At 42.5% G+C, this 144179-nt stretch overlaps 2 protein-coding genes and 1 long non-coding RNA gene across 10 annotated transcripts; 2 read left to right on the forward strand and 1 right to left on the reverse strand.

Moving 5' to 3' along the window:
* Window positions 1-309: 309 nt before the first annotated feature.
* LOC112132735 (uncharacterized) lies at window positions 310-54477 on the reverse strand. 3 transcript variants are annotated; one of them, XR_008523608.2, is made up of 5 exons: window positions 54334-54477; window positions 53580-53695; window positions 46490-46633; window positions 37566-37712; window positions 32594-33115 (listed from the first exon to the last, which is right to left on the reverse strand). It is a non-coding gene; the product is annotated as an uncharacterized LOC112132735 (long non-coding RNA). The 3 variants fall into 3 exon arrangements; XR_002914453.3 differs by lacking the exons at window positions 32594-33115; window positions 46490-46633 and adding an exon at window positions 310-1423; XR_002914455.3 differs by lacking the exon at window positions 46490-46633.
* A 251-nt stretch (window positions 54478-54728) lies between these two features.
* Window positions 54729-64742, forward strand: DPPA4 (developmental pluripotency associated 4). 4 transcript variants are annotated; one of them, XM_054551548.2, is made up of 8 exons: window positions 54729-54839; window positions 57123-57246; window positions 59070-59230; window positions 59317-59367; window positions 60325-60613; window positions 61998-62196; window positions 62658-62716; window positions 63056-64742. In XM_054551548.2, exons 1-7 carry the CDS (start codon window positions 54816-54818, stop codon window positions 62677-62679), a joined length of 870 nt encoding a protein of 289 aa, XP_054407523.2. In that variant the 5' UTR covers window positions 54729-54815; the 3' UTR covers window positions 62680-62716; window positions 63056-64742. The 4 variants fall into 4 exon arrangements, with proteins under 4 accessions (XP_054407523.2, XP_054407520.2, XP_002813357.3 ...); XM_054551545.2 differs by having other exon boundaries at window positions 62505-64742; XM_002813311.6 differs by lacking the exon at window positions 62658-62716.
* Window positions 64743-74161: 9419 nt separating this feature from the next.
* DPPA2 (developmental pluripotency associated 2) lies at window positions 74162-96607 on the forward strand. 3 transcript variants are annotated; one of them, XM_002813312.4, is made up of 9 exons: window positions 74162-74468; window positions 76188-76233; window positions 78063-78210; window positions 81478-81638; window positions 81729-81782; window positions 82513-82780; window positions 86178-86373; window positions 90166-90230; window positions 96401-96607. In XM_002813312.4, exons 2-8 carry the CDS (start codon window positions 76201-76203, stop codon window positions 90206-90208), a joined length of 903 nt encoding a protein of 300 aa, XP_002813358.4. In that variant the 5' UTR covers window positions 74162-74468; window positions 76188-76200; the 3' UTR covers window positions 90209-90230; window positions 96401-96607. The 3 variants fall into 3 exon arrangements, with proteins under 3 accessions (XP_002813358.4, XP_024100728.3, XP_024100727.3); XM_024244960.3 differs by having other exon boundaries at window positions 74162-74415; XM_024244959.3 differs by lacking the exon at window positions 74162-74468 and adding an exon at window positions 75521-76004.
* Window positions 96608-144179: the final 47572 nt, after the last annotated feature.

A 144179-nucleotide genomic window follows, 5' to 3' on the forward strand; every position in this document is an offset into this window, starting at 1 on the left:
TTCTATTAAAAGGCAGAATGTGCTGTTTGAAGGTGTCCTAGAGATTAGAGAATAGTTGGTTTATCTGCAGCTATCTCATATTGATCTTTCAGTCATCTTCAGGATTAATTGATTTGCTTCAAATAAGATTTTTATACTACCAGCATCAGGGAGAATTTCAAAACCTCAATAGGAAACTTAAATAAGCAGAAAATGTATATAAAGTATCATAGCAAATAAATATTTGTTAGTTTACTCTGCAAGTTATTCCAAAGAAACTTCTGAATTGCATGAATGAAACACATGGTTATAGAAATAAATGACGACCAATCAAATGAGAAATGCAAGTGCTATTTTTTCACAGCCTGCTATACAGCAAGGGGGTTAGCTACTGTCGCTATGTTTTGGCAGTGATTCAAAGGCAGAGAAATGAGAAAGCTTTATAGCGGGGCAGTGGGTGGGGAGGGAAGGGTTCAGGTGTATCCTGATTGGAGGCTGTTGCCATGGGGAAGCTGTAGGCAGGCTAAACAGAAGTAGGGGCATACTGCACGATCGTTTAGGGGTGCATGTTTCGTTTTCTCTGTTTGGTCTTAAATTGGATGTAGGCACAAAAATTAGGGTAGATGTCAGTTATTAATCAAGTCCTGGCCGTGTGGGGCCAGTTGTTACAGAAGTTACCCGTTAGCTTCCTGGATTGTTACCAGCGATAGCAACCTGGCTTCCAGCAAGTCTGTCAGAAGAAAAACTTCTCTATATTCTTATCTTCAGTACCTGGGGCCTATATTGACGAAAGAAAGATTAAAAAGGAAAAAAAAAGTTTTCTTCACATACAACAAAGAAGTAGTTTGCTCACTGAAGTTAGAGGTTCATATACCTAATTTAGTAGAGAAAGGGGAGAGGGCAGAAATAGCTCTCATAGAACAAATAGGTTTCTTTAGGAAAAACAAATGAGTTTTTAGAAGAACAAACAGGAGTTAAGAAAATTTGCTATAATGTTTGTTTATGCAGGTGGGGTGGTCTGTCTATCTTCTTCATGGCCATGAAACTCCCCAGGAGAGGGGATTTATGTAGCCTCATTTTTCAGAAGTTGCTGCTGTTAGTCAGATAAGACAAGCTCCAAGGACGCTATCCCCTGCATCTGTTGAATCTCAGATATCTTCAGTTTAAAATAATCTTCATATCAACTCTCGTGTTACAAGTGGGTCTCCGCAACTTATAGCAGGCTGGCGTCCTGAACTACTTATTGTAGATAAAGAAGTTAGTTTCCTAAGCAGGTTGCTGCATAATTCAGAGTTCTATTTTTTTTATATGGTCCAACCATTTTTCATTTGTACATTCAGTCTCGGATCGTCATGTGTGATGCCATTTTGCAGGGAAGGAAGGCAGATCTTTTTTCTCTTCCTTTTCTCACAAATTCGTATTGCCATGAATATAAGCATATGTCCTGCAGTTTAAAGGAATTCAGAATGAATATGGCATATTTTCAGCAAAGTCAGCTTCTCCTTTTTGTTTCAATTGTAATTGTGCTGCAATCACACTCTGTATTGGAAGAAGATCTGTATCCCTTAGTAGATACAAAGAAAATGTAATGGAGATAGATATAGGGGAGTGAAATTTAGAGGCAAATGAAGGGTAGAATCAAGGGAGGGGTTCGGTGCTCTTGCAGTACCTGGTTGTCTGGCTTTTACCCAAGAAAAGCTATGGGGAATGCTCAACAAGGCAGTGAAGAGAAACAAGGGAAGAGAGAAATAGCACAAATAGAAAAAAGACACTGAGACTCAGTAATTCTGATTAACATTTAACTTTCATCCACTCCAGAATGGTTAGAATGACTAACCTGCTTCATCCATACAAGCTAGTGTCCTTTTCTATCTTCTCCTTTAACAATTCTAAACTGAGTTTTTCTACAATTCTGAGGCTAACCCTGTAGTCTCATCCTCACTAAAATAGAGTACAGAAACTTATAGGACAAAATCAGTTGCTCAAAGCAAAACAGAAATTACAAGGAAAATAAAAGGTAGGAATCAAATATTGGCCAGGCGCGGTGGCTTACGCCTGTAATCCCAACACTTTGGGAGGCGGGGGGGGCAGGTCACTTGGGGTTAGGAGTTTGAGACCAGCCTGGCCAACATGGTTAAACCCCATCTCTACCAAAAATACAGGCTAGGCACGGTGGTTCATGCCTATAATCACAGCACTTTGGGAGGCCAAGGTGGGCAGATCACCTGAGGTCAGGAGTTCAAGACCAGCCTGGCTAAAGTGGCAAAACCCCATCTCTACTAAAAATACAAAAAAATTGGCTGGGCACAGTGGCACACACCTGTAGTCCCAGCTACTCAGGAAGCTAAGGCAGGAGAATTGTTTGAACCCAGGAGGCGGAGGTTACAGTGAGCCGAGATCATGCCATTGCACTCCAGCCTGGGTGACAAGAGTGAAACTTGTCACTCCAGCCTGAGTGACAAGAGTGCTACTCTTGTCACTCAAAAAACCCATTTTTTGAGACTCTGTCTCAAAAAATAATAAATAATACATAAATACGTAAAATAAAATGAATAAAAAATACAAAACAAATAGCCAGGCGTGGTGACACACACTTATAATCCCAGCTACTTGGGAGGCTGAGGCAGGAGTATTGCTTGAACCCGGAAAGCAAAGGTTGCAGTGAGCTGAGATTGTACCACTGCAGTCCAGCTTGAATGACAAAGTGAGACTCTGTCTCAAAAAAAAAAAAAAAAAATTAATGCGTGATACCAAGGGAAGGAAGATGTTCAGTGAAAATTTTGTCCTCATTTTACATAGCACACTCCACAACTTGGTATCTCTAAGTAGACTATGTTTTCAAATTTTAATCTTAATTTTTTATTAAAATGATTGTAATTTAATACATGTAACATGCACTATCTATACCGAGAGGGGCAGAAAGTCAAGACTGACTTGTCTTGGGAAGAAAATGTCAAAATGTGCTTTAGATAGGGAGGGCTAATTGGCTTCCAACTTAAAATACTCCAGAAATTAGTCTACACTGCCAGGCCGTTATCTCTTACTAGGGAACACTGGGAGACAGAACATATGTGCTGTGGTTGAAAAGGGCAGAAGTTATATTCATTTTTAATTAGAAAAATTGCGATGGCCCTATAAATTATAGAATATGCAACTTTCCTTGGAGTCCCAGGAAGATGCTGGGTTTACTCTTCACATAATCAGTCCAAAAACACCAACAGTGCCACGTATGGAAGAATGCTCAGCCAGACTCCTATTCTCTGAAGAGAATCTCATCAACCTATTTGCTACTCTCCTGTAAGAGTCTAGCAGGCTATATAGACAAAGTAAATACAACTGATGGAATGTTGTTAGACTTGAATAAGATTTTAATTCTATAATACGTGATTTTCTCATCTACAAAAAGGTTTAAAGTTATAGCATAAAATTTTAAAACCTTGGCAAAAGCTTATATCCAATGCATTCAAAAGCTTAAGAACTCAATATTGCCAGAAGGACATTTTGAAGAGTGTCCCATTTAAAGGCAGAGATTAACATTTTGATCACTACCTGAGACTTTTGGAGCCCTGTCATTACTCAGAAAAAGGCACCTTCTCACCAGAAGATGGCTGGATGTCAGCTCATACTTATCTCTGCCCAAATATCCTTGGGCAGGACGCAGCTAAGCAGGTAGTCTGACTGCAACCCCCTCCACCATTCTCTGACTCCTTTTTCCCTGCTTTATTTTCTCCACAACATACAACAGCTTACAGCTTGTAGCATACTGTATGAGTTAGCTTATTTCGCTTATTTTCTGTCTCCATACTATAATACATGCTCCATGATTACAAGAATTTTTGTCCGTTTTGTTCACTGTTCTTGTCACCAGCACCTGGTGTGCCTGATTAATCATGATAGTGTTCAATAAATATTGCTGAAATAAGAAACTATAGAGGAAATGAACCAGGTCAAGTGAAATAAAGACAAAATAAATTTTGAAAGCAAAAGAATACGGTTTCCCTGTTATTACCCGGCTTGTCAGTAAAGCCCTACCGTGATAGTCAAAGTCAAGAGACGATCATATGAGACTCATTGTTCTTGACCTAGACCTGAGCACCACTGCACAGCATTAAAATCTTCCCTCTTCCTCCTCCTTTTGGTCCTTTTCTTGAATTCACCAATACCAACTCCATTTCTAAGGCAGTGTGACGTTTGCCCTCTAGTGATTTGACACTCTGCAAGTCTGTGAAACCAAGATGAATTGGGTACACTGGTCTCATCATTTCCTACGGCACAAAAGAAGCACTTCTTTTTGAAGAATTTTCAGAAAATTTCCACATAAAAAACATTATAACTAAAGACCACTATTTTTTTTTTCTTTTTTGAGATGGAGTCTTGCTCTATCGCCAGGCTAGAGTGCAGTGGCACGATCTTGGCTCACTGCAACCTCCAACTCCCTGGTTCAAGCAATTCTCCTGCTTGTAGCGTACTGTATGAGTTAGCTTATTTCGCTTATTTTTTAAATAAGCCTGGGAATAGCAGAAGTCAGTATGCAAAATGAAGATGACAGTTTTTTTTTTTTTTTAGACGGAGTCTCGCTCTGTCGCCCAGGCTGGAGTGCAGTGGCATGATCTCGGCTCACTGAAAGCTCTGCCTCCCAGGTTCACGCCATTCTCCTGCCTCAGCCTCCCGAGTAGCTGGGACTACAGGCGCCCGCCACCACGCCCAGCTAATTTTTTGTATTTTTTAGTAGAGACGGGGTTTCACCATGTTAGCCAGGATGGTCTTGATCTCCTGATCTCGTGATCCGGCCGCTTCGGCCTCCCAAAGTGCTGGGATTACAGGTGTGAGCCACCGCGCCCAGCCCAGCTACTTTTTATTAGGAGGCCTCTGATGCTACTTCTGAAGTCCTGAGGTGTAGGTCACCAATACTTAGAAGTGGTTATCATGAAATATTGAAAAGAATTGCATAGGCCGAGCACAGTGGTTCATACCTGTAATCCCAGCACTTTGGGAGGCCAAGGTGGGCGGATCGCTTGAGGTCAGGAGTTCAAGACCAGCCTGGCCAACATGGCGAAACCCTGTCTCTACTAAAAAAATACAAAAAATTAGCCAGGCGTGGTGGCGCATGCCTGTAGTCCCAGCTACACAGGAGGCTGAGGCGGAAGAATCATTTGAATCTGGGAGGCAGAGGTTGCAGTGAGCTGAGAGCAACTGCACTCTACCCTGGGCAACAAAGCGAGATCTCATCTTGAAAAAAAAAATACATACATGGTTTAGTTTTTTATTACGTAAAAATATTAAAAATAATTTTCAGGTCAGGCGCAGTGGCTCACTCCTGTAATCCCAGGACTTTGGGAGGCTAAGGTGGGAAGATCATGAGGTCAGGAGTTTGAGACCTGCCTGGCCAATATGGTGAAACCCCATCTTTACTAAAAAAAAACAAAAAATTAGGTGGACGTGGTGGCGGGTGCCTGTAGTACCAGCTACACGGGAGGCTGAGGCAGGAGAATCGCTTCAACCTGGGAAGCAGAGGTTGCAGTGATCTGAGATCACACCACTGCACTCCAGCCTGGTGACAGAGCGAGACTCCATCTCAAAATAAATAAATAAAATAAAATAAATAATAATAATTTTCAGAAACTGGCACTCCCAGAAAATGGAGTAACTGAACATCCTTGAAGAGAGATCTGGGCATGGGTCTTCCTTTCAGGTATCCACCGCAGTCACTAAGCCTGTCAATTTTACCACCTTAAAATTTCTTGGATCAATTCTGTCTTCTCAATTGACCCTGCTGTCTTGGTTAAGATTATCATCATCTCTCACATTAACTGCTGAAACAATTATTTCTCTACTTCTGTTCTAGCCTTCACATTCCCCCTACTGCAAATGAGACTGTCATTCTTATTCTTAAAATACTAAATAGCTTCCTTTTACCCAAAAGATGAAAATCTAAACCAAAGTTTCTTCTTCCTTTTTTTTTGAGACTGAGTCTCACTGTGTCACCCAGGCTAGAATGCAGTAATGCAGTGATGTGATCTCGGCTCACTGCAACCTCTGCGCCTTGGGTTGGCGCAATTCTCCTGCCTCAGGCTCCCGAGTAGCTGGGATTACAGGTGTGCACCACCACACCCGGTTAATTTTTATATTTTTAGTAGAGACGGGGTTTCACCATATTGGCGAGGCTGGTCTTGAACTCCTGACTTCAGGTGATCCACCCACCTCAGCCTCCCAGAGTGCTGGGATTACAGGCATGAGCCACCACGCCTGGCCTAAACCAACATTTCTCAAAGTGTGTTTCATAAAACACTAGTCTTCAAAGTAAAAAATATATATATATGATGCTGGCAATTTTTCTTCTGAGTTGTTTTTAATATATTCATGTAATAAAAAACTAAACCATTTATGCAGTTGTTTTTACTATTTCATGACAACCACATCTAAGTATTGGTGATTTACACCCCAGAACTTCAGAAGTAGCATGACAATGTCTCGCTCTGTCACCCAGGCTGGAGTGCAGTGGCACTATCTTAGCTCACTGCAACCTCTACCTCCAGGGTCCAAGTAATTCTTGTGCCTCAGCCTCCCAAGCAGCTGGGATTACAGGCTCCCGCCATCACGCCTGGCTTATTTTTGTATTTTTAGTAGAGATGAGGTTTCACCTTGTTGACCAGGCTGGTCTTGAACTCCTGGCCTCAAGTGTTCTGCCCACCTCAGCCTCTCAGAGTGCTGGGATTACAGGCATGAGCCACCATGCCCGGCCTAGACTGGGTAATTTTAAAACAACATAAATTTATTGCTCATGGTTCTGGAGGGTGGGAAGTTTAAGGTCAAAGTGCCAGCAGATTCAGCGTCTCATTAGGGCTTCCTCTATGCTTCAAAGATGGTTCCTTCTATGTATCCTCATGTGACAGAAGGGGCAAACAAGCTCCCTCAAGCCCCTGTTATAAGGATTATGATCCCATTCCTGATCATGAAGCCCTCCTGACCTAATTGTCTTTCAAAGGCCCCACCTCTTAATACCATTGCACTGGGGACTAGGTTCCAACATATCAGTTTGTGGGGGACACAAAGATTCAGACTATCACTCTTATAAACATTTTATTAAATAATACATACATAAATAGTACACCCGGAAAGATACGTGCATAAGTTATACAGCCTGATGAATAATCACGGTTAACATACTGGTGCAACAACCACCAAAATCAAGAAATAAAGTATTACAGGCCAGGCGCAGTGGCTCACGCCTGTAATCTCAGCACTTTGAGGCCGAGGCAGGTGGATCATGAGGTCAGGAAATCGAGACCATCCTGGCTAACACGGTGAAACCCCGTCTCTACTAAAAATACAAAAAATTAGCCGAGTGTGGTGACAGGCACCTGTAGTCCCAGCTACTCGGGAGGCTGAGGCAGGAGAATGGTGTGAACCTGGGAGGCGGAGCTTGCAGTGAGCAGAGATCTGGCCACTGCACTCCAGCCTGGGCAACAGAGCGAGACTCCAATTCAAGAAAAGAAAAAGAAATAAAGTATTACAATCTAGCTACTTTCCTTTTGCTCTTCCAGCCACTATTCTTTTCCTCTTTCCCAGTTAATCACTAACCAACTTCTACAATTTACAATCTACTTGTATCCAAGGTTGACTTACATGAGCCCCTGTTGACATGTCATTAGTACACCAACTAATAGTATAGCTGGGATTCAAATTCGACTCTGTCTGTTTGTAAAGTTTATGCTTTGGGAAAATTCTTAATAGTCGTTTCCATTCCCTACTGATACAGCAGAATTGCTAAGAAAAACAAAGCCTAATTATTTCTTCAAATCACCGATGTTCCCACCCTGCACCTTGACAGAAGAGAAAAATGCGCTTCACAGACAAACAAAACATGTGAATGAAAAAGAACATTAAATTCAATTGTTTATTAAATAATAAAGCTACTGATTCTAACATCTTTGGCTGGACACAGGAACTATATATAGGATATAAGAACTGTACATAATTGTGTATGTGTGTGTGTGTATGTTTATATATACATATGTATATTATATATATACATACAATATACAAACACATACACATTTATGTGTATTAGAGACAGAGAGAATAAGAGTCCACAACCAAATGTGTATAATGAAATATCTTTCTGTAAGTTTGGCATAAACTCATTTGGTAGCACAACCTGCCCTGAACCAATATGAAACTAAATATAGTATTTTTATTATGACAATATAATTTATTATATAAATATAATACATAAATATATCTTTATGATCAAATGTTAATGTGTTTAGACAACCTATACCATCCCAAACTTCACTAGGTGTGTCATGTAACATGGCATATGTATTATACTATCTGATTTCTAGTATCATTAGTGTGACAAGTATGCATTCTCTTCCACTACCACCCACCTCAAACAAAAAAAAGAAAACAGAAGGCTGGGCATGGTGGCTCATGCCTATAATCCCAGCGCTTTGGGAGGCCGAAGTAGGCGGATCACCTGAGGTCAGGAGTTCGAGAACAGCCTGGCCAACATGGTGAAATACCATCTCTACTAAAAATACAAAAAAATTAGCTGGACGTGGTGGCGGGCACCCGTAATCCCAGCTACTTGGGAGGCTGAGAAAGGAGAATTGCTTGAACTCGGGAGGCAGACGTTACAGTGAGCCAAGATTGTGCCATTGCACTCCAGCCTGGGTGACAAAAGCAAAACTCCGTCTCAAAAAAAAAAAAGAAAGAAAGAAAGAAAAACGAAACAGAAAAGAAATCTGGTAGTGTATACATAGATTGTTAAGTACTTAAAAACAAAACTGTTCGGAGGCCCAGGTGGGCGGATCACTTGAGATCAGGAGTTTGAGACTAGCCTGGTCAACATGTTGAAACCCCATCTCCACTAAAAATACAAAAATTAGCCAGGTGTGGTGGCACACGCCTGTAGTCCTAGCTAACTGGGAGGCTGAGGCAGGAGAATCTCTTGAACTCAGGAGGCAGAGAAGTTGTCGTGAGCCAAGATAGTGCCACTGCACTCCAGCCTTGGTGACAGAGTGAGACTCTGTCTCAAAAAAAGAAAAAAAAAGACAAGGCACAGTGTCTCACGCCTGTAATCCCAGCACTTTGGGAAGCCGAGGCAGATGGATCATGAGGTCAGGGGTTCAAGACCAGCCTGGCCAACATAGTGAAACCCCATCTCTACTAAAAATGTAAAAATTAGCCAGCCGTGGTGGCACGTACCTGTAGTCCCAGCTACTCGGGAGGCTGAGGCGGGAGAATCGCTTGAACCCAGGAGGTGGAGGTTGCAGTGAGCCGAGACTGCGCCATTGCACTCCAGCCTGGGTGACAAAGTGAGACTCCATCTCAAAAAAAAAAAAAGAAAAAAAAAAACTGAAGGAAATTGAGGTTGCTGAGCTACTGTAACCAAAAGAAAGTAATGCAAACAATGTCCTCTTCTGTTGAGATGACTTGAAAACAGGAATGAGACATTGGAAAACAATAATCATACTTAATGGAAAGTCTTCATAATCCTGTAGTATAACAAGCTGCCTCTTTCACCTGTCTCTAACAAAGTATACAGAAATGCCATTTAAATATCATGTACACTTGACTGCAGGATTTTTTCCATTTGATCATTTCTGAAATCCAAATGTACCATTCCATTAATGTATGCATGTGGTGTATAAGTAAAACATCCATAACTAAATCAGCAATGAGTCTTATAGCCATTGATATCTCAGGATATATATTATGTCCCATCACACTAAGGCATTCACCTAGCTGTTTCTACTAGAAGGCTATAATAATAAAATTACAAGGCCTTCAGAGGAAAGACAATCATAGAATTCTAAGCAATGTGTTAGTGTGTAAGGCTTTAAATTGGAGCCATACAGACCTATTCAGCAATCCTTTCACTATGACTAAATTACTTTTGGGAGTAACTCCCTCAAGTTAGCAGACCAGAAAATACATTTATTCATTAAGCAAACTGTTGTATCATTAAGGTATAAATATAAAAAGGTCAAGTTAGACTGTAAAAACACCAAAACGAAGTGCACCTAATTCTTAATAATTAGATAATATTATAAATATAAAATTATGTTTTGCATGTTATATTTTTGTGTTTGTTTAAAAGGTAGATATCACAATGAACACATATTTTGCAGCCTGCTTTTTCAAATTGCCACATAATATCCAAAGGGTGGCTATTCCACAGACATTTCCCAAAGTAATGAACATTTTTATTGTTTCTAATTTATTGCTATGTCAAATGTACTTCAGAATATCTCTAGAGGGCATGTTAAAAAATGGTATATCCTGGTTGCCTCTAGGAAGAACAAATAGTAGAACAGACACAAGGGTTTGAGAAAGATCTTTACTTTTCCCTGAATAACCTGTTATACATTTGAATTTTTTTATGTGAAAATAATAATTACATTAAAAAAAGGTTTAAATACAATATCAGTACTGTATAGCCATTAAAATGGAAATACACAAAGAAAAGCTGCAATGAACTTGCTTTGTTGGATGTATTTTTTGGTTGCAATCTACCAGGCACTGTGTTAAGTGCTGTATGTATGTTGTCTCATTTTGCCTCACTTAATCTTCATAGTAATCTTATAAGACAGGTGTTGGCCCTACTTTTACAGATAAGAAAATTGAGTGTGAACAAGTTATCTTCTCAAGTCACAGAGAGAGGCTGTGTGTAACAAAACCAGAATTTAAACCAGATTTTTCTGGCTCAAAAATCCTTGCTCTCAGCCACTGACCTGTAATAACTACTCTGTTTCCAGAAAATGCTAAACTCTCCTACCTCTGGCTGTGCTACAACTTTAGTGAATCACTTGCAGGACTCTGGTGAACTAGATTTTCCTATGTCCGTGGACTTCTGTCTTTTCTGATTACAAGCCTTCCCCTCTTGATTAATCCCTACCTTTCCTTCAGTGGTCGAGGCTGATGTCTTGCAATCTTTCCCTAAGCATCAGACTTAGTTGAAAGCCTTCTGTCTGCCTTTTGCAGCATTCTGTGCTACCAATGTGTTCATTAACGTATCAGATCACTTGTATGTCTCCCAGCCAAACAGCACATTCTTAGGGTCAGAGAAATCTAAATATTCCTCATATTACTAGTCCCAATGTTTGTAATATTTAGCACATTTATTTAGCTAGTAATATTTAGCCTCAATCACTATATGCTTAATTCAAGTTAAGGACTAATATATACAAAGAATCATAGAATGTTGGAGCTACTTCAGTGGTTTCCAACCTCAGCTGCACACTCTAACTTTTTAAAAATAGATTATCTGGCTTACCCTAGACTTAATAAATCAGAATATCTACAGGTGGAAATCCACAATCTATATTGTTTAAATGGCCTTTCAGTTGATGCCAAGCTTGGGAATCTCTGATCTACTCTATTTGTCTCATTTTATGGAATATGAAGATTGAGATCTAGAGGATAAATAACTGGCAAATGTCACAAGCAGAAGTAAAGATAGGACTTGCACTCCAGTCTCTTGATTTATAGCTGCTTTACTTAATCACTCAAAAACTATTTATTAAATATCTTTGGCCGGGCACAGTGGCTCACACCTGTAATCCCGTCACTTTGGGAGGCCAAGGCGGGCGGATCACGAGTTCAGGAGTTCGACATCAGCCTGGCCAAAATGGTGAAAGGCCGTCTCTACTAAAGACAGAAAAATTAGCCAGGCATGGTGGCGCATGCCTGTAGTCCCAGCTACTCGGGAGGCTGAGGCTGAAGAATCATTTGAACCTGGAAGCCAAGGTTGCAGTAAGCTGAGATTGTGCCACTGCACTCCAGCCTGAGCGACAAAGTGAGACTCCATCTCAAAAAAAAAAAAAAAAAGCGTGTATATATATATATATATATATATATATATATATATATATATCTTTTATGTGAAAAGTATTGTACTGAGCACTGGAGATACAGCAGTGAATAAACTAGACTTAATACCTGTACGAGAGCTTGTGTTGTAATGGCAAAGATAGCACAGCATTAAACACATGACCATATAATTAATTGTTTAACTTGTATTGCATTAAAACAGTACCTGGTGGTGGGCTGGGCACAGTGGCTCACACCTGTAATCCCAGCACTTTGGGAGGCTGAGGCAGGTGGATCATGAGGTCAGGAGTTCGAGACCATCCTGGCCAATATGGTGAAACCCTGTCTCTACTAAAAATACAAAAATTAGCCAGGCGTGGTGGCGGGTGCCTGCATTCCCAGCTACTTGGGAGGCTGAGGCAGGAGAATCGCTTGAACCCAGGAGGTGGAGGTTGCAGTGAGCCGAGATCACATCACTGCACTCCAGCCTGGGCAACAGAGCCAGACTCCGTCTCAAATAAATAAATAAATAAAAGAGTACCTGGTGGTATAAAGCATATATATATAATTGGGGGACCTGCCTTACTTTTGGGGGTTGAGGGTAGTCACATAATCTTACTTGAGATGAGCTCTCTGAGCTCTCGAGAGAACATACAGAAATAAATAAAAAATATTATCTCAAGATAATCTTTGGCCCATGGGTTCTCTATGAGACATCTTTTAATTTTCTGTTTTCACTGTGATGACAACCTTAAAAATTAACAGAAACACTTTCTGGATCATTTTTTATAACTGAGTTCTGCCCGAAGCTCATATTGAACATGTGTGTTTTTTACTGAGTTGGCCACAAGTAGTACAACTGTAGTAATCTCAGGCTAAGGTGAAAAGAAGATATCAACTTAGGCCAGGCATGGTGGCTCATGCCTGTAATCCCAGCACTCTGGGAGGCCGAGGCAGGCAGATCACGAGGTCAGGAGTTCAAGACCAGCCTGGCCAACATGGTGAAACCCCATCTCTACTAAAAATACAAAAATTAGCCAGGTGTGGTGGTGCGCACCTGTAATGCTCAGCTACTTGGGAGGCTGAGGCAGGAGAATAGCTTGAACCCTGGAGGCAGAGGTTGCAGTGAGCAGAGATCCCGCCACTGCACTTCAGCCTGGGTGACAGAGCAAGACTCCATCTCAGAAAACAAAAGAAAGAAAGAAAGAAAAGAATAGACTAACAATATGTATGTGTTGTATTCCTGCCAAGAGAAGATCAAATGTGCATCATGAATGCTGAAAGAAAGTCTGTTTCACAGTAGTTCACATAGAGGAGAGTGGTGAATGGTGTGTGTCATGACACAGCACCTATATACCAGTCATGTTGAGCTCAAAAAGACCTGTAATCCCAAAGTGCTGGGATTACAGGCGTGAGCCACCATGCCCGGCCACATGGTCTCTTTCTTTTTAGTTAATAGCCATTAACTAAAATTTATTTTGGGTGGGATGTTGTATATGAACTGTGAACATAGGAGTTATAATTTTACATTTGTATCCAGCCAGGCGCCGTGGCTCACGCCTGTAATCCCAGCACTTTGAGAGGCTGAGGGTGGATCACTTGAGGTCAGGAGTTGGAGATCAGCCTGGCCAACATGGCAAAACCCTGTCTCTACTAAAAATACAAAAATTAGCCAGGCATGGTGGCACCCACCTGTAATCCCAGCTACTCGGGAGGCTGAGGCAGGAGAATCACTTGAACCTGGGAGACAGAGATGGCAGTAAACAGATCACACCACTGCACTCCAGCCTGGGCAACGGAGTGAGACTCTGTCTCAAAAAAATAAATAAATAAATTTTATGTTTGTATATATTTTATGTTGTAATAAAATAAACTAAATCAATATTTGGACACAAGAATATATATATATTTTTTTCTTTAAACTGATGCCGACTGGGTGCTTACATCTGTAATCTCAGTGTTTGGGAGGCCAAGGCATGAGGATCACTTAAAGCCAGGAGTTCAAGACTGGGCCTGGACAACATAGCAAGACCCCATCTCCAAAAAAAAAAAAATGTATTAGCTGGGTATGGTGGTGCACACCTGTAGCCCTAACTACTATGGAGGCTGAGGCAGGAGGATCACTGGAGCCCAGGAGTTCAAGGTTACAGTGAGCCATGATCATACCATTGTACTCCAGACTGGGCAATAGAGTGCTACCCTGTCTCAAAAATAAATGAAAAAGTAAATAATAAACTGATTCATACATTACTCACTAGGCAAGGGGGCAGATGTGTGCACATGTATTGGAGGGTCAGCGGGAGGAAGCATCCAGCAGAATTTAAAAGGTTCATAGGGGACCTAGGGAGAACTCCATAAGTGGCCCTGAGCATGGTTGGTGCAGAACAAGCAGAGGGCAGACAGGACAGGCCAGGGCTGACATGGGCTACTAAGAGGAATTTAGCCTTTTCCCTAAGAACAATGAGAAGCCCTTGTTCCTCACATTACATTAACCATTCTAGAAATCTATTTCTGTTGTGGCATTTAAAATTCTAAAATAACTTTTTTTTTTTTTTAGACGGCATCTAGCTCTGTTGCCCAGGCTGGAGTGCAATGGCACGATCTCGGTTCACTGCAACCTCTGCCTCCTGGGTTCAAGCGATTCTCCTGCCTCAGCTTCCCGAGTAGTTGGGATTACAGGCGCACACCACCACACTCGGCTAATTCTTTTAATATATTTTTAGTAGAGACAGGGTTTCACTCTGCTGGTCAGGCTGGTCTCAAACTCCCGACCTCAGGCGATCCGCCCACCTTGGCCTCCCAAAAAGCTGGGATTACAGGCATGAGCCACTGCACCCAGCCACCACATCCATGTGTCACATTTTTTGCGAACTCCTGTGCATGCATGCAATTAAATTTGTTGTATTTGTGTATTAATCTGTCTTTTGTGAATTTACTTTGCAGAGACCCAGCCCTGGACCTAAGATGATAGAGGAAAAAAAAAATCTACCTGCAATTCATGGACTTTCTCTATAAAATACAGTAGCTACAACCAGGTGCGGTGGCTCACACCTGTAATCCTAGCACTTTGGAAGGCTGAGGCAGGCGGATCACGAAGTCAAGGGTTCGAGACCAGCCTGGCCAACATGGTGAAACCCATCTCTACTAACAATACAAAAATTAGACAGGCGTGGTGGCACGTGCCTGTAATCCCAGCTACTCAGGAGCCTGAGGCAGAAGAATTGCTTGAACCCGGGAAACGGAGGTTGCAGTGAGCCGAGATCATGGCCACTGCACTCCAGCCTGGGCGACAGAGCAAGACTCTATCTCAAAAAAAAAATACATTAGCTACTATCGATATGTAGCTATTAGGCACTTAAATCAGAAATGGTCTCAGTCGAGATGTTCTGTAAGCATAAAATACAGCCTAAATTTCAAAGACTTAATACCAAAAAAGAATACATCTTATTAAAATATATTTTTATTGATTACATGTTTAAATGATATTATTTTGAATATATTGTGGTAAATAAAATATATTATTAAAACGTTTTCTTTTTTTTACTTTTTTAAAAATGTGGCTACTAGAAAATTTAATATTACATATATGGCTTACATTATATGTCTATTGGACAGACCAATATATAATCTTCATACTAGTACACGCATAATAATTTTTAAAACTTTTAAAACGTGAGGTATGTACAACTGGTGCTACAGAAATGCAAAGGATCATGAGAGACTACTATGAATAACTACGCCAACAAATTGGATAATTTAGAAGAAATGAATAAATTTCTAGCATACAACTTAATCAGAATGAGTCATGAAGAAATAAAAATTTTTAACAGAAAAATAATGAGAAGATTGAAGCAGTAATCAAAAAAAAATCCCAACAAAGAAAAGCCCAGGACCAGATGGCTTCACAGGTGAATGCTACCAACCATTTAAAGAAGAATTAACACCAATCCTCTTCAAACTCTTCTAAAAAATTAAAAAGAAAGGCAACCGGGCGCGGTGGCTCACGCCTGTAATCCCAGCACTTTGGGAGGCCGAGGCGGGCGGATCACGAGGTCAGGAGATCGAGACCATCCTGGCTAACACGGTGAAACCCCCTCTCTACTAAAAATACAAAAAATTAGCCAGGCGTGGTGGCGGGCACCTGTAGTCCCAGCTACTAGGGAGGCTGAGGCAGGAGAATGGCGTGAACCCAGGAGGTGGAGCTTGAAGTGAGCCGAGATCGCGCCACTGCACTCCAGCCTGGGCGACAGAGTGAGATTCCGTCTCAAAGAAAAAAAATAGAAAATTAAAAAGAAAGGAACACTTCTAAACTCATTTTAAGCCACCAGCATTATTCTCATACCAAAGCCAGATAAAAACATTATAAGGAAAGAAAACTACAGGCTAATATTCCTAGTGAAAATAAATATAAAAACCTTCAACAAGATCCAGCAAAATGAATTTAACAGCACATCAAATGATTATATAACATGATCAAGTGGTCTGTACATGGCACCTTTGTAACTGGCACCGTTTTAAGTGCTTATGTACATGTTAATGCATTTAATCCTCACAAGAGCCCAGTGAGACAGGCACTATTATTCTCCCGATTTGCAGATGAGTAAACTGAAGCACAGATGGTACATAGAACATATTTGGAAGAATATACAAGAAACTGACAACAGTAGTGGCCTCTGAGGAGCAACTGGGGGGTTAAGGTCAGGAATAAAAATGAGACTGATATTCACTGTTTATCTTTTTGTGCAGATTGAATTTTGTTGCAATGTGAATGAATATACGTTACCACTTTAATTTTTTTTTTTTTTTTTTTTTTTGAGATGGCATTTTGCTCTGTTACACAGGTTAGAGTGCAATGGCACTATCTCGGCTCACCGCAACCTCTGCCTCCTCGGTTCAAGCAATTCTTCTACCTCAGCCTCCTGAATGGCTGAGATTACAGGTGCCCGCCACCATGCCCAGCTATTTTGTTTTTTGTATTTTTAGTAGAGACAGGGTTTCTCCATGGTAGTCAGGCTGGTCTTGTACTCCCGACCTCAGGTACTCTGCCCACCTCAGCCTCCCAAAGTGTTGGGATTACAGGCGTGAGCCATTGCCCCTGGCTTAATTTTTTTAAATATAAAAATATATTGGCTCTTATACTACCTGTTTTTCTTACAAACAGAGTAATAATAATAATAAATAAGAAAATGCGGCCAGGCACAGTGGCTCACGCCTGTAATCCCAGCACTTTGGGAGGCAGAGGTGGGTGGATCACCTGAGGTCAGGCGTTTGAGACCAGCCTGGCCAACATGGCGAAACCCTGTCTCCAGTAAAAACACAAAATTAGCCAGGCATAGTGGTGCATGCCTGTAATCCCAGCTACTCCAGAGGCTGAGGCAGGAGAATCGCTTGAACCTGGGAGGCAGAGGTTGCAGTGAGCAGAGATCGCACCACCTGCACTCCAGCCTGGGTGACAGAGGGAGACTCCCTCTCAAAAACAGATAGATAGGTAGACAGACAGATAGACAGACAGACAGACAGACAGACAGACAGATAGATAGATAGATAGATAAAAATAGATTATAAAGGAGCTGAAAAATTCCTATTGTCCAGTAACATTGTAGCCATCATAATGTTATAGTGCATGTTTCTGGTGATGCTGGTATAAAAAAACCTACTGAACTGCTAGTCATATAAAAATATAGAATGTACAGTTATGTACAGTACATACTACTTGATAATGATAATAAATGACCACATTATTGGTTTATGTATTTACTCTACTACACTTTTTATTATTATTTTAGAATGTACTCTATTAAAAAAAAAAGTGCTAACTGCAAAACAGCCTAAGGCAAGTTCTTTAGGAGATATTCCAGAAGGCATTTTTATTATAGGAAATGACAGATCCATGCATATTATTGCCTCTGAAGACCTTCCAATGGGACAAGATGTGGAGGTGGAAGACAGTGATGTTGATGATACTGACCCTGTGTAGGCCTTGGCTAAGGTATGTGTTTGTGTCTTAGTTTTTAAAATAAAAGTTTAAAACTTTAAAAATAAACAATTTTAAAAATAGAAAAAGCGTACAAAAAAAATAAAGACATTTTTGTACAGATGTACAATGTGTGTTTTAAGCTGTTATTACAAAAGAGTCAAAAAGTTTTTAAAAATGTAAAAGTTTATAAAGTGAAAAAGTTACAGTAATCTCAACTACATGGGAGGTTGAAGCATGAGAATCACTTTGATCCAGGAGGCAGAGGTTTCAGTGAGCCGAGATGGTGCCACTGCACTCCAGCCTGGGTGATAGAGTGAGACCCTGTCTCAAAAAATATATATAAAGAAAAAAAAAGTTAGTAAGCTACGGTTAACTTATTACTAAAGAAAGAAAAAAATTTTTAATAAATTTAGTGAAGCTTAAGTGTAGTGTTTGTAAAGTCTACAGTAGCGTTCAGTAATGTCCTAGGCCTTTACATTCACTCACCACTCATTCACTGAGTCACCCAGAACAACTTCCAGTCCTGCAGACTTCATTCAGGGTAAGTGCCCTATACAGGCATACCATTTTTTATCTTGTATACCATGTTTTTACTGTATCTTTTCTAAGTTTACATGTGTCTAAATATAGAAATACTTACCATTGTGTTACAACTGCTTACAGTATTCAGTACAGTAACATGCTATACAGGTTTGTAAATAGGCTATGCCACACAGCCTAGGTGTGTAGTAGGCTGTATCATCCAGGTTTATGTAAGTACACTCTATGATGTTCCTATGACAAAAATCATGTAACGATGCATTTCTCAGAATGTATCCCTGTCATTAAGCAATGCATGGTCGTATATGGATTCATTAGAATTTTCTTAATAACAGAGATTAGCCAGGCACGATGGCTCACTCCTGTAATCCCAGAACTTTGGGAGGCCGAAGCAGGCAGATTGAGCTCCAGAGGTCGAGACCAGCCTGGGCAACACAGTGAAACCCCGTCTCTACTAAAATACAAAAAATTAGCCAGGCTAATGTATGTGTTTGTGTCTTAGTTTCTAACAGGCATGGTGGCGTGCACCTGTAATCCCAGCTACTAAGGAGGCTGAGGCAGTAGAATCGCTTGAACCTGGGAGGCAGAGGTTGCAGTGAGCCCAGATTGTGCCACTGCACTGCAGCCTGTACGACAGAGCGAGACTGTCTCCAAAAAAAAACAGAGATTAAAAATCCTGTGTGAGCCAAGGACAGATTCACTATGGATGTGCACAGGCGATCCTGTTGTTTCAACCACACTTCTACACTAATCACTACTATCAGAGAAACCCAAATCATTAAGATCCCTTAAGCAACAGCTTGTAGTTACTGAAAATTTACACTGAGTGGGAACTATGGGTATTCAAGAGAATAAAATAAACAGAGCTTCTGCCTTCAAGGACAGGAAAATGAGATGTCTACTTATGCAATGATAATGAGCAATGCACAGAGACCTATTATTAAGCAGTAGCTAAATGTGTGAATTAGACAAGTGATTGAGTACTTCAGAAAAGGAGAACTCTGTGTTGGCTGCATGGAGCTGGGGAATAGGTAGAACTTGGGCTGATCTTTAAAAACTAACAGCATTCAACTTGGATCAACTGCGATGTGGGAGACTAAAAGATGAAGCACTCTGGCTTCATTGTTTTATGCATATAGTCATATTACAGCTATGGAACCATGGTTATTATTACTAGCACATCACTTGCATAGTATTCCAGACAAAAATGCATAGTTCAGATCTAGTTGTGAATCCTAGAGTTCCATGTGGCTGGGCCCTTCCGCCACAGCTACCCTGGAGAGCAGCAGCCAGGACTTTGCGCTACCCTATGGCCCAGGGCCTCCACCAGGGCAACCAAGAAGATGAGCGGAGCACAGCAGAGCCACCACTGCAGGCGCCTCACCAAGCATACAAAATCCAAGGGACATGATCCAAGAGGTGTGTGGCTCTCACCCTTATGAGCTGCGTGCCATGGAGCTGCTCAAGTTCACCGAGAAAAGAGTGGGAACACACGTCCATGCCAAGAAGCAGCAGGAGGAGCTGCGATCCGGCCTGGATTGCCAAGAACTGAGCCTCCTCCCCCTCTCTGTACACAATAAAACCTTCAGTCAATCTAATTGTGAAGAAATATCAGACAACCTCAAATTAAAAGTCATTCTAATAACTAAACTATGTTCTTCAAAAATGTCAATGTCATGAAAAAGAAAACAAACAAAAAAGACTGAGAATCTGTTGCAGATTAAGGAAGACTGAAGAGATGTGGCAATGAATACAACACATAATCCTAGACCAAATTCTTAATTTTTTATCTTTCATCAGGCAACACCTCATTCTGAGTCATAGAATGTCTTCCCCTTAAACTTTATTTATTTATTTTTGTAGAGACAAGGTCTCGCTATGCTGCCTAGGATGGTCTCGAACTCCTGGCCTCAAGCCATCCTCCTGACTTGGCCTCCCTAAGTGCTGGGATTAAAGGCATGAGCCACTGTGCTTGGCCTTAAACTTCATTTTTAAAATTGTAGTAAAGGATATTACTGAGACAATTTACAAAACTGAAATAGGGACTGTAAATAAGACAAAAATATTGTATCAATATTTGAATTTGATAACTATACCATATGTGGTTGATACGTGGTTACATGAGACAACGTCCTTCTTCTTAGGAAATAATGATGAGGAAGAAAGAAACATGATCTATGCATCCTATTCTCAAATGATTAGGAAATTTGTGCCCAGGCACAGTGGCTCACACCTGTAATCCCAGCATTTTGGGAGGCCAAGGCGAGTGGATCGCTTGGGCTCAGGAGTTTGAGACCAGCCTGGTCAACATGGTGGAACCCGATCTCTAGAAAAAATTAGCCTGGCATGGTAGTGAGTAACCGTAGTCCCAGCTACTCTGGAGGCTAAGGTGAGAGAATTGCCTGAACCCAGGAAATTGAGGCTGCAGTGAGCTATGATCATGCCACTCTATTACAACCTGGGCAACAGAGTAAGATCCTGTTTTTCAAAAAGAAAGAAAATTTTGTGTGTGTGTGCGTGCGTGCATGTATAAAAAGAGAGACAGAAAGCAAATATAGCAAAATGTTAAACATTAGTCAATCTGACTAAAGGGTACACAGTGGTTATTTGTACTATTCTTGCAATATTTCTATGAGCTTGAAATTATTTCAAAATAAAAGTTAAAAATACAGCCAGGCACGGTGGCTCACGCCTGTAATCCCAGCACTTTAGGAGGCTGAGGCAGGAGGATCACAAGGTCAGGAGATGGAGACCATCCTGGCCAACATGTTGAAACCCCGTGTCTATTAAAAATACAAAAATTAGCCAGGGGTGCTGGTGGGCACCCATAGTCCCAAGCTGCTCAGGAGGCTGAGGTAGGAGAATCGCTTGAACCCAGGAGTCCGAGGTTACAGTGAGCCAAGATCGTGCCACTGCACTCCAGCCTGGGGGACAGAGTGAGACTCTGCCTCAAAATAAATAAATAAATAGATAAATAAATACACTCTCTGCACTGAAGAAAAGATATTTACTGTGTTCCTTGAAAGCTGTAGTGGCAAATGGAAGCAGTTTGAGAACAGATTATGTAAAACCTTGACAGGGAAGGAGTCTACTTAATTCTATAAGAAATAGAGAACGATAAAGATTTTCTAGCCAAGGACTAGCTAAAAATCTGTGTTTTGGACGGCTCAACTAGGGGCAATAGTGAGGGTTGGGTAAGGGGAAGGTGGGAGACCTCATCAGTCAGTAAGCGGTAACAGTAATTCAGAAGAAAACTGGTTAAATAACAGTCTAAATTAAGGAAAAGAAAAGAAACATATTTACGAATACTATTTAGGCCGGGCGCGGTGGCTCACGCCTGTAATCCCAGCACTTTGGGAGGCAGAGGCGGGCGGATCACGAGGTCAGGAGATTGAGACCGTCCTGGCTAACACGGTGAAACCCCGTCTCTATTAAAAACACAAAAAATTAGCCGGGCGTGGTTGCAGGCGCCTGTAGTCCTAGCTACTTGGGAGGCTGAGGCAGGAGAATGGCATGAACATGGGAGGCGGAACTTGCAGTGAGCCGAGATCGCGCCACTGCACTCCAGCCTGGGGGACAGAGCGAGACTCCGTCTCAAAAACAAAAACAAAAAAAGAATACTATGTTCAGCCGGGCATGGTTACTCACGCCTGTAATCCCAGCACTTTAGGAGGCCGAGGCGGACGGATCATGAGGTCAGGAGTTGGAGACCAGGGCAACATGATGAAACCCCGTCTCAACTAAAAATACAAAAATTAGCCAGGTGTGGTGGCAGGCGCCAGTAATCCCAGCTGCTTGGGAAGCTGAGGCAGGAGAATCTCTTGAACCCGGGAGGTGGAGGTTGCAGTGAGCCGAGATGGCGCCATTGCACTCCAGCCTGGGGTACAAGAGCGAGACTTAGTCTCAAAAAAAAAAAAAAAAAAAATACTATGTTCACTATTTGGGTGATGGGTTGAATAGAAGCATTAATGCAATATATGCATGGGAGGCCAAGGCTGGCAGATCTGCTGAGGTCAGGAGTTCAAGACCAGCCTGGCCAACATGGCAAAACCCCATCTCTACTTAAAAAATACAAAAATGAGCCAGTGTGGTGGTGCATGCCTGTAATCCCAGCTACTCGGGAGGCTGAGACAGGAGAATTGCATGAACCTGGGAGGCAGAGTTTGTAGTGAGCAGAGACCTTGCTACTGCACTCCAGCCTGGTGACAGAGCGAGGCTCTGTCTCAAAAAACAAAAACAAAAAGAAAAAAAGAATTAACAGCATTATTGGATATGGAAGACTAGGATGAGCTGCAGATAATTTTCGATTTTCATATCTATGGTTTTGTTGTTTATTGTATTTTAGATCCAGAAGTAGTTTAGGGTAGTCTATTAGGGTAGTCCAGTAGTTAACATAGTGTACAGAAGAAAAAGTATGATTTTTGAAGTCACGCAAACATGTCTTCAAATCCTGGCTTGAACATATATGATGTGTCTCTGAATATATACTTTTACTTCTCTAAGCTTTTATGTTCTTATCTGCAAAAGTATAAAATCAGAACAAGTATATCTATCAGAACAATATTACTGAGTGACTAACAGTCTAATAGTCCAAAATCTATGTTTGAATCCTAGCTTTTTTATTTCTTAGCAGTGTGCCTCAGGACAGGGTATTTTTCTTTCAAAATTTCAGTTTCCTCATCTATAAAATAAAAACTGCAGCCAAGCATGGTGGGTCATGCCTGTAATCCAAGCACTTTGGGAGGCCAAAGCAGGTGGATCATCTGAGGTCAGGAGTTCAAGACCAGCTTGGCCAACATGGTGAAACCCTCTCTTTGGATCATCTGAGTTCAGGAGTTCAAGACCAACCTGGCCAAGATGGTGAAACCCTGTCTCTATTAAAGATACAAAAATTAGCTGGGAGTCATGGAAGGTGCCTGTAATTCCAGCTACTTGGGAGGCTGAGGCAGTAGAATCGCTTGAACCTGGGAGGCGGAGGTTGCAGTGAGCCGAGATCGCGCCACTGCACTCCAGCCTGGGCAACAGAGTGAGACTTCGTCTCAAAAAAAAAAACAAAAACAAAGACCTTATTCTCTTTGCACTGCTTTATCCCCATCACCTAATGGAATGGTATGGTTAATTTTATGTGTCAACTTGGCTAGGCTATGTACCCAGCTTGGTTACATACTAGTCTAGATGTTGGTATGAAGTTATTAGGTAGAAGTGATTAACATTTACAGTCAGTTGATTTTAAATAACAGAGATTAATCTCCATGATATGGGTGGGCCTTATCCAATTAGATTAAGGTTGTTTTTTGTTTTGTTTTTGTTTTTTTGTTTTGAGACGGAGTCTCACTCTGTCGCTCAGGCTGGAGTGCAGTGTGCAGTGGCGAGATCTTGGCTCACTGCAACCTCCACCTCCTGGGTTCAAGCGATTCTCCTGCCTCGGCCTCCTGAGTAGCTGAGACTACAGGTGCCTCCCACCACGCCCAGCGAATTTTTTTTTATTTTTAGTAGAGACGGGGTTTTACCATATTGGCCAGGCTGGTCTTGAACTCCTGACCTTGTGATCTGCCCGCCACTGCCTCCCAAAGTGCTAGGACTACAGGCATGAGCCAACTCGCCTGGCCTAGATGAAGGTTTTAAGAATAAGGTTACTGGCGGAAGAGGTGGCTCACGCCTGCAATCCCAGCACATTGGGAGCCTGAGGCGAGCAGATCACGTGAGGTCAGGAGTTCGAGACCAGCCTGGCCAATATGGTGAAACCTCGTCTCTACTAAAAATACAAAAATTAGCTGGGCGTGGTGGCACGTGCCTGTAATCCCAGCTATGTGGGAGGCTGAGGCAGGAGGATCACTCGGACCCGGGAGGCAGAGGTTGTGGTGAGTTGAGATTGCGCCACTGCACTCCAGCCTGGGCAACAGAGTAACTCTGTCTCAAAAAAAAAAGAATAAGTTTCCTAGGCCGGGTGTGGTGGCTCACACCTGTAATCCTAGCACTTTGGGAGGCCGAGGCGGGAGGAGAGCTTGAAGTCAGGAGTTTGAGACAAGCCTGGCCATCATGGTGAAACCTTGTCTCTACTGAAAATACAAAAATTAGCCAGGCATGATAGCAGGTGCCCGTAATCCCAGGTACTCGGGAGACTGAGGTAGAAGAATTGCTTGAAACTGGGAGGTGGAGGTTGCAGTGAGCTGAGACTGCACCACTGCACTCCAGCCCAGATGACAGAGTGAAACTCCATCTCAAAAAAAAAAAGAATAAGATTCTTAAGAACAACATCCTGGTTGGGCACCATGGCTCATGCCTGTAATCTCAACACTGGGAGACTGAGGCAGGAGGATCTCTTGAGCCCAGGAGTTTGAGACTAGCCTGGGCAGCATGGTGAGACCTTTTCTCTACAAAAAATTGTAAAAATTAGCCAGATGTGGTGGCCTGCACCTGTAGTCCCAGCTACTTGGGAAAATGAGGCAGGAGGATTGCTTGAGCAAAAAGGTCAAGGCTGAAGTGAGCCATGTTTGTGCCACTGCACTCCAGCCTGGGCAACAGAATGAGATCTTGTCTCAAAAACGAACAAACAAACAAAAAAACTGAAGTTGGCCAGGCACGGTGGCTCACAGCTGTAATCCCAGCACTTTGGGAGGCTGGGGCAGGTGGATCACCTGAGGTCAGGAGGTCAAGAACAGTCTGGCCAACATGGTGAAACCCCATCTCTACTAAAAAAAAAAAAAAATACAAAAACTAGCCAGGCATGATGGCAGGCACCTGTAATTCCAGCTACTCAGGAGGCTGAGGCAGGAGAATCACTTGAACCTTGGAGGCAGAGGTTGCAGTGAGCCGAGATCGCGCCATTGCACTCCAGCTTGGAAGACAAGAGTGAGACTTTGTCTCAAAACAAACAAACAAAAACAAAAAAGCTGAAGTTTTCCAAAAGAGAAAGAATTCAGCCTGAGTTTCCAACCTGCTGGCCTTCCCCATGGATTCTAGATGTGCCAGTGTCCACAATCATGTGAGCCAATTCCTGAACCTCTCTCTCTGCCTCTCTTTCTTTGGAAAACCCAGACTGACACTTTTATCATTCATTTTATTATTATTATTATTTTCATTTTGTTGAGACGGAGTTTCGCTCTTGTTGCCCAGGCTGGCGCGATCTCAGCTCACCACAACCTCCAACTCCTGGGTTCAAGCGATTCTCCTGCCTCAGCCTCCTGAGTAGCTGCGATTACAGACATGTACCACCACGCCCGGCTAATTTTTGTATTTTTAGTAGTGATGAGTTTTCTCCATGTTGGTCAGGCTGGTCTCAAAATCCTGACCTCAGGTAATCCGCCCGCCTTGACCTCCCAAAGTGCTGAGATTACAGGCGTGAGCTACCACGCCCGGCTTCATTTTCTCCTTTTTTTTTTTTTGTGAGACAGAGTCTTGATCTGTCACCCAGGCTGGAGGGCAGTGGCGCGATCTTGGCTCAGTGCAACCTCTGCCTCCCGGGTTCAAGCAATTCTCTGCCTCAGCCTTCTGAGTAGCTGGGATTACAGGCACCCGCCACCACGCTCAGCTTATTTTTGTATTTTTAGTAGAGAAGGAGTTTCACCATGTTGGCCAGGCTGGTCTTGAACTCCTGACCTCGTGATCTGCCTGCCTCAGCCTCCTAAAGTGCTGGGATTACAGGCGTGAGCCACTACGACTGGGCTTACCATTCATTTTCATTTTTTTTCTTTTGTGACCTTCTATGGGTTCAGTTGTGTTCTAGGATCTGGGAATGTAGCAGGGACCTAGAACACAGGCTTTTCTCTCATGGCTAATATTCTTATGGAGGAAGACAGAAACTTGTAGGGGCTAAGACAAATCTCTTTTGCCCTCTGAAGGTTCACTAGAAATCAACTGACAAAAGGCTGATTAAAAGGAGAAAGGCAGACAAAGCATTAATGTACACACGCATGCATGGGTTTTAAAAACTCAAAGGGCCAGATAAGCTGGGCGCAGTGGCTCACGCCTGTAATCCTAGCACTTTGGGAGGCTGAGGCGGGTGGATCGCCTGAGGTCGGGAGTTGGAGACCAGCCTGACCAACACAGAGAAAGCCCGTCTTTACTAAAAATACAAAATTAGCCAGGCATGGTAGTGTATGCCTGTAATCCCAGCTATTCAGGAGGCTGAGGCAGGAGAATCGCTTGAACCTAGGAGGTGGAGGTTGCGGTGAGCCGAGATTGAGCCATTGCACCACTCCAGCCTGGGCAACAAGAGTGAAAAAAAAGAAAGGGCCAGATAGTTGATGCTTTTATACCACCTGAGGTTAGAGAAAGAAGAGGGGCTCAGAGCATGGCAAGAGAGGTTATGGGAGGGAGAGAAGAGGAAAAGCTTTTTAGCTATTCTTAGGTTTTCAGGCTCTCTAGCCATGTTTAAATATGTCAAATAAGTATATTTGGTGTAAAATTTTTTTTGTTTTCTTTAGTCAATAAGCAAACAAATAAGCAGACCAATTTCAAATAGCTATCAGTGCCATGTGGAGAGAGGGCTATGAGACAGAGAAGCAGAGGGAAGGTGGTCTCTCCAGAATGGGTGCTCAGGGAAGGGCTGAAGAGATGACATTTGAACTGAATGAAAAGGGAGCAAGCCATGAGGTTATGGAGGGGCAGGTATTCTAAGCAAGAATTCCAAGGAGCAGTAAGTTTGAAGGCTGTGAAGGGAAGACGGGTCTGGCATGTATGAGAAACAGCAAGAATAACTCTGCCCTGAAGAAGAGTAAGCCAGAGGAAAGTGGTGGGGGAGAGTTAAGAGACCTTGTCAAATTGAAAGACTTGTAAACAGTAGTAATGCATTCAGATTATACTCTAAACTTACTGTGATTTTCAAGATTTACATTTTTAAATGTCTGCTACTGAAATGTCGATCACTGGCTTAATGGTAGGCATTGAAATCATTATGCAGAATCTACTTCTGTTAGAGCTAATGTCTGTCCAAGGGTTTGCATTGCTCAGTTCCCACCTTGATCCCCCTACCCCAGCAGAATAAGTAGCTTCTGGGAGCTGAGTTGAAAATGCAGAACTCAGGCCCTGCTGCAGACCTACTGAATCAGAATTTGCATTTTAATAAAATCCCCAGGTGGTTCATGAGCACCTGAAAGTTTGAGGGGACTCAACCTTGACTGCATTATGGAAACACCTGGGAAACTAATTTGTTTAAAAAAAACAAAACTGTTACCTGGGTCACCCTAGAGTAATGGCATAATTGGTCTGAGGTGCAGCCTGTGCATCGGAAATTCTGGAAGCCACTTATCTTCCAAAGGTCAAAAACTGCTGCCCTAAAGCCACAGTGGGTGACAGGCAGCTGTTTTTCATGCTTAGCTGATTGCCCATGCTCCGTTTTCCTTTATGTCTTCTTGTAGCAGTTCCCACGCACTCACCTTGTTTTCCTTTCTTTGGTTACTAGAAAAAGTATTTCTCTCCCCAGGGATTCTCAGGGCTGAGAAAGGCAGTCTGGTTGGCCCTGAATACACACATACTGGCTTTTAATGTTGAGTTAACTGCTCTCATTAGTAGGTAACAAGATGTCAAATAAAACAATCCTGAAGAAGTTGCAAAACACAGTGTTCTTACAAGTGTGATCCTGAGTCTAAAATTCCTAATTCCCTTCATATGGAAAGCCTAGAATGAAGTGCTCAACTCCTCTGTCAGTCCCCAGCATTTCAAAAGTCCATTTTGTCTTGCATTCAGGAAAGCCTTTTCTTTAAACTGAATCTATAGAACAATAGGTTGTATTCTGCTGTTAATTTGCATCTCTGAAGACTTGATTTCTCCCAGGTCTCACCAGGCAGCGAATGAGCCCCCTGTGCGTTTCCTGACAGCCTTTTAAGTCACTTCCTAGGCTGACTTACGGAGCAAGTAAGAGTTCACAGGTCTCATGATTCCTAAATTGCAGGAAAGGGACTATGACAGCTATTCTTCCCTTAATAAAGTTATTTCTTTTAAGTTAAACTTCTGACACTGGGGTAGATTGGAGGTAAGGGAAAAGGGAGACACTCCAAATTATCACACAATGATTTAGCCTCTTCAGTGTACTGTTGCAAAATGTTTAGTTTAAAATGCCTTTCTATAATTTATCATTACTTTTTTTTTTTTTTTTTTTTTTTGAGACGGAGTCTTGCTCTGCCGCCCAGGCTGGAGTGCAGTGGCGCGATCTCGGCTCACTGCAACCTCCGCCTCCCGGGCTCACGCCATTCTCCTGCCTCAGCCTCTCCGAGCTGGGACTACAGGCGCCCGCCACCACGCCCGGCTAATTTTTTTGTATTTTTAGTGGACTCGATCTCCTAACATCGTGATCCGCCCGCCTCAGCCTCCCAAAGTGCTGGGATTACAAGCGTGAGCCACCGCGCCCGGCCTCATTACTTAAGAGAACTATGAAAACAGTATCTCATTTTCTTTAGGTTTTCTGAACTTTGAGCCTCAACAAGTAGTTACCATTTTAAATCTGCAGCTTGACAGCTTGTAAGCAAAAGCACTGAAACTACTCATGAAGGGTCAGAGTAGAATAAATAATTTCACGGAAATGCAAATTTCATTTAAAACTTATTTAAAAGTATTAAATTGGGAGGAGATGGAAGTCTAAGATTTATTTCCCTTACTGATGATAAATAGTAATATTTACTGGCCAATACTACAAAAGAACTAAAAGATTGTATAAAATATTTTTACAGTGCTTTTTAAAGAGAGATTTAAAAGTGGAGGTGAGAGTGAGGATTGGGTTTGTTATAGGCCATTGCCTTTTTTTTTTTTGAGACGGAGTTTCGCTCTTGTCGCCCAGGCTGGAGTGTAGTGGCACGATCTTGGCTCAATGCAGCCTCCACCTCCCGGGTTCAAGCAATTCTCCTGCCTCAGCATCCCGAGTAGCTGGGATTACAGGTGCCCGCTACCACGCCCAGCTAATTTTTCTATTTTTAGTAGAGACGGGGTTTCACCACGTTGGCCAGACTGGTCTCGAACTCCTTACCTCAGGTGATCTGCCTGCCTCGGCCTCCCAAAGTGTTGGGATTACAGGCGTGAGCCACTGTGCCTGGCCAAGCCATTGCCTTTTACAATGGTGATGTTATAGTCTGACTTCTTCCTAAAGTTCGAACTGCAGAAAAAATATTCTACTCTTTGGATCCATTCTGATGATGTTCTTATGATGGCTTTGAGTCTTGGCCAGGAGTCACTGGAATTAATGCAGGAATTAAACTCACTCATTCTGTAACATTTGGACCTTTGTAAACGTGTCTGGCTCATTTCTGTGACCACATTGCAATTATCAGCACCATTCTTGGATACTTTAAATTTATTTCCTCTCTTAAGGATTTGTTAGTTATCTACTATTTGTACTGTCATTGCCATCATATTTAATGCAACCAATAACTTCATCACACACACATTATATTTTCCATGCTTTGTTCCTAATGATGTTTATTCCTGCCTTAGGACCTTAGCACTAGCTCTGTCCGCTGTCTAGAATGTTCTTGCCTCATTCTTTATGTAATTGGCTCCTTCCTGTTATTCAGTTCTCCATTTATATGTTCCCTCCTCAGAGAGCCTGGGCAATAGAACGAGACCCTGAATTCAAAAAATAAAAAAATAAAATAACATAAAAACTTGAAAATTACATTTCTTCAATAATGAAACATCAAATATGAAGGTCGCATTGCCAACTTGGGTTTTTTTCTCCCTAAGTCAGAAAATAACAAAAAATAGATTGGATTTTTGATGCCATTTTAATTTGTTACTGTGACTAAAACTCAGATTGGATTCACTGTCTCAGAAAGGTATCCCAGGCATGGTGATGCAAAATATAGAGAAAAGGCCAAGAATAGAAATTCTGACATGAAAGTCACCTAAAAATATCGATAATGCATAGAATATTTTGTTAAGTTGATCTCAAAAAAAGCTTTATTAGAGTCATGGACCTGTAATTGATTACCAATATATGCCTCTGCTTTACTTCTGAAAAAATTGTTTTGCCTTATAAGCACTGCCGATAATCTGATAAATGCTAGCAATCTTGAGTGGAAGACAAATTTGCTGTATTTTATATAGTAAACTACTGCAATGGAGTTAATAGTTTATAGGTTTTCTATAAACTGCCTTCTTCTCACTTTCCTGATTGCTACAATTCCAGCTGCATATTCCATATCTGTTTAAAGGAGGATTTTATTTTTTAAACTGTATCTCAGATTTCCACATCTAACATGACTCATTTTTGGCTGCTATGTTCCTGCTCTTTGCAGAAAGATAAAGAGATCATCTGCTACTTGAACTTTTGTTTAGCTTGTTAGGTATTTAGGTTGACTCTAATGTGCCAGATGTTATCCAGTTGGCAAAACAGTGCTTTCTTACTCATCTGTGTGCTGATCTCTCTATTTAATTCTCCAGCTGTACTGTTCTCTGCATCCTTGTATAAATAACAATATTGAAATGTTTCCTAAGAAACGTGCCATTTCTTCTTAGCTTTTACTTCCTTGTCTACAAGGACCTTGGGGTCATCTGCACTTGCCTCCCAGGACTATATTGTTCTTCTCACATGATATAAAAGCATCACAGCTGCAATATTGACATTCCATCTGTAAGGGTAAGACAGTTCTGAAGCTGACTACATCAACTGAGATTATAGCTTCTAAATTCAGCTAGGCACCATGAAGAGCTTTAGCAAAGATGGTTACCTTTTCTGAAGAATGCACATACATTATTTATGCAAACTAAGAGCAAGTCATGCTGTACTAGCATTAATGAATGATGAAAGTATTTTCATTTTAAAATCATTTTCCCAATGCCCAAAACCTATTGAAAGTATTTCAATGTTATTAACTAATGTTACTAATTTACATAATCTTTTAAGTTTATGAATCAAATATTCTATAAAAGTTCATCACTTTCCAAGTAATTATTTAGACAGCATCCTTATTATTAGCTATTTACTAATGTTACTAATGTTACTAATTTACATAATCTTTTAAGTTTATGAATCAAATATTCTATAAAAGTTCATCACTTTCCAAGTAGTTATTTAGACAGCATCCTTATTATTAGCTATTTACTAATGTTACTAATGTTACTAATTTACATAATCTTTTAAGTTTATGAATCAAATATTCTATAAAAGTTCATCACTTTCCAAGTAATTATTTAGACAGCATCCTTATTATTAGCTATTTACTAATGTTACTAATGTTACTAATTTACATAATCTTTTAAGTTTATGAATCAAATATTCTATAAAAGTTCATCACTTTCCAAGTAGTTATTTAGACAGCATCCTTATTATTAGCTATTTTTCCTATACAAATGCTCAAACTGAGTGGAAAAGAAAGTAAACAACTCTAGGCTGGGAGCAGTGGCTCACGCCTGTAATCTCAGCACTTTGGGAGGCTGAGCAGGAGGATCATTGAGCCACGGGTTCCAGACCAGCTTGCGAAGCATAGTGAGACCGTGTCTCCTCAAAAACTAAAAATATCAAGCAGGCACAGTGGCATGTGTGCCTGTAGTCCCAGCTACTCCAGAGGCTGAGGCAGGAGGCTCACTTGAGCCTGGGAGGTTAGGGCTGTAGTGAACCGTGATTGTGCCACTGCACTCCAGCCTGGTCGAACGAGCAAGATGTTTCCAAAAAAAAAGGATCAAATTATCACGTTGGAAAGCATGACACATTTATTTCTCAAGCAAGAAGAATGATAAGGGACAAAAAAAGGTAGGGAGAGTTTATTTGTAATGGCTGCTTTGTTGCTTTGTTTAGCAATGTGCTAAAGAAAAATTATTGCTTTCCAGGGCCAGGTGCAGTGGCTCACGCCTGTAATCCAGCACTTTGGGAGGCCAAGGTGCGTGGATCACAAGGTCAGGAGTTTGAGACCAGCCTGGCCAACATGGTGAAATCCATCTCTACTAAAACTACAAAAATTAGTTGGGCATGGTGGCATGTGCGTGTAGTCCTAGCTACTCAGGAGGCTGAGACAGAAGAATCACTTGAACCCGGGAGGTGGAGGTTGCAGTGAGCCGAGATCATGCCACTGCAAAATTGTTGCTTCCCAAAACAAAGTCAGTGTTTTAAAAGATATGCCATTTAAATATGGTTTTTACCCAATTTATACTATAGATTATTATTATATCCAAAGCAGATATTGGATCTATATTGGAATCACTAAGAAAGAGGCTTACTTTAAAATATTAAATATCAGTATTGGAATTTTGCTAAGTCTCATGGAAAATTATCAAGATGCCTTTAAACTTAAAAAAGTAAATACATATTTTACAACTAATAAAGACCCAATGTTAATACTTTTTGAGGTTGAAACACTCTCCCTATGAAATAGAAGATGTTTAAAGCAGAAAAAAAGACATTGTTAGATAGCATAAATTTTACTATGCATTTATTTGAAGTAAGGGGAACTATTTCAAAGAGAAATGATGCAATGTAAGATAAACGTGGGATACCATATTGCACCAAAAAACAAAGAGACTATCAAAGACTCACTGGACATGCTAATATGAACTGTAAGAGAACAGCACAAGCCTCATGGCTAGGATAACCTGCACTCCAGAAATTGCTTTTTGGATTTTGTATCCCAGCACATTACACAATGCCTGGTATACATTAGGTGAAAATGCATATTAGTTGAGTTAATAAATGAATAGATATCTGAGAATTAGGAAATAGAGAAACAAAATTTAATCATAGTAATAGAAAGGGAAGTAGGAGCATACTAAAAATAAATGTACCACTTGTAATCGCAGCCCTTTGGGAGGCCAAGGCAGGAGGATCACTTGAACACAGGAGTTCGAGACTAGTCTGAGCAACTTAGTGAGATCCCGTCTCTACAAAAAATATTGTTTTAAAAAGAAAGACAAAAAAGATTAAAATAAATACATTAAATAAATAAATGTACCTACTTAGATGTCTTTTCTTCTATCCATCACACAATACCCTCTGCTTACTTCACACTACATACCCACACTACCACCCACCACCACTTACGAACCAAAACCCAGACCTGTGACATATATTCGACATTAATATTCCTTATCTGAGCCAATGGCAAGACTCCTGTAGAGACACCTAAACTTAGGCTTGGCAGCAATTAAGAGAACTAAGCCAAGTCCCTAGCATTTCCTTTTTTTTTTTTTTTTTTTGAGATGCAGTCTCACTCTGTCACCCAGGCTGGAGTGCAGTGGCACGATCTCGGCTTACTGCAACCTCCGCCTCCTGGGTTCAAGCGATTCTCCTGCCTCAGCCTCCTGAGTAGCTGGGATTACAGGCGCCCGCCAGCACGCCCGGCTAATTTTTTTATTTTTAGTAGAGACGGAGTTTCACCATGTTGGCCAGTCTGGTCTTAAACTCCTGACCTTGTGATCCACCCGCCTTGGCCTCCGGAAGTGCTAGGATTACAGACGTGAACCATTTCGCCGGGCCCCTAGCATTTTCTTTATTCATCCAGTCATTCACTCATGACTTAGTCAATATCTCTGTGCTAGGCCTTTAGTCTAGTGCTAGCAATATAAAGTTAAATAAGATGTAGTCCTTGTAATCTAAGAACTCACAATCCAGCAAAACATTATTTTGTAGAATAAAAACTATGCAAGCTATATGAGGTGCTCTGCAAAAACCAAGAAGGGAGGAATCACTCAAGTTCACAGTACGTCTTCCTCTCTTCCATATCTCTTTTGTTCTAATGTGATATGAATAATAGCACCATTTCCTAGTACCCAAATTTAAACCTCATTATTATAACAAAGTTTAATTCCCATATCTTATAAGTTCCCCTGAGATTCTAACTTTGCAAGGCTTCACATAACTTGCCTTTCCGGTCCCACCAACAACCACCTCATTCTGGTCTTCCCTGTCCCTAGCAAGAAGTCCCACAGTAGCCCCTGATCAAAGTAAGTTTCCTAAAGCACAACTGTCATCATGCATCTGCCAGGAACACAACTGTGTTATCATTAAATTCTCGTCAGTGCTGGCCCATAGGAGTCAATATATGTTTGTTGGAATTTACCCCGGCTCCTGCTAATGAACTTCCCCACGTGAGCAGAAGGGATTTAATATTCTTAGTATCTTTTTCACTGTAGTGTCAAGAAAGCTTATGTCCACCAGCTGAGTCTCTCTCTCTCCTTTGGACATTTGTCTGAAAATTGCCTCTGAATCAAATCAAATGAGGTATCATACCTGAATATTCTAACATGCTTAAAAAATGCATTTCATGGCCGGGCACGGTGGTTCACGCCTGTAATCCCAGCACTTTGGGAGGCCGAGGCGGACGGATCACGAGGTCAGGAGATCGAGACCATCCTGGCTAACACGGTGAAACCCCGTCTCTACTAAAAATACAAAAAATTAGCTGGGTGTGGTGGTGGGCGCCTGTAGTCCCAGCTACTCTGGGAGGCTGAGGCAGGAGAATGGCGTGAACCTGGGAGGCGGAGCTTGCAGTGATCCCAGATTGCACCACTGCACTCCAGCCTGGGAGACAGAGCAAGACTCCGTCTCAAAAAAAAAAAAATGCATTTCATAAGGTTTTTTATGACCCTTTACCAAAGTCATCTCTAGGACAGTATTTGTGAAGTTCATCTTAATTGTGCATCAGAGCCATTGTTCACTGTCTATACAGGGTAATCAATCTGTGTAAATAACCTAATTACTACTTTTGGTATTACATAGGCTAATATAAGGATCATGTGGGCTGAATGGTGCTATGGTCTGAATGTGTCCCCCAAAATTCATATCTTGGTAACTTAATTACCAATGCAACAGTATTGGGAGGTAGGGCCTTTTGGGAGGTGTTTAGGTCATTTGGACTCTGCCCTCATTAATGGGTTAATGCCATTATAAAAAGGCTTGATGGAGGGAGTTTGACCCCTTTTTGCCCTTTCTGTCCCTTCTGCTTTGTGAGGACATAGCGTTCCTCCCCTCCAGGGGATGCAGCAACAAAGCACCATCTTAGAAGCAGAGAGACTGGGGCCTCATCACCTGATGCCTTGACCCTGGACCTCTCTGCCTACGGATCTATAAGAAATAAATGTCTATTGTTCATAGATTATCCAGTCTGTGGTATTTTGTTATAGCAGTACAAACTGACTAAGACAAATGGTCTTATCTATTCTCTTTAAAACCAATTCCATACATAGACAAAATGAGAAGCTCCCTAGATAATGCGCCCCACACAAGACTGCACCAATTCCAATGGTTTTCTGAAACTATCCTGCTATAATTGCTGCTAATTGCCTACATTAGTAGTTCTCCTTGGAGGTGAGGGTTGATCTAAAAAAGGAACCGTAGTCAAGGATGTAAGGAGACAATAGCTGTGCCATCTAAATATGGACACCACTGAACATATGTGGCTATTTAGATTTTAATTAACATTAAATAAAGGCTGAGTGCGGTGGCTCACACCTGTATCCCAGGACTTTAGGAAGCCAAGATGGGATGATTGCTTGAGCCCAGGAGTAGTTCCAGCTACTCAAGAGGCTGAGGCAGGAGGATCCCTTGAATCCAAGAGGTTGAGGCTGCAGTGAGCCAGGTTCACACCACTGCCCACCAGCCTGGGTGACAGAGCAAGATCCGTCTCAAATAATAAGATAAAATAAAAATTAAATAAAATTAAAAATTTAGTTTATCAGTCACACTAGCTGTATTTCAAATGCTCAGGAATCACATGTGGCTAGTAGGTACCTTACTGGACAGCAGAGAGTTTAAAACATTTCCAGAACACAAAGAAGGGAACGACAGACACGGGGCCTACTTGAGGGTGGAGGGCAGGAGGACGGTGAGGATCAAAAAACTACTTAGTGGGTACTATGCTGATTACCTGGGTGATGAAATAATCTGTACATCAAACCCCTGTGACATGTAATTCACCTATATTACAAACCTGCACATGTACCTCTGAACCTAGAATAAAAGTGGAAAAAAAATTTTCACCATTTCAGAAAGTTTTTTTTTTTTTTTTTTTTTTGAGACGGAGTCTCGCTCTGCCGCCCAGGCTGGAGTGCAGTGGCGCGATGTCAGCTCACTGCAAGCTCCGTCTCCCGGGTTCACGCCATTCTTCTGCCTCGGCCTCCCAAGTAGCTGGGACTACAGGCGCCCACCACCGCGCCCGGCTAATTGTTTGTATTTTTAGCAGAGATGGGGTTTCACCGTGTTAGCCAGGATGGTCTCGATCTCCTGACCTCGTGATCCACCCGCCTCGGCCTCCCAAAGTGCTGGGATTACAGGCATGAGCCACTGCGCCCGGCTAGAAAATTTAATTACACAACACAACTCTGTAATTTAGGGCATCAGCCTGCACTAAAACCACCTTCAGGCCTTGTTTAAAAACAGCTTTCTAGGTCTCTAAGTGTCTTACTCAGTAGGTCTGGAGAATCTGCATTTCTAACAAGTTTCCAGGTGATGTTGATGTTCCTGGTCAGGATTCACATTTTGATAACACCGACTTAAGGGTTAACATCTCATGTTTCTGAAAAAGAAACATCTGTGTTGGAATCTTAACTCATCTCTCATTAACTGTATAGCACTGAGCAATCTTCTGACCATCAGTTTTCTCATCTATAAAACAGGCTAATCATGAGAATTAATGAGATAATGTAAATATACTGCTTAGTACATCTGTGCTCAATAAATGTTAACTGTTATAATTATCTGTATCTGCCTGGAATATGTGTATTACCCACCCAGTTCCCATGCAAAGAGCCCAACTAGAGGAAATCAATCAAAAATCAGGATTTGATGATCGAGTGGGAAGCAAATACTAGAGATCAGCATTAGGGCTCACAGCATGGTCCCTGGGAAGAGTGTCCCTATGGATAAGATCTTTGGCTCCTGAGGTGCCACCTGTGTTACTGAGTAAAGAAGATCAGAGGACCAGGCATGGTGGCTCATGCCTGTAATCCCAGCATTTTGGGAGACTGAGGTGGCAGGATTGCTTGAGCCCAGGAGTTCGAGAGCAGCCTGGGCAACAAAGTGCGACCCCGTCTCTACAAAAAGTCCAAAAAATTAGCTAGGCATGGTGGCGCACGCTTGTGGTCCCAGTTACACGAGAGGCTGAGGCAGGGGGATCACTTGATCCCAGGAGATCACTCGATTCCAGGAGATCACTCGCCCAGGTTGCAGTGAGCTGAGATTGTGCCACTGCACTCTAGCCCGGGAGACAGAGGGAGACCCCGTCTCAACAACAACAAAAAGAAGGGGAGAGGAACCTAAGAACGTAGGTATGGCAACACTGAATACAAAGTTAACAAGTTGCACTTCTTTCTAAGGAAAACCTGACCCTCTCACCTTTAATAAAATTAGGATATCTCTGCTCCATTTAGACACATAGCCTGATGAGTTGGGAAGTTACGTTTTTCTTTCTTCTGGTTGGTCTAAATCCATCCCCAGAAGAAAAACAGGAAGCTCTTCCAGCCTGATGCACAATCATTAATCCTGTAAATAACAAATTGAGTCCCTTTTTAGTGTAGTTTGAATGTCGGTTGCTTAAAATACTTCTAGGCCAAGAAATGCTATTATTAAAAATACAATCTTTTGGCCGGGCACGGTGGCTCACGCCTGTAATCCCAGCACTTTGGGAGGCCAAGGTGGGCAGATCACGAGGTCAGGAGTTCGACGCCAGCCTGGCCAACATGGTGAAACCCCATCTCTACTAAAAATGCAAAAATTAGCCAGGCATGGTGGTGCACGCCTGTAGTCCCAGCTACTCCGGAGGCTGAGGCAGGAGAACCGCTTGAACCTTGGAGGTGGAGATTTTGGTGGGCCGAGATGATGCCACTGCACTCCAGCCTGGGTGACAGAGTAAGACTCCATCTCAACAACAACAACAACAACAAAAATCTGTTAACACGGGAAAAGGTGGCTCTTTTTTTTTTTTTTTTTTTTGAGATGGAGTCTCACTCTGTCACCAGGCTGGAGTGCAGTGGCACAATCTTGGCTCACCACAACCTCCGCCTCCCGGGTTCAAGCGATTCTCTTGCCCCAGCCTACCAAGTAGCTGGGACTACAGGCGCATGCCACCACGCCCGGCTAATTTTTGTATTTTTAGTAGAGACGGGGTTTCACCATGTTGGCCAGGCTGGTCTCGCTCTCTCGACTTCGTGATACGCCCACCTAGGCCTCCCAAAGTGCTGGGATTAGAGGCATGAGCCACCATGCCCAGCCAAGAGTGGCTAATTATTTTTACTGTTTTTTTTTTTCTAATTATAAAAATAATCCAGGGCCGGGTGCGGGATCATGCCTGTAATCCCAGCACTTTGGGAGGCCGAGGTGGGTGGATCACCTGATGTCAGGAGTTCAAGACCCGCCTGGCCAACATCGTGAAACCCTGTCTCTACTAAAAATACAAAAATTAGCCAGGCATGGTTGCGGGCTCCTGTAATCCCAGCTACTTGGGAGGCTGAGGTGGGAGAATTGCTTGAACCCAGGAGACAGAGGTTGCACTGAGCCGATATTGCGCCATTGCACTCCAGTCTAGGCAACAGAGCAAAACTCTGTCTCAAAAAATAATAATTACAATAATGATAATAATAATACAGATAGCTAATGCATGTGGGGCTTAATACCTAGGTGATGGGTTGATAGGTACAGCAAACCACCATGGCACACGTTTACCTATGTAACTAACAAACTGCACGTCCTGCACACACATGTATCCCAGAACTTAACATAGAATACAATTAAATTTTTAAAAATAATAATGCTTGCTAAAAAGTTCAAATATTACAGAAATGTCTGACATAGAAAATGACATGCCCAATTTCTTCTCCTGTTCTTCACATTATTACTGTATCAAAAACGTGTCATAGCACACACATTGCTCAGAAATTTATTTTTTTAACTTCAAAATATACCAAAGCTAGGTTGAGTGTGGTGGCTCAAGCCTGTAATCCCAGAACTTTGGGAGGCCAAGGTGGGCGATCACTTCAGGTCAGGAGTTTTGAGAGCAGCCTGGCCAACATGGTGAAACCGTCTTTACTAAAAATACAAAAATTAACCAGGCGTGGTGGTGTGGGCCTGTAATCCTAGCTACTCGAGAGATGGAGGCTGGGGAATCACTTGAACCCAGGAGGCGAAGGTTGCAGTGAGCTGAGATCATGCCACTACACTACAGCCTGGGTGACCGTGAGACTGATTAAAAAAAAATGTGAAATGTGTGTGTACATATATATACATATATATGTATATATATACACACACACACACATACACACACATACACACACATACACACACACACACATATATATGCCTAAGCTTTCTTTACTATGTGACAATACATTACTCCATTTCATTATTTTTGGTGGCTGGAGAAAATGGGATTGCATGAAGGGACCACAGATTGACCTATGCAGTTATTCATGGCTGGATAATTGGATATTTGTGTTATTTTAAATTTTTCACTATTTCAAAAAGCAACTATTTATATTTTCTTTTTTCTCAGATGGAGTTTTGATCTTCTTGCCCAGGATGGTGTGCAATGGCATGATCTCAACTCACCGCAACCTCCGCCTCCCAGGTTAAAGTGATTCTCCTGCCTCAGCCTCCTGAGTAGCTGGGATTACAGACATGTGCCACCATGCCCAGCTAATTTTGTTTTGTGTGCGTGTGTTTTTTTTGTTTTTGAGAAGGAGTTTTGCTCTTGTTGCCCAGGCTGGAGTGCAATGGCGCGATCTAGGCTCACCGCAATTTCTGTCTCCCAGGTTCAAGCGATTCTCCTGCCTCAGCCTCCCTAGTAGCTGGGATTACAGGCATGTGCCACCATGCCTGGCTAATTTTGTATTTTTAGTAAAGACAGGGTTTCTCCATGTTACTCAGGCTGGTCTCGAACTCCCAACCTCAGGTGATCCTCCCGCCTCGGCTTCCCAAAGTGCTGGGATTACAGGCGTGAGCCACCGTGCCTGGCCTTTTTTTTTTTTTTGAGATGCAGTCTCTTTCTGTTACCAGGTTGGAGTAGAGTGGAGCCATCTTGGCTCACTGTAATCTCCACCTCCTGGGTTCAAGTGATTCTCGTGCCTCAGACTCCCAAGTAGCTGGGATTACAGGCATCTGCCACCACAGGCAGCTAACTTTTGTATTATTTTACTTTATTTTATTTTTTTGAGATGGAGTCTTGCTCTGTTGCCCAGGCTGGAGTGCAGTGGCACTATCTTGGCTCACTGCAAGCTCCGCCTCCCAAGTTCACGCCATTCCCCTGCCTCAGCCTCCCGAGTAGCTGGGAATACAGGCGCCCTCCACCACGCCTGGCTACGTTTTTTGTATTTTTAGTACAGACAGGGTTTCACCGTGTTAGACAGGATGGTCTTGATCTCCTGACCTCGTGATCCGCCCACCGTGTCTTCCCAAAGTGCTGGGATTACAGGCGTGAGCCACCGCACTGGCAACAAATTAAATTATTAATTACAATTATAAATTGGTTACCAATGAACATTTGCCTAGAAAGAATGACCACCCCAGCCGGGAGTGATGGCTTGTGCCTGTAATCCCAGCACTTTGGGAGGCCAAGGTGGGCGTATCACGAGGTCAAGAGATTGAGACCAGCCTGGCCAGCATGGTGAAATCCCATCTCTACTAAAAACACAAAAATTAGCTGGGCTTGGCAAAGTGGTGGAATTACAGGCATGAGCCACTGTGCCCAGCCTGGAGATAATTTTAAATATCCCAATGTGAGGCTGAGAATGTGCAGCCTGGGTCTCTTTGTGGCAGACTGTGGTGTTATTTTTCTTGATAATTTTATTCACCTTGGTGGGGAAAAACATATTATTTATCTTTTGTCTAGGTATATTTTTTCTGTGAGTGATGAGCCATCAGAAAAAGTTTTCCTTTTCCTATATATTTAAAGATTTACAGGCTAGTTGTTTAACTTCCCATATGTTAAGGGTCAAAAATGGATGTGCTAGCCAGGTGCAGTGGCTAAATACAAAAATTAGCCAGATGTGGTGGCACACACTTGAAATCCCAGCTACTCGGGAGGCTGAGGCTGGAGAATCACTTGAACCTGGGAGGTGGAGGTTGCAGTGAGCCAAGCTCTTGCCACTGCACTCCAGCCTGGGCAACAGAGCAAGACTCTTGTCTCAAAACAAAAAAAAATGTGCCTATAAAGAGATATGCCTGTTTTACTTATTTATCTTTTAGTAGCCCTGCAGATGCAGGGCCTCAAAAAAAAATTAGGTTAAGAACTCGGAATTGTTCCTCTCCAAAAAAATCTTTAGTTTTGCTGGGTGGGTGCCTCACGCCTGTAATCCCAGCACTTTGGGAGGCCGAGACAGGCGGATCACGAGGTCAGGAGATCGAGACCATCTTGGCTAACACGGTGAAACCCCATCTCTATTAAAAATACAAAAAAATTAGCCGGGTGTGGTGGCAGGCGCCTGTAGTCCCAGCTACTCGGGAGGCTGAGGCAGGAGAATGGTGTGAACCCAGGAGGCAGAGGTTGCAGTGGGCCGAGATCGCGCCACTGCACTCTAGTCTGGGTGACTAGTGAGACTCCGTCTCCAAAAAAAAAAAAAAAAATTAGTTTTAGTAAAAGATGAAAGATTTATGAGCAGGTGTGGTGGATCACGCCTGTAATCCCAGCACTTTGGGAGGCTGAGGCAGGAGGATCACCTGAAGTCAGGAGTTCGAGACCAGCCTGGCCAACTTGGAGAAACTCCATCTTTACTAAAAATACAAAATTAGTTGGGTGTGGTGTCGCATGCCTGTAATCCCAGCTATTTGGGAGGCTGAGGCAGGAGAATCGCTTGAACCCAGGAGGCAGAGGTTGCAGTGAGCTAAGATTGCGCCATTGCACACCATCCTGGGCAATAAGAGCGAAATTCCGTCTCAAAAAAAAAAAAAAAAAAAAATGAAAGATTTATATGACCTGGGCCAGGCGCGGTGGCTCACGCCTGTAATCCCAACACTTTGGGAGGCCAAGGAGGGCGGATCACGAGGTCAGGAGATCAAGACCATCCTGGCTGACACAGTGAAACCCCATCTCTACTAAAAATACAAAAAAATTAGCCAGGTGTGGTGGCGGGCACCTGTAGTCCCAGCTACTCCGTAGGCTGAGGTGGGAGAATGGTATGAACCCAGGAGGCGGAGCTTGCAGTGAGCCAAGATAGGGCCACTGCACTCCAGCCTGGGCGACAGAGCAAGACTCCGTCCCAAAAAAAAAAAAAAAAAAAGATTTCTATGACCTGAAGAGAAACCAGAGTACTATATATGAAACCATTATTTTTTTATTTTATTATGTTATTTTGAGACTGAGTCTTGTCCAGGCTGGAGTTGCAGTAGTGTGATCTTGGCTCACCGCAACCTCCACCTCCCAGGTTCAAGCAATTCTCCTGCTTCAGCCTCGCGAGTAGCTGGGATTACAGATGCACACTACCCACGCCCAGCTAACTTTTGTATTTTTAGTAGAGATGGGGTTTCACCATGTTGGCCAGGATGGTCTCGAACTCCTAACCTCAGCGATCTACCCGCCTCGGCCTCCCAAAGTTCTAGGATTACAGGTGTAAGCCACCATGCCTGGCCTATATTAATATTTTAAAGCCACCAAAAAGAAGTTTACAACCTCACAAGAGGAAGTATGTAAGAGGGTCCCTACCAATGTACTTCTGGGATTTCTAGATCTATCAATATTCAGAACATCCACAGTATTGTAGTTCAGGGCCTTAATGGAAACAGTTACCTTTTATACCACTAAGCATACCTTGTGAATCTTGTGTTTCAGTAAAGTGAATCAGGCCAGTTCTCTGGCACATTCTTGAAGTGTTTGTTAGCACCATGAATGAATTGATTCTGGGGGTGCAGAGAATATTCTGTCTCTATCTTCATCTCTTTATTTTTCCACCGTAAGGTTATAACAGCTGAGTAAGAAATTCTTCTATCCTTTATCATTATATTTTTCTCCAGTGATAGCAAATGCTTCAAAACCACAAAAGCATGTGGTTCACTGATGCCTTTGCAACTTGGGGTTGATGTTAAAGGGGTAGAAAACAAGAGAGAAAAAGCCTGTGTTCAAAATCAATACACATTGAATTCTAGAGATGCTTTAACTCGGTATCATATTTGAGAGGGGAAACAGGAATAAAGAAATTGCACAGTTGTAATTTTCAACCATAACACAGCATCAGCTACATTTTGCTTTCCTTTGCGATACTCAGATGAAAAGTAGGCTTGTATGAATGCAAAGTATTATTACCTATCTTCTCTTTGAAGCCACAGTTATTTAGTAATCATTCTCATTTAAGTTAGTTTTACTGTTCTATGCATGGCTGTGCTTCAAGCTCAGGAGGAAAGCAATTCTTATCATAAAAGCCACCTTATTTCAGAGCTGGGTAAAATTTAAAGCCACAGGAAAGTGAATTATATTTAACAAGAGTTAAGGCTTTTGAGCAAAAATGCAAACATGCTGCAGAATTAAATTAGCTTGCTTTTAGAAACTCTGACTCATAAATTCCTTGGGATGATTATGTATGTAAAAAACCCTCATGTACTCATGTTTTCTATTCCCTGAGTTGTTGGGATACAAGAAATGAAAGAACTCCAGGGGGTGCCATTCACATCAGAGCTGTGTTCCCTGGAGATGGGCAGAACAGCCTTCCATAGCCAGGCTCATGTGGAGGATGGTTTGGAAGGGGTGAGAGACCGGATGAAGACAAAAGCATCAATAAGGAAGCTATCACAGTGATGCAGGTGAGATGAAATGAGATCCTGAATGCAGATAGCACTAGAGGATGAAAACGATGAATCAGCCCTGAGAAACATTTAGAAGGTAGATTCATTAGGCCTTGATGGGTAACGAGGAGAAGGAAGTAAGGATGCTGACAGAGAGAGCTGAAAAAATGATCTCAGTCACTCCATCTTACCTAAATCTTTATGAGCTCCTTCCTTTACTTCAAAGTAGGTCATTATATTTCAGTGAGTTCTTATGATAACAAAGAATAGTTCACAGCCAGCCTGTTTTCAACTGAAATCGGTTCATTAGGGCCTGCAGTCTCACAACTGCCTCTCTTCCCCAGCAATGTACCAGCAAATGACTTCAGAAATCAACACTAATCAGTCTACAGGCACTATCAGTTGACTTGCTGAAAAACACACTTTGGGAAACTTATCAATGTCCTCTACAACAGTGATGAATCTCCTTGAGTGTTGATAAATATACAGTAATATATCTTGGCTTCAAAAGCATGTAAGGAAATACTAGCTAGAGCAATTAGGCAAGAGAAAAAATTAAAGGGCGTCCAAATTGGAAAGGAGGAAGTCAAACTGCCCCAGTCAAATACAAGACCATTTGGAAATGAGAGGGGAAACCATCAGGAATAAGGAAATTGCACAGTTGTAATTTTCAACCATATAAGATTTGGAAATGATCTCATATTTGGAAAAACCTAAGGATGCCACCAAAAAACTCTTAGAGCTGATAAACAAATTCAATAAATCGTGGGATACAAAATCAACATACAAGACCTGCCTGGCCAACATGGCAAAAGCCCAACTCTACCAAAAATACAAAAATTAGCTGGGCATGGTTGAGCACACCTTTAGTCCCAGCTACTCAGGCGGCTGAGGTGAGAGAATCACCTGAACCCAGGAGGTGGAGGTTGCAGTGAGCCAAGATTGCACTACTGCACTCCCGGGTAAGGAAGACAGCGAGACTCTGTGTCAAAAAAATAAAATAAAATAAAATAACAAAATATACGATAAAGCTATAGTAGGCTGGGTGCAGTGCCTCATGCCTGGAATCCCAGCACTCCAGGAGGCTGAGGTGAGTGGATCAGTTGAGGCCAGGAGTTCGAGACCAGGCTGGCCAACATGGCAAAACCCCGTCTCTATTGAAAATACAAAAATTAGCCAGGCGTGGTGGTGTGCACCTGTAATCCCAGCTACTCGGGAGGCTGAGGCAGGAGAATCCCTTGAACCTGGAAGGTAAAAGTTGCAGTGAGCTGAGATCTCACCACTGCACCCCAGCCTGGGCGACAGAGCAAGACTGTCAGAAAAAAGAAGATAAAAGCTATAGCAACCAAAACAGCATGGTCTGGCATAAAACAGACATAGAACAACCAGAATAGATAATCTTGAAATAAATCCACATATTTATAGCCAGCTGGCTTTTGACAAAAGTGCCAAAAACACACACTGGGGAACAGACAGTCTTTGATAAATTGTGCTGGAAAAACTGGATATGCCTATGCAGCAGAATGACACTAGAACCCCATCTCTCACCCTATATGAAAATCGACTCTCAATAGATTAAAGGCTTAAATGTAAGACCCGAAACTATAAAACTACTAGAAGAAAACATAAGAGAATTGCTTCAGGACATTGGTTTGGGCAAAGATTTTATGGATAGGATCTCAAAAGCACAGGAAACAAACCAAAATTTATGCAAAAAAGGAACTAAATAGGCCGGGCATGGTGGCTCACGCCTGTAATCCCAGCACTTTGGGAGGCCGAGGCGGGTAGATCACCTGAGGTCAGGAGTTCGAGACCAGCCTGACCAACTTGGAGAAATCCCGTCTCTGTTAAAAATACAAAATTAGCCGGGTGTGGTGACAGGCACTTGTAATCACAGCTACTCGGGAAGTTGAGGCAGGAGAATCGCTTGAACCTGGGAGGTGGAGGTTGTGGTGAGCTGAGATCGCATCATTGCACTCCAGCCTGGGCAATAAGAGTGAAACTCTGTCTTAAAAAAAAAAAAAAGAAAAAAAAAGGGACTAATATCCAGAATATACAAGGACCCAAAATACTCAAGAGAAAAAAAATTACAATTAAAAATGGGCAAATAAATTAGGTGGGCACGCACTTGGAGTCCTAGCTAGTTAGAAGGCTAAGGTGGGAGGATCACTTGAGCCTAGGCTGCAGTGAGCTGTGATTGTGCCGTTGCACTCCAAGTCTCACTATTTTGCCCAGGCTGGTCTCAAACTCCTGGGCTCTAGCATATTCTCCCTCCTCAGTCTCCCAAAGTGCTGGGATGACAGGCAAGAGCCACCACACCAGGCAGGGTGACTATAATTAACAACAGTTTGTCATTATTTTAAAATAGCTGGAAGAGAGGATTTTGAATGTTTGCAACCCAAATAAATGATAAGGGCCAGGTGTGGTGGCTCATTCCTATAATCCCAGCGCTTTGGGAGGCTGAGGCAGGAGGATAGTGTGAGGCTGGGAATCTGACACCTGCCTGGGCAACATAGTGAAACCTCATTTCCACAAAATAATTGAAAAATTACCCAGGCATGACGGTGCATGTGTATAGGTCCAGCTACTTGGGAGGCCGAGATGGGAGGACCACTTGAGCCCAGGAATCTGAGGCTGCAGTGAGCTATGATCATCCCATTGCTCTTCAGCTTGGATAACAGACCGAGACCTTGTCTCTAAACACAAAAACAAAGAAATGATAAATGTTTGAGGCAGTAAATATCCTATAATAATTACCCTGATTTGATCATTACATGTTGTATACATATATGAAAATATCACACTGTACCCCATAAATAAGTATAATTGCTATGTGTCAATTAAAAATAATATTAAAATGGATTTTCTTTTTGTTTTTTTGAGATGGAGTCTCGCTCTGTTGCTCAGGCTGGAGTGCAATGGCGCCATCTCAGCTCACTGCAAGCTCCACCTCCCAGGTTCACACCATTCTCCTGCCTCAGCCTCCCGAGTAGCTGGGACTACAGGTGCCTGCCACCACGCCTGGCTAATTTTTTGTATTTTTAGTAGAGACAGGGTTTCGTCGTATTTGCCAAGATGGTCTCGATCTCCTGACCTCATGATCCGCCTGCCTCGACCTCCCAAAGTGCTGGGATTACAGGCGTGAGCCACTGCGCCCGGCCGTAAAATGGATGTTTTAAAAAGCATTTGAATCTGTTTAACAAACTTGAAATAAACTAGAGACACAGGACTGCCCCTGTGGTTGTACAGATTGTAGTCTCTGAGAGGGGGACTTAAGAACAGACAAGAAATGGGCTGAAATAAAGCTCAGGAGCCATTTGCCAAGCCCTGTGTCTTCACTCACAGTTGCAACGGCCTGGAGGAAGTGGCAACTTTTTTCTAATTGGTGCGCTTAAGTCCTTTTGCAATTTGTCAGCCCCAGAGTGTTTTTTTCTTTAAATGTATACAAAATTTCATATGTGCTAATGGTGGCCCTAGGACAGAGAATTCCTTTGGCACTTAGCACTCACTTAGGAAGAGAGTCAAAAAGTGAAAACTTAATAAGCGAGATGATTCTGCTGGAGCACAATTAATTGGGGGTTGGGAGCATGGAACTACTAGGGGAAGAAAAAGGAAAGCATATTAGGGGAGATTTCCCAGATGAGTTACTGTTTTTTGTTTCGTTTTGAGATGGAGTCTCTCTCTTTCACCTAGGCTGGAGTGCATGGCGCAATCTCGGCTCACGGCAACCTCTGCCGCCCAGGTCCAAGCAATTCTTCTGCCTCCCGAGTAGCAGAGATTACAGGCGTGTGCCACCACACCAGGCTAATTTTTGTATTTTTAGTAGAGATGGGGTTTCACCATGTTAGGCAGGCTGGTCTTGAACTCCTGACCTCAAGTGATCCGCCTGCCTCGGCCTCCCAAAGTGCTGGGATTACAGGCGTGAGCCATCACGCCCAGCCTGTTACTGTTTTAAACAAACATTTCAATGTGTAAGCACTGTCACTGAAGCTGATCTGTGGAGCCTGAAGGTTATACAATTCTGGTGGTCCCTCTATAAGAAAAAAAAAAAAAAAAAAAAAAAAAAAATATATATATATATATATATATAATTATGAATGCAAGCTTGCCAGGGCCCTGACAGCAACTTGGAATGGGCCATTGCAAGTAAAGGACCTGAAACTTAATTAGCTTCATGGTAAATCTGCCCCCTGGTTAGTAAGTCCAGTTCTTTAAAGTAAATGTCTAAACAGGATGCGGTGGTGCACACCCCTAACTGCTCAGAAGGCTAAAGCGGGAGGATCTTTTGATCCCTGGGTTCAGGAGTTTGACACCAGCCTGAGGAATGGAAGGAGACCAACCCACCCACTCACAATATTTTATTTTTTTAAAAAAAGAGGATGTCTAAAAAAACAAGTATTTGAGTCAATGATACTATGGTTACTGGCATTTTGGAACTCTTCCTACTTTGTGGTTACTGGCATTTTGGAACTCTTCCTACTTTGTGGTTATTAAGGACCAAAGCCACCTTTTTTTTTTTTTGAGACGGAGTCTCACTCTGTCGCCCAGGCTAGAGTCCAATGGCGCGATCTCGGCTCACCGCAACCTCTGGCTCCCGGGTTCAATCGATTCTCCTGCCTCAGCCTTCCAAGTAGCTGGGATTACAGGCACGCGCCACCACGCCCGGCTGTTTTTTACATTTTTAGTTGAGACGTGGTTTTGCCATGTTGGCCAGGCTGGTCTCAAACTCCTGACCTCAAGTGATCCGCCTGCCTCGGCCACCCAAAGTGCTGGGATTACAGGCGTGAGCCACCGCGCCCAGACTCGCCTTTTTATTTTTAGTGCTTAAGGTACGGCGGGGCGTGGTGGCTCACGCCTGTAATCCCAGCACTTTAGGAGCCCGAGGCGGACGGATCACGAGGTCATGAGATGGAGACCATCCTGGCTAACACGGTGAAACCCCGTTTCTACTAAAAATACAAAAAATTAGCCGGGCGTGGTGGCGGGCGCCTGCAGTCCCAGCTATTCTGGAGGCTGAGGCAGGAGAATGGCGTGAACCCGGGAGGCGGAGCTTGCGGTGAGCCCAGATCGCGTCACTGCAATCCAGCCTGGGCGACAGAGCGAGACTCCGTCTCAAAAACAAACAAACAAAAAAAGATATGAAGGAGGGCTGGGCATGATGGCTCACGCCTGTAATCCCAGCACTTTGGGAGGCCGAGGCGGGCGGGTCACTTGAGGTCAGGAGATCCAGACCATCCTGGCTAACGGTGAAACCCCGTCTCTACTAAAAATACAAAAAATTAGGGGGCGTAGTGGCATGAACCCGGGAGGCGGAGGTTGCGGTGACCCAATATCTCACCATTGCACTCCAGCCTGGGCAACAAGAGCAAAACTCCGTCTCAAAAAATAAAAATTAAAAAAAAAAATTAGCCGGGCGTGGTGGCTGGCGCCTGTAATCCCAGCTATTTGGGAAGCTGAGGCACGAGAATCGCTTAAACCCAGGAGGCAGAGGCTGCAGTGAGCTGAGATCGCGCCACTGCACTCCAGCCTGGGCTACAGAGCGAGACTCTATCTCAAATAAAAAATAAAAATAAGATATGAAGGAAGGGAGAAAAAGAAGGACGGAGGGAAATTGTTTATAAACAAATTGTTTTTGATGATAACCAGCTCTATCATCTACCTCCAACTTTTCCCTTTTTAAACAAAAGTTAGCAATTAACCTCATGGTCTGCCTTACTCCCTAAATTTAATTTTAAGTGCCTCACCTTTTCCTAAAGTAAAATAACTACTAAAACGGCAATGATTATCCACTATACGAGATACTACAAGGTAGAATTATTATAAATTAGGTGTGTCAAGTTCTAGTGTAATTGTTAAAATACTAGACTCTTGGACATGGGAAAAGAGGTATTTTCATGCACTGTTATAAATTGGGGAACTCTATATAAATATTAAATAAGCCCAGCTTTTTGACTCAGCGCTTCTGGAATACACAGCAGAGAGACACAGACAAGGGTTCCCTCCCTCCCCCACAGCCACACCTCCTGCCCGCTCTCTCCATTAGTCAGAAAGGAAACACTGTTACATATGAATCAATACTGGTTTGTTTTCTGTAGATGCAGATTAATGACTTTGGAAGACTCACTGCCTCCGGGTAAACTAAAGGACTCATTAATTCAGCTCATTTTATTCAATTAAAACTTTTTTTAGAAAAAAAAGCAAAAAGAAAAAGCTGGGCTTAGGGGTGCTGGCCTTTAGTCCCAGCTACTCGGGAGGCTAAAGCGGGAGGATCCCGTGAGACCAGGAGTTTTACCTGGGACCAGCCTGGGCAATATAGGGAGACCTCTTAAAAAAAAAAAAAAAAGGAAAAGGAAAAATAAAAGAAAACCCAGCCAGAATACCCCTATATCTCTCAAATTCATTCCTCTCCAACTCTTTTTTTTTTTTGTCTTTTTCTTGAAACAAGGTCTCACTATGTCACCCAGACTAGAGTACAGTGGCATGATCTCGGCTCACTGCAACCTCCACCTCTTGGACTCAAGCGATCCTCCCATCTCAGTCTCTCGAGTAGCTGGCACCCCTGCGCCACCACACCTGGTAATTTTTTGTATTTTTGGTAGAAATGGGGTTTCACTGTATTGCCCAGGCTGGTCTCGAACTCATGAGCTCAAGTGATTCTCCTGCCTCCCAAAGTGCTGGGATTACTGGCATGAGCCACCACGCCCTCCCTGCTCTTCTGATCCCAACATGTGCTGTGCCAGACACTGTTTTCTCCAGACACGCCCACAACCCTCTAAGTAAAGGCTATTATTTTCATGACCCTCATTTTACGGATGAGAATACAAAGAGACCTAACGTTATTGCCCAGGTCACACAGCTAGTGAAGGGGAGGCTGGGGTTTAAATCCTGTCTGGCTAGCTGCTATAAAGCCTTACATTTAAAAATCAATCAATCTGGCCTGGATTTGGTGTCTGTGTTTTTATGTTTATTTTTATTTTATTTTTTATTTTGAGATGGAGTCTCACACTGTCACCCAGGCTGGAGTGCAATGGCACGATCTCAACTCACTGCAACCTCCGCCTCCTGGGTTCAAGCAATTCTCCTGCCTCAGCCTCCCCAGTAGCTGGGATTACAGGCATGTGCCACCACGCCCGGCTAATTTTTGTATTTTTAGTAGAGACAGGGTTTCACCATATTGGCCAGGCTGGTCTCCCAACTCCTGACCTCATGATCCACCTGCCTCGGCCTCCCAAAGTGCTGGGATTACAGGCGTGAGCCACCATGCCCGGCCCTGGTGTCTGTGCTCTTAACCACAGTCCATACTTCCTCTCCAGTCGCAAGGCTGCTCAGTAGCCTCCTAACTCACCTTCTGTGCCGACTCTAATCATCCCCACTTCTGTCTCATTGAAGTTGAGAAGGCTTTACAAAATGCTCATCAGAGTCAGCCCACTCTTACCCACACCTTGAATATTTCAGTAGCTTCCTGTGGTCTTCAACCTAAAGATCAGAAGGCCTACCTATCCTGCTCAGCTCACACTTAACCCCTCCCTCTCTGAGCTCCAGCCCCACTGCTCTTCTTTCAGTCCCTGACCATGCTGAGCTGCCTCAGGAGCGGGGGGCCTTCTCCCTAGGGCCCATCCTTCCCTTCCCCTATTCAGTTATTTCAGTTCCCAATCTCCTTTAGATCTGATACTTTTCTGACTTCAAAACCCCTGTTGCAGGGCAAAGGGCTCATGCCTATAATACAAGCACTTTGGGAGGCCAAGGAGGGAGGCTCACTTAAGCCTAGGGATTCGAGACCAGCCTGGGCAACAATGAGACCTCGTCTTTATAAACAAAGCAAAATAAAAACCCCTATTGTAGGCTGTCATACACAGGGAATTATCCTGCTTTGCAAGTGTCATAATTGAACAGTTTGCATTTGTTTTGATTATACATACAAATAAAATACATTTTTAAAGCATGTGGGCCAGGCGTGGTGGCTTACGCCTGTAATCCCAGCACTTTAGGAGGCTGAGGCAGGTGGAGCACTTGAGGTCAGGAGTTCAAGTGCTTGGTTAACATGGTGAAACCCTGTCTCCATTAAAAATACAAAAATTAGATGGGTGTGGTGGCATGAGCTGGTAGTCCCAGCTACTCTGGAGGCTGAGGCATGAAAGTTGCTTAAACCCGGGAGGTGGAGGCTGCAGTGAGCCAAGACTGTGCCACTGAACTCCAGTCTGGGTGACAAAGCGAGACTCCCTCTCAAAAAAAAAAAAAACACCAAAAATAGCGCTTAATACATTTTTATTCTGTAAGCGAATGGGAGATTTAGTTGTTCAATTATGAATACTTTTTGAAATCAAGATAGAAGTGTAGGCACTCGAATTATAACATTAAAAATAGCAGTAAAGTTTTTCTTTTGACTACTAAATATTTGTAGGAAATTTTACACACAAAATTAGTTATTTCTCAGAAAACACAATAAACTTATAGTTATTCCTACTTTACATTTGAAAAACCAATGCATAAATAGGTTGCGCTCTGCCCCAAACTGCCTATAAATTACAACTCCAACAAACCTGACAAAAAGATATTTGACTTTTTTTTTTTTTTTTTGCTTTTTTAGGAGGAGAGGGGACAGGGTCTGGCTCTATTGCCCAGGCTGGGGTGCAGTGGCATGATCACAGCTCACTGCAGCCTCAAATTCCTGGGCTCAAGTGATCCTCCTACCTTAGCATCCCGATGGAACTACAGGCACGTGCCACCACACCCAGCTAATTTCTTTTTTTATTTTTTGTAGAGACAGGATTTCACTAAATTGCCCAGGCCGGTCTCAAACTCCTGGGTTCTGGCAATCCTTCCACCTCAGCCCCCCTAAATGCTGAGATTACAGTGAGGAGCCACCACCCCCTGCAGACCATATTTGGCTTTTTGCTTACTTCCAGAACTCAGTAATATTATTTCCAAACATTTTAAATTAAATTGTACTCATTCATTTTATGTATAGGATGTCAGCTAACCCATGTTTTAAATGGTTGGTGCAATTCTTTTAGAATTGTGTTCCCAGAAATAGTAGTGGACCCAATAATTTATAAATGATTAATCCCAGCACACACTCCATCTGTTCATACCAAATTAGTTAGTACCTTGCCCAGAATGTTTCAGTGCCTCAGTGTATATTTAATTCAGAACTCCAATTATTATGTTTGTTTGTTTGTTTTGAGATAGAGTGTCGCTCTGTCACCCAAGCTGGAGTGTGGGGGCACCATCTCGACTCACTGCAACCTCTGCTTCTCCGGCTCAAGCAATTCTCCTGCCTCAGCCTCCTCAGTAGCTGGGATTACAGGCACGCACCACCATGCCCAGCTAATTTTTGTATTTTTAGTAGAGAAGGGGTTCTGCCATTGTTGGCCAGGCTGGTCTCAAAACTCCTGAACTCAAGTAACCTGCCCACCTCAGCCGCCCAACGTGCTGGGATCACAGGCGTAAGCCACCAACGCCCAGCCCAGAACTCCAATTATTCTGAATGTTACGTTCAATTACACTGAGAAAAGAAAGATGATTCAGTTATACACTTTATACACAAACCTTAATTAGAAAGTCCTACTGGTGGTTATCAAAGGCTGTGGTAAAGAATTGTTAAATCAAAGCCCTAATATCTCCCAGATGACCTCAACTCACCTGGTTTCCTCTTTGCCGCCTTGGGGGTTGCCCAGTCCACAACCTGCACTTCCTTCTCTATTCCTGGGCTCCGTTTACTTTTTCTGTCCGTGGATTTCTAGCCTGTGAGCAGATTACTAACACCATTTGGATAAAGACAGTCTCTTATTTATCATTTTAGGAAGAAAATACAACAAAGTAAACCAAAGAACAAAGGAGACTTTGGACCCTGACAAGGGAGGGTTTCAGTCGCACAGCCACTGCTTCCTTCACTTCACATCTCTTGACAACCTGACAGGGAGCACTGATCTGAGGAAGGATTTTTCAAATTATTTTAAAGAGAAAAACTTGAACTTCTTTGGGAGTCAGTAGGTTAGGGGTTCACTTACTGTGCTATTGGAAAAGTTACCAATAAAAATGTATACCAACTTTAGTCATATATAAAATGGGGAACAATAATGACTGAATTTAAAACCCACAATTTGAGATATAAAAAAATACTTGGGCTGGGAGTGGTGGCTCACGCCTGTAATCCCAACACTTTGGGAGGACAAGGCTGGAGAATCACTTGAGGGCAGGAGTTCGAGACCAGCCAGGTCAAAATATCCAGCCCCCCCCCCCCCCCGCCACACACCCCACTTGCCCTCTACAAAATAAATAAATAATAAATACTCTATAGACTTTAAAAGCTACTATTATTAGTTCGTTGGCAGATGAAAAGATGCTCGCTATTAGTACAGAGAAACCTGGAGTTTTAGTTGGCTGAGTAACTTACTTAGGAAATGGAATGTATTTGGTACGAGAAAATAGCTTTCTTCAAGCCGCCAGTCTGGTCCCTGAAGTCTACTGTTTCCACAGGTTCCATTATTAAATCCCTTCACACATCCTGCTCAAGTCTCTGGCCACTGTTCCCCCCCCCCCCCCCCCCCCCCACGTAGAATCGTTCCGAAGGAGTGCTCAATCTCCCAATGTCTCCGGAACCATACTTTGGCTAATTACATTTAAAGTGAACAGAAAAGGCCCAGGAATAGTATTAGTAATTCAACCCCGACAAAAGTCACCCCAGGAATAAGAAACAATGCAATTTTAGCATTTACAAATTGTGGGGGAGGGAACAGAAAGGTAGAAGAAAAGAAGAGGTGAGGTGGAGAGAAAAAGGGTCTTCGGGCGGCAGGAAGTGGGAGGAGACTTTGCAAATAGCAATCTTGGGGCAGGGGCCATTTTGGAAGCATCTTGCGAGGCTCCGCTTCTGCAAGTATGGAGAAGGCAAAAGGCAAGGAGGTCAGTACAGTTTTAGTGGATTTGTTTTCTGTCTGTCTTTGTGTTTCTGTTTTCCCTGGGCACTCTTGATTTTTCCTTTAAGGAGAAAAGAATGTGCCTTCGAATTTTCTCCTCTTGACTTTTTTTTGTTTTAAGAGTAAGGCCCAAGAATATGATTGCAGCCTGGTATATTGGAGTGAGCAGACAAATAAGAAATGAGGTTTTCTAGGTTTAGTTGAGGAGGTTGAGAGTGTCAAAAGATAGGGGGAAAAAAAAAAGAGGCCGGGCGCGGTGGCTCACGCCTGTAATTCCAGCACTTTGGGCAGCCGAGGCGGGCGGATCACCTGAGGTCGGGAGTTCGAGACCAGCCTGACCAACATGGAGAAACTCTGTCTCTACTAAAAATACAAAGTTAGCCGGGTGTGGTGGCGCACACCTGTAATCCTAGCTACTCGGGAGGCTGAGGCAGGAGAATCGCTTGAACCCGGGAGTCAGGGGTTGCGGTGAGCCGAGATCGCCCCATTGCACCCCCAGCTTGGGCAACCAGAGCGAAACTCCACCTCAAAAGGAAAAGTTAAAAAATTAGGTTTTCAGGTTTGTGTTTTGGAACAGGGTCTCACTTTTGTCTCCCTGGCTGGAGTGCAGTGGCACATCACTACTCACTGCAACCTCTCAGGCTCAAGCGATCCTCCCACCTCGGCCTACCAAAGTGCTACTGGGACTGCAGGCGCGCGCCGCTGCTCCCGGCCCGGGTTTTCTGTTTTGAAGAGGTGCTTTGTCCTGTCAGAAAGAACTAACTGAATATCGGGGCTAGAGGGAAATGGTAACAGGAGAAAAGGGTGGTGAAGGAAAGATTTTAGGAAGAGGCAATTGAGCTGAGGTTGGAAAAGAATGAAACCCCTTAATTTCCTTTAGACGGACACAGATCCTAAACCAAAGGTGCTGAGAATGAATTCGTTCCCTTTTCCCAGAGTCCTTAGGACCTAGGAGTAATCAGAAGCCAGACATTGGGAACAATGCAGACAGAAACTGAAGGAAGAGAGGATTTAAGACGTTGCACAGGCACTGAACGGCCGTATCCGAGCGCTCTCAGGTCCTCTTGACCTGAACTGGGTCATTTTTAACTGTCTCGGTTTTAAGTCTTTTGTGAGGTCCAAAGCGAGTACTTTTTGTAAGGATTATGCAAATGTAAATTTCAAATAAAAATGTAGAACTGCTATAGAGATGTAAAAATGCCATACAAATGTTAATTTGTCCAGTAATCCACCCTGAAAGTGAAGAAAAGGATTTATATTTAGGATAAATTTTATTATATTAACTTATTTTAAAAAGTTTCACTCTGTCGCCTAGAGTGGTGTGCAGTAGCCGATCTCGGCTCACTGCAGCCTCTGCCTCCCGGGTTCAAGAGATTCTCCTGACTCAGCCTCTAGATTAGTTGGGATTGCAGGTGCGCACCACCACGCCCAGGTAGTTTTTGTATTTTTGGTAGTGACTGAGTTTCAATATGTTGGCCAGGCTGGTCTCGAACTCCTGACCTCCATTGATCAGCCCACCTCGACCTCCCAAAGTGCCGGGATTACAGGCGTGAACCACGGAGCCCAGGCTTTATATTTAAATTTTAATTTATATCTAATGTACTCTTAATCTGTGTCTTTATGTTACCTCTGATCCTCAGCTTCTGTGTCTGAGAAGTAATTGTTGCCAGGTTGCTATGAGAATTAAATGAATGAAAAAAGGAAGGCTAACGCCAGGCACAGTGGCACATGCCTGTAATCCCAGCACTTTGGGAGGCCGAGGTGGGCAGATCACTTGAGGCCAGGAGTTCAAGACCAGCCTGGCCAACATGGTGAAACCCCATCTCTACTAAAAATAGAAAAATTCAGCCGGGTGTGGTGACAGGCGCCTGTAATTCCAGCTAGTGGGGAGGCTGAGGCAGAGAATTGCTTAAACCGGGCAGGTGGAGGTTGCAGTGAGCCGAGATTGCGCCACTGCACTACAGCCTGGGCGACAGGGCGAGACTTCGTCTCAGAAAAAAAAAAACAAGGCAGAGCCTGTTTTCTTCTACTCTTGTTTGTATCTGTCTTTTCATGTGCTTTCAAACTGGCTTCCTCCCATTTTTTCCATCATTGTTTCCCAGTCCTGTAAATGAAACTGAGTGTTAAGATGATACCCAGAGGAGAATCCACACTGCCAGTGGAGTCCAGTAACTGCCTTGTTGCCTTAGAAGTAAGTTATCTTGAGGCAGGTAGTGTATGTGTGGTTTGGACACTAGAGGAATGACTGACCAGCTCCTCTGTTCCCCAGTGGACCTCCACAGAGAAGTCGAGGGAAGAGGATCAGCAGGCTTCTAATGAACCAAATACAATTGCTTTGCCAGGAACATCAGCAAAGAGAACCAAAGAAAAAATGTCTGTCAAAGGCAATAAAGGTAAGAGGTCTTCAAATCCTCAAATCCCACCTTCTTGGGTCTTAGAAGCCAGAGGAATTTTTCTGAAGAAGAAAAACTAGGGAAGAAATTTCCATCATGTATTGTGCAAATCCTACACTTCATGGAAGCCTAGCTTAAACTGTACCTTCCTGAAGCATCTTTTGGTCACCACTGCTCTAACTGATCCCTTCCTATCTTCAGACTTTCACAGCGTATTTGGTTCTGCTGATCATTTTTTCCTTCACTTGCTACTTGGAGTTAAGGATTTCAGTGTGCAATGATTTGGGAACAGACAGCTGTAAATTTGAAGACGCATTCTTGAAACCGGACTTTGTATTCTAAAAATAAGTTAGGACAATATCTACCTTTATTAAGGGGTGGGAATGGAGTGTTAAAATTTACATAGAGTAGTTAAGTGAAGCACTCAGACTATGCGTGAGAAGTAATATGTACAGAGTAAACCCTACTAACTATTAGTGTCATTACAGGCTGTGTCTTTTTTTTTTTTGAGACACCAAGACAGGGTGTTGCTCTGTCATCCAGGCTGGAGTGTGGTGGCACCATCTCAGCTCCCTGCAACCTGTGCCTCCCGAGTTCAAGCAATTCTTCTGTCTCAGCCTCCCAAGTTAGCTAGGATTGCAGGCATGTGCCACCATGCTTGGCTGATTTTTGTATTTTTAGTAGAGATGGGGTTTCACCATATTGGCCAGGCTGGTTGCAAACTCTTGGCCTCAAGTGATCATCTGCCTTGGCCTCTTAAAGTGCTGGGATTACAGGTGTGAGCCACCACACCCAGCCTTAGAAATTTTTATGGCACGATCCTGGCCCACTACAACCCCTGCCTCCCGGGTTCAAACAGTTCTCCTGCCTCAGCCTCCCAAGTAGCTGGGATTACAGGCATGTGCCACCAAGCCCGGCTAATTTTTTTAGTAGAGACGGCATTTCACCGTGTTGACCATGCTGGTCTCGAACTCCTGACCTCAGGTTATCCACCCACCTCGGCCTCCCAAAGTGCTGGGATTACAGTGTGAACCACTGCGCCCAGCCAGAAATCTTTACTGAATGAAGACAAGGTATGTGAGGTACAGAAGTGGGATGAACAGAAACACAGTAGAGCTAAGGAAACATACCTGCTATGAAACCAGAGTGCTTCCCTGACTAGGGTGGGCTGGCAGAATTAGGGGGTATTAGTGGTTGCCTGTGTAGCACTGTCAGGTGTTCATTTTGCTCTGGGGCTAGAGGACACCACTGAGAATGATCTCAAGTCTAAGACAGCGGTAATTCCCCTGGGATGGAAGTGCAATCTCCGTTGCCACCACCTGGATTCTGTGGATTAAGGGGCTCACAAAGGAGCAAGAGTACCTGAGTAGTGGGGAAATTTAGGAGTAAAACTAGGATTTAGAAGTGGTAAGTCCTAGGTTTGAGAGGGATTGGACTATTAATTAATTAAAAGTGATTTTAGGCTGGGCGTGGTGGCTTAGGCCTGTAATCCCAGCACTTTGGGAGGCCTAGATGGGCAGATCACAAGGTCAGGAGTTCGAGACCAGCTTGGCCAACATGGTGAAACTCCATCTCCACTAAAAATACAAAAAATTAGCCGGGCATGGTGGTGGGCGTCTGTAATCCCAGCTACTCAGGAGGCTGAGGCAGGAGAATCGCTTGAACCCAGGAGGCGGAGGTTGCAGGCAGCCAAGATTGCGCCACTGTACTCCAGCTGCGAGACAGAGCAAGACTGTGTCTCAAAAAAAAAATGGTTTTACTTTTGAAATTCTGGAAAGCTACACGAAGTTAATTACTACTAATTTGATTCCATTCTCCTTCAGTGCTCTGCCCTAAGAAAAAGGCAGAGCACACTGACAACCCCAGACCTCAGAAGAAGATACCAATCCCTCCATTACCCTCTAAGCTGCCACCTGTTAATCTGATTCACCGGGACATTCTGCGGGCCTGGTGCCAACAATTGAAGCTGAGCTCCAAAGGCCAGGTGAGGGCCTAGGCTGGGGACGGTGCTGCTGGGAGGAAGGGTAGGAGCCTTATTTGCCTTACTAACTCAGTTTTCTGTTGTCTTAGAAATTGGATGCATATAAGCGCCTGTGTGCCTTTGCCTACCCAAATCAAAAGGTAACTTTTTAAAGGATGGACGTTTCAGTGCTTATCCTAATTACCTATTGTAGCCTCAAAAGTGAGTAAAGGAACTGTCTTAGCCTCACCTTGTCCCTCCACCCCTAGTTCTAAGAAAGAACAGTATTAACCATCCCTACTTTATTTTTTTTTATTTTATTTTTTTTTTGAGACAGAGTCTCGCACTGTCACCCAGGCTGGAGTGCAGTGGTACCATCTCGGCTCACTGCAACCTTCACCTCCCGGGTTCAAGCAATTCTCCTGCCTCAGCCTCCAGAGTAGCTCGGATTACAGGTGCCTGCCACCACATCTGGCTGATGTTTGTATTTTTAGTAGAGGTGGGTCATGCTGGTCTCGAACTCCTGACCTCAGGTGATCCACCCACCTCGGCCTCCCAAAGTGCTGGGATTACAGGTGTGAACCACTGTGCCCGGCCAGCAATTTTCTTTTTTTTCTATTTCTTTCTCTTTTCTTTTCTTTTTTTTTTTTTTTTTTTTGAGACAGAGTCTCCCTGTGTCACTTAGGCTGCAGTGCAGGCTCACTGCAACCTCTGCCTCCCTGGTTCAAGTGATATCCCTGTCTCAGCCCCTGGAGTAGCTGGGATTACAGGCATGAGCCACCATGCCTGGATAATTTTTGTATTTTTAGTAGAGACGGAGGTTTCATCACGTTGGCCAGGCTGGTCTCGAACTCCTGACCTCAAGTGTTTCACCCACCTTGGCCTCCCAAAGTGCTGGGATTACAGACCTGAGCCACTGGGTGGCCAACTGAGCAATTTTCAAGAAGACAGTACATTGTTATTAACTACGTATAGTTACCAACTTGTACAATAGATCTCTTGAACCTAGTCCTCCTAAGTGAAACTTTGTATTTGATGGAGAGCTCCTTAACCCTTAGGCCATTTTTGTTAGAATTTTAATCTGTATTTTTATCTTTATTATTTAACCCTTTCTGTAGGATTTTCCTAGCACAGCAAAAGAGGCCAAAATCCGGAAATCATTGCAAAAAAAATTAAAGGTGGAAAAAGGGGAAACGTCCCTGCAAAGTTCTCAGACACATCCTTCTGAAGTGGCTCTTCCCCCTGCGGGGGGGCCGCCTGCCCTGGAAGATTCCACTCCTCTTCTTGAGGGAGTTAATACAGTTGTGGTGACAACTTCTGCCCCAGAGGCTTTGCTGGCCTCCTGGGCGAGAATTTCAGCCAGGGCGAGGACGCCAGAGGCAGTGGACTCTCCACAAGAGGCCTCTGGTAAGCGCAACATGAAGAGCTTATTCTGGTCCAATGGGGAAATAAGCTTAGTAGATAGTAATTCCTGATACATTTTAGGGTATATCAAAATCCCTTTGAGGGCCGGTAATTCCTGGACCCTGCCCACAGAGTTTCTGATTCAGGTCTAGGGCAGGACCTGAACGTTTGCATTTCTTTTTTTTTTTGAGACAGAGTTTCGCTCTTGTTGCCCAGGCTAGGGTGCAGTGGCACGATCTCAGCTCACCGCAACCTCCACCTCCCGGGTTCAAGCAATTCTGCCTCAGCCTTCCTGAGTAGCTGGGATTACAGGCATGCGCCACCATGCCCGGCTAATTTTGTGTTTTTAGTAGAGATGGGGTTTCTCCATGTTGGTCAGGCTGGTTTCGAACTCCTGACCCCAGATGATCCGCCCACCTTGGCCTCCCAAAGTGCTGGGATTACAGGCGTGAGCCATCGCACCCGGCAAGAGTTTGCATTTCTAACAGTTTCCCAGGCAGTACTAAGGATGCTGGTCTGGGGACCACAGTTTGAGAACCACTGCTCTAAATTATTGATGGCATCAGAAGGGGATAGCAGTCTGGTTTTCTTTCTTTACCCTTTAAGCAATTTAAAGGCAAGGTCTAAAATTAATTGCCTGCAACTGAGCCCCAGAATGGCATTAATAAGTTATTTAAAATATTTCCCAGCGTTTTCATTGTCAAATGGGTAATACCTACCTTGTATGTTGTAAGAATTACAGAAAATACAACAAAAGAAGACAAACTGCTTAGCATAATCCAATGTGTGTTAAGAGCTGAGACCCCTGAGCTTATTTCATGAAGCCCTTTCCAGACACTCTGGGTTAGTCTTTCTACCATCTGCCCACCTACAACTATACTACTTCCAACTAGATTTTTAGATTTTTAACAGGAACTATCTTGTATGCTTTTTTTTTTTTTTTTTTTGAGATGGAGTCTTGCTCTGTCACCCAGGCTGGAGTGCAGTGGCGCAGTCTCGGCTCATTGCAAGCACCGCCTCCCGGGTTCACGCCATTCTCCTGCCTCAGCCTCCTGAGTAGCTGGGACTACAGGCACCCGCCACCACGCCCGGCTAATTTTTTGTATTTTTAGTAGAAATGGGGTTTCACTGTGTTAGCCAGAATGGTCTCGATCTCCTGACCTCGTGATCCGCCCACCTCGGCCTCCCAAAGTGCTGGGATTACAAGCGTGAGCCACTGCACCCGGCTTGTATGCTTTTCTAAAGGAGAACAGGATAGAGAAGAGGTTAAGTTAGGATTTCAGGGTTCACATCTTGGAGCTGGTCAATCAAGGGAGATGGGCCATAATACAGTCTTACATCAGTATGTCATCCTGGTGTGTGGGTACCTGTCTCTCTCCTTCTCCAGGTGTCAGGTGGTGTGTGGTCCATGGGAAAAGTCTCCCTGCAGACACAGATGGTTGGGTTCACCTGCAGTTTCATGCTGGTCAAGCCTGGGTTCCAGAAAAGCAAGAAGGGAGAGTGAGTGCACTCTTCTTGCTTCCTGCCTCCAATTTTCCACCCCCGCACCTTGAAGACAATATGTTGTGCCCCAAATGTGTTCACAGGTAATTACCTGATGCTTTTCTACAAACTAAAAGTGGGTGTCGGATTTTCAATTGCAGAAAGTTAAGATATACATTAATCTTAAATAGCCGTGTATTTCAAGCTCAAATTGTCAGTAAAGAGTTTCAAGAAAATTATTACTCAGTTAAGTTTATCTCCAGGAAAAAGAAAGCATTTATGTGTCAGGGTGTAATGCTTCTACCTGGAGACACAGAATTCTGGGAGCAACAAACATTATATAATTATTATATTCAAAGTGTATGCCCTACACAGAAATAATGACTAGCAAAAAACCTCTTCCTTTAAGTAGCCTACAGTCTAACAGGGACGGTGGGCATGTAAACACCTAGAATAACATGATGAATATCAAAGAAGAGGTTCCTTAAGGGAAGAATCGACTAGATGGAAAAGAGAGATCGGTAATTTCTCAGCCTGGGAAACATAGCAAGACCATCTCCCACAGGAGGAAGTATGTGAATGTGTGATTGGCTTTTCCTTCTTTGGGATATCCTACTTTTTGCTGTGAGTATTTTGATAATCTCTGTATGCCAAGCAAGTTGAAGAGAACTGAGGAGGTCACTTTGGGTAGCCCTTTAATGACATACTTGGGTTTTTGGGAAAGTGGTGAAAAGAGCCCCTCCAAGACCTCTTGTCCATGGTTCGCACAAGTCAGGGAACATATTACAGAGGCATGATAACTTGGCTGATGATCTTCATTCTTGAATGACAGGATCACAGGCTTGCTACCTATGATCCTAAAGTTGTAAGGGCAATTTCAACAGCATTCCAGCAGCGAGTTTCTTGGCTATTTTTAATATTTCTTCATTCTTTTTAAAAACAAATATTTTATTTGCTTTATAGGAACAAGGTCTTAATAAAAAGCCTCCAATGGGAATAGAATATCAGGAAAAAGGCCACATCTATGGTAATTAATGGCAGAAAAGCTGGAGAGTTGGATTCTGCGGTGCTGCTGACAGGTGAACTCTGGTCCTCTGCACACTTGTTAAAGGGCCATGCAGACTGGTGGGGTGGCAGATGTTAGCCTAAGACCCCTAGCAGTGCCTGTTGCTTTGTGAGTGGAGATAGAGACTCTTACATTTAAAAATGGAAAAACATTTAACAAATTACCATAAATTATAGTTAATATGTAGAAAAACTCATTCACACTACTTTTGTAAAATAGACATGACTTCAGCAGCAGCTTTTTTTTGTTGTATTTTGAGACAGTGTCTTAGAGTTGCCCAGGCTGGAGTGCAGTGGTGCAATCTCAGTTCAGTGCAATCTCCGCCTCCTGGGTTCAAATGATTCTCCTGCCTCAGCCTCCTGAGTAGCTGGGTACAGGCACCTGCCACCACACCCAGCTAATTTTTTGTATTTTTAGTAGAGATGGAGTTTTACCATGTTGGCCAGGCTGGTATCAAACTCCTGGACTCAAGTGATCACCCTCCTCAGCCTCCCAAAACGCTGGGATTATGGGCATGAGCCCCTGCGCCTGACCTTCAACAGCTCTTTTAAGTGAGTTCTTCAGCTGAGCATTTTGATGGACTTGAGTCAAATGGTAGTTGGCTCTTGTGCTCTATTTTCTCTTCCTCTGAACACTGACTACTTTAGGAGCTGCTTCATTCCAATTGCAATTTCATAAAACGTGAAGTATTTTAAGGCAAAGAAAGGCTGTTAATTCTCTCCCTCCCCCAAACACGTGATTTTTAATATTCAAAACAATATTTTTCAGAGTTTTCTTAATAACCTGAGATTTCTATGGTTTGACTCCAGGATCAAAACACAAGGGACTTTGTCTGTGTTATTTCATTTATAATTGTTTTGTATATTTCTGGTGTTTAAAATGTTTAAGATTGCTTCCCACTCAAATACATAATATATTGAACTTAAAATGTGTTTATTAACCGATTCTCCATAAATAAAAATAAGATGTGTATGTAAAATAATTCATCTGTTATATTTAGAGAACCATATTCATTGCATGCAAATTTTATTGTTAGTGTTCTTAACTCAAAAGTAGGAGTAAACCAAAACGTGTGATTTTTCTTTTGTATGACTCATTTGTTTGTTCTTTATTAGTTGGTGGTATGGGTTGGATCATTTGTTCTTAAAACTACTTAAGTATGATTGACATACAAAAAGCTGTACATATTTAATGTATCCTATTGTGTAATTAATTTTTATTTTTTTTATGTACTTCCTAAATTTATAGTCCTGCGAGTCTGGGAACAGATCTGTTTTTCACTTATCCTGATTTAATGACAGTTTCCAACATTGTTTTGTTATTACAAGTAGGGGATCTTTTTTTTTTTTTTTTTTTTTGCCCCTTCAATGAAGATACTAAAAATAGTGCACTGGAAGGAGTGGCAGAGTTGGAAAATTTGTAACCATCATAATACAGGTGTAATAGGTTTGGGAAAGAATCCTCAGAAATGTTTAAGCAAGGGAGGAAAGTTTGTTGAGAAGCAAGATGTTCTTCTCTCCTGCCCCCCATTGGTTGTTGGTGGTCAGAATTGTTCAGTGTAATAAATAATAGACATTTTTCTTATACTATGTGTATTGTTCGTTTTGTTTCCTTTTTAAACTTCTCCCCTACTTTATTTGGATGGGTCAAGTTTCTATTCTGTTTCCTTCCTTTCTATTAATTTGGAAATGTCCTTTGCTTTATGATTCTGCTTGTAGATACCTCCCTGTTTCTAACACATTTCAATAAACTTAAATTTCTCTCTATACAAAATAAATTAATAATTGGAGTCTACCAGTAAGACAGTTTATTTACTCATCTTCCTGCCCCAGCAAGATAAAACCTTAGTTACATACTTGCCAAATCACCCTAATTTTCACAGGCCTCCCCCAAAGTTCCTATCAATCACATTCAGTCCCCCACTCCCTGTCTCCTTGCTATGCTCCCAGAATACTAAGAGGAAGACAGTTGGAGCTATAAACTGTGTCTCAGATGAGTTCCCTGGCAGAGACATGACATCTTGCTGTTTTTTGGGGAGCTGAGAGAAGAGGTTTATATTCCCAATTTCCCATCTGGATGTTAAGATAACTTGTACAAATAGGTCTGTGCCCACATTGTATCGGGTGTGGGAAACCTGGAGCCAGCCTTGCAAATTTCTCTTGGCTCCAAAAGGACATGGCAGCTTCCAAGGGTAAATGTTGGTCAGGGCCTCTGAACACATTCTTGATGGAAATAAAATTTCTATATTTTGGCACGATGGGGCTTACTGACATAAAAATTGGAATTTGGCTACAGCCACCTTAACCAAGGATTCCAACTTAGCACCACCAGGAATGTTATAAACTAAAATGTCTTTTCTGATAAACAATGGGAAGTATACAATATCATTGCCAAAAAGATAATGTAAATCTAATCATGAGGAAACAATTAGTCCTGATTACACCTGTTGTCTCAGGCTAATTAAGTGAGTCTACCTTGCTTCGAATGACACTTACTTAGACATAGCCATATGTGAAGACCCACAGGGGTCAGGGGCAGTGGCTCACGCCTGTAATCCCAACACTTGGGAGACTGAGGCTGGCAGATGACTTGAGCCGAGGAGTTCAAGACCAGCCTGGGCAACATGTTGAAACCCTTTCACCAAAATACAAAAAGTAGCCCGCCGTGGTGGCCTGTGGCCTGTAGTCCCAGCTACTCAGGTGGCCGAGATGGCAGGATTGCTTGAGCTGGAGGTCGAGGCTGCAGTGAGCCATGATCGCACCACTGCCCTTCCAGCCTGGGCAGCAGAGCAGAGACCCTGCCTCAAAAAAAAAAAAAAAAAAAAAAAAAAAAAGGCCAGGTGCGGTGGCTCACGCCTGTAATCCCAGCACTTTGGGAGGCCGAGGCAGGCGGATCACGAGGTCAAGAGATCAAGACCATCCTGGCTGACAAGATGAAACCCCATCTCTACTAAATATAGAAAAACTAGCCGGGCTTCTGTAGTCCCAGCTACTCGGGAAGCTGAGGCAGGAGAAGGGTGAACCCGGGAGGCGGAGCTTGCAGTGAGTAACGAGAGGACAATCTCTGTATTCAACGAAAGCTAAAATTGGCCGGGTGCGGTGGCTCACACATGTAATCCCAGCATTTTGGGAGGCGGAGGGGGGGGTGGATCACCTGAGGTTGGGAGTTCAAGGCCAGCCTGACCAACATGGAGAAACCCTGTCTCTATTAAAAACACAAAAGTTAGCGGGGCGTGGTGGCACATGCCTGTAATTCCAGTTACTCGGGAAGCTGAGGCAGGAGAATTGGTTGAACCCGGGAGGCAGAAGTTGTGGTGAGCCAAGATCACGCCATTGTACTCCAGCCTGGGCAACAAAAGCAAAACTCCATCTCAAAAAAAAAAACAAAAAAGAACAAAAAATTAGCTGGGTGTGGTAGCACATGCCTATAATCCCAGCTATTTAGGATGCTGAGGCAGGAGAGTCACTTGAACCTGGGAGGCGAAGGTTGCAGTGAGCCAAGATTGTGCCTCTGCACTCCAGCCTGGGCAATAGAGTGAGACTCCGTCCCACACACACAAAAAGGGCCAGGCATGGTGGCACACACCTGTAATCCCAGCTACTTGGGAGGCTGAGGCAGGAGAATCACTTGAGCCTGGGAGGCAGAGGCTGCAGTTAGCCAAGATCCCGCCATTGCACTCCAGCCTGCGCAAAAATAGCGAAACTCCATCTCAAAAAAAAAAAAAAGTTAAGTTTTCCATAAAATGTGACAGTGATTCTCATTTAGTCCCCAAACCAGGAGCATCCATATTAGCCTGGAACTTTGAAATGCATATTACTTCATCTCAGACCTACTGAATGACACAGGGTGTGGTTCAGCAATGTGTTTTCACAAGTCCTGCAGAAGAGTATAAGAACTGCTAATCTTGGTGATAAAAAGTAAAGCGGGTTTTCCAAAGGGCGGAAGTAATGGGAATTGACTGGAAGAGCCCCAAAGGAATTTTTCTGGTGATAGAAATATTTTCTATTTTGATTGGGGGAATTGGCTAATCATTTATTTTATTTTATTTTATTTTGTTTTATTTTATTTTATTTTTGACATAGCATTTCACTCTTGTTGCCCAGGCTGGAGTGCAATGGCTCGATCTTGGCTCACCGCAGCCTCTGCCTCCCAGGTTCAAGTGATTCTCCTGCCTCAGCCTCCCGAGTAGCTGGGATTACAGGCACGTGCCACCACTCTCTGCTAATTTTTTGTATTTTTAGTAGAGACAGGGTTTCTCCGTGTTGTTCAGGCTGGTCTCGAACTCTCGATCTCAGGCGATCGGCCCGCCTCGGCCTCCCAAAGTGCTGGGATTACAGGCGTGAGCCACCGCACCTGGCCTGGCTACTCATTTTTTAAAGCTCATTACAGTGTACACTCCAGATCTGTGCATTTCACTCTAAATTTTATCGCAAAGGAGAACAAATGGTTAGTTTGGAAATTAAAGAGGAAATAGTTTGTGTCACATAACTCTACCCCTAATATTTCTGTACATGTCAGAGCTAGAGATTGAAAGAAGTCTTGTTTATCTCCATGGTAGATGACGAGGAGGAGGACCACAATACATCAGGGGGGTTATAACACCAAGGAGGGTTCTAAAGAGGTAAACAGACTGGACAAGAATTCCTCCCCATTCCAGAAGTCATGCAGCTCTAACTAGAATGCAAAGGTTAAGAACTTTCTACATTCTGCTCTTCCTTCAAACTCCTGTTTCAGGCCGGGTGTGGTAGCTCACGCCTGTAATGATTCTCCTTCCTCAGCCTCCCTAGTAGCTGGGATTACAGGCACCTGCCACCACACGCAGCTAATTTTTTGTATTTTTAGTAGAGATGGGGTTTCACTGTGTTAGCCGGGATGGTCTCCATCTCCTGACCTCATAATCCATCCACCTTGGCCTCCCAAAGTGCTGGGATTACAGGCGTGAGCCACCGAACCTGGCCTTTTTCTTTTTTTTGAAATGGAGTCTCACTCTGTCGCCCTGGCTGGAGTACAGTGGCGAGGTCTTGGCTCATTACAACCTCAGCCTCCCAGGTTCAAGCCATTCTCCTGTCTCAGCCTCCTGAGTAGCTGCGATTACAGGCATGTGCCACTGGGCCTGGCTTTTTTTTCCTTAAGATGGAGTCTTGCTCTGTTGCCCAAACTGGAGTGCAATGGCGTGATCTCGGCTCATCACAACCTCCGCCTCCCGGGTTCAAGTGATTCTCCTGACTCAGCCTCCCGAGTAGCTGGGACTACAGGCGCACACCACCAGGCCTAGCTAATTTTTGTATTTATAGTAGAGATGAGGTTTCACTATGTTGGCCAGGCTGGTCTCGAACTTCTGACCTTGTAATCCACCGGCCTCGGCCTCCCAAAGTGTTGGGATTACAGGCCTGAGCCACCTCGCCCAGCTAGTTTTTGTATTTTTAGTAGAGATGGGGGTGCCACCATCTTGGCCAGGCTGGTCTTGAACTCCTGACCTCGTGATCCACCCACCTCGGCCTCCCAAAGTGCTGGGATTACAGGCTTTAGCCACCGCGCCTGGCCCCATTGATCTATTTTTCATTTTAATTATTTGGCTTTTCCGTGATGTTGTAAAAATGTAATGAGCCTGAGTTCTTTAATTTAACAATGTATTTGAGACTGATACATGTTTTTGCATATATCATTAGTTTGCTCCTTTTCATTAATGAATAGTGCTATTCCATTTTGTGGAGGTACCACAGTTTGTGAACCCTTCACCACTTGAAGGATATTTGGTTATTTTTAGGTTTTGATGATTACAAATAAGTCTTCTATACCTCCCTGTAATTTGTTGTTTGAATATTGAAGTTTCACTCATTTGGGCTAAATACTCAAGGAAGGAGATTGCTGGGCCATATATTAAGTGTACATTTAGCTTGACAAGACACTGCCAAACTGTTTTCCAAACTGACTATGCCATACTGTATTTTCACTGAAATATATGAAATGCGGCCGAGCGCAGTGGCTCATGCCTGTAATCCCAGCACTTTGGGAGGCCGAGGTGGGCGGATCACCTGAGGTTGAGAATTCAAGACCAGCCTGACCAACATGGAGAAACCCTGTCTCTACTAAAAATGCAAAATTAGCCAGTCGTAGTGGCGCATGCCTGTAATCCCAGCTACTAAGGAGGCTGAGCCAGGAGAATCGCTTGAACCTGGAAGATGGAGGTTGCGGTGAGCTGAGATCACGCCATTGCATTCCAGCCTAGGCAGCAAGAATGAAACTCTGCCTCAAAAAAAAACCCAAAAAACCCCAACCAGAGTTGCTCCACTTTTATCTATTATATATTGGCGTTCCACAAACATCTATTTTTGTAGAACATATTTCTCTGGCCGGGCGTCGTCGCTCACGCCTGTAATCCCAGCACTTTGGGAGGCCGAGGCAGACGGATCATGAGGTCAGAAGATCGAGACCATCCTGGCTAACATGGTGAAACCCCATCTGTACTAAAAATACAAAAAATTAGCCCAGGGTGGTGGCGGGCGCCTGTTAGTCCCAGCTACTCGGGAGGCTGAGGCAGGAGAATCGCTTGAACCTGGGAGGCAGAGCTTGCAGTGAGCCAAGATCATGCCATTGCACTCCAGCCTGGGTGACAGAGCAAGACTCTGTCTCAAAAAATAAAAAAAAGAACATATTTCTCTGATTTAAAAAGTGTTAGCTGGGTGTGTTGCCATGAGCCTGTTGTCTCAGCTATTGGGGAAGCTGAGGCAAGAGGATTACTTGAGCCCAGGAGTGAGAGGCTGCAGTGAGCCCTGATCATACCATTGCACCCCAGCCTGAGCAACAGAGTGAGATCCTGTCTCAAAATAAACAAATAAATAAAAGCGATTTTGAAAAAAGGTAAGATTAAATTTAAAAAAATAAAAATGATTTTGAAAGCACTTATCTAAATGAGAAATATAATGCATTTTTATTTACCTTACAATATAGAAAATAAAATATGTATTTGAATAAAGTAATGCGTTTTTGCTGGGCGCGGTGGCTCACGCCTGTAATCCTAGCACTTTGGGAGGCCAAGACGGGCAGATTACCTGGGGTCAGGAGTTCAAGACCATCCTGGCCAACATGGTGAAACCCTGTCTCTACTAAAATACAAAAACTAGCTGGGCATCATGGCGGGTGCCTGTAATCCCAGCTACTCGGGAGGCTGAGATGGGAGAGTCTCTTGAACCTGGGAGATGGTGGTTGCAGTGAGCTGAGATCGTGCCACTGCACTCCAGCTTGGGCAGCTGAGTGAGACTCCTTCTCAAAAAATAAAAATTAAAAAAAAAGTAATGCATTTTTATTTCAGGACTATTGTCTATTATTGGAATAAATAAGAGAAAAAAAGTATTCAGAAAATATATATATATATATTTTTTTTTTGAGGCGGAGTCTCGCTCTGTCCCCCAGGCTGGAGTACAGTGGTGCGATCTCGACTCACTGCAAGCTCCGCTTCCCGGGTTCACGCCATTCTCCTGCCTCAGCCTCCTGAGTAGCTGGGACTACAGGTGTCCACCACCACGCCCAGCTAATTTTTTGTATTTTTAGTAGAGACGGGGTTTCACCTTGTTAGCCAGGATGGTCTCGATCTCCTGACCTCGTGATCCGCCCGCCTCAGCCTCCCAAGGTGCTGGGATTACAGGCGTGAGCCACTGTGCCCGGCCGAAAAGATTTTTTTGAAGGTTGTTTTTAATAGTTCAGCATCCTGTTAGTGGCTACTTTTAAGCTTTGAAGTATACGTACACTAATTCCCAAACTAAAATTGGTGCTATCTGTTTTAGAGTTATTTCAGGGGCCTAACTAAGAGCCTTCTATGAACTGGACACTCTACTGAGCCCCATGGGAATAAGGATGTGTCTGAGAACTTCAGAGTGCCACAGTCTGGTAGAAATAGTCACATCAGTCTGTGATAAGTATTTACACCAAATCCTTTACCAGCAGCAAAGAAACAGACATCTGCTGTACAACAGAGTTGGGTGGGAAGGGGTAGAAATGTGGAGGTTCAGGCAATATTAATAACCCTAGCATTGGCCAGGTGTGGTGGCTCACACCTGTAATCCCAGCACTTTGGGAGGCCGAGGCAGGCGGATCACCTGAGGTCAGGAGTTCGAGACCAGCCTAGCCAGCATGGTGAAACCCCATCTCTACTAAAAATACAAAAATTAGTTGGGTGTGGTGGCAGGCGCCTGTAATCCCAGCTACTTGGGAAGCTGAGGCAGGAGAATCGCTTGAACCCGGGAGGCAGAGGTTGTGGTGAGCGAAGATCACACCATTGCACTCCAGCCTGGGCAACAGAGGGAGACTCCGTCTCAAAAAATAAAAAAAATTAAAAAATAGGCCAGGTGCGGTGGCTCAGGCTTGTAATCCCAGCACTTTGGGGGGCCGAGGTGGGCGGATGATGAGTTCAGGAGTTCAAGGCCAGCCTGGCCAACACAGTGAAACCCTGTCTCTACCAAAAATACAAAAATTAGCTGGGCATGGTGGCAGGCATCTGTAACCCCAGCTATTCGGGAGGCTGAGGCACAAGAATCACTTGAACCCGGGAGGTGGAGTTTGCAGTGAGCCGAGATCTTGCCACTGCACTCCACCCTGGACGACAGAGCTAGACTCAGTCTCGAGAAAACAACAACAACAACAAAAACCTCTAGCATTGATTGAGCTTCTCTTCTGAGCCAGACAGAGTGCAAGGCTCTGGAAGACCAAAGGTGACTGAAACCTACCTGGCCATTGCTGTCATAGAACCTGCTGAGGAGATGAAAGTACCATAAGATTCCAAATACATACAGAATTACAGATCAAATGATTTTTTTTTGAAGGACTAGAATGACAGAATGGCAAGAGGAATCGCTTTTAGGGTTACTCTTAAGAAATGCATTTAAGCTTAAAGAACAAGGCGTCAGATGAGTGAAGAGAGACAGAAATAATATTTTTCTTAAAAACTTAAAATAGCAGGCTCAGTGTGGTGGCTCCCACCTGTAATCTTTACACTTCGGGAGACCTACGTGGGAGACTGCTTGAGCCCAGGAGAGACCAGCTTGGGCAACATAGTGCGACCCTGTCTCTACAAAAAAATAAATTTAGACAGGCGCAGTGGCACATGCCTGTAGCCATGGCTACTCAGGAGGCTGAGGTGGGAGGATCTCTGGAGCCCAGCAGGTAAAGGCTGTAGTGAGCTGTGGTCGCACCGCTGTACTCCAGCCTGGGCAACAGAAGCTAGAACAGACTAAAGGGTAAAACAAGAACTGGCAAAATTCAAATAGGAAACTATAGGAAATTCACATAATTATTTAAACAATAACAACACCAACGAATTGTAAGAGGTAAGAAGTGGAAGCTGCGTGTAATGGCATGTGCCTGTTATCCCAGCTACTCAGGAGGCTGAGGCAGGAGGATTGCTTGAGCCCAGGAGTTCAAGCCCAGCCTGTGTAACATAGTGAGATCCTAAAATAAATAAATAAAAACAGATGGAGATAACTTATAAAGAAACATTTAAGGCCTATTTCAACTTATCACAGACCTTGATTGGACGCTGATTCAAACAGATTGTTAAAAAAAGAAAATGAGGGAAGAGAAAAATATACAAGATAACTGCAGTTTTTTTTTTTTGTTTGTTTGTTTTTTTTTTTTTTTTGAGATCCACCACCTGGGTTCAAGCAATTCTCCTGCCTCAGCCCCCACCAGTAGCTGGAACTACAGGTGCGTGCCACCATGCCTGGCTAATTTTTGTATTTTTAGTACAGACGGGGTTTCTCCATGTTGGCCAGCTGGTCTCAAACTCCTGACCTCGGATGATACACCTGCCTTGGCCTCCCAAAGTGTTGGGATTACAGGCGTGAGCCACGGTGCCTGGCCAGATAATTGGAGTTCTGAATACTGCTGGATATTTGAACATAACATATTTGAATACTTTGATAATATTAAATAATGATTTTTTAAATTATGTTTAGATGTAAAAAGGATATCGTAGTTATAGTAGGAACAAAGTATTTTTCCCCCTGGATTTATTTATTTACTTATTGAGACAGCCTCACTGGAGCCTCAGGCTCCTGGGCTGAAGAGATCCTCTGACCTCAGCCCCCTGAGTAGCTAGGACCACAGGCATGTCTCACCACACCCACACGCCCGGTTATTTTATTTTTATTTTCATTTTTATTTTTTTGGTAAAAATGAGATCTCACTATGTTGCCCAGGCTGGTCTCATACTCTTGGGCACAAGTGTTTCTGCCACCTCGGCCGCTTGACCTGCTGAGATTACAGGTGTGAGCCACGGCACCGGCCTTTTCCCTGAATTTATGAACGAAATCATAGGTGATCTGGTACTTGTTTCAAAATAACCCATGGAGGAGGAATGGACGGCAATTTAGATGAAACCAGACTAGCTGTAAGTAAATTATTATGACAAAAAGTAGACATACTTTTGTACATGTTTGAACTTTCCCATAATAAAACATTCTCAAAAAGCTGGGGGGAAAAAACCCAGGAAAACAAATAAGATGATTTTTTTTTTCTTGTGACAGAGTGTCTCTCTGTCGCCCAGGCTGGAGTGCAGTGGTGTGATCTTGGCTCACTGCAACCTCCACCTCCTGGGTTCAAGCGATTCCCGTGCCTCAGACTCCCGCGTAGCTAGGATTACAGACATGCACCACCATGCCCGGCGAATTTTTGTATTTTTAGTAGAGACGGGGTTTCGCCGTGTTAGCCAGGCTGGTCTTGAACTCCTGACCTCAAGTGATCCGCCCGCCTCGGCCTCCCAAAGTGCTGGGATTACAGACGTGAGCCACCGCGCCCGGCCTAAAATGATTATATTGTAAAAAATGCTATGAAGAAAAGAAAACATGGTAATGAAATGGTCTTCCCACTTGAAATCCTGTCCCTACCTAAGGCATTAGGATCAACTCAGGCCATTAGGTCAGCTTTCCTTTAAATTGCCCATTAAAAGCACCAGGGGCCACACCCAACCGGGTAGGCGGAGTGCTTTTCTGGTTGCATCTTAGAGGGCTGCATTCAGGTTCCATCCTGGAAGGGAGGAGCCGGAATTCCAATCATTATCTGCCGCGGACTGCCTGTCTCCAAAGCCCTTTGTTTATATCCTGATCTAGCCAAGGCTTCTAGACTTCAGGAGCTTAAGAATCATCCGGAGGGCCGGGCGTGGTGGTGCAGGCCGGTAGTCCCACCCACTCCGAAGGCTGCGGAGGGAGGATCAACTTGAGTCTGGGAACTCAGCCAGGAATTCAAGACCAGCCTGGGCAACACAGTGAGGCCCCCTACCCACATCCTCTCCGTCCCCGCAATCCCCTTCCGTCCCAGGTCTCATCTCTACAAAAAATTTAAATATTAGCGGGGCGTGGTGGCGCGGGCCTGTAATCCCAACTACTGGAGTGTTGGGGGAGGGGCGGGGGTGGGATGGCATGGGCTGAGATGGGAAGATCGCTTGAGTCCAGGAGGTCGAGGCTTCTGTGAGCTATGATCGCGCCACCGCACTCCAGCCTGGGCGTCAGAGCCTGTCTAAAAAAATAAAAAAAGAGAAAATTACCTGGAGGGCTTGTGAAGCCCAGATTCCTCAGCCCCTCAGCCCCACCCTCCAGGATCTGATGTCTAGGGTGGTGGGGTGGGGCCTCATAATTTATTTTTCCAATTAGTTCCTCGATAAACTGAAGCTGAGCCTTTTCAGACTACACTTTTTTTCTTTTGTAAAATTATTTACTTTTTTTTTTTTTTTCATAGAGACGAGGTCTCACTATATTGCCCAGGCTGGTCTCGAACTTCTGGACTCAAGTGATCCTTCTTCCTCGGCCTCCCAAAGGCCTCCCAAAGGATTACAGGCATGAGCCACCGTGCCAGGTCCAGACTATATTTTGAATGTATTAAATATACTACTAACTTAAACGGACCATGGTCACCTTGGGTCCTGAGATTAATGGACCAAATCATTTTCCCAGGGACAGAGAAAGCCCATTCATTGTACTCGGTTGTCCAGTGCTGCCATATTATTTGTGAATGAAATTTCCTTTAGTTGCTCTGGCTTCTTAGAGTGACCTATGAGAACACCTGCTTCATATTTTGCCACATTCTGTGTCCAACATTAGGCTCCAGCAATTCCTAAGTGCATCCGTTCCTTCTGCCTTCGTTACTCCATCACTTGCCTTAGTGTTTTGGCTCTTGTTGCTATTCTGAACAGCCAAATCCTTCTCCTCTAACCAGCTCAATATTATTGCAGGCTTAATATTTGTATTTAGAACTAGATCGAAGAGAGATTATGTTATCCAACCCCCACAGTTTAAATCCGGGGTCTTTCAGTGAGTAACATACCCACGTGCATAAATCAGGTGTAAAATACCTGCCTAAAATGCTCTGAATCTTTTTTCCGTTCCCTTCATAATAAGTAATTTATTACCAATATCGTCCTATAACTGTTCTAAAGCATTTTGTTCATTCCATTGGAACTTGTCAACAAGTGTTTGTCATTTTCAGTTTTCTTTCAAGTTTTACCTATTTTTTTTCTTCTTTCTTTACTTCTTTCACTTGTTGAGACAGAGTCTCTCGAAGCTGGAGTGCAGTGACACGATCTCGGATCGCTGTAGCCTGCGCCTCCTGGGCTCAAGCAGTCCTCTCACCACCCCCTGCCGAGTAGGTGGGATTACAGGCGCTCGCCACAACGCCCGCCTAATTTTTGTGTTTTTTCGTAGAGATGGGGGTCTTGCCATGTTTCCCAGGCTGATCTCGAACTCCTGGACTCAAGTGATCCGCCCCCCTGGGCCTCCCAAAGTGCTGGGATTACAGGCATGAGCCATCGCATCCGGCCTAATTTTTAAAAAAACATTATCACTGAATGGACAAGACAGGGTATAAAATTGATAAAATTATCCCATTACCAGAAAATGAGGGAGGGCAAAAAAAGGAGGAAAGGAAAACAGAGCTCATCTGGGTAACAGGAAGTAGAAGGAGACATTTGCTTATAAAAGGAGAAAGCAGGTTAAGAGAAGTAAACTACCATATCCTTAACATTGCTGTCCTTGCCTTCCCCAGGGTGTTGCTGAAAATGTCAGAGGCAAATTTGGATAGCAGCAAGAAGGTAAGTTTCATTCTAATAGAACTACTTTTCTCACAGTCGCTTTTCAGAGTCTTTCTAGGTCTCCCTTATGTTTCTCTTTTACCACAAATCTTCATTCCTGGATGTAAGAAATCTCCATCTTGAAACCTCCTCCTCTTTGCTTTGCAAATAGATTGTTAGTTTTCTTTCATGTGATTGTGCTTTTATGTGCATTTGGATGAGAGTAAAAAGAAGTAAAATTTTCTCCTCCTAGTCCAAAGGAAAATATTTCTTTGGTAGGAAAGATGAGAAGTGCTATAGCTGGACAAGATAAAAATGGTAAAAATAAATAAATAAATAAAAATGGCATGGAGCATAATAATATTAGAGGAAAGATAATTAAAAATAAAAAGTAAAATTTTTTTTAAAAGCAAAGGTAATAAGAAAGTGAAGGCGGTAATGTGGATAAAGTCATAAAGTAAAGTGACCAACTGGTTACTTTTTTTCGGAGTAGGAAATATCTGCTCCCAGTGGCCTTGGTACCAAATGAGTTTCAAGATTAGGCTTGGGTAGTCCTGGCTCTATGAGAAACTAGAGAAGGTGTCATAGTGTATTTACAGGCGTCACTGTACACCTCCTCTGGCTAAAGGACTGAATTGGCCAATATTAGCTATAGATTATGGGGAAGTCACATAGCTGCTTTGAGCCCCTACTTTTCTCTATAATAGAGTAATATTCCCCAAATAATGTCAGTGTTATTTTGAAGTAAACTAAGAGTAATGGGAAACCATTGAAGAGGTTAAATAGGAGACAGGAGTGTGGCATCAGCACTAGAAGAGAATATTGGAATAGGACTGGAATGGAGTTTATTCACCCTTGGACTTGAGAAGAAAAGCTAACTTCAGAACCGTACTCAAGCCTGTGTTACTCTATGGCATTGCTCATTTAGTTTCCTCATTTGTAAAGCAGGAAAATTAATAAATTACTACAAGTATACTATGAGAATTAAATTTGAGAAATACAGAACACCTAGCATAGTGCCTGTGTACTGTAGAGAACCAGTAAATGTTAGTTTCTTTCTATCTACCTGCTTTCCTACTTTATCTTTTATTCATCAGATCATAAAAACAACATTGAATGCCTACTCTGTGTAGACTGCTGTGTTTCTGTGAAAGCAACAGAGAGTAAAACAGATACACTCTCCTCAGGTCTTGGAGCTGAAATGAGCCCAGTGTGGCTGGAGCTCAGAAAGCTCAGAGGTCATGAGCTGGAGAGGCAGGCAGGGACCAGACTGTTGGAGAATTTGTAAGCTACACAGCTCCGTGAGCTAATTTGAGTTTTGTCATTAACCAGAATAACAATGACCAAGCCATTGAAGAATTTTCGACAAGCATGGAACAATCGGTGCAGAAATAGCGAGTTACAGTGGATTTGGGGATAACAGGAGGTTATTGCTTGTGCTGTGAAATTTGATATGGGAATTGGGAATCTTGGGAATCATGATAGAAGATGGAAAGGCAAGAACACATTCCATACAGATTTAGGAGACTTAATGAAAGTGTTTTGTGTTTTGGCTGATGAGGAGGAAGGCCCTGAGGGAAATAATTCTCTAAACCCAAGCCCCACCCTTCTATTTTCTCTTTCGTTAACACCTACATGTAAATTGGCTTTTGCTCGTTTTTTTTTTTTTCCATGTTTCCTTTATTTAATAAAGGGTCTGCTAATCAACATCACATTCAAGGAATCCCAGTAATTCTCTTCTCCATCCACCTACTGTCTTCTCAGTTCCTTATTCATGACTTTTACCTTGAAAGCAAGCAGTTTAGTTGTACCGCATCAAATGAAAATCAGTGACTGACTTCTCTTTCCAGAATTTCTTTGAGGGGGAAGTAGATGATGAGGAAAGTGTGATTTTGACACTGGTGCCAGTTAAAGATGACACAAATATGGAACAAATGGAACCAAGTGTTTCTTCAACTTCTGATGTCAAACTGGAGAAGCCTAAGAAATACAATCAAGGTATGAGGACAGGGATTGCTCAGTTAGTTACTCCTACAACTCTGGGAAGCCCAGGAAAAAGTAAGATTTGTCTTTCCTATCCTCTGGCTATACAACACCCAGCTTAAATCTCACCTTGTTAATCTGTGTTAAAAAGTTTTGCAAACTCTCATACTTCTTGCTTGCTAAGCCCAATATACTGCCATACTTTTATTTATTTATTTATTTTTTGGAGATGGAGTCTCACTGTGTCACTCAGGTTGGAGTGCAGTGGTGCAGTCTTGGCTCACTGCAACCTCCGCCTTCCGAGCTCAAGCGATTTTCCTGCCTCAGCCTTCCAAGTCGCTGGGATTACAGGCATGGGCCACCAAGCCTGGCTAATTTTTGTATTTTTGGTAGAGACGGGCTTTCACCATGTTGGCCAGGCTGGTCTCGAACTCCTGACCTCAAGTGATCTGCCTACCTCAGTCTCCCAAAATGTTGGGATTACAGGCATTAGCCACCACACCTGGCCTGTACTGCCTTACTTTTAAGACACAAAATAAGCATGGGGAGCGCTTTGGACAGAGAGTGCTCTTCTGGACCAGCTCCACATGAGTTCAAATTCCCAACACATAAAGCTCAATCTCCTCTTCTGTAAAAACGAGATGAATACATATTTGCCTCCTACGAAGATTAAATAATTTTGAAAAACATCTGGTATTTTGTTTAGCAAGTAATTACGAATAGCAGCTCTTAAAATCATGACCCTTTGTATCTGTGCTCAGTGTCTCAGTGCTTCCTATAAAAGCATCAAATAAGTGTTTTCTTTCTTTCTTTTTTTTAAAATTTTTCTGGAGGTGGAGTTTTGTTCTTGTTGCAAAGGCTGGAGTGCAATGGTGCGGTCTTGACTCACTGCAACCTCCGCCTCCTGGGGTCAAGCGATTCTCCTGCCTTAGCCTCCCTAGTACCTGGAATTACAGGTGCCCACCACCACACCCAGCTAATTTTTGTATTTTTAGTAGAGATGGAGTTTCGCCACGTTGGCCAGGCTGGCCTCAAACTCCTGACCTCAGGTGATCCACCTGCCTTGGCCTCCCAAAGTGCTGGGATTACAGGCGTGAGCCACTGCAACCGGCCCAAATAAGTATTTTCAGAAGGATTTTATCTTCTAGGCCAATAATGAGAATTTCAAGATGAAGTAAATAATGATGGGTTAGAGCTAAGCAGAGTGAGGTGAAATGGGGAGCTGTAGAGAAAAATGATTCAGGCTGACAGAATGATGTGGACCATTGTTGATTGGGGATAGACAATGTGGTGGTTTCTTTGATTTCTATAGGAAGAGCTGATATTTTGTGGTCCAAAATCTAGACATTTTGGAGGATAAATCCAACATAATGTTCTATTCAGTTGGTTGTTGAGGGCAACAGAAAATAACAGGCTGCTATATGTAGCATAAAATAAACGTGGAATTTAGAATCCAAACATAGGTTTGAGGCCGGGCATGATGGCTTACACCTATAATCCCAGTGCTTTGGGAGGCCAAGGAGGGCTGATCACTTGAGGCCAGGAGTTCAAGACCAACCTGGCCAACATGGAGAAACCCTGTCTCTACAAAAAATACAAACATTATCCAGGCATGGTGGCACATGCCTGTAGTCCCGGCTACTCAGGAGGCTGAGGCATGATAATCACTTGAACTTGGAAGGTGGAGGTTGCAGTGAGCCGAGATTGCACCACTGCACTCCAGTCTAGGTGACAGAGCAAGACTCTGTCTCAAAACAAAACAAAGCAAACCGGGTGCGGTGGCTCATGCCTGTAATCCCAGCACTTTGGGAGGCCGAGGAGGGCGGATCACAAGGTCAGGCGTTTGAGACCAGCCTGGCCAACACAGTGAAACACCGTCTCTACTAAAAATACAAAAATTAGCTAGGCATGGTGGCGCCTGCCTGTAGTCCCACCTACTTGGGAGGCTGGGGCAGGAGAATTGCTTGAACCCAGAAGGCAGAGGTTGCAGTGAGCTGAGATCGCGCCACTGCACTCCAGCCTGGGCAACAGAGCAAGACTCTGTCTCAAAAAAAAAAAAACACAAAAAACCCACATGGGTTTGAGTCCCAGGTCTGCTATTATAATGGGGAAGTCTTTAAATACCTGAATGTGTTACCTCCTTTTTTTTTTTTTGAGACAGAGTCTCACTGTGTTGCCCAGGCTGGAGTGCAGTGGCGCAATCTCAGCTCGTTGCCACCTCCACCTCCTGGCTCCTGGGTTCAAGCAATTCTCCTGCCTCAGCCTCCTGAGTAGCTGGAGCTGGGATTGCAGGTGTTCACCACCATGCCCAGGTAATTTTTCTTTTTTTTTTTTTTTGGAGACGGAGTTTCACTCTTGTTGCCCAGGCTGGAGTGCAATGGCACGATCTCGGCTCACCACAACCTCCACCTCCCAGGTTCAAGCGATTCTCCTGCCTCAGCTTCCCGAGTAGCTGGGATTACAGGCATGTGCCACCATGCCTGGCTAATTTTGTATTTTTTTTTTTCGTAGAGATGAGGTTTCTCCATATTGGTCAGGCTGGTCTCAAACTCCCGACCTCAGGTGATCCACCCACCTTGGCCTCCCAAAGTGCTGGGATTACAGGCATGAGCCACCATGCCTGGCCATATGCCTGGGTAGGCATGAGCCACCGTGCCTGGCCGTATGCCTGGGTAATTTTTCTATTTTTAGTAGAGACGGGGTTTTACCATGTTGGCCAGGCTGGTCTTGATCTCCTGACCTCAAGTGATTTGGGTGAATTTGCCTCAGCCTCCCAAAGTTCTGGGATTACAGGTGTGAGCCACCGTGCCTGGCCTTGTTACCTCATTTTTAATATAAGAAATAAAAATTGATATGTGTATATGCAAATTGGGTTGTGAGAAATGTGAAAAGATCTTTGTAAAATTTTTTTTTTTTTTGAGATGAGACGGAGTCTTGTTCTGTCACCCAGGCTGGAGTGCAGTGGCATGATCTCGGCTCACTGCAAACTCCACCTCCCGGATTCATGCCATTCTCCTGCGTCAGCCTCCTGAGTAGCTGGGACTATAGGCGCCCGCCAGCACGCCCGGCTAAGTTTTTTGTATTTTTTTAGTAGAGACGGGGTTTCACCGTGTTAGCCAGTATAGTCTCGGTCTCGTGACCTCGTGATCCGCCCGCCTCGGCCTCCCAAAGTGCTGGGATTACAGGCGTGAGCCACCGTGCCCGGCCCTAGATCTTTGTAAAATTTTAAAAGAATCTTGCCAACTTTAAATTATCACTACTTTGGTTCCATTCTTGTCTTAGGTCATCTACTTCAAACAAATGAACAATTTACAGCTCCACAAAAAGCTAGATGCAAAATACCAGCCCTTCCCTTGCCGACCATCTTGCCTCCCATTAATAAGGTGTGTCGGGACACTTTGCGGGACTGGTGTCAACAACTCGGTTTGAGTACTAATGGCAAGGTTAGTACACTTGGGTGAATATCTGCTGCTGGGAATCATTATGGGAGTCTTTGTCAACTTTTAACTTTATTTCTCTCTTCATTTCCTAAGAAAATCGAAGTTTATCTGAGGCTCCATAGGCATGCTTACCCTGAACAACGGCAAGTGAGTAATGAGTGTGTTGATGGTGTGAAGGTGGGTTCTGATCATGATTCGTCCGGTCCCTGCCGTTGCACCATTTCTATATGTTGTACCTCTAAGGCAGGGTTTCTTCACTGTGGCATTATTGACATTTTGCAACAAATAATTTTTTGTTTGTTTTGGGGCCTGCCCTGTACATTGTAGAATGTTTTGCAGCATCCCCAGCCTCTACCAACTGGATGTCAGTAGCAATCTTTCCTTCCCCTGCACAGTTTCAACAACCCAAAATTTCTCCCAGTGGAGAATTTACAGTTTATGGGAACTAATATTCCTAAACCCTTCCCACATTGACATACATGTTCAGGTCTGTACAAAGAATAATAAAATTGGCCAGGCATGGTGGCTCACGCCTGTAATCCCAGCACTTTGGGAGGCCGAGGCGGGTGGATTACCTGAGGTCGGGAGTTCGAGACCAGCGTGACCAACATGGAGAAACCCCGTCTCTACTAAAAATACAAAATTAGCCAGACATGGTGGCACATGCCTATAATCCCAGCTACTAGGGGGGCTGAGGCAGGAGAATAGCTTGAACCTGGGAGGCAGAGGTTGTGGTGAGCCGATCGTGCCATTGCACTCCTGCCTGGGCAACAAGAGCAAAACAACGTCTCAAAAAAAAAAAGAATAATAAAATTGACCCAAAAGTCCTTACACCCCTAGCGGTTTACTGAATACTCATCATGAATTTCATTTGCAGGATATGCCTGAAATGTCACAAGAGACCAGATTACAGCGATGTTCGAGGAAACGCAAGGCAGTGACCAAGAGAGCAAGGCTTCAGAAAAGTTATGAGATGAATGAGAGAGCAGAAGAAGAAGAGACCAATACAGTTGAAGTGATAACTTCTGCACCGGGAGCCATGTTGGCATCATGGGCAAGAATTGCTGCAAGAGCTGTTCAGCCTAAGGCTTTGAATTCATGTTCCATTCGTGTTTCTGTTGAGGCCTTTTTGATGCAAGCCTCTGGTAAGATCAGCCTTAAAGTGTGAGTCCCACTCCAGAGGACAAGGTTAACTTTTATTAGTCCAAGACTGAAACATGGTCAGAGGGAAGGCATTTGCTAAAATATCTAAAGATTAGAAATTGGATTCACATAGGACATCTCTCTTCCATCCATCATATTGATGGATAGTCATGTTTTGTCTGGATGGGTCTCTAAGTCAGGTGACTGAGTAGTGGCCCTTTTCCATCACTAAGCAGAATTTCAAGGTGGGAAGAAAGCATAACCTGATAATCTTGGACCACAGTCTGAGGTTTTCCCCTTTTCTTTCTCTCTTCCTTAAGGCATTTATGACATAGTGAATAAGAGGAATGTGTTGGTTCAAATTCTTGCTTTACCATTTCCTGGATATGTGACATTGGCAAGTTACTTACTTTAAGCTTTAGTATCCTGTTCTTTTTTTTTTTTTTTTTGAGATGGAGTTTCGCTATTGTTGCCCAGGCTGGAGTGCAATGGCGCGATCTTGGCTCACTGCAACCTCTGCCTCCCAGGTTCAAGCGATTCTTCTGCCTCAGCCTCCCTAGTACCTGGAATTATAGGCACCCGCCACCACGCCCAGCTAAGTTTTTGTATTTTTAGTAGAGACGGGGTTTCACTATATTGGCCAGGCTGGTCTCGAACTCCTGACCTCAGACCATCCACCTACCTCAGCCTCCCAAAGTGCTGGGATTACAGACGTGAGCCACTGCTCCCGGCCAAGTATCCTGTTCTATAAAATGAAGATTTACATGTTTCATAGAATAGTAGTGGCTGAGCTTGGTGGCTTACACCTGTATGCCTAGCACTTTGGGAGGCCGAGGTGGGAGGATTGCTAGAGCTCCTGAGTTAGAGACCAGCCTGGGTAACATGGTGAAATCCCCTGTCTACAAAAAATACGAAAAAAGCAGGGCATGGTGGTGTGTGCCTGTATTCCCAGCTACTCAGGAGGCTGGGGTGGGAGAGTGGCTTGAGCCCAGAAGGTAGAGGTTGCAGTGAGCTGAGATTGTGCCATGGCACTCTCGCCTGACAGACAGATCCAGACTCTTTCTTTAAAAAAAAAAAAAAGCGTGAGCACCAGGCACGGTGGCTCACGCTTTTAATCCCAGCACTTTGAGAGGCTAAGGCACGTGAATCACCTGAGGTCACAGGTTCAAGCAATTCTCTTGCCTCAGCCTCCTGAGTAGCTGGGATTACAGTCATGCGCCACCACGCCTGGCTAATTTTTTATTTTTTATTTTTTTAGTAGAGACGAGATTTCTCCATGTTGGTCAGGCTGGTCTCGAACTCCCAACCTCAGGTGATCCGCCTGCCTTGGCCTCCTAAAGTGCTGGGATTACAGAAATGAGCTACCGCGCCTTGCGCCCTCTAAGAAATCTTGAGGATAACTTAACTCCACTTTTCTCCAACTCCTGCTGTTCTTTTCGCTATTGCTTTTATTTCCAGGGTCTGCTATCTCAAGTCACCTTCCTTTTTGGCTTGAATCCTTTTCTTACTCCCCCATTTTCCCATTTCCAGAAGTATTCTAGATCCTATTTTACTCCAGCTAACTAGTATGGTAGGACACATTATTCATCATACAAGGAAACCAGCCAGAAGGAAGACCTGAAGTTGAAATTGGTATATCCTCTGCTCTTCAAGCTACATTCTTTTATGTGGGGACAGTGGGCACCTTTTAATAATTTGTGCAAAGGCATTGTCCAGCCATAAAGCTGTGTGCCTGGGGGCACTGCCTTAGCAAAGATGACACCTCTTTCTAATTTTTATTAATACGCTGTATGAGTTACTATTATCCCACAGTGACTTATCATTTTATATTTCTCTTCATTCTGCAATTGTTAAGCATCTGCTGTGGTCCAGAGGTATGTCTAGCTGCTGGATATATACTGTGCTAAACACATACATGTTCTCTTGTTTCACAGTCTAATCAGGGAGCTGTCACACCACATGTACTGCTTATTTACAGATATGTAAGTTCACTGTGACTGCTCCTTTCCCTCAATTTCAGACGTTCTGTAAGTGTACCACTTATTTTCTTGCAAATATCCCGTCTCCCTAATTAAATTGTTCCTTACACTTTTAAACAGACGCTTGTCTGTTTCTTATAGCTGAGGCAGTACAATGTAGTGGTTAGGTAAATGGGCTGTAGGTCTTTCAGAATACTGACTTTCTCTCAATTTTAGACGTTCCATAAGTGTACTGCTTGTTTTCTTGCAAATATCATATCTCCCTACTTAAATTGTTCCTTACACTTTTTTTTTTTTTTTTTTTTTTTGAGACGGAGTTTCACTCTTGTTGCCCAGGCTGGAGTGCAATGGCGTGATCTCAGCTCACTGCAACCTCCGCCTCCCAGGTTCAGGCGATTATCCTGCCTCAGCCTCCTGAGAGCTGGGATTAACAGGCACGTGCCACCACACCCAGCTAATTTTGTGTTTTTAGTAGAGATGGGGTTTCACCATGTTGGTCAGGCTGGTCTCGAACTCCTGAACTCGGGTGATCCACCCACCTAGGCCTCCCAAAGTGCTGGGATTACAGGCGTAAGCCACCATGCCCAGCCTGTTCCTTACACTTTTAAACAGACGCTTGTCTGTTTCCTATAGCTGAGGCAGTACAATGTAGTGGTTAGGTAAATGGGCTCTAAGTCAGTCAGAATACCTGGATCCGTGACTTGGCTCTGAGTAACTTATGATATTTAACACCATAAGCTTCATTTATCTCACCTGTGAATAAGAAATAATAAGAAAAGCAAATAGAAAGTAAATATTAATAGCGTACTTAAGAGTAAATGTATTAATACACATAAATCACCTAGCAAAATATTGGACACAAAACAAGCATTTCAAAATGGCAAACATTATTTTTTATTTTATTTTATTTCATTATTATTATTATTATTATTATTATTATTTTTTTGAGACGGAGTTTTGCTCATCACCCAGGCTGGAGTGCAGTGGCGTGATCTTGGCTCACCACAACCTCCGCCTTCTGGGTTCAAGCGATTCTTCTGCCTCAGCCTCCCGAGTAGCTGGGATTACAGGCATGCACCACCACGCCCAGCTAATTTTGCATTTTTAGTAGAGATGAGGTTTCTCCATGTTGGTCAGGCTGGTCTCAAACTCCCCATCTTAGGTGATCCTCCCACCTCAACCTCCCCAAGTGCTGCGATTACAGGCGTGAGCCACCACGCCTAGCCAGCAACAATTATTATTCTTTGGGTTATGTAACTTGTGAAATTAGATCATAGTGTTATGTGGTCTACATTTTCATGTGTCTCATTCAATTGATTTGTGAGCAGAATATAAGAGCAAATTCAAGAGTGACTTGCTAAGAGGTTGTGTTGGGGTGCTATCTTGATTTTTGCTGTCTATATTTGTTTTTCCTTTCCAGGTGTCAGGTGGTGTGTGGTCCATGGCAGACTTCTCTCGGCAGACTCAAAGGGTTGGGTACGCCTGCAGTTTCATGCAGGTCAGGCCTGGGTGCCAACCACTCACAGGAGGATGATTTCTCTCTTCTTGTTACCTGCCTGCATTTTCCCATCCCCAGGCATAGAAGATAATTTGTTATGCCCCGACTGTGCTAAGAGGTAACCCTTATGTATCTTGTTAAGCGTGGCACACAGAAAAGTAGGTGTATAGATGGATTTCTAAATAATGTAACAGTAGAAAGCAGAGGGCAAACATGCTGTCTTCTTAATTTGCCACATAGATCAGGCAAAAATAGGATACAAGAAGAACTCACTAGTGGATTATAACTCAATAAATGTGGCTAGTTCTTTTTTTTTTGAAATGGAGTTTTGCTCTTCTCGCCCAGGCTGGAGTGCAGTGGCATGATCTCGGCTCACTGCAACCTCTGCCTCCTGGGTTCAGGCGATTCTCCTGCCTCAGCCTCCCGAGTCTCAGCTGCGATTACAGGCGTGCACCACCACGCCCAGCTAATTTTTGTATTTTTAGTACAGACAGGGTTTCACCATGTTGGTCAGGCTGGTTTCAAACTCCTGACCTCATGATCCGCCTGCCTCGGCCTCGCAAAGTGCTGGGATAACAGGCGTGAGCCACCGTGCCCGGCTAATTTTTGTATTTTTAGTAGAGACAGGGTTTCAGTATGTTGGCCAGGCTGGTCTCGAGCTCCTGACCTCAGGTGATCCACCCAACTTGGCCTCCCAAAGTACTGGTATTACGGGCATGAGCCACCGCGCTGTGCCTAAATGTGGCTAGTTCTTAGCCTTAACAAAGCATCTGACAAGTCAGGACCTGATTTCTGCCTCAATTTTAGAGACTTGTTCTAAAGGAAAAAAACACACAGTTGAGTTTTTACTACATGTCAGATACTCACCTCGGAATGCAAAAACAAAATCCATCTAGCCTACTCAACTAAAAATGAGTAAGAAGGCCGGGCGCGGTGGCTCATGCCTGTAATCCCAGCAGTTTGGGATTACACCCGAGGTGGACAGATCACCTGATGTCGGGAGTTCGAGACCAGCCTGACCAATATGGAGAAACCCTGTCTCTACTAAAAATACAAAATTAGCTGGGTGTGGTGGCACATGCCTGTAATCCCAGCTACTCGGGAGACTGAGGCAGAAGAATCGCTTGAACCTGGCAGGCGGAGGTTGCGGTGAGCGGAGATTGTGCCATTGCACTCCAGCCTGGGCAACAGGAGTGAAACTCCGTCTCAAAAAAAAAAAAAAAATGAGTAAGAAAAGCTATGAAAATATATAGGAAGAATCTATATTGGAATAGCTTAGGGAAACTTAAGATTACACGTTCTGAGGAAGAGCTTACCAGTTGTGGAAGTAGTCAATACAAACACAGGGAAATAAAGAATATGATGGCCAGCTGCAGTGGCTCACGCCTGTATTCCCAGCACTTGGGGAGGCTGAGGTGGGCAGATCATCTGAGGTTAGGACTTCAAGACCAGCCTGGCCAACATGGTGAAACCCTGTCTCTACTAAAAATAAATAAATAAAAGAATATAATATACTTAGAAACTGCCAGTTAGTCAATGTGATTGAAGCTTATATTGACAAATGAGTTTGGGGAGTGGAGGAGCAGACCAAGAAAGATTTTATGTCTACATTATTCTGTAGGTCATTATCTCTCAGTAACTTTTGGGACACGGGCTTGTTTGAGAATATAATGATAACTATGTGCTCTCCAGGAAAATGTACATGCATATAAACACTGCTTTAGACTATAGAATTCCCGATGTCCATCCATGAGTAAAAATTTCAGCTTTTGGATAAAATTGGGGGGAAGTGAGATGAGAGAGGTGTGGAGATAAATTAAGGGCTTTTTTTTTTTTTTTAAGTGGGCTACATTGGCTCACATCTGTAATCCCAGCACTTTGGGAGGCCAAGGCGGGCGGATCACGAGATCAGGAGTTTGAGACCAGCCTGACCAATATGATGAAACCCCATCTCCACTAAAAACACAAAAATTAGCTGGGCGTAGTGGCATGTGCCTGTAATCCCGGCTACTTGGGAGGCTGAGGCAGGAGAATCGCTTGAATACGGGAGGTGGAGGTTGCAGTGAGCCGAGATCGTACCATTGCTCTGCAGCCTGGGCAACAGGAGTGAAACTCCATCTCAAAAAAAAAAGAAAAAGAAAAAAAAGTAAGTGGGCTAAATCTTAGAATAGATGGGAGTATAAATAAGAGATTAGTAATTCAAGAAAGAGATAATTCATTACACTGACAAAGCATTTAAGGAGGAATGAGACAAATGTAAGATGTAGGAGTAAAGAGAGCAAGATGCTGTCTTAGAAGTGGAGGAAACGTAGAAGTCTAATTCAGTGGAGAAGAATCTATGGTGTTTGGGACAAGTTCTAGAGTTCTGAGAGAAGTATGAGTTAGAGCTAAACATCTTTGGGAGTCATCAGCACATACATTGTGGATAAGAGTATGTAGAAAGGAACTGAGGGAGGAACCCTAAAGATAATCAGCATGTCAGTGGAAGGTGGACAGTGAAGACAGAACACAGTTAGAGGTTAGCAGATGAGTGAGTAAAGGGAGCAACGGACAGAGTCTTAGAAGGAAGAAATGGTTGGCAGTGAGATGGCCATATAAGGTAATGATGAATGTGGTGCTCTTGGGACTGACTGTTTAGGACACTGCTGATAGCCTTTTTGAAAGTAGATTGAGAGGATCAGTAGAAGCCAAAATATGATTTCAGTAACTTAGAGTAGAACATGTGCAGAACTAGAAGCAGGACATGTTGATCACCTTCATTAGCTGAGCCTGGCAGGAAGAGAGAGCAGTTAGTTGAGGCAGTAACCTCAAGGGAGGTTCTTTTCTTTTCGTCTCTCTCTGTCTCTTTCTTTCTCTCTTTTCCCTCCCTCATTAACTCTCATCATTCTTCCCTTCTTCCCGTTTTTCTTCTTTCTTTCTCTCTTTTCCTTTTTAATTTTTTTTTTTTTTTTTTTGAGATGGAGTCTGGCTCTGTCACCCAGGCTGGAGTACAGTGGCATGATCTCTGCTCACTGCAACCTCCGCCTCACAGGTTCAAGTGATTCTCCTGCCTCAGCCACCAGAGTAGCTGGGATTACAGGCATGCACCACCACGCCCGGCTAATTTTTGTATTTTTGGTGGAGATGGGGTTTCACCGTGTTGGCCAGGCTGGTCTGGAACGCCTGACCTCAAGTGATCCACTCGCCTCGGCCTCCCAAAGTGCTAGGATTACAGGCGTGAGCCACCGCACCCGGCCTTAAATTTTTTTTAATGAAAAAACCATAAGCATTTTTGAATGGGGAGGAGCTGCATGAAGAGAGGGGAATGGAGAGTATAAAGATGAAGGAAGCCGGGCATGGTGGCTCACAACTGCAATCCCAGCACTTTGGGAGGCCAAGGTGGGCAGATGACTTGAGCTTAGGAGTTCGAGACTGGCCTGAGAAACATAGTGAAACCCTGTCTCTATAAAAAAAAATTAGCCAGGTGTGGTGGCATGCACCTGTGGTCCCAGCTACTGGAGAGGCTGAGGTGAGAGGATCATCTCAGCCCTGGAAGTCAAGGCTGCAGTGAACTGTGATAATGCCACTGCACTCTAGCCTGGGCAGCAGAGTGAGAACCTGTCTCAAAAAAAAAAAAAAAAAAGGTTGTGAGATCCATTGCAGTATGTGGAATGTGAGCCCTGAGAGTAACAACCTATTGTATTTTTAGTAGAGATGGGGTTTCACCATATTGGTCAGGCTGGTCTCAAACTCCTGACCTCAGGTGATCTGCCCTCCTCAGCCTCCCACAGTGCTAGGATTACAGGCGTGAGCCACCACACCCGGCCCAGAAGTGCATGCTTTATTTTATTGGTCATTTTAAAGGGATTGGTAAGGGATGGTTTATCTTGCTGTAGCAATTTTTCACAGTTCTTTTCTACTTGCCTTACAGGAATAAGAAGATGATGAAAAGATTAATGACACTAGAGAAGTAGCAGCAACCTGTTTGAATACAATGTAAGAGATCAGAATATGCCACCTCAAAATAAGTATTATTTTGATTTGAAGGCAATTGAAAAGAGTCACATACAAGGGAAACTCTCTGCCTTCCCACTATTCGCTAAAAAACAGGACATAAATGTATCAAAGTCTCTTGTCCACTGTCTACCAGGAAGTACAAATGGTGGCATGCCTGTAGATGACTTGCATCCCAATCATTGCTGTGCTGTGTCCTGACCTTCTTTGGTATCTCCTGATGCCTTGAGTACTGACTTACTAAATAGTTAGCTGTACAGAATACAATTTGGTTTTGTTTTAATTAATGGACTCTTTTTTGAAAATGAAAACTTGAGTGAAAAGTATAGGATTCCCATGTATTCCCATGTACGTGGTGCTTCACACCCCCTCCAGTTTCCTCTGTTACTAACTTGCATTAGTGTGCTACATTTTTTACAATTGATGAGGCAGGGCAGGGCATGGTGGTAGTCACCTGCTGTAGCCCCAGCTACCGGGGAGGCTAAGTCAGGAGGATCACTTGCACCCAGGAGGAGTTCAAGGCTGTAGTGCTCTGTGATCACACCTGTGAATTGCCACTGCACTCCGACCTGGGCAACATAGTCTCTAAAAGAAGAAAAAAACTAATGAGTCAATATTGATACATTATTCTTTTTCTTTTTCTTTCTTTTTTCTTTTTTTTTTTTTTTTTGAGATGGGGTCTCATTCTTGTCGCCCAGGCTGGAGTACAATGATGAGATCTCGGCTCACTGCAACCCCTGCCTCCCAGGTTCAAGCAATTCTCCTGCCTCAGCCTCCCAAGTAGCTGGGATTACAGGTGCACACCACCATGCCCAGCTAATTTTTTTGTATTTTTAGTAGAGACGGGGTTTTACCATATTGGCCAGGCTTGTCTCGAACTCCTAATCTTGGGATCCACTCGCCTCAGCTTCCCAAAGTGCTGGGATTACAGGTGTGAGCCACCGCGCCTGGCCCCCAGCCAATTTTTTTTTTTTTTTTCTGTATGTTTAGTAGAGTCAGGGGTTTCACCATTTTGGCCAGGCTGGTCTCGAACTCCTGACCTCAGGTGATCCACCTGCCTCGGCCTCCTAGTGCTGGGATTACAGGCGTGAGCCACTGTGCCCGGCCTCTTTTTCTTTTTTTAAAATTTGTTTATTTTTGAGACAGAGTCTGGCTCTGTCACCCAGGCTGGAGTGCAGTGGCACGATCTCAGCTCACTTCAACCTCTGCCTTCCATGTTCAAGCCATCCTCTCACCTAAGCCTCCCAAGTAGCTGGGACTACAGACACATACCATTATGCCCAGCTAATTTTTTTTAATTTTTGGTAGAGGCTGGGTTTCACCATGTTGCTCAGGCAAACAGACTGGTTCAAGACCATTGAACTCCTGAGCTCAGGCAATCCACCCGCCTCAGCCTTCCAAAGTGCAGAGATTACAGGCGTGAGCCACTGTGCCTGGCTATTTTATTATTATTATTATTATTATTATTATTATTATTATTATTGTTAGAGTCATACTTTATCACCAGGCTGGAGTGCAGTGACGCCGATCTCAGCTCACTGGAATCTCCGCCTCCCAGGTTCAAGCGATTCTCCTGCCTCAGCCTTCCGAGTAGCTGGGATTACAGGCACCCGCCACTACGCCCAGCTAATTTTTTGTATTTTTTTAGTAGAGATGGGGTTTCACCATGTTGACCAAGCTGGTCTTGAGCTCCTGACCTCGTGATTCGCCCGCCTTGGCCTCCCAAAGGGCTGGGATTACAGGCGTGAGCCACCGTGCCTATTTTATTTTTTTATAGAGATGGGGTCTCACCATGTTTCCCAGGCTAGTCAAACTTCTGGGCTCCAGCAGTCCTCCCACCTCAGGCTCCCTGAGTTCTGGGATTACAGGTGTGAGCCTCTACACCCAGCAGATACTTTATTATTAACTAAACTCTATAGTTCATATTAGGTTTTATTATTCGTGTTGTACATTCTATGGTTTTGACAAATGTAAAATGACATTTATCCAACATAGTGTCATACAGAATAGTTTCACTACCTTAGAAATCCCTTGTGTTGCACCAATTCATCCCTCCCCACAAGCCCATACACTGGAAACAATAGATCTTTTTGCTCAGTCACCCAGGCTAGAGTGCAATGGTGCAATCATAGCTCATTGCAGCCTTGAACTCCTAGGCTCAAGGGATCCTCCTGGCCCAGCCTTCCGAGCCACTGGGACTACAGGTGTGTGCCACTGTACCCAGCTAGTTTTGTTTTTTAATTTTTAGTAGAGATGGGTCTCACTGTGTTGGCGAGACTGGTCTCAAACTTCTGGCCTCAAGCCATCCTTCTGCCTTAGCCTCCCAAAGTGCTGGGATTACAAGCATGAGCCAGTGTGCCTGGCCCATCATGGCTTTGCCATTTCCAGAATGTTGTGTATACTTGGAATTATACAGTGTGTAGCCTTTTCATACTGGCTTTCACATAGCAATATGTAGTGAAGATGCCTCCATGTGTTGTCATGGCCTGATAGCTCATTTCTGCCAAACTATCTTTAAAAGTGGCTGTAGCATTTTGCATTCCTACCAGCAATGAATGAGAGTTCTTGTTGCACCATATCCTTCTTAGTATTTCATATTGTTTGGATTTTAGCCATTCTAATAGGTGTGCCATAGTATTTCAGTGCTTTTTTTTTTTTGAGACAGAGTCTCCCAGAGAGTGCAGTCACCCAGGCTGGAGTGCGGTGGCGTGATCTCAGTTCACTCCAACCTTTGCCTCCTGGGTTCAAGCGATTCTCCTGCCACTGCTTCCCGAGTAGCTGGGACCACAGGCGCATGCTACCGTGCCTGGCTAATTTTTGTATTTTTAGTAGAGATGGGCTCTCGCCATATTGGCCAGACTGATCTAAAACTCCTGACCTCAGGTGATCTGCCCACCTTGGCCTCTGAAAGTGCTGGGATTACAGGCATGAGCCACTGTGCCCAGCCAGTACTGCATTTTTTTAAATTTGGAATTCCCTAATGATATGAAGTAGAGCATCTTTTTATATGTTTGTCATCTGTGTATTTTCTTTGGTGTGGTGTCTTTTCAGGTCTTTTGCACAATTTTTATTTTTTAACTTATTATTTATTTTTTATTGAGAGAAGGTCTTGCTCTTTCACCCAGGCTGGAGTGCAGTGGTATGATCATGTCTCACTGCAGCCTCGACCTTGTGGGCTCAAGCGAGATCCTCCCACCTCAGTCTCCTACTGGGACTACAGGTGCACATTACCATGCCTGCCTAATTTTTCTATTTTTTTTTGTAGAGACGGGGTTTTGCCACGTTGTCCAGACCGGTCTCAAACTCCTGGCTCAAGTGGTCCATCAGTCTCAGCCTCTCAAAGTGCTAGGATTTTGCCTGGCCTTTTTGCACATTTTTTAATTGGGTTGTTTTATTATTGAGTTTTAAGAGGCCTTTGTATATTTTGAATAACAGTCCTCTATCAGATATATCTTTTGCAGATAATTTTCTCATTTCTTTCCTTCTTTTTTTTTGAGACAGAGTTTTTCTCTTGTTTTCCAGTCTGGAGTGCAATGGCGTGATCTTGGCTCTCAGCAACCTCCGCCTCCCGGGTTCAAACAATTCTGTCTCAGCCTCCCAAGTAGCTGGGATTACAGGCATGTGCCACCACACCTAGCTAATTTTTGTATTTTTAGTAGAGACAGTGTTTCTCCATGTTGGTCAGGCTGGTCTCAAACTCCTGACCTCAGGTGATCCATCTGCCTCAGCCTCCCAAAGTGCTGGGATTACAGGCGTGAGCCACCAAGCCCAGCTTTCTTTCCTTCTTTTTAAATGTCACTTTACTCTCTTCTTGTTTGTAAGGTTTACGAAGAGAAGTCCAATGTAATTCTTACCTTTGTTCCTTTACAGTTAAGGTGTTTTTTTCTCTTACTTCAAGATTTCTATTTGTCTGTGTTTTTCTGCAGTTTGAGTATGATATGCCTAGGTGTTGAATTTTTGGTGTTTATCCTACTTCCTATCTCTGAGCTTTCTGGATCTCTGGTTTTGTATGTCATTAATTTTGGGATATTTTCAGTCATTACTTCACAACTTTCTATTCCTTTCTCTCTTCTGGTATTTTCATTACATGTTGAAACCTTTTTGTAATTGCCTCGCAATTCTCGGATATTCAGTTCTTTTTAAAAAGATTTTTCATTTTGCTTTTCAGTTTTGGAGGTTTCTATTGACATTTCTTTAAGCCCTCTGATTCTTTTGTTGGCAGTCCAGCTATATATGAGTCCATGAAGGCAGTTTTCATTTCTGTTAGTATTTTCTTCTAATTTCTATCATTTTATTTTGATTCTTGGAATTTCCATCTTCCCACTTGCATTACTCATCTGTTTTGTATCTTGTCCATTTTTTCTGTTAGAGCCCTTAGCATATTAATCAACACTGTTTTAAATTCCTGGTCTGGTAATTTCAACATCTCTGCCATATCTTAGTCTGGATCTGATGCTTCCTTTGTCTACAAACATGCTTTTGTCTCTTTCTGTATATATATGCTATTTGTCTCTATATATAGCTATAGATAAATATAGATATTATATCTGTGTATATAGATATATACATATAAGTATATATTTATAAATCAGACTTGTATTGTATAAAAGAAAACCAGGGGCCTGGCATAGTGGCTCGCACCTGTAATCCCGGCACTTTGAGAGGCCAAGGTGGGTGGATCATTTGAGGTCAGGAGTTTGAGACCATCCTGGCCAACATGGTGAGACCCCACCTCTACTAAAAATACAAAAATTAGCCGGGCGTGGTGGCAGACACATGTATTTTTAGTAGAGACGATTGTACTTTTAGTAGAGACAAGGTTTCTCCATGTTGGCCAGGCTGGTCTCGAACTCCTGACCTCAGGTGATCTGCCTGCCTCAGCCTCCCAAAGTGCTGGGATTACAGGTGTGAGCCACCACACCTGGCCAATAATTTGTTCTTATTCCAAAAAGAAAATTATACAAATACCAAATGGAAGCAGTCTTAATTGTGTTACTTAAAATATTAATGTGAACAATTATTTAATTATTATAACATCAAATAATGGAGTTCTCAATTTGAATTGAATTTGGCAATAGCTTTCAAAATCTGACATTTGTATCAAAACTAATAAACAGTTTTTTGTTTGTTTGTTTTGAGATGGAGTTTCGCTCTTGATGTCCAGGCTGAAGTACAATGGTGCAATCTTGGCTCACAGCAACCTCCACCTCCTGGCTTCAAGCGATTCTCCGGCCTCAGCCTCCTAAGTAGCTGGGATTACAGGCACCCGCCACCATGCCCGACTAATTTTGTATTTTTAGTAGAGACAGGGTTTCACCGTATTGGCCAGGCTGCTCTTGAACTCCTGACCTCGTGATCCACCCACCTTGGCTTCCCAAAGTGCTGAGATTACAGGCATGAGCCACTGCGCCCAGCCAATAAACAGTTTTTCTACAGAACCTTCTCAATGAAGGCTAATTTAGTAATTTATCCTCTTAGTTCTCAGCTCTGTGCAGAAAGGGAAGAAGGGCAGTTAAGGAAGATGTTATGGTCCAAGTAAGCACTTAAGCTCACCCTTTACACTTAACTGCTTATATTTAGAACTCTGCGAGCTTGAGAATATGTGTGCTTGTGACCTGCAGTATATTCTGTGGAATTAAAACAAGGCTATCCTGAACTCAGCCTATTGATGGCTAATGGCACAGTTGTCCAGTAGGCAGACTGTTTTAGAATAAGCCCAAACTTACATGAAGAATAGAACAGAAAAATTTCCACATTATACATCACGTGGAAGCCATCCCAGTTGAGTGCTTAGTCAGGCTCTCAAAATGCTATAACATCTGCCTTCTGAAAGTATCATTTATCAATGGTCTTCTAGTATAAACATGTCTTGCCTAAAGAATGGCCTGAAGACCAGCACAGGATTGGAAAACATGGTATCATTAGTCTTTGAAATAACTAAGAAGGGGTCCAATTCAGTAACCCAAAGGAAACCAATTCTGACTATACACTATTGTCTAGTATTCCATCTGCCATTCTTTCTCTATTAAAAGTTACTTTTGTTCCATTTCTTTTCCTATTGTAGTGCACAAAACACCCTAACTCTCTTGACCCCAAACTCTGCATATAGCTCAAAGCGGCTCTTAAATATACCATTTCAAATTTGCTTCTAGGTACTAAAGGAGGGATGTACTTTCAGACCATGTAACCTATTATGAAGGAATGGAAGAGGAGACAATTTGAATGAATCCTCATGATCTACAAAACAAAATCAGTGACTAGGACTCCACAGTGAAGATGGTTGACTAGTGACACAGCCCCATCTAAAGAACCCCTTTCTGTAAATCTGAAAACCCATTAAAATAAAGTCACTGCAATTGGCCTTGTATTTATTCAGTGTGTGTTAAGGATCCATCAAGAAATCTCTGATGTTACAAACTGACTGTGGTTGGGGACACAGACAAATGAGAAGCACTGCAGACAGGACAGATAAGGGAGAGGTGCCTGACTCGAGCAAGGAAGGGACAAGAGTAAATGGGTCTGTCTAGACATAACCCTAGAGACCAGGGTGAGAAGAAAAATGGTCTACATCTGTTAGTGGTTTCTATGTGCCAGGGGCTGGGTTAGAAGTTGGTAAAAAAAAAAAAATAGACATGGCCCCCACCCTTATATAATGTAAAGGATGGTAAAGAAGACTGATACTGTACGATGTACCTACGGAGATCCAACATTTACAAAGAAAGAGACAAGGAGCCAACAAGAAGCAGTACTAGAGGGGTGCTTCTATCATTGCGTGGTAAGGGAAAGGCTTTCTAAATAAAGTCGCATCTGAACTCGAAAAAGGAGCCATTCAGAAAACAGATTCGGTGAGACTAATAATTTGCCTAAGCAAAGAGAGCTAATGCTTTTAGAATCCAGAATTTAAATCAAGTTGTCCTGATTCCAAAAAATCATAATTTGTCTTTAATTGTTCAACAGTTCCTAGAAAGCAAATTTCTTGAAGCCAGAGGCTATATATAGAGAGAGAGAGATGCATCTTGCTTCATTGCCCAGGCTGGAGTGCAGTGATGCAGTCTCGGCTCACTGCAACTTCCGCCTCCTGGGTTCAAGCAATTCTCCTGTCTCAGCCTCCCAAGTAGCTGGGACTACAGGTGCCTGCCACCACGCTTGGCTAATTTTTGTATTTTTAGTAGAAATGAGATTTCACCTTTTTGGTCAGGCTGGTCTCAAACTCCTGACCTCAAGTGATCCACCTGCCTCGGCCTCCCAAAATGTTGGGATTACAGGTGTGAGCCACCACGTCCAGCCCAGAGGCTATATTTTTATCACTCTATCTTAAATCTAACACATAGTAAGACATTTAATCAATTATTATTGAATTGATGCATTTGAAATATTTAGCTTTCTATAGATTAAAAAGTAGAACATTAAAGGCTATATAACAATCATATTCTAGAAGAGATCTGCTTTCAAATCTTTGATGAACATACTAGACAATTTGGGTTAGGAAGAAAACGAATGAGGGTACAGGTAAGAGAATTAGGGATAAATTTTACATCATTAGGGTTATGTTGAAGAGAATATATTACATAAAATAACTAAAACATTGAAAGAAAATCAAAATATGAGAACGTTTTTCATAAATTTTTTTTGAAGACTGGGAGTGTGTATATGTGCATAATAAAATAATGTAATTCAAAATTCATGAGTTGTAGAAATGGTATACTGTTTCTCCTTGTCGCCTTCCTTCAGGATAGAGGATTTAAGGTTTTTTTGTGTGTATCCCATCAAAGTATATGCATGTTTAGGAAAATTTATTTCAATCTTTCATTCTTATGAAAATGATGCAGTAAATAATATTGTATTTTTGCACTACCATGAGTCTATTATTTTTGAGACAGAGTTTCACTCTCGTTCCCCAAGTTGGAGTGCGATGGCGTGATCTTGGCTCACTGTAACCTCTGCCTCCCGGGTTCAAGTGATTCTCCTGCCTCACCCTCCTGAGTAGCTGGGATTATAGGCATGCACCACTATGCCCAGCTAATTTTTGTATTTTTAGTAGAGACGGGGTTTCTCCATGTTAGTCAGGCTGGTCTCGAACGCCTGACCTCAGGTGATCTGCCTGCCTCGGCCTCCTAAAGTGTTGGGATTACAGGCATGAGCCACCGTGCCTGGCCGAGTCTATTTTTATTATAAATTCCTAGAAATGAAATTGCTAAGCAAAATATGGATATTAGTCATTGAAACTTTTTATGGCTAGGTGTGGTGGCTCACGCCTGTAATCCCAACATTTTGAGAGGCTGAGGTTGGAGGACTGCTTGAGGCCAAGGGTTCAATACCAGCCTGGGCAATGTAGCAAGACCCCAATCTCTACAAAAAATAAAAAAAAATTAGCCAGGCGTGGTAGTGTGTGCGTGTAGTCCCAGCTATGTGGGGGACTGAGGCAGGAAGATCACTTGTGCCCAGGAGGTCAATGCTGCAGTGAGCCATGATTGCACCACTGCACTCCAACCTGAGCAACAGAGGGAAAAATTTTTGCCAAATTGCCCTCCATAGAGATTAGTTCAGTGTATATTCCTATGCATCCCATGATGATTAAGAAGGCCTGTTTCTAGCTGGGTACGGTGGCTCATGCCTGTAATCCCAGCACTTTGGGAGGCTGAGGTGGGTGGATCACGAGGTCAGGAGTTCAAGTGCAGCCCGACCAACGTCGTGAAACCCCGTCTCTACTAAAAATACAAAAATTAGCCAGGTGTAGTGGTGCGCACCTGTAATCCCAGCTACTTAGGAGGCTGAGGCAGGAGAATCGCTTGAACCCAGGAGGCGGAGGTTGCGGTGAGCCGAGAACGCGCCATTGCACTCTAGCCTGGGCAACAAAAGCGAAACTCTGTCTCAAAATAATAATAATAACAATAATTAATTTTAGTATCTAGTAGGACTATTTTGCTTTACTGCTCCATTTAAAAAAATATCTTCCCCAGCTATTACTTAGTCCATTTTTACATATAAACTTTAAAATCAAATTGTTTACCCTCCCAGGAGAAAAAAAGTTCTTTGTGAGTTCTTATTGGATCAACATCAAATTAATAGATAAACTTGGAGAGATTTGACATTTTTAGGTCTTGGAGTCTTCCTTCCAAGAACATGTTATACCTTCCCATGTTTTTCCAATTGTCATTTATGATTTTTAGAATTATTCTATGAATGGGGCAGGCGCACTGGCTCACGCCTGTAATCCCAGCACTTTGGGAGGCCAAGGCAGGCGGATCACGAGGTCAGGAGATCGAGACCATCCTGGCTAACACGGTGAAACCCCATCTCTACTAAAAATACAAAAAATTAGCCAGGCGTGGTGGCGGGTGCCTGTAGTCCCAGCTACTCGGAAGGCTGAGGCAGGAGAATGGCGTGAACCCAGGAGGCGGAGCTTGCCGTGAGTGGAGATTGTGTCACTGCACTCCAGCCTGGGCGACAGAGCCAGACTCCATCTCAAAAAAAAAAAAAAAAAAATTATTCTATGAATGTATTTTTGTAAATTGTTACGTTAAAATTTTTTTGCAGTATGTAGATATGTATATGTATGTATGTAAATATATATGCACACGTATACATAGATATTTATTTTTTCTTTTATAACTGGTTATTTTATTTTATTTCTTTTTTTTTTTTCTTTTTGAGATGGAGTCTCGCTGTCACTCAGGCTGGAGTGCAGTGGTGCAATCTCGGCTCACTACAACTTCTGCCTACTGGGTTCAAGCAATTCTCCTGACTCAGCCTCCTGAGTAGCTGGGATTACAGGCATGCACCACCATGCCTGGCTAATTTTTGTATTTTTAGTAGTGACGGGGTTTCACCATGTTGGTCAGGCTGGTCTTGAACTCCTGACCTCAGGTGATCTGCCCACCTTGGCCTCCCAAAATGCTGGGATCACAGGCTTGAGCTACCACACTTGGCCAAGTTTAGGTTTAAAGTAAATAACTGACGTGGGTCAAAAGTTTAGCCACATTTAGCTTTAGAGAAAAATTCTCCCAGACCAAGGTTGTTGTTTACCTATTCTAAACTTAGTACTCTAGTTGGTTCTAGAAGAAAAAGATTATTAAGCATATTAATTTCTTTTACTACTGATGCCATAAACGTAGTGACTTAAAACAGATTTATGTTACAGTTCTAGAAGACAAAAGTTATTTATTTATTTTTTTTGGAGACAGAGTCTCGCTCTGTCATCCAGGTTGGAGTGCAGTGGCATGATCTCAGCTCACTGCAACCTCCACCTCCCAGGTTCAAGCAATTCTCTGCCTCAACCTCCCAAGTAGCTGGGATTACAGGCGCCCACCACCACGTCCGGTTAATTTTTTTTTTTTTCTGTATTTTTAGTAGAGATGGGGTTTCACCATGTTGGCCAGGCTGGTCTTGAACTCCTGACCTCGTGATCCACCTGCCTCAACCTCCCAAAGTGCTGGGATTACACGCAGAGGACAAAAGTTCTAAATTTAAGGCATCAACAGGCTTCTTGAGGCTCTAAGGGAACACGTGTTCTCGTGCCTTTTCAAGCTTCTAGACATTGCCTTCATTCCTTGGCTTATAACCCCTTCCTTGCCTCACTCCAACTTCTGTTAGTCACCTCAGCAAAGTTTATTTTGCCATGCAAGGCAACATATTCACAGGTCCAGAGGTAAAGACATGAGACATCTTTGGGAGGCTATTATTTTTTCTTTCACATCAAGATAAAATCCTTGTCTTCAGACAACTCAAAGTCTTGGAGGATTTATACAGTTGAGCATTCCTATTCCAAAAACATGAAATCTGAAATGCTTCCAAAATATGAAACTTTTTGGGCACCAACATGTTGAAAAGAAATGTTCAGCCAGGCGCGGTGGCTCATGCCTGTAATCCCAGCACTTTGGGAGGCCGAGGTGGGTGGATCACCTGAGGTTGGGAGTTCGAGACCAGCCTGACCAACATGGAGAAACCCTGTCTCTACTAAAAATGCAAAAAAATTAGCCGGGCATGGTGGCACATGCCTGTAATCTCAGGTACTCTGGAGGCTGAGGCAGGAGAATCGCTTGAACCTGGGAGGTGGAGGTTGTGGTGAGCCAAAATCATGCCATTGCACTCCAGCCTGGGCAACAAGAGTGAAACTCGGTCTCAAAATGAAAAGAAAAGAAATGTTTATTGGAGCATTTTGGATTAAAATTTTTGGATTAGGGATGCTCAACCAGTAAGTATATAATGCAAATATTCCAAAATCAGAAAAAAAAAATCCGAGGTCAGGTGCGGTGGCTCACGCCTGTAATCCCAGCACTTTGGGAGGCCGAGGCAGGCAGATCACAAGGTCAAGAGATTGAGACCAGCCTGACCAACATGGTGAAACCCCATCTCTATTAAAAATACAAAAATTAGCTGGGCGTGGTGGTGGGCGCCTGTAGTCCCAGCTACTCCGGAGGCTGAGGCAGGAGAATCGCTTGAACCCGGGGGATGGAGGTTGCAATGAGCTGAGATCATGCCATGGCACTCCAGCCTGGGTGACAGAGCGAGACGCCGTCTCAAAAAAAAAAAAAAAAAATCTTAAATCAGAAACACTAATGGTCCTAAGTATTTCAAGTAAGGGGTATTCAACTTGTATAGCACAGCCACAGGTGCTATGAGAATCCACAGAAGGTATCAGGGTGTTTTTCAGGTACCAAAGTAAGAACAGAAATATCCCAGATGGGACGTCCTGGAACCAAGTAGTGTTTTGGATGAGAAATTGAGGGTATTTTGTTACAGGGAACTGTGCACGCAAAGCATAAAAATGACAGAAATGTGTTCGGCTGGGCATGGTGGCTCACGCCTCTAATCCCAGCACTTTGGGAGGCAGAGGCGGATGGATCATCTGAGGTCAGAAATTCAAGATCAGCCTGGCCAACATGGAGAAACCACGTCTTTACTAAAAATACAAAATTTAGCCAGGCGTTGTGGCAGGTGCCTGTAATCCCAGCTACTTGGGAGGCTGAGGCAGGAGAATTGCTTGAACCCGGGAAGTGGAGGTTGCACTGAGCCGAGATCGGCCACTGCCCTCTAGCCTGGGCGACAGAGCGAGACTCCATCTTAAAAAAAAGAAAGAGAAATGTGTTCATTTAAGTTCATTTCAGCAACTCTAATAAGACTAGAACCTGATATATAGTGGTAGTGGAAGAGTTAAAAAGATAATAATTTTTTTTTTTTTTGGACAGAGTTTCACTGTTGTTGCCCAGGCTGGAGTGCAATGGCGCAATCTTGGCTCACGGCAACCTCCGCCTAATGGGTTCAAGTGATTCTCCTGCCTCAGCCTCCAGAGTAGCTGGGATTACAGGCATGCGCCACCACGCCCAGCTAATTTTGTGTTTTTAGTAGAGATGGGGTTTCTCCAGGTTGGTCAGGCTGGTCTTGAACTCCCGACCTCAGGTGATCTGCCCACCTTGGCCTCCCAAAGTGCTGGGATTACAGGCATGAGCCGCCGTGCCTGGCAAAAGATCATAAGTTTTATGTGTGTGCTGATTTGTAAATTATTTCTGAGACCTAAACCATTTTCATAATCTAATGAACTTTATACATCCTCTTGCCAGTTAAATGCAAATACGTACTCTTGTATAAAATTTCAGGGGTCCATTGAGTTTTTGAAGAACTGCTATGTAGGCATGATAATGAAATTTGGCTACAAGTGCTGCAGGGTTTGGTGATTACAAGGAGTGGACTTATTTGGTTCATATCTGAGAAGTAGACTAGGAGAAGATGAAAGAAAATCACTTAGGAGGTTATGTCGGAAATCCAAGCGAGGAATAATTTCAGGACTAAACTAAGGCAGTAGTAAAGGAGATAAAAATGTGACAAACAAGAGAACTTGAGAAGACAAAAAAAAAAAAAAATCACTGGACTTCTGAAGTATTGGGTATGTAGTTGGAGGCGAATGTGGCCTTATTCTAGGCTTTTCTGGCTTAAAGTGATGTAGGTAGTTGGTGTTACCACTCAGGAGATAGGAAATAGAGGCAGAAAGTCAGATTTGGTGAGAAAGTTACTGATTTAAGTTCAGATCTACTTGATGCAATTCGGTCTGGGACTCAAGAGAAAAATTCTGTTAGAGAACCTTCTGCATACACCAGCAAGTACTGGTAGCTGACACCTTTGTAATGGATGAGGTTGCTTAGAGGGAACATAGAGAGAAAAGGTTTTATTTTAAGACAAAAGTCCTAAAGATCCTTGTATTTTAGCTGTTTTAGCTGGGCACAGTGGCTCATGCCTATAATCCTAGCACTTTGGGAGGCTGAGGCAGGTGGATCACCTGAGGTCAGGAGTTGGAGACAAGTCTGGCCGACATGGTGAAATCCTGTGTCTACTAAAAATACAAAAATTAGCCAGGCATGGCGGCGCATGCCTGCAATCCCAGCTACTCGGGAAGCTGAGAGGCAGGAGAATCGCTTGTACCTGGGAGTCAGAGGTTGCAGTGAGCTGAGATCGTGCCACTGTACTCTAGCCTGCACAACAACAGAGCGAGACTCTCTCCAAAAAAAAAGAAAAAAATCCTTGTATTTTAGAAGCAGGGGAGCATAGGAGACTGAAAATTATCACTTAGAAATAAGAAGTTGGAATTATGATCAATTGAAAATAGGTTTGCCTTAATCTTTTCAAGTGACTATAACAAAATACTGTAGTCTGGGTGGCTTATAAACAACAGAAATTTATTTCTCACAGTTCCAGAGGCTGGAAGTTTGAGATCAGGGCCCCAGCATGGGGTCAGGGCCCTTTTCTAGGTTGCAGACAGCCAGCTTCTTTTATCTTCACATAGTAGAAAGAGAGTGAGCTAGTGCTCCAGTTTCTTCTTATAAGGGCACTAATCCCAATCATGAGGGCTTCACCCTCATGACCTAATTACCTCCCAAAGGCCCCACCTCCAGATTGAGGATTAGATCTGGAGGTGGGGCTTCCGTCACATTGGGGATTAGAGTTCAGCGTATGAACTTTGGAGGAACACAAACATTCAGTCCACATAGGTTGTTGAAGATGTAGAAAAGGGCACCATTTACAGGGTGGTGTGGAATGAGTTGCCTGAGTGAAGACTAAGAGAGGAATTCCTTCCCTTATTACGCTGACACTTCCTTCCCCACCCTCCACTCTCAGGTGGAGCTACGCTGCTCAGAACTCTCAAGAGGGTTTCTTTATTTAACTGCCACTTTCAAGAAAAAGGGCTTCATGAAATAACCTCTCTAACTCTACTCTTTTTTTTTTTTTTTGAGATGGAGTCTTGCTCTTGTTGCCCAGGCTGGAGTGCAGTGGCACAATCTCAGCTCATCGCAACCTCTGCCTCCTGGGTTCAAGCAATTCTCCTGCCTCAGCCTCCCAAGTAGCTGGGATTACAGGCATGCGCCACCACACCCGGCTAATTTTGTACCTTTAGTAGAGATGGGGTTTCTCCATATTGGTCAGGCTGGTCTCGAACTCCCGACCTCAGGTGATCCACCTGCCTCAGCCTCCCAAATTGCTGGGATTACAGGCGTGAGCCACTGTGCCTGGCCAACTCTACTCTTCCTTGGAATTTTTAGCAAAATTGTCTCATAGGCTCCTGAGGTTGATAAAAAACCTCCAATCAAGCAGATAAGCAAAAAAACAGAATTGGTATAAACAGCCAAGAGCATTCCCTGATTGGTAAACCTTCAACTAAATAAACTCTAGGTCTGTTTGACCACAGTTGGGTCCCCAGTGATGGCTATGTCTTTGTCCTCACATACTCCTCTTCACAATCTTCCATTGTGCAGAGACCAAAGGAGAAAAGTAAATGATCTGTATAGGATTCTGAACTTCAGGATCCACCAGAAAGTGTTGCTACTTTGAGAGTTGGTTTAAAGTCTCCAGAAGAGACTTTAAAAGAAAATGATTCAGAATACTTGATTTTCTCCACATGTCATTTAAAAAGATGTAACTCTTGTGCTTTTTGGCTCTGAAGTAAAAATAAATCAGCAGTCCCTCAAATTAAAATTTTCTTGCACATAGTGTTACATGAGGGGGCAAACAGAAGTTTTCTTCTATGCTGCTTCATTTCCTTTTTTCTTAGAAGAGAGATGAATTTAGGAGCTATCTCCTGCAAAGTGACACATGGCCTCATGACTATGAAGCTGAATTTCTAGAAGTAGAGAAACATGTTAGAAGAGAAAAAAAATTCTAAAAATTTATATTTACACATTCTCTGGCACCGTCTGATCAAATAAAGTTTAAGCTACTTCTCAGTGGCCACGAAACAGGCCCCTTTAAGTTGGGCAGCTACACTTTATTTAGTTTTATGTAAGATATAAGACATAATTCTTAACTGTCATACAAATAAACAGGATATATGTCTCCTTAAGGCAAGATTGGAATTAAGGAAGATTTTTCTTTCCTTTAACCTATAAATTCTGTTCAGAACTGATAAACTTACATCCTCAGTTGAAGAAATAATGACATGTAGATGAATCATGTTCTTTCTTGTTTAACAAACAAGGAAATAAATTGATGACGTTGGTGTGGGTGGATGTTTCATGTGGAAATAGCTTTTTTAGGTTCTATAGGTATCATAAGGCTCAGTGCCCAAAATTTGGCTATTTGATTGAATCCTCAATATTGAAGTTGAGTCTTGAATATATGTCTATTTTGGAAATGATGGGAGCAATTTTGGAGTGAAAAAGGGCCTGGTACAATGGAAGGCTGTAAGAGGAAACAAACTTGAATAAGTCAACTTAAGAGCTAGGGGTTTGATGAAGTATGGAGAATATGTTGCTTGTAAATGTGATCCAGAAATTCAGACATAGCTGAGCCTACTGGGGAGTTGGGAATGAGCTAATCATTGTTAGTGCTCCTTATAATCCTGGAAAGGAACTTAATGGAGGATGCTTGTGGTTTAAGGGAAATTTAATGCAGTATTATTCCTCTTAAATTATAAAACCAATATACATCAAGTAGTGAATGTTAAATCATGTTACCACGGAATATAATGAGACCATTTAAAAAACTGAGATAATTCTACAGATATGAAGGCTATCTGGCACATATCAAGTGAAAGAGAAATTTTAAAAATATTTATAAGATTTACTTAGCTGTATTTTCTAAATGAATATGCACATTGCAGACTTTATTAGTTTGCTTTTGCTACCCAATGAACCACCCCAAAACAGAGCTATTTAAAACAGTCCCTGAATAGTTCTCTTAGTCTTGGCTGTTTAGGATGGGGTTGGGTGATCCAGGATGGCCTCACTCATATGCTGGAGATGACAGGCTAGGCGGTCAAGGGGGAACCTCATTTATAAATACAAAGGTTGGTTCCATGTCAGCTAGGCAAAGGCCACATAAGTTTCATGACCCAGTAGACTAGCCCAAGCTCTTTCCCATGGTGGCCAGAGTTCCCTGAAGCAAGATAAGGCAAGTCTCAATGCATGTGCACTTTTCAACCCTCTGCTTAAGTCACAATGTATATTGTCCAACTGACCAAAGCTAGTCACAGAGCCAAGCACAGAGTCAGAGAGGGAGGTGGCTACCCAAGGGAGGGAGTTAGAGACATATGAACAAATTGACGTTATCATTATAATCTACCACACAGAACTCATGTGCACTAATATCCAGTACAATGTTGAAAATGTCCTTTTCTTTGCTTTCATTGGTTAAACTCTGGATGTTTATTTATTTATATAAACTACAATTATTTTGTGTAATCAAAATGAGACTGCTGAGTCTAGCAAAGGAATCTTCGTGCTACTTTTCTTTTTTTTTTTTTGAGACGGAGTCTTCCTCTTGTCTCCAGGCTGGAGTGCATTGGCACGATCTCGGCTCACTGCAACCTCCGCCTCCTGGGTTCAAATGATTTTCCTGCCTCAGCCTCGCCAGTAGCTGGGATTACAGGCACCCGCTACCACGCCCAGCTAAGTTTTGTATTTTTAATAGAGACAGGGTTTCTCCATGTTGGCCAGGCTGGTCTTGAATTCCTGACTTTGTGATCCTCCCGCCTCGTCCTCCCAAAGTGCTGGGATTACAGGCGTGAGCCACCACGCCTGGCCCATGCTACTATTACCCAAAGTCAAAGGCTGTTTGATATGGTTTGGATGCTTTTTTCCTTCCTCCAGATCTCATGTTGAAATGTGAACTCCAGTGTTGAGGTGGTCCTAGTGGGAGGTATTTGGGTCATGGCGGCGTAGCCCCCATGAAGGGATTGGTGCTGTCCTTGAAGTAATGAGTGAGTTCTCACGCTATGAGTCCACACAAGATCTAATTGTTTAAAAGAGGCTGGAACCCCCTCCCTCTCTCTCTTGCTGCCTCTCACCATGGGATACTCTGGCTCCCCATTTGCCTTTCACCATGATTGTAAGCTTCCCCTGTTGAGGCCACACCAGAAGCTGAGCAGATGCTGGTGTCATGCTTGTACAGCCTGCAGAACTGTAAACTAAATAAACCTGAATTTTTTTTTTCTTGGAGATGGAGTTTCGCTCTTGTTGCCCAGGCTGGAGTGCAATGGTGTGCTCTTGGCTCACCGCAACCTCCGCCTCCCAGGTGGAAGCGATTCTTCTGCCTCAGCCTCCTGAGTAGCTGGAATTACAGGCAAGCGCCACCATGCCCAGCTAATTTTTTTGTACTTTTAGTAGAGGTGGGGTTTCTCCATGTTGGTCAGGCTGGTTGTGAACTCCTGACCTCAGGTAACCCACCCGCCTCGGCCTCCCAAAGTGATGGGATTACAGGGGTGAGTCACCGTGCCCGACCTAACCTCATTTCTTTATAAATTATCCAGTCTCAGATATTCCTTTATAGCAATGCAAAATGAACTAATACACTGTTTACCAGAAGACTAACGTGGAACTGAGAATAGGTACAACAAATATGATTTATCTTTATTTTTATTTTTTGAGTAAATGATTCATTCACACAGATCAAAACTTAAGTTACCAAAGGGTGAAAAACCTCCCACCTGTATCTTATCCACCTGGTCTCTTCCTCCAAGAGAATCAATGTTAAGAGTCTCCCACATGGCCTTCTAGAGATGTTTTATGCATATGCATGCAAATATATATGCATCACCTTTCAAATATGACTTAGATCCCTTCCCAGTGTAGTTTCAACTCAGGATCTCCTGGAAATCAGGAGAAAGATGGCAAAGTGCCATGTGGTCTGTTTTTTGAAAAGCGTTACAAATGAACTAACAGGTAATTTAAAAAAAATTTTATTGACCCACAGGTAAGTATGGTATCAGAGTTGTGATATTATTAATCTGTAATACTAAGTGGCTGGACACAGTGGCTCATGCCTGTAATCCTAGCACTTTGGGAGGCTGAGGTGGGAGGATCACCTGAGGTCAGGAGTCTGAGACAAGCCTGGCCAACATGGCGAAACCCTGTCTCTACTAAAAATACAAAAATTAACTGGGTGGTGGCTCATGCCTGTAATCCCAGCTACTCAGGAGGCTGAGGCAGGAGAATCACTTGAACCCAGGTGGCAGAGGTCGCAGTGAGCCGAGACCATGCCACTGCACTCCAGGCTGGGCTGCAGAGCAAGACACCATCTCAAAAAAAAATAAAAATAAAAATAAATAAATACTAAGCATGCACTAATCAGAGAAGGAGATTAACAACTTGGAAATATACTGACCTTCTGCTATTTATTGCCTATTGTATGGAGGCAGATCAGTGACTATATGGCCAATACTATAAATTGTAGAACATTTCTTTTTTTTTTTTTAAGGGATGGGATCTTGCTATGTTGACCAGGCTGGTCTGAAACTCCTGGCCTCAAGTGATCCTCCCATCTTGGCCTCCCAAAGTGCTGGGATTACAGGCATGAGCCACCACACCTGGCCATAAATTGTATAACATTTCTTGAAAGTGATTTTACATATTTTTTTAAGGAGGCTTTCTAAAAAATCCTCAGACACTTTTATGTTAGTAAAATGTATTTTCTGAATCTGTAACTATAACCACTATTCCATAAAGTTAAGGTTTATTCCTATATTTTAAAGTTGGACTTGTCTTTCAAGAGAAACAATGGTAGACGAGGTAAAAAAAAAAAACACACAGTTGTCTACTTGCTGCATTATATCTATTTATTCACTTTTATCACTGCATTTAAATGTGTTTTATTGGGACATCTCAAGAGCCTTTTCCAGCTTTGCTATTGGATTAAGATTGAGCATGCTTAGCAGATAGTAGATATTCAATCAACATTTCTTCAAGGAATGAATAAATAGCTTACACATAAAAAGCATGAGTGGTGTTTAAGAGGGGCTAGATTTCTCAGTCTTATTTTTTTCCCCACAGATATGACTAACAGTGAAAGCAGGAGGTATCATGAAGCTGAGCAATGAAATGTAGCAGTTCATAGAATTCCCACAGCTTACTAAATTTCAAAAAGACAAAACTCTTATTCCTTTTTTCTTCAGCCTCTCTTATTTTATTTTTTAATTTTATTTATTTATGTATTTATGTTTTTGGGGACGGAGTTTCACTCTTGTTGACGAGGCTGGAGTGCAATGGCGCAATCTCGGCTCACTGTAACCACTGCCTCCGGGGTTCAAGCGATTCTCCTGCCTCAGCCTCCTGAGTAGCTGGGATTACAGGCGCCCACAACCACACCAGGCTAATTTTTTGTATTTTTAGTAGAGACGGGTTTCACCGTGTTGGCCAGGCTGGTCTCGAACTCCAGACGTCAGGTGATTCGCCTGCCTCAGCCTCCCAAAGTGCTGGGATTACAGGCATGAGCCACCGACCCCAGCCTCAGCCTCCCTTATTTTAAAGGTACAGTGAAGAGAATACTGATGTTGCAGTTAAACAGAGCCATTGTCAAGTCCTGGCTTTATCACTTACCAGCTATGAGAAAGCAGGGGCGCTCCTCACGCTCCCTCAGCCTGTTTCCTCAACAGTGGTGTTTCTTATCAGATTGGGCTGTTGTTTTGTGAGAGAATGTCTATAAAACTTGTAGAAAACAGATCCTTAATAAATGGCAGCTATTATTGTGATTATCAGTAGTTCTCAGTAAAATGTGTAGAAAAGGAAAGACAAACTACACCAATGTAAGGCAGGAAACTTGAAAAGTTAGGAAGCGCTGATGGCAGGAACTGAGACAGCACTTTGTCTCATCTCTCCAGTAGTAATTTTCTCCAAAATGTCCTGACTGTCAAATAAATAATCTTCAGCATTTACCTCATTTAACTCTCCTACTTGAAACCTCTTTACCTCTTTCTGACAATGTCTTAATAGGAAGTTCATGTCTGTTCTTAATGTGATGCTATTCTTTTTTTCAGATTTCCCAATGCAAAATCTCTGCTCCCGCTGACACTGGTGAACTTGTTCTCATTCACATCTAGGCTTTACTTCCAGCTGTTCTTCCCACCTTGCCCTGTCCTCTCACTCACCTTTCCCTGCCCCATATCCCATAAAAGGATCAAATGGCAAAGCCCTCCCACAGAAGAGGTGAGAGCTACATTTCCTGTTTTCTGAATTATCGTATATGCCTTTTGTTGCCATTTAACTTTACATTAGAAGTATCATTTGTCTTTTCAATAAGAGTGTTTCGGCTGGGCACCGTGGTCACTCCTGTAATCCTAGCACTTTGGGAGGCCAAGGCGGGGGGATCACCTGACGTCAGGAGTTCAAGACCAGCCTGGCCAACATGGTGAAACCCTGTCTCTACTAAAAGTACAAAAATTAGCTGGGCGTGGTGGTGGGCACCTGTAATCCCAGTTACTGGGGAGGCTGAGGCAGGAGAATCACTTGAACTTGGGGGGGCAGAGGTTGCAGCGAGCCGAGATCGTACCATTGCAGTGAGCCGAGATCGTACCATTGCATTCTAGCCTGAACAACAAGAGTGAGACTCTGTCTCAAAAAAAAAAAAAAAAAAGAGTGTTTCCTCAAGGCTGTATTTGTACTGTTATATTTCTTGGCATCCAACCAAGATGCTAATATCTTTAATTCATGTTCCTTAGTGAATTCTACAAAAGGAATCTGTGGGTCCAATTACCCCTTCACTGATAATTTTAATAATGCATCTAAGGAATTAGGGCTTTCTTTTCCAAAAACCACATGGGTCTGTGGTTCCCTCAGCTATTTCCACCTTAAAGTACAATTTTCTGCACCATAAATAATTCTATTTCAGGAATACTCCCTGAAAGTAGGGCAAGTAGCTTTCAGGTTATGTAAGCTACCTGAAATTTAGGGATAGCATACTTTTTGTATTCCAAATTTCCATCTACAAGCAAGGACAGGATGCTTAAAGCAATGGTACAACCCCAATGTAAATTAATCGTGTTTTTTTCCCTTCCTAATCCTACTATGACCTGATGTCTCTTGATGACTTTTTAAGTAGAACTATTCAGACACACGGATTCCTATCCTTGTTTAATTTTTTTGGCTTGAAAAATTGGCTCAAGTAAAGCCAAGATTCCATTCTTACAATTCATTCTCTTAGTCCTCTAGGACTGTGTAGTCAATTAAGCTATGCTTCCAAGAATGCTAAATACTCATTAATATTATTAATCATTTCTAAAGTACTAGTGGTCTGATTTCCTCTGGGAAATGCTGTGTACTGCTTTCGAGTATTTCTCATATCTGGTCTACTACAAAAGCCTTTTCTAGGGCCATATTCTTCAGCTCCGTTGTCAAATATGCCAAGGCTAAAACTTCTCTTGTTGATGGAATGACTTTGGGTTTTAGGTTCAGTCTTGTGGCTTCATAAATCACTAGAGACTTAATATCTGGATGTGGTTTCCTTTCAAGTGAAATTATTTAAATCACAACTGAACATTAAAATGTTCAAGAACTGGATTAAGTTTGAAAATGAGATACATATAATAAAAAAGATATACCATTGCTAATAGCAACAAACACTCATAGTCCTTCACATACATTAACTCATTTGATAGTCACAACCACTCTATGAGATAGATATTATTATAACTTCTATTTTACTGAAAAGGAAGAGGAAGCTCAGAAAAGTGAAGTAATTTACCCCAGGTCACCCAGCTATAAATGGCAGACCCACAATTCAAACACCCAGGCAACGTGGACCCAGAGTTATTTCTCTTAAACGCTATGCTACTATAAAGTGAGAACATCTGTGTATGAGAGAAGTTGCTGAAATTAAGATACCTCTGCAACTTAAGTGTGTACTATACAAAGGTAACACTGAGGCTATGGGCACGGCCCCATCTTTTGAGGAGAGACTTTCAGTAGTTACCCGTGAAACTGATTTAATTAGAAATCTGTTTTGTTAATGGCCCTGTCTGTGAAATCTCTGCCAATAAACACATTTGCATATGCCAGTTGAAATGCCATCTTACACTGTGTTAGGTGTAAGTTTCCAGTACTTACATTTAACTAGATGAGGCTGAATAATTACGTGACTCCTACCGCTCCTCCACACTCAACATCAAATTAGCCCAAGTCTTCCCACTTCTCCCTTTAGTGCTCTAATTCAGGGCATGCAGACTTTTCTAGATAATTTGTTTTTGACACATCTAATTTATGTGTTTGTCTTTTATATTAGTTTAGGAGACTATGGTAACTATAGTAGCTTTTTGTAATTCATTGTCCCTTCTGTAGGGGAGTGTTTTAAAAATTATATTACACTGTTATAATACCATGCAGCCATTTAAAAAGATTAAGGTAGATATAGACAACTAACTACCAGTGCTATTGCTACAACTGTTACCGTTACCTTGCTGCTGCTAACACCTCCGCCTCCAATACTATTATTGTTACTAACAGCAGACACTTGTATGGCCTTTGCCTTGAGTTAAGGGATGTTCTAAACACTTCATGCTTATTAATTAATAGCTATCTCTGCAAGGATATGCAAGAAATGATCATTGTAATTCCTCTGGAAAGGAAATCTTGGGCAACTGAAGTCTGGCCTAAGAACTTAGTTTTCATCGTTTCCCTTTATATTTGTTTGAAATGAGCATACATGTTGTATTGAATTTAATAATAAAATAATTTTAATGTAATAACAACTTTATTAATTTTAAAATAATATGACCATAAACGTTGAAGTAGGTAAATGGAAAATAAACAGCAAGCAGTACATGAATACATGTGCACCGTGGCTGTAAATTTAACAGAAAAAAAAATATCATGGCCAATACTAAGAGACACACTTCCAAGTCTCCCTTCAAGAAAAGATTCACTAGTTTTTATTTCCACCAACAGTGTACCAGCATCCCCCTTCCTCCACATCCTCCCCAGCATATGTTATTTTTTTGTCTGTTTGATGATAGCCATTTCAACTGGGGTGAGATGATATCTAATTGCGGTTTTGATTTGCATTTTCCTAATTAGTGATGTTGACCATTTTTAATATACCTGTTGGCCATTTGTATGTCTTCTTTTGAGAAATGTCGGGTGTGGGGGATGAGGAGAGGTAGGTCAATGGGTATAAAAATACAGTTAGAAGGAGTAAATTCTAGGTTTGATAGCATGGAAGGGTGACAATAGTTAACAATAATTTATTGTATATTGTGAAATAGCCAGAAGATTTGGAATGTTTCCAACACAAAGGAATGATACATGTTTAAGGTGGTGGATATCTTAATTACCACCTTAATTTGATCATTCCATAGTTCATATATATATCAAAATATCACATGTACCACATAAATATGTACAATTATTATGTATCCATTTTTAAAAACGAAGAAAGAAAGGACTGGTTGCCCAGCTTCCAGAAGTGGTGAATTGATAGTCTCCAGCGAGATATTCAAACCAAGGTCCTTCTCTTTTCCAAAAGTCTGAGCTAGGTGGTGGAACAATGGCCTGCCTGCCCAATCCCTTCCAGGGTGAAATTCCTTTAATCTTTGCTCCAGAACTCCGCACCATGCTGGGGAGTTTGTCAGTTCCGCGTGGCAGTCTGACAGCTCCCCCTGCTGTTATGTGCTTGCCTTTTCTTTTCTTTTCTCTTCTTTTCTTTTTTCTTTCCTTTTCTTTTATCTTTTCTTCTTTTTTCTTTTTTTTTTTTTTTTGAGACAGAGTCTCACTCTGTTGCTCAGGCTGGAGTGCAGCGGTGAAATCTCAACTCACTGCAACCTCCGACTCCTGGGTTCAAGCGATTCTCCTGCCTCAGTCTCCTGAGTAGCTGGGACTACAGGCGTGCACCACCATGCTTGGCTAATTTTTGTACTTTTAGTAGAGACAGAGTTTCACCATGTTGGCCAGGCTGGTCTTGAACTCCTGACCCCAAGTGATCGGCCCACCTTGGCCTCGCAAGTGCTGGAATTACAGGCATGAACCACCTCACCCAGCCTCAATATTTTAAATATCACTGCATATTAGGTTATTATTTAATATTTATGTTACTATGACTATGAAAATGCCATTTACAACACCACCATGTAGACAATTGTAGTTATTTTTCCTTTCTTACACGAATTTCTGCTTTTCCTGAAGTTAAATTTTTCTTCTTTTTCTTAATTGGCAACATTTCTATGCCCGTGGGGAGTCAGTATAAAATGATGGTTTCAGGAAAGTCTCTGTTGATACCTGTGGAAATGGAGAGAAAAATATGAAAATAAAAATAAAAAGTTTCTGCAGTCAGATTGCCTGGCTTTGAGCCCTGTGATGCTTCTTACTAGCTGTGTGATCTTGGGCTATCCAGTTAATCTGCTGTGCTTTTCTTTCCTTTTCTGTAAAATAGGTACAATAAATACATCTATTGCATAAGTTTCCTATGCAAAGTGTCTTAGAAGAGTATCTGCCTACATAATAGCACACCATAAATGTCAACCTCAAGCCTTCTGTCAGTTTGCCTGAACCTCTAAATATGCTTACCCAACTGAGGGAGTCTGTCAATATAATCTTTGCAGAAGTGTCTCCCAGAATCTTCCAACCTGCCCCACACAGGAGTGTTTGTCCTCTCCTTTCTTTTTCTTTTCCTATCTTTTCTTTTTCTTTTCTTTCTTTGTTTCTTTTTTTTGAGATAGGGTCTTGCTCTGTTGCCCAGGTGGGAATACAGTGGTAGATCATGGTTCCCTGCAGCCTGGATCACCCGGGCTCAAGCAATACCCCTGCCTCAGGCTCCCGAGTCGCTGGGACTACAGGCAAGTGCCACCATGCCCAGCTAACATTTTTTGTTTTTGTTTTTTTGTGCAGATGGGGTTTTGCCACATTGCCTAGGCTGGTCTTGAACTCCTGGCCTCAAGTGATCCTCCTGCCTTGGCCTCCCAAAGTGCTGGGATTACAGGCGTGAACCACTGTGCCTGGCCTTGCCCTCTCCTCTTATCCAGGATTTCTCTTTATCTTTATCTTCCCTTGCTCCTGGTTTTGATCCCCTGACTTTTGGTACTACATGTCTTCCTCTTTCTTGGTTCATAACTGTTTTTTAATCAAGCATATCTATAGCTTTTTGGAAAAGAGCTTTCTGAGAAGTGATTTTTTTTGAGAAATTTCATGTCTGAAAATATCTGTATTCTATCCTCACACTGATTAATAATTTGGTTGGATATCGAATTCTGAAATAAAAATAATTTGTCTTCAGAATAATGAAGGCATTCTTTCATTGTGTTCTTGCTTCTATATTGCTGTGGAGAGGTCTAAAGGTGTTCTAATTCCTGATCCTTAACTATGACTTCCTCTCTTTGACCTCAATATTCTAAAATTTCTTTCTTTCTTCCTTTCCTTCTTTCTTTTTCTTTCTCCTTTCTTTCCTTCTTTCCCTCTCTCCTTCCCTTCCCTCCCCCTTCCCTCCCTTCCCCTCCCCTCCCCTTCACTTCCCTTTCCTTCCTTCTTCCTTACTTTCTTCTCTCTCTCTCTGTTTCTTTTTTTGAGACAGGGTCACTCTGTCACCCAGGCTGGAGTACAGTGGTGCAATCATGGCTCACTATAGCCTTGACCTCCTAGGCTCAGGTGATCCTCCCACCTCAGCCTGCCTAGTAGTTGGGACTACAGGAATGCGCCACCACGCCTAGCTAATTTTTGTATTTTTTTGTAGAGATATGGTTTTGTTATGTCACCCAGGCTGGAATAATAAAATTTTATGATGATGTGTATTTACATTTAAAATGTGTTGTGGGTTTCTTTCTTCCATAAATTATAACTCATTTTATGCAGCGTTCTGCTTCTTGCTTTTTTTTTTTCTAAGTGTATCTTCAGATCTTAGCTTATCAGCTGGACTCCTGGAAGATCTGCCTCACGAAGCACAATATACAGAGATGGCAATGCATGTGTAGGACAAGCTCATCATAAATTATGGTGTTTTTAAAAAAACTTTAAATAATAAAGTAATTAAACATATATTTAGTAAAAAAATGATAAAGATCTTTATGTGGGTATAAGTACATATTTCAAATAAACTTTTTGGTCATTTTAGGATTTTTGGCTGACATCAGGTTAGACTTGATTTGATTGTCATTGTTTTTGTCTGGAATGTGACCAATAAAGAGCCTGCTTAAGGACTATGACTGGCCAGGTGTGGTGGCTCATTCCTGTATCCCAGCACCTTGAGAGGCTGAGTCAGGAGGATCGCTTGAACTCAGGAGTTCAAGACCAGCCTGGGCAACGTAGTGAAACTTCATTTCTTCAAAAAATACAACAATTAGCTGGGTGTGGTGTTCTCAGCTACTTAAGGGGCTGATGTGGGAGGATCACTTGAGCCCAGGAGGAGGAGGTTACAGTGAGCTGAGACTTCGCCACTGCACTCCAACCTGGGCGACAGAGCGAGACCCTGTCTCAAAAAAAAAAAAAGATTATAACTGCCCACTTTGCCTTTTGTGTTACTGGTCTCCTCTCCTTATATTTAAATTATCTTTTTTTTTTTTTTTTTTTTTTGAGATGGAGACTTGCTCTGTTGCCCAGGCTAGAGTGCAATGGCACAATCTCTGCTCACTGCAACCTCTGCCTCCTGGCCTCAGGTGATTCTCCTGCCTCAGCCTCCTGAGTAGCTGGGATTATAGGCACCCGCCATCATGCCCAGCTAATTTTTGTAGAGACGGGGCTTCATCATGTTAGCCAGGCTTGTCTTGAACTCTTGACCTCAGGTGATCTGCCAGCCTTGGCCTCCCAAAGTGCTGGGATTATAGGCGTGAACCACCATGCCTGGCCTATTTGAATTATTTTAAATCTGCATTTCCCTTGAAGGAATCTCTGTTTTGTCCCTTAGTTGCATTCATTTAACAAGACACACATAAACTAGAGAAAATTTCAATAATCTGAGAGTGCTGCTATTAATCTCATGAACTATTTTACATATGGATTGAGTATAGATACCAATGTCAATCTGAATACTAAACTATTAGTATAGCTCCTTTAAAAAATAAAAATGTAAAGAAAAATTTTAATATGTTCACCTTATGTACCACTGAATTGCTTTTTATATCTCTAGGGGCAAACATCTCACTTTGAAAGCAGATACTCGGCCGGGCACAGTGGCTCATGCCTTTAATCTCTCCACTTTAGGAGGCCACTTTAGGAGAACTGCTTGGGGCCAGGAGTTCAAGAGCAGCCTGGGCAACATTTAGAGACTCTATTTCTAAAAAAAAAAAATTAGCTGGGTGTGGTGGCACATGCCTGTAGTCCCAGCTACTTGGGAGGCTGAAGGAGGAGGATTGCTTGAGCCTAGGAGGTTGAGGCTGCTGTGAGACAGGACTGTGCCACTGCACTCCATCCTGGGTGACAGAATGAGACTTAGTCTCAAAAAAAAAAAAAAAAAAGAAAGAAAAAGAAAAAAAAGAGTAGATGCTCTAGAACATCTATTCTTTTGGCATGTCGTCATGATGGATTAAAAAAACTCCACAATATCTTTGGTAGGTACATGTTGTTATAGTGCACCTGCTTTTTATCTTTTTCTTTCAGACTGTTATATCTCTCAGATCTACAGACCTAACCAATTTACAGTTTATTATGCCTTTGTTTTTCTAGGGTAATTAAATACATGTAGTGAGTCTTATGGTGCATAAGGCACTATGCTAGTACTATAGAGGCATGTTTCTTAAACTTTCACATATATTCAAATCACTTGAGGATTTTGTTTTGCTTTGTTTTGAGCCAGAATCTCACTCTGTCACCCAGGCTGGAGTGCAGTGCCGTGATCTCAGCTCACTGCAACCTCCACCTCCTGGGTTCAAGGGGTTCTTCTGCCTCCAGCCTCCGTGTAGCTGAGACTACAGGTGCCCACCACCACCTCCAGCTAATTTTTGTATTTTGATAGAGATGGGATTTCACCATGTTGGCCAGGCTGGTCTTGAACTCCTGACCCCAAGTGATCGGCCCACCTCGGCCTCCCAAAGTGCGGGATTACAGGCGTGAGACACTGAGCCTGGCCTGAAGATTTTTTTTTTTGAAATGGAGTCTTTCTCTGTCCCCAGGCTGGAGTGCAGTAGCATGATCTCAGCTCACTGCAAGCTCCGCCTCCTGGGTTCACGCCATTCTCCTGCCTCAGCCTCGGAGTAGCTGGGACTACAGGCGCCCGCCACCACGCCCGGCTAATTTTTTGTATTTTTAGTAGAGACGAGGTTTCACCGTGTTAGCCAGGATGGTCTGGATCTCCTGACCTCGTGATCTGCCCGCCTCGGTCTCCCAAAGTGCTGGGATTACAGACGTGTGCCACCGCGCCCAGCCTGAAGATATTTTTTAATGCAGATCCTGATTCAGTATGGCAGGGGTGGGGCCTGTGATGCTGCATTTCTCATAAGCTCCCAGATGATGATGATGATGATGATGATGATGACGATGATGATGATGATGATGATGATGGCGGCCTATAAAGATGCTTTGAGTTGCACAGTTGGGGCGCAAAGACATGCACAATCTGGTCTCTGCGCTTAGGGGATTTATCCTATACTCAGGGATGAGCATGAACATAAGTAAGAACCCCAGATTTATGAAACTGGGATATAGCTGTCCTTTTTTAGTGTCTCTAGGCTCCCATTCTCCTCAAGGCCACCAAATTTTACCTACCCACTTGGGCAGTTGCAACATGTGCTATGTGTTTCAAAACTCATTTGTACTCCCTGAGTATACTTTTCCTGAGGGCTTTGCTCTTTGAGAATTAATAGATTAATCTATTGTTTTAAAACGTATTACTGTCTATCAATGTCTAATCCGTTTCAGGTGTTATACTGAAATTTGTACCAGATGTCATTTAACAATGCAAGCCAAAGAGTCTCTCTTTTTCATTCATGCTGGAAAGAGGGTAGCAAGTTAGCCTTAGGATCTGGGACTCATCTACCATGCAGTTCCATGATTAAATACCCAGGAGATACATACCTAGCATAGCCCCGGAAAGTAAACATTTTTCTGAATGAGTAGGACTCTGGGCCTGATACACAAAAGGAAAAATAAATCCAGAAAAGAACCTTGTTAGCCTTGAAATGGACTCCTGAAAGGATTAACAATCAGTGATAAATGTTCGCTGTCCCCAAAGAGCTGAATATGTTGGGCTATTTTGAGCAAATCCTATTCATCACTGTTGACCCATAATAGCTATCCATCTATTATACTGACTGGTGAGGATCTGCACTGAAGAGGTCAGCTTTATAACTTGCTTGGCTCCAAGTTACCACAGTGGCTATTACACCTGTCGCTTTCACCAAGCAACTTTCTAACTCTAATTAATTATTGAACATTGATTGAGTAATGACTTTGTAAATGCACTCTGTTTGGCCTTCTGGGGAATCAAAGATGCCTAAGAGCTGGTTCCCATCTTCACAGAGCTCGTATTACAGTTGTTCTGAGAATACAAAATTTTTTGAAAAGTTCACTATGAGCCATTAAGCAAGTCTTTTTCTCCTTTTTCTTTCTGGTAGCTAGGAGAAGTGACTGGCATATAGTAGGTGACCAAAATGTGTTTGTAAAAATGACTATGAAACAAAGAAAGTAAGCAATAGTTTAGGCAATCATGAGCACTAATAATAATAATAATAATAATAATAAGACATAAAAAACTAATTTTAAAATGAACTCTGCAGACAATGATGCAGGAACAATGTTTCTCAAACTGGGGTCATAGGTTTGTTTCAAGAATATTTTTGATTTTATAAATGGATAAGATTCACATTTGAAGAATTTATCTCTGGTTTCATGTTTGTATGTATTTAGTCAACAATATAATTAAAATAATTTAATATTCGGGAATCCTCAGAAATATTGTCCTTTTAATAGAAAATTATTCAATGGCATATGAATTCCGTTTGAATTCTGTTTCAAACCAATTGAAAAATAGTTTAAAAATTATTCGAATAAGAGTAATTTAAATAATTACTGAATAGTTACTCTTAAGACAATAATTGATAATTTAAAGAAATTATTATTATGATTATTTTGAGACAAGGTCTCACGCTGTCACCCAGACTGAAGTGAAGTGGTGCAATCTCGGCTCACTGCAACCTGCACCTCCTGGGCTCAAGGGGTCCTCTCGCCTCAGCCCTCCAAGTAGCTGGGACTACAGGCATGCATCATCACGCCTGGCTAAGTTTTGTATTTTTTATAGATATGGGAGTCTCACCAAGTTGCCCAGGCTGGTCTTGAACTCCCAAGGTCAAGTGATCCACTCGCCTTGGCCTCCCAAAGTGCTAGAGATTACAGGTGTAGCCACTGCACCTGGCCAAGAAATTATTACTGATTTTTTTAGGTGTGATTGTTTTCTTTTTAAAATAATTTTTATCTTTTTTTTTTTTTTCGAGATGGGGTCTCCCTCTGTTGCTCAAGCTGGAGTGTAGGGGCACTATCAAAGCTCACTGGACCCTTGAACTTCTGGGCTCAAGCAACCCTCCCACTTAACTCCAAGTATTTGGGACTACAGGTGCTTGCCCCATGCCTGGCTAGTAGAATCCCTATTTAAAAAAAAATACATACTGAAATAGGTCTGAATGAGATGACATGATGTCAGCGATTTGTTCTGAAGTAAGATGTCTGCAATTTGTTCTCAAGTAACAAGGAGTGTGTTGTTAGTATGTGGAGATACAGATTGTAGTAGGCAGAATAGTGGCTCCCCAGAGATGTCCATGCCCTAATCCCCAGAAATTAAAGTAGCAGATGGAATTAAGGGTGCTAATCACCTGACCTTAAAATTATGAGATTATCCTAGATTATCCAAGTGGGCACAATGTAATCACAAAAGTCCTTATATGTGGAAAAGGGTGGAAGAGTCAGAATCACAGTGACGCAATGTGAGAATGACTTCACTGGATTTTGCTGGCTTTGAAGATGGAAGAAAGCCACAAGCCAAGGAACGTGGGCAGCCTCTAGAATCTGGAATAGATGAGTAAATGGAATCCTCTCTTGAGCCTCAAGGAAGGAACTCAGTACTGCGGACACCTTGATTTTAGCCTGCTGAAACCCATTTACTAGAAATCATCAGTGAAACCAACTTGGCTTAGAGGGATTTTTTGGTTTGTTTTGGTAGAATATTTTTTAGTCCAAATTCAATTTATTTAATAGATAAAGGATCATTCAAATTTTATTTCTATTTCACTTTTATTAAGTTGTATTTTTCAGTAAATTTGTACCTTTTATATATGTTGTTAAATGTATTGGTACAAAGCTGATCATTACATTCTCTCATTATTTGTTTGATATTTATAGCCCCTCTTTTTATTCATAATATTGCCAATATGTATTTTTTTTTCTTATTTTAAATCTGTCTTTAGGGATTTTTCTATTGTATTACTCTTTCTAAAGATTCAACTTTTATTGAGTTAATTTTCTTTATTGTCTATTTAATATTTTACTTGTTTCTGCTCTTATGACCGTCTATTTTGGGTTTAATTTGCTCTTCTTTCCTTAGCTTCTTAACATAGAAACGTGGTCATTTTAAAAGCTTCTTTTCTAATACAAGATTTAAACCTTTAAGTTTTCCTCTAAACACTGCTTAGCTGTATCCTATAAATTTTGTTGTATTTTCATTATCTGTCTGCCTAGAACATAACATTTTCAAATTTCCTTTGGGTTTTTTTGTCATTTGTTTATTTGTTTATTTATAAATTTGGTGTTTAATTTCAAAATTTGGGGAGTTTTCTTAGTTAATTTATTGTAACTTATGTACAATTTAATTACATTGTGTTTAGAGAAACTACTGTGTAATATTTTAATCTTTAAAAATGTGTTAACATTTACTATATGCAGAATCCATCATATGGTCTATTTTTATGAAAATCTCATGTATTCTTTAAAATAATGTGTATCCTGAGGTTATTATAAATAATGTTCTATATTATATATAATGTTCTATAAAACCACCTTGACCCATTAGGTCAAAGTGACTGAGATTGAAATCCAAATCTCTGAATTCTTACTGGACTTTTATTTAAATTATTCCATAAATTACTGGGACATGAGTTAAAATCTCTAGTTATTACTATAGATTTGTTTCTCTCATCTGTTAATTTTGTTTCTTGTATTTTGAAGCTATGTAAATTTAAATGCATATATATTTATGTGAATTACGCTTCCTGATGAATTGCCCCTATTATCATTACGAAATGTAACTTTTAACTCTGGAAATAGTCTTTGTCATGAAGTTTACTTTATATATTGATGTATATACTATTTTTAACATCATTTTAAATATAATTCCTCTATTTGCTTTTAAAATACTTTTATTTTCAGTAGTTGCTTAGTTATGCATACATAACGTCAGTCTTTATGTAACTAATACATAACTTATACTAAGTTACATATAATATAAAAACTATATAGCACTATATTTTCACTTACCCCATTCATTCTTCATAGTATTACTGTCATATATATGTATGTGTGTGTGTGTATATATATATATATATGTGTATATATGTGTGTGTGTGAATGTATATATATATTTTGAGATGGAGTCTCGCTCTGCTGCCCAAGCTGGAGTGCAGTGGTGTGATCTCGACTCACTGCAGCCTCCTTCACCTCCCCAGTTCAAGAAATTCTCCTGCCTCAGCCTCCCTAGTAGCTGGGACTACAAGCACGTGCCACCACAGCCAGCTAATTTTTTTGTATTTTTAGTAGAGATGGGGTTTCGCCATGTTGGCCAGGCTGGTCTAAAAAGCCTGACCTCAAGTGATCTACCTGCCTTGGCCTTTGTCATATATTTTAAATACACATACATTATAATCCCTAAAATATAGTATTCTTATAAGTACATTAACAATATATTTTTTAAAAACAGCATTTACAGTACTCTTTTTATTACGAAACTAAGTTTCCATCTGGTGTCATTGCCCTTTAGTCTGACAAACTTCCATTTAGTGTTTCTTGTAGGGCAGATCTGCTTGTGATGAATTCTCTCAGTTTTGATGTTGTTTTCTTTGCTTGTTTTGCTATTGTGAATTCTCCAAATACATACTGAGCCCTAAATCTACTTACACTTTGTGATTTAAAATTATACCAGTTTTTTTTTTCTTTTTTGAAACAGGGGTCTCACTCTGTGGCCCAGGCTGAATTACAGTGGCATAGTTCTAGCTCACTGCAACCTTAAACTCCTAGGGTCAACAGAGCCTCCTCCTTCAGCTTCACAAGTAGCTGGGATCACAGGCACAAGCCACCACGCCTGGCTAATTTTTTGTCATTTGTTGAGATGCGGCCTCACTCTGCCAAGGCAGGTCTCAAACTCCTGGGCTCGAGTGATCCTCCTACCTCAGCCTCCTGAAGTGCTTGGATCACAGGTGTGAGCGACTATGCCTGGCCAACAAAGTGATTTTCAAAAGGAATCAATAAATAGCTATTGGTTTACGGCTAAAATGGCAGTAGGATTGGTTCAATGTTTTTATAATTTTGAAATTCCTCAAACAGGTTAATGTAAATAAGAGATAAGAAGAAACTTCAAATTGTGTGCTTGCATATGTGTATGTGTGAGACAGAAAGAGGAAGAAAGAGAGAGAGACTATTACTCAAATATGCATAGGTCAAAAAATATCCCAATAGCATCTTGTTAGCACTTTGTTTCTAGGTTAAGAAGGTTTTTTTTAATGACTAGATTTTTACAAATGTTTGGCTTTTGTTCCCTACTAGTCACTGTAGAAAATGTGCAAGGATGTAAGAGTCATAGCAATCACTATCAATCTTTTTGGCTTGATTAGTTCTTTTTTTAAGGCAGAAAGCCAAACCTGACACTATTTACTACTTTATCTTGACAGATGTATTTCAGTTTGGGGTGAAATGCAAAAGGTTTATGATGTAGTTTTATGATACATCATCCCAAGCAAGCTGGCTGCTTGCCACTATAGAGAATTCTAGTTATGAGGAGTGACTGGTCTAAAATTATGGCTAATGAAATTATAGCCTAGATTTATCAGCATCCGATAATGATAGACACATATTGGTTTGTTTGTTTATAACAAAGTCTGTAATTTTAGAAGTATCTTGTATCTTTAACATTTCTTTCTTTTTTTTTTTTTTCGAGACAGAATCTCACTCTGTCGCCCAGGCTGGAGTGCAGTGGCACTGTCGCCTCATTGCAACCTCTGCCTCCTGGGTTCAAGCGATTCTCATGCCTCAGCCTTTCAAGCAGCTGGGATTACGGATGCCTGCCACCACACCTGGCTAATTTTCGTATTTTTAGTGGAAATGAGGTTTCACCATGTTGGCCAGGCTATTATCGAACCCCTGACCTCAAGTGATCCGCCTGCCTCAGCCTCCTAGAGTGCTGGGATTACAGGTGTGAGCCACTGGTATCTTGAATATTTTTTTCTCCTCATTTTTATGATCTTCGAATTATTTATTTTATTATTCTTTTTGGAGTAAATATGTTGAAACTCTGATTTAATTTTTGCATAAAGATGATCCTGAGTATTCAAATGGATGTGCCCTCTGACCTATGTATAAATTATATTACATGGTGACTAAAAATAGAACTAACTCCAAAAGTGACCTAAGATCTTATTTTTTTCCAGAGGTGGTTGTTTCTTCTCCTTCTTCTTCTCCTTCTCCTCCTCCTCCTCCTTCTTCTTCTCCTTCTTCTCCTCCTTCTTCTCCTCCTTCTTCTCCTCCTTCTCCTCCTTCTTCTCCTCCTTCTCCTCCTTCTTCTCCTCCTTCTCCTCCTTCTTCTCCTTCTCCTCCTCCTCCTTCTTCTTCTCCTTATTCTCCTCCTTCTTCTCCTCCTTCTCCTCCTTCTTCTCCTTCTCCTTCTCCTCCTCCTCCTTCTTCTTCTCCTTATTCTCCTCCTTCTTCTCCTCCTTCTTCTCCTCCTTCTCCTCCTTCTTCTCCTCCTCCTCCTCCTTCTTCTTCTCCTTCTTCTCCTCCTTCTTCTCCTCCTTCTCCTCCTTCTTCTCCTTCTCCTCCTTCTTCTCCTTCTCCTCCTTCTTCTCCTTCTCCTCCTTCTTCTCCTTCTCCTTCTCCTCCTTCTTCTCCTTCTCCTTCTCCTCCTCCTCCTCCTTCTTGTTCTCCTTCTTCTCCTCCTTCTCCTCCTTCTTCTCCTTCCTTCCCTTCCTTCCCTTCCTTCTTTCCTCCTCTTCCTCCTCCTCCTTCTTCTTCTCCTTCTTCTCCTCCTTCTCCTCCTTCTTCTCCTCCTTCTCCTCCTTCTTCTCCTTCCTTCCCTTCCTTCCCTTCCTTCCTTCCTCCTCTCCTCCTCCTACTCCTTCTTCTTCTTTTTTGTAATAACTCAGTCTTGAGGATTTTGGGATAAACCAAAACTGACTGGGTGAAGGAGGTGACAATTTTGAACTAAATAAGTTCTACAGTATCCAGGGCAGATCAGTTGTTAGCAGGAACTTCTGAAAACTCAGATCATGTTTGTCAAACAACACATACTTAAGAGCATCTCCTTTTGCCTCTGTGTCAAATGTCATAGAAATATAAAAATATCTGTAAGAAAAAGAGAGGACATACAATTATGCTGGAGAAACAATACAACTGTTAAGAACAACTAAGTGCTAAATTTTATAGTGATATGCAAATTGTAGAATTTCAATAAGGACTGTGGATTGGGATAGTTGATGGGGTTTCACCAGTGGGAACGAGGAATCAACTGAAGGGCTTTTTAACTTTGGTTCTATTCTGGATGGGGTGACTATGAAGCAAGACAAACAAACAAACAAACAACCAGATTTATTGGTAGAAATAATTTAGACAATCTAAGGAACGATCTAAGTAGGGTCAGCTTTAGCCTTCCAGGCCAAGACCAATATAGTTACAGGATAAATTTCAGGAAGATCTCATTTCTATTTTATTGTGACAAAAAAAGAAGGTGTCCAACAAGTTAAATTCTGGTCTATGCTGAGTTATTGTATTAGTTTTCTTTCTTTCTTTTTTTTTTGAGACGGAGTCTCACTCTGTCCCCCAGGCTGGAGTGCAGTGGCGTGATCTCGGCTCACTGCAAGCTCCGCCTCCTGGGTTCACGCCATTATCCTGTCTCAGCCTCCCGAGTAGCTGGGACTACAGGCACCCGCCACTATGCCCGGCTAATTTTTTTTGTATTTTTAGTAGAGACAGGGTTTCACCGCCTTAACCAGGATGGTCTTGATCTCCTGACCCCGTGATCTGCCCGCCTCAGCCTCCCTAAGTGCTGGGATTACAGGCTTGAGCCACCGCGCCCGGCCTGCATTAGTTTTCTATTGCTATGTAACAGATTACTGCAAATTTAGCAGCATAAGACAACATATATTCCACAGTTTCTCTGGGTCAGGAGGCTGGGCCCAGCTTAACTGGGTCCTCTGCTGAGTGTTTCAAAAAGCTGCAGTCAACATGTTGGCTAAGCCACTGTCTTATCTGGAGGCTCAACTAGGAAAGAATCTGCTTCTGAGCTCATTTAGGTTGTTGGCAGAATTCTGATCTTTGTGGCTGTATGACTGAGGCCCCAGGTTTTATTGGCTGTCAGACCCTAGAGGCCACTCATAATTTCCCGCTACATGAACCTTTACATAGGCAGTTGCAATATGGGAGTTTGCTTCTTCAAGGTTAGAAGGTCTCAACTTTGGTGTGCTAGCAGTCATACATATATGACCTTATATATACTTCAGGTATGCTAAGCTGTAGATAGATCTAGATAGACACATAGAGTAACCTAATCATGGGAGTGTCATTGCATCACCTTTAGCATATTCTGTTAATGAAAACTTAAGTCACAGATTCTGCCTGCCCTCAAGGAAAGGAGATTAACTTATTAAGATGTCACCTTGGGCTTTGTCCACCTATCTACCAAATATTAAATTATATATTTCTACCACTTTTTTTGTACTAGTTAAGAATTCAGCACTTTAGTTGGTGATCTTAAATAATCTCTTTCTCCTCACTAGATCTGTGTTGGGAGACAATTCTCTGTGTCTCTCATATTTTTGGGCATCTGGGCAAGAGGCTTTCGCATCTTTGTTCTGTTTATATGCCTAATATCTCCTTCCAGGTCAGGTGACAGATTTGTTTCCTGACCAGGATGATAAATATAATTTTTTCCTTCCTGAGAAATATTAGGCAGGTTTGCTAGCATTCTCCCTATAGGATTGAGGGTTTCCTAAGCTGAGGGTATCTCAACTACTGTAACACAATTCTACTGCATGTGCAGTATCTCTGTAGGCCCACATCCTCATCACCATATGGTACTTGGAAACAGAGGAAATCAACATGAACATGAAGCTCATGTTGCCTGCTGTGGCCTGGGTAGTAAAGTCTTTTGTTTCTGATCCCGTAGTCTCATGTCTTCTACCAGTGCATACGAAACTGTGGACAGGGTAATGCATTAGCTTGCAGGCAGGGTAAAATCTCAGACCCTTCAAAATTCTTGACATTCAATTTTTCTCTACATAATTTAAGAGATTAAGGTGAGATGATTTCTAAGGTTCTTTTCATGTTTAATCTTTGATATTCTAATTGGCTCTGTCATTTTCATCATTGTTGCAGAAGAACTCAACCATTTTTGTACTTGACCTCCTTAAAAGATCTTTGACTAAACACTCCACAATAGTCTGATTATAGTCAAGATTATTTAAAACCACCTTTTACAAATGAGGAAACGAAATTTATTTTAATTTGCTGGTACTGCTAATATAATGTATTGGCCATTTGGGAAACAAATCTGTTAGCACACTGATTTAACTGGGAGTTAGGTGCTTATCCCTCAGCTCATGTTTTTGTTATAGTTTTTTGTGTGTATCGCAGCATTATGAAATCCCATCCTCTGCATTTAAGTTGTGATTATATATAAGTGACTGAAATGTATATATGTATCCTATCTTTTGTTCAAACTTTTCCATTTTCACATTTTATCTTATCTTTTTTATTTTATTTTATTTTATTTTATTTTTGAGACAGAGTCTCACTCTGTCGCCCAGGCTGGAGTGCAGTGGTGCAATCTCCGTCTCCTGGATTCAAGTGATTCTTGTGCCTTAGCCTCCTGAGTAGCTGGGGTTACAGGCACACACCACCACACTGGGCTAATTTTTGTATTTTTTTTTTGAGACGGAGTCTTACTCTGTCGCCAGGCTGGAGTGCTATGGCATGATCTTGGCTCACTGAAACATCTGACTCCCTGGTTCAAGGGATTCTCTTGCCTCAGCCTCTTGAGTAGCTGGGATTACAGAGCTGGGATTACAGGCACGAGCTACCATGCCCAGCTAATTTTTTTTGTATTTTAATAGAGATGGAGTTTCACTATGTTGGCCAGGATGGTCTCGATCTGACCTCGTGATCTGCCCGCCTTGGCCTCCCAAAATGCTGGGATTACAGGCGTGAGCCACCGTGCCTGGCCCAATTTTTGTGTTTTTAGTGGAGACGAGGTTTCACCACACTGGCAAGGATGGTCTCAATCTTGAACTCCTGGCCTCAAGTGATCAACCCACCCTGGCATCCCAAAGTGCTGGGATTACAGGCATGAGCCACCGTGCCTGGCTCATTCTCACATTTTAAAACATTAAATCTTCTGTTGTTAGTTACTGTTTGTTAATTGACATTTTTCATTGTATTATGAAAAAATAAAGTGATTTGGCAGGAGACAGAATTTCAGTAAACAGGGTTGGAAGCCTGAGAAAGCATCCTGAAATAAACTTATAAGGCAGGTAAAGTGGACAGATATGACAAGTAGGTTTTTCAAAGAGTTAGCAAAAGACCACACAACTGCCTGGTTTTTCTATTTTGCTGTTTTCTTCAGCTACAGTTGAAGGCAACAAACTCAAAAGTAATTTTATTTCATATACAAAATTTATAGAGACTTCAGACTTTATATTTTTCACAGAAAATTATATTTGGCTTAATCCTTTACAACTCCAACGTGGAGAAAAATTGAACATTCTAACATCAGAGTTGGTGCCACAAATGAGCATTCCATTTGTGTGTGTGTGTGTGTGTGTGTGTGAGATAGGTCAAACAAAAGTGAAAATGTGCCCCTACCTCCACCTAAGGGGATGGGTTTTAGGCAAAATGTTATTTATTTGCAGCCACCCTTTCTTCTCCCTTCTCAGCCTCAAATGACAATGATGACAATTAAGAACATAGAGTTGATTGATGACGACAACAATAGCCACAGCAACAGCTAATATTTATTGAGTCTTTAATGTGTATCAGGCATTGTTCTACATGCTTTACTAGTGAGGCTGGAGTGCAGTGGTGCAATCTCGGCTCACTGCAATCTCTGTCTCCTGGACTCAAGCACTCCCCCCACCTCAGCCCCAAAAGTAGCTGGGACTACAGGCATAAGCCTCTACGCCTGGTTAATTTTTGTATTTTTTTTTGTAGAGACAGGTTTTCACCATGTTGCCCAGGCTGGTCTCAAATTCCTGAGCTTAAGTGATCCACTTTGCCTCCATCTCCCAAAGTGCTAGGATTACAGATATGAGCCACCATGCCCGGCCTACTAATGTGTCATTTAAGTCTTAAAACAGTTTATGGTTAAGTGTTACTATTAAGCCTATTTTAATGAAACTGTAGCAAACTTAGTTATGTCACTTGCCCAAGCTCAGATCATTTTTAAGTAGGGCCAGAACTTTATCCCAGGGATAAATAATATTTCAGTGGACTGAGAAGTTGAATTAGGAAAAGTGAACCTAATTTTGATTTTGAGAAATCTATTGAATGTTCCACTCATAATTAATTTACAACAATGAACAAAATAAGGGAAAAAATAATCACTTAAAAGACAGATATATAGGGTTGAACAGAGAGTGACAAAGAGCGAGAGCTAGAAGATTCTTTGGGGGCCCCTCTTTCCTACATCTCAGCCTTTCTGGTTCTATCAGATGAGTCCTAGCAGCATTTTCCGTGCTGCACTTTTTTGTGTGTGTGATTTAACCACACATTCTTCGTCCAATACCACCTCACTTCTCTGCTCCCTTTGCCAGACAATTCTCCAAAGAGCTACCTATGTTTTCTATCTCTGCATCCTTGATTTCTTCTTTCAGCTCGCTTCAGTGAAGTTTCCTGCCCAATATGCCAAAGAAATTGCTTTTACCAAAGTCATCAGTGATGTCTGTGTTGTTACCTTAAGTGCATATTTCTGGTTTTTATCTTACTATACCTCTCAATATCATCTAACAAAGTTGATTATCTTTTTCTTCACAAAACACTCCTCCCTTTTTTGTAACATCACACTTGTCTGATTGGCCCTTTGTCACTGGCCTCTTTCTCAGTCTCTTTTACTGGCTTCTCTTGCATGAACAAACTCAAATCTAGTGTGATTTCTTCAACTTTGTCCCTAGCCAGTGCCTGGCCTATGAGAATATTCAATAAATATTTGCTGGATGTATGAATGAATGGGTAGATGAATAAGTAAATTTGTGAATGAATGAAATTATATAGAAGCACATAGTTGATAAAGCTTAACTTTGCCAACAGCAATCAGAAAAGTTTTCCTTAAGAAGGTAAGAACTGACCTATCTTGAGACATGAGTCAAGATTTGTCTGGTGGCTAGGCATAGAGGCTCAGACTTATAACCCCAGCACTTTGGGAGGCCTCGGGGGAGGAATGTTTGAGGCCAGACCTGCCTGGACAACATAGTGAGATTCCTTCTGTAGAAAAAATTTTTAAAAATTACCCAGGCATAACCAGGTGCTGTGGCTCACGCCTGTAATCTCAGCACTTTGGGAGGCCGAGGTGGGCAGATTATGAGGTCAGGAGATCGAGACTATCCCGGCTAACATAGTGAAACCCCGTCTCTACTAAAAATACAAAAAATTAGCTGGGCGTGGTGACACACGCCTATAGTCCCAGTTACTTGGGAGGTTGAGGTAGGAGAATCGCTTGAACCTGGGAGGCGGTGGTTGCAGTGAGCCGAGATCACGCCACTCACTGCACTCTAGCCTGGGTGACAGAGTGAGACTCTCTCTCAGGGAAAAACAAAAACAAAAAATTACCCAGGCATGGTGGTGCCCATCCATAGTCCTAGCTACTAAGGAGGTTGAGGCAGTAGGATCGCTTGGGCCCAGGATTTGAGGCTCCAGTGAACTGTGATTATGCCATTGTACTCCCAGTCTGGGTGACAGAGTCAGACCCTGTCTCTAAAAAAAAAAAAAAAAAAAAAAGATTTGTTTGGTGAACAAATAAGGCATTCCAGAAATGAATATTCTTAGAAAATTAACTTACAGCCTACCATTTCTTAGGAAGCTATGGGAGAATATACTATTCCAGGAGGAGAAAACGGAGAAAGAGAAAAATGAGCTTCAGGATACCCAACACAAGTGAGAGAAAAGGGAATATCATGGAAGAATGTTGGAGGGATGCTGTGATGATAGGGCTAGGCAGCAGGCCTAGATTTGAGCAGTCCAGTTTGGATGGGAAGATCAGAGCATCACAAGAAAATGAAATTAGTATAATGTACTTCTACCAGTGACATTAAGTCTGCTAGATACCCAGAAACCCAGGTAATGTAGGTACATATTAAGTAAACTAAAAAGTTATACAAAAAGAAAAAAAGCATCATGGCTTAGGTTTGAAAGTATTTAACATAGTCATTATGATGCAATACTGAATATTTTATTAAAATTGTTTTATCTTTATAAGAAGGATGAAAGAAAGAGAAAAATCTGTACTTTAGGGAGGGATAAGCATGAAAGGAAGCTAAGTTCTCATGTTCTGCAGAGGAAATTTAATAAATGACTAAAATTAAAAAATTATCAATTAGCATTATAAATATATTAATTACAGATAAGGAGTTAAACGCTAAAATTGAAAGCCAGAATAGTTGGAAATGGTTGCCCCTATGGAAGAGAAAGAAAAGGCGAGGGATCAATTGATTACTGCTTTTCAGAATAAACCATGTAGAAATATTTTGCTTTAAAATATATGTTAAAAAGAATAAAATTAGGCAGAAGAGAGATAAAACAACATAATTAAACAATTCAGTTTTCAACATTCATTTCTGAGTGTGGTGCCAAAACTCTTGTTTCAATGTGGGAGAGTTTTAAAAAGGATTGGTGAAGAAGTTGAGGGCTTTGTGTTTACTTCAACTTCATAAAAATAATCCTCTGTCAATTGATGTAATCTCAGAATTCCTTCTTAGAAGGTGAGGATGTGACCACAGGCAGACCTAACTGGCTGCCTATATCTTTTAAGGAAATTACTTTCTAAGCTCCTATGCTCCTGAATGAGAAACAGCACACAAACCAGAGCTAGAGGAAAGGACAAAATTCCATGAACACTATGTTTTCTCCAGTCCAGAGCATGGGTCGCTATGCAACCGTTGACATTTCCTGACCACAACTAGACTTCTGGTATAATTCAGAAAGCCGGGTCATTATCCTAACTTTCAGAATGAGTAATAAAACATCTAATTTTCTAAATGTGACATTGTTAGCCTTGGGTAAAGCTGGTTTCTCTGGCTTCTTGGTATATTTTTAGTACTTTTTCTAAATTCAGAAAATTTGAAACTCTTCAGGACAAAAACTTTTGTCTGTGACACTGTAAATTATTTTATTAACAGATTCTGGGCAAATCCTAAAATAATTCTAAAAATAACACTGAAAAATGTTACAAATAATGAGTGGACATATTTTACTTCACAGATGTAGATTCTTGCCCTTGGACTCCATTATTCTTTAAGTATTTTCCATGTTTCTAGACAACATTTATGGTCCTTTGAACAAGATCTTCTAAAGTAGAAATTTGTTTACAGCAAGAATAGAGTAGTATAAAAACAGGTTGCAATGTATTGCTTTCACAAGTGATACACTTATCAGGATGCTGCTCTAGCATAACAAAAGCTTATCAAAATGATTGTAAAATGTAATTTTAAGTAATGTTTTAGACAACATTGACCATATGTGATGGTTAATATTGAGTGTCAACTTGATTGGAGTGAGGATGCAAAGTATTGTTCCTGGGTGTATCTGTGAGGGTGTTGCCAAAGGAGACTATCATTTTAGTCAGTGGACTAGGAGAGGCAGACCCACCCTCAATCTGGGTGGGCACCATCTAGTCAGCTGCCAGTGCGGCTAGGATAAACGCAGGCAGAGGAACATGGAAGGACTAGACTGGTTGAGTCTTCTGGCCTCCATCTTTCTCCTGTGCTGGATGCTTCCTGTCTTTGAAATTAGACTCCAAGTTCTTCAGCTTTTGGAATCTTGGACCTACAGCAGTGGTGTATCAGGGGTTCTTGGGCCTTCGGCCACAGACTGAAGGCTGCACTGTTGGCTTCCCTACTTTTGAGGTTTTGGGACTTGGACTGGCTTCCTTGCTCCTCAGCCTGCAGATGGCCTATTGTGGGACTTCACCTTGTGGACGTGTGAGTCAGTACTCCCTTCTTTTTTTTTTTTTTTTTTGAGAGGGAGTCTCCCTCTATTGCCCAGGCTGGAGTGCAGTGGCACAATCTCGGCTCACTGCAACCTCCGCCTCCTGGGTTCAAGCGATTCTCCTGCCTCAGCCTCTCAAGTAGCTGGGACTACAGGCGTGCGCCACCATGCCTGGCTATTTTTTTGGTATTTTTAGTAGAGACGGGGTTTCACCATGTTGGCCAGGCTGGTCAGTACTCCATAATAAACTCCTTTCATATACACATCTATCCCATTAGTCCTGTCCCTCTAGAGAACCTGATTAATACACCACACCATTTAACAATTGCTTCCTGATTCTGTTTTAAAATATGAGCTGTGGATTTTGTTTTCTTTCTTTCTTTTCTTTTGGCTGGGGTTGGGGAGAGATGTTGGATGAGCTGTAGATTTCTTATAAGATACTACTCAATATATATTTTTCAGTATAATGAAGTATTTGTTGTACTAGTTCCTCGAAGCGGAGCCTGCAGATAAAAAGCTGTATCTGTAGCTGTCTGAGCAGCATGTGACTTAGTACCCGGTTTCAAAATGCCTGGGTTCAAATCCCATCTCTAATACTTGTAAACTGCGTGACCTCAGGCAAATTTCTTAACCTCTCAGTTTTATCATTGTAAAATGGAGGGATTAAAAGTACTGATGTCATTATGCTGTTATAAGGATAAAAATTGGAACCGCAGCTGGCACATTGTAAGAATCATATGAATTTTAGCTTTATAAATTTAGTCATTATTATTGTAAAGTAGGGTTGATTTGTAGACATCTTTGACTCCCTTAGTTCCAGCTGTTGGAGGGAAGCAAAAGCTACCTCCCATGCTTCCACTTGCAAACATGCTGTAAGCTGCCAGTTTCTGCCTCAGGATATGCTCAGGCTTCTTTCGAATGTAGTTTCCCATGCAGCCCTCTGAAGGGAAAGCTGAGAAAACGTACGTGGGAAAAGGGAAGTAGTAATTACTTTGACAAATTAATTAAAGTCAAATGTTAAAGAAAACCAAACATGGCCAGGCACGGTGGCTCACGCCTCTAATCCCAGCACTTTGGGACGCCAAGGCGGGTGGGTCACCTGAGGTCAGGAGTTTGAGACCAGCCTGGCCAACATGGCAAAACCCCATCTCTACTAAAAATACAAAATTAGCTGGGCATGGTGGCAGGTGTCTGTAATCCCAGCTACTTGAGGGGCTGAGGCAGGAGAATCACTTGAACCTGGGGGGCGGAGATTGTAGTGAGCCAAGATCGCGGCATTGCCCTCCAGACTGGGCAACAGAGCGAGACTCCCTCTCAAAAAAAAAAAAAAAAAAAAAGGAAACCAAGTACTTGATTCTTGCCTTCAAATTTGGAGACAAAAGATTTAGACACCCATATCATTCAGCTGCAAACATCAGAACACACAGCTAACGGTGGTTTAAGCAATAACGATCTTTGTTACCTTGTTTAATCAGCAGTCAGGAGGCAGGTAGTTCTCCGTTATAGGCAAAGGCTGAATGAACTCAACAACAAGATACCAGGATGTTCTCTCTTTCTGCTTTAGGCATGTTGGCTTTGGCAAGTTTAATTATTCTGCAACACGGCTCCTGTAGCTTTAAGCATCATATCCCCAACCTTGGCATTCCAAGCAGGAATAAGGGGACAAGTTGGAGGAAAAAGGAGTTTCTTTCTTACTTGGGAGGAAAATTTCTCCTAGAAACCTTCCAGTAAACTTTGCTTTAATTGCAAGAAAAGGGTCCCATGGCCATGGCTAGCTTCATTGAAAATTGGGAAAGTAAAGGGAAAAATGCAGTGGAATTGACAAGATTGTCTTATTAGCAGTCAGGATTGATTAGGTGTTTCTGAACACATCATCACCCCTAATAAAACTGGTGTTCTGCAGGTAAGGAGGGCAACAGCTGTCATGTGGGAAAATGACCTTTCTGTCACAGAGCCTGGAACAATTAGAGAACTATACACAGAAATTACATTGAAGTAGATATTCAATTAATAAAATGGGGAATAACCTTTAGGCAGCTGTATTAGTCTATTCTTGCATTGCTGTAAAGAACTACCTGAGGCTGGGTAATTTATAAAGAAAAGGGTTTAATTGACTCACAGTTCTGCAGGCTGTACAGGAGCCATGGCTGGGGAGGCCTCTGGAAACTTACAATCATGGCAGAAGGCAAAAAGGAAGGAGGCACGTCTTACATGGCCAGAGCAGGAGGAAGCAAGAGAAGCGGGAGTTGCTACACACTTTTAAACAACCAGATCTCATGGGAACTCACTCAGTATCATGAGAACAGCAAGGGCAAAATCCGCCCCATGATCCAATCACCTCCTATCAGGCCCCTGCTCCAACACTGGAGATTACAATTCGGCAGGAGATTTGGGCAGGGACCCAAATCCAAGCCATATCAGCAGTGTAGGAAACACAAAGGCAAACAGAATATTGTGGAATCACAGGGAAGACAACATGGAGCAAATAAGACTTGCATTTAGTGTTAAATAATTAAACTAGGCTACTGCTAGAGGATCCGGTCAAGCCTCAAATGTCCCTGTGTCTTCTGACCATTTGCATACTGTATCCTGTATTCTCAGTGGATGCTGCATTTTTCCACGCGGTAGAGTAAACCAGAATTCTGTGGTCATCCTTGACTGCTCCTTCATCTCCCACATCCAGTCAGTACCTACCTTCTCTCTCTCTCTCTTTTTTGTTATTTTTTTAGAAGGGGTCCTGCAATGTCACCCAGGCTGAGTGTAGTCATGCAATTGCAGCCTACTGCAGCCTCAACTTCCAGGGCTCAGGACATCCTTTCACCTCAATGTCTTGAGTAGCCAGGATCACAGGCACACGGCACCATGCCCAGCTAATTTTAAAAATCTTTTGTAGAGATGGGGGTCTCACTATGTTGCCCAGGTTGGTCTCGAACTCCTAGGCTCAAGCAGTTCTCCCACTCCTAGGCTCAAGCAGTTCTCCCACCTTGGCCTCCCAAAGTGCTGGGATTACAGGCATGAGCCATCGCACCTAGCTGAGTACCTACCTTAAAAAAAGAGGCGTATGGCCGGGCACAGTGGCTCACGCCTGTAATCCCAGCACTTTGGGAGGCCGAGGTGGGTGGATCATGAGGCCAGAAGAACGAGACCATCCTGACTAACACGGTGAAACCCTGTCTCTACTAAAAATACAAAAAATTAGCTGGTCGTGGTGGCGGGTGCCTGTAGTCCCAGCTACTCGGGAGGCTGAGGCAGGAGAATGGTGTGAACCCGGGAGGCAGAGCTTGCAGTGAGTGGAGAATGCACCTCTGTACTCCAGCCTGGGTGACAGAGCGAGACTCTGTCTCAAAAAAAAAAAAAAGAGGCTTATATCTTGTCTGCAATATAAGTTCCCTGTTTGCACTGTTTTCCTCTTCAATATAACCTCCATGCTGCGGCCAGTGATACAACATGGTGATCATCCCCACTTACCATCTTTCGACCATTCCTCAGGATCTCTCAGAGAAGGCCCAATGCTTATGATCTTACCCTGTCTCATCTCTTTCTCCATCACTGTTTATTCAGTCATACTAATCTACTAGCAGTTGCCCTGATGTCACAAGTGCTCTCACACTCCGCCCTAGCTCATGCTGCTCTCTCTCTACACTGAATGTAGTTTATGAGCTTCTTTACCTGATAAACTCCTATTTATTCAAGATTTATGTCATGTGTCATCTAATCCTTTAGATTGGGTTAGGCCTCTTTATTCCTTGCTTCCCTATTTCCAACCATAACTCTTAGCAAAATGCTTTATTAAAAAAGAGTTTTGTTGGCCGGGCGCAGTGGCTCGCCCCTGTAATCCCAGCACTTTGGGAGGCTGAGGCATGTGGATCACCTGAGATCAGGAGTTTGAGACCAGCCTGCCCAACATAATGAAACCCCATCTCTACTAAAAATACAAAAAATTAGCTGAGCATTGTGGTGGGCACCTGTAATCCCAGCTACTCAGGAGGCTGAGGCAGGAGAATCGCTTGAACCCGAGAGGTGGAGGTTGCAGTAAGCCAAGATCGCACCATTGCACTCCAGCCTGGGTGACAAGAGTGAAATTCCATCTCAAAAAAAAAAAAAAAAGTGTTTTGTTGACAATCTACTATGTGTCAGATATTAGATTACATCTAATTAGTCTAATTAGATTCCATGCTACCTCCTACTCGAGAGGAGACTTTTACAGACTATCTCATTTAATCTACATCACATTGCACTGTAAGAATTTTACAGACAAATCTTATGTAGCACGGGGTGATTGCATTTGACATAAAAAGGCTAACTGGACTGTATGAGATCCCTACAGTAAAAGGCCAGGGAATGTTTTTCCTGATACCAAACACTGGCAATCACTGTTTACTTTTCAAATCAAAAGTTGTGACATTCCTCCAGGCATAATTTCTGCAGGCCACTATACAAACAATTGTTGGTCACTCCCTACATGGCTGTTTTTAGTTGATCTTTATATTTCAAAAGACCTCCACTAACCCCTGATTGACTGCTGAATTTTACCTTTAGTCATCTCTACCAGTAGTTGGAAGGTGCTCACATACCATAAAATGTACTTTTTAACACTCATCATGCAACTCTGCCATAGTGTCCTGCAGCATCCCCAACATATCAATTTGCTTGCTGCTCATCAGCCATTAAAACTTCAAACAGCTCAAGAAAACATGGAATAATAATAATAATGGCAAAAAGAATGATCATGACAGAGTAAGCAAATAAATTGGCTGGGAACATATGATGTCAGTTACTCTGTGTGCTGGTTGATGGGTCACAAGAAAAATATATATAAATTTTACTGCTCAGTGGAGTAATAAATAGATTCTTCTCTCAAAAACAATATTTTTGAAACAAACAGCCTATAACAAACCAGCATTATATGCAACAGAACTAAATATTGTGCTTACAGGCGATATAACTGAGTCAAAGAGATTGAGAACTGACCCAAGGCTAATTTCCTAGGAATCTGTAGAGCCAGAATTTAACCCCAGGTCTTCTTTGCTCGCAGTAGATGTTCTTTTGACTATACCACACTATCCTGATATAGCATGTTACACATGCTTTTGTAATTATTACTTTTTTTTTTTTTTTTAACCCTTTCTTCCCTTTGGAGTTGGATTGAGGAAATTTTAAATGTTAGTATCCATATGGAAACCGAAAGGTGCTTTCTTTAACATCTGATCACTCTTGTTAAAATATATCTTAATATCCATCATTATTACACCATATTTATGTTTTATTGCTATAGAATTACAAAGACTTTCTGGAGCTAGTCCAGGAAGTAGGACTATAGCCAACAAGAGCAGAGGAGAGTTTCCGTACAGGCCTGATAAAAAGGCTTAGTATTTTGGGCTACTTGACACCGAGTTGTCAGTTATATCTTTCAGTTGTAATTGGTATATTGAACTGAACCAACTTACAGGATGTAATCCTAATTTATCTTCAATTAATTTATTAATTTACCTTCAATTGTCCCATTAGATCCCTTTCCATGAATACAATTTTGGTTGCATTGCGATATTTCTGGCCACTTGCAGGTAATCCAGTTCAGAAATTAAATGTCTATTTCTATTTAACAGTACTCATTCCAAACTTCGTTTAAAATGAGGGTTCTCCTCTCTCTAGCTAGTTTGTTGTAGGCAGGAAGGCTAATGTCAGAAAGAGATACATCGTTGGCTAATTTTATCTTTTCTTACGTAATATCTCTACTCTTCTATCACTCAGCTACGTAACTGGGGTTTTAGACCCCAGGTGGAGGGTGCTGAAGCAGGGTGAGGAAAGAAACAGCAGTAAAGAAAACAGAAAAGTTTTCATTACTGATTAATACTCTCAAAGCTTCAAGGCTAACCTTATGAATTTCTGGGAAGAGTAGTTTTTCTTTTTGTCTTTTAAGTACTTTTGTATGTAACATACTATAATATGTATCGTTTTAGGTATATAATTCAATGGTTTTTATGTTCATAGAGTTGTGCATCACTCCTATTTAATTCCAGAACATTCTCATCTTCCCCCAAAATAAATTCCATATGTGTTAGCAGCCATTCCTCATTATCCCCTCTCACAGCTCCAGGCAGCCATTCCTCTACTTTCTGTCTATGGATTTGCCTATTCTAGACATTTCATATAGATGGAATCATCCAGTATTTGTCTTTTTGTGTCTGGCTTCTTTCACTTAGCATAATGTTTTCAAGGTTTCAAGGTTTATCTATATCTAAGGCATGTATCAGAACATTCCTTTGTATTGCTGAATAATATTTCATTGTATGGATTTGCCACAGTGTGTATTCATTCATTCACTGATGGACATTTGGAATGTTTCCACTTTTGGGTTCTTATGCATAACAGGGCTATGAACATTTGTGTGCAAGTTTTTGTGTGGACATATATTTTCACTTCTGTTGGATATATTTCTTAATGTGGAATTGCTGGATCATATGGTAACTTTGTGTTTAACTTTTTTTTTTTTTTGAGATGGAGTCTTGCTCTGTTGCCAGGCTGGAGTGCAGTGGTGCGATCTTGGCTCACTGCAACCTCTGCCTCCTGGGTTCCGAGCGATTCTCATGCCTTAGCCTCCCGAGTAGCTGGGATTACAAGCACACACCACCACACCCAGCTAATTTGTATATTTTTAGTAGAGATGGGGTTTCACCATGTTGGCCAGGCTGGTCTCGAACTCCTGACCTCGTGATCCACCCACCTTGGCCTCCCAAAGTGCTGGGATTATAGGCGTGAGCCACCGCGCCCAGCCTATGTTTAACATTTTGAAGAACTATCAGTCTGTGTGTAAATTCCATAAGCAATTACAATTTCATTAACAATTACAATTTTATTAGCAATACATTAAAATTTTCATTTCTTTACATCCTCACCAGTACTTGTCATTATATATATATCAATATATATGTATTTATATATATGTATATGTATTTATTCATTTATTTTAGTCATCCTAGTGGATGTGAAATAGTTTTGATTTGCATTTCCCTAATGACTACTAATGTTGAGCATCATTTCACATGCCTGTTGGCCATTCTTCTACCTTCTTTAGAGGACGACTGTATATTTAGATCCTTTGCCTACTTTGAAATCAGATTGTCTTCTTCTTATTGAGTTGTAAGAGTTCTTTATATACACTGAATACAAGTCCTTTATCAGGGATATGAGTTACAAATATTTTCTTCTATTTCTCCTCAAAATTTTATTATGAAAAAATGCCAAACATTCCCAAAAAGTTGAAAAAATATTACAATAAACATCCACATACCCACCACCTAGGTTCCACAATGCTTGACATTTGCCATTTGCTTTTCCTTCTTGTGTATTTGAAAGTGAAATGTGGACATTATGACACCTCATTGCTGCAGATTTCAGTGTGATTCTCCTAAAAATAAGATTTTTTTTTTTGATGGAGTCTCACTCTGTTGCCCAGGCTGGAGTGCAGTGGTGCGATCTTGGCTCACTGCAAACTCTGCCTCCAGGGTTCAAATGATTCTTCTGCCTCAGCCTCCCAAGTAGCTGGGACTACAGGTGCGCACCACCAAGTCCAGCTAATTTTTTCAATTTTTAGTAGAGATGGAGTTTTACCATATTGGCCAGGCTGATCTCAAACTCCTGACCTTAACCTTGTGATCTGCCTGCCTCAGCTTCCCAAAGTGCTGGGATTACAGGCATGAGCCACTGTGCCTGGCCAAAATAAGATGTTTTCTTTTTTATTTGTTTATTTTTTTTGAGAGGGAGTTTCACTCTTGTTGCCCAGGCTGAAGTGCAATGGCGTGATCTTGGCTCACTGCAATCTCTGTCTCTCTGGTTCAAGTGATTCTCCTGCTTCAGCCTCCCGAGTAGCTGGGATTACAGGCATGTGCCACCACCCCAGCTAATTTTGTATTTTTAGTAGAGAAGGGGTTTCTCCATGTTGGTCAGGCTGGTCTTGAACTCCCAACCTCAGGTGATCCACCCACCTCAGCATCCCAAAGTGCTGGGATTACAGGCATGAGCCACCGTGCCAAGCCAAGATGTTTTCTTACATAACTTTAATATAATGATCAAACACAAAAATTGAATATAAAGTTCAATCTATATTTATATTGCACAATTATTTCCAAAATGATTTTATTCTGAACCAGAACTCAATCAAATTTCAGACATTGCACTTGGTGTTTATATCTATTTAATCTTTTTTAATCCATGAATAGTCCCTTGTCATTTTTCTTGATATTAATTTTTCAAAAAGACTAGACCAGTTGTCTTCTAAAATGCCCCACAGTCTGGATTTGGCCAATTCTTTTCTTGTGTCATTTAACATCATACTCTATTTCTTGAATTTGCTGTACATTTGAAGTCAGTTCTAAAGGCTTTATTAAATTTTGGATAAACATTCTGAGTAAGAAGAGTTCATAGGTGATTGCTGAGTAATATGGTTTGGCTGTGTCCCCACTCAAATCTTAACTTGAATTGTATCTCCCAGAATTCCCACGTGTTGTGGGAGGGACCCAGGGGGATGTAATTGAATCATGGGGGCTAGTCTTTCTTGTGCTGTTCTCATGATAGTGAATAAGTCTCATGATATCTGATGGGTTTATCAGGAGTTTCCACTTTTCCTTCTTTCTCATTTCCTCTTGCTGCTGCAATGTAAGAAGTGCCTTTTGCCTCCTGCCATGATTCTGAGGCCTCCCCAGCCATGTGGAACTGTAAGTCCAATTAAACCTCTTTTTCTTCCCAGTCTTGCTCTGACACCCAGGCTGGAGTGCAGTGGTGTGACCTTGGCTCACTGCAAACTCCACTGCCCAGGTTGAAGTGATTCTCCTGCCTCAGCCTCCTTAGTAGTTCAGATTACAGGTGTGTGCCACCACACCCAGCTAATTTTTGCATTTTTAGTAGAGACAAGATTTCACCATGTTGGCCAGGCTGGTCTTAAAGTCCTGACCTCAGGTGATCTGCCTGCCTTGGCCTCCCAAAATGCTGGAATTACAGGCATAAGCCACCATGCCCAGCCTTGGGTATATCTTTATCAGCAGCGTAAACATGGACTAATACAGTAAATTTGTACCAGGAGTGGGGTGTTTCTGAAAAGATACCCAAAAATGTGGAAGCAACTTTGGAACTGGATAACAGGCGGTGGTTGGAACAGTTTGGAGGGCTTAGAAGAAGGCAGGAAAATGTGGGAAAGTTTGGAACCTCCTAGAGATTTGTTGAATGGCTTTGACCAAAATACTGATAGTGATATGAACAATAAGGTCCAGGCTGAGATGATCTCAGATGGAGATGAGGAACTTGTTGGGAACTGGAGCAAAGGTCACTCTTGTTATATTTTAGCAAAGAGACTGGTGGCATTTTGCCCTTGCCTCAGAGATTTGTGGAACTTTGAACTTGAAAGAGATGATTTAGGGAATCTGGCTGAAGAAATTTCTAAGCAGAAAAGCATTCAAGAGGTGATTTGGGTACTGTTAAAAGTGTTCTGTTGTAAAAGGGAAACAGTATAAAAGTTCAGAAAATTTGCAGCCTGATGATGCAGTAGAAAAGAAAACCCCATTTTTTTGAGGAAAAATTCAAGCTGGCTGCAGAAATTTGCATAAGTAGCAAAGAGCCTAATGTTAACCCCCAAAGCCATGGGGAAAATGTCTCCAGGCATTCAGAGGGTCAGAAGACCTTCAGAGCAGCCCCTCCCATCACAGACCCAGAGGCCCAGGAGGATAAAGTGGTTTCGTGGGCTGACCCAGGGTCCCCATGCTGTGTGCAGCCTAGGGACTTGGTGCCCTGTCTCTCAGCCACTCCTGCCATGGCTGAAAGGAGCCAACATACAGCTTAGGCTGTGGTTTCAGAGGGTGGAAGCCCCAAGCCTCAGCAGCTTCCATGTGGTGTTGAACCTGTGGGTGCACAGAAGTCAAGAATTGAGGTTTAGGAATCTCTGCCTAAATTGAGGTTTAGGAATCTCTGCCTAGATTTCAGAAGATGTATGGAAATGCCTGGATACCCAGGCAAAAGTTCATGGCAGGGGTGGGGCCCTCATGGAGAACCTCTGCCAGGGTAGTGTGGAAGGGAAATGTGGGGTCGGAGCCCCCACACAGAGTCCCTACTGGGGCACTGCCTAGCCACAGTCCTCCAGACCCCAGAATGGTAGATCCACTGACAGCTTGCACCTTGAGCCTGGAAAAGCCACAGACACTTAACACCAGCCTGTGAAAGCAGCTGGGAGGGAGGCTATATCCTGCAAAGCCACAGGGGCAGAGCTGCCGAAGATCATGGGAACCCACCTCTTGCATTAGCGTGACCTGGATGTGAGACCTGGAGTCAAAGGAGGTCATTTTGGAGCTTTAAAATTTGACAGTCCCGCTGGATTTCAGACTTGCATGGGTCCTGT

The sequence above is a fragment of the Pongo abelii genome, chromosome 2 (genome assembly GCF_028885655.2).
Source record: "Pongo abelii isolate AG06213 chromosome 2, NHGRI_mPonAbe1-v2.0_pri, whole genome shotgun sequence".
In the NCBI taxonomy this organism is placed as follows: Eukaryota; Metazoa; Chordata; class Mammalia; order Primates; family Hominidae; genus Pongo; species Pongo abelii.

Bases quoted from the DNA above. Each gene is read 5' to 3' on its own strand.
- DPPA2 (XM_024244959.3), top strand. The intron at 76,234-78,062 runs GTAAGTTTCATT...TTCTCTTTCCAG, and splicing joins ATTTGGATAGCAGCAAGAAG to AATTTCTTTGAGGGGGAAGT. The intron at 81,783-82,512 runs GTGAGTAATGAG...TTTCATTTGCAG, and splicing joins CTTACCCTGAACAACGGCAA to GATATGCCTGAAATGTCACA.
- DPPA4 (XM_054551545.2), top strand. From the start codon at position 54,816: ATGGAGAAGGCAAAAGGCAAGGAG. The intron at 54,840-57,122 runs GTCAGTACAGTT...TCTGTTCCCCAG, and splicing joins AGAAGGCAAAAGGCAAGGAG to TGGACCTCCACAGAGAAGTC. The intron at 60,614-61,997 runs GTAAGCGCAACA...CTCCTTCTCCAG, and splicing joins CTCTCCACAAGAGGCCTCTG to GTGTCAGGTGGTGTGTGGTC.